This window comes from Nothobranchius furzeri, chromosome 13, assembly GCF_043380555.1.
Source record: "Nothobranchius furzeri strain GRZ-AD chromosome 13, NfurGRZ-RIMD1, whole genome shotgun sequence".
Taxonomy (NCBI): domain Eukaryota; kingdom Metazoa; phylum Chordata; class Actinopteri; order Cyprinodontiformes; family Nothobranchiidae; genus Nothobranchius; species Nothobranchius furzeri.
In genome coordinates, this window is record NC_091753.1 from 49,741,522 (window position 1) to 49,885,700 (window position 144,179).

Here is a 144,179-nt window from a genome sequence, read left to right on the forward strand (position 1 = left end):
CTTTATAATACATTTTATGAAGTATTTTGGCACTAAACTCCTCTCGCATTTAGCAATTTCCACAGTTGTATTCTACAGGTGCTGGCCAGTAAATTAGAATATCATCAAAAGGTTGAAAATATTTCAGTAATTCCATTCAAAACGTGAAACTTGTACATTATATTCATGCAATGCACACAGACCAATGTATTTCCGATGTTTATTACGTTTAATTTTGATATTTATAGGTGACAACCAATGAAAACATCAAATCTGGTATCTCAGAAAATTAGAATATTCTAAAGGCCAATGAAAAAATGTTTGTTTCTCTAATGTTGGCCAACTGAAAAGAATGAACATGAAAAGAATGTGCATGTATAGCACTCAATACTTAGTCGGGGCTCCTTTTGCCTCAATAACTGCAGTAATGCGGCGTGGCATGGACTCGATCAGTCTGTGGCACTGCTCAGGTGTTATGAGAGCCCAGGTTGCTCTGATAGTCGTCTTCAGCTCCTCTGCATTGTTGGGTCTAGCGTATTGCATCCTCCGCTTCACAATACCCCATAGATTTTCTATGGGGTTAAGGTCAGGCGAGTTTGCTGGCCAATCAAGGACAGGGATACCATGGTCCTTGAACCAGGTGCTGGTGGTTTTGGCACTGTGTGCAGGTGCCAAGTCCTGTTGAAAGGTGAAGTCTGCATCCCCATAAAGTTGGTCAGCAGCAGGAAGCATGAAGTGCTCTAAAACTTCCTGGTAGACGGCTGCATTGACCCTGGACCTCAGGAAACAGAGTGGGCCAACACCGGCAGATGACATGGCACCCCACACCATCACTGACGGTGGAAACTTTACACTGGACCTCATGCAACGTGTATTCTGTGCTTCTCCGCTCTTCCTCCAGACTCTGGGTCCTTGATTTCCAAAGGAAATGCAGAACTTGCTTTCATCAGAAAACATAACTTTGGACCAATCAGCATCAGTCCAGTCCTTTTTGTCCTTGGCCCAGGCGAGACGCTTCTTGCGCTGTTTCTTGTTCAAGAGTGGCTTGACACACGGAATGCGACACCTGAATCCCATGTCTTTCATGAGTCTCCTCGTGGTGGTTCTTGAAGCGCTGACTCCAGCTGCAGTCCACTCTTTGTGGATCTCCCCCACATTTTTGAATGGGTTTGTCGTCACAATTCTCTGCAGGGTGCGGTTATCCCTAGAGCTTGTACACTTTTTTCTACCACATTTTTTCCGTCCCTTCGCCTGTCTGTTAATGTGCTTGGACACAGAGCTCTGCGAACAGCCAGCTTCTTTAGCAATCACCTTTTGTGTCTTGCCCTCCTTGTGCAAGGTGTCAATGATTGTCTTTTGGACAGCTGTTAAGTCAGAAGTCTTCCCCATGATTGTGGTGCCTTCAAAACAAGACTGAGGGACCTTTTAAAGGCCTTTGCAGGTGTTTTGAGTAAATCAGCTGATTAGAGTGGCAGCAGGTGTCTTCTATATTCAGCCTTTTCAGAATATTCTAATTTTTTGAGATACCAAATTTGGAGTTTTCATTAGTTGTCACTTATGAATATCAAATTTAAATGTAATGAACATTGGAAATACATTGGTCTGTGTGCATTGCATGAATATAATGTACAAGTTTCACGTTTTGAATGGAATTACTGAAATATTTTCAACCTTTTGATGATATTCTAATTTACTGGCCAGCACCTGTATATACAGTTTTAGTACCTTCCAGAATGAGTTGTGTTCAGAATGAAAGCTGGAGCTGGCCACGCCCACCCATCACCTGATAATTTTCCTATCTGTGACTCGCCGGTCCAGTTGGGTCCTTGCTCGACCTCTGAGACCAGAAATCAGCTATTCTGAATTCGGTCGGTCTAGCCTTCGTGTCTACGGCAGGCTGTAGGTCCTGTCACAAAGCAAGGAAAAAAGCTAAAGCTAGCGACAAATGAGCAGGGATTTCATTTTTTAGGAGCTACAGAAACTTTACCTCCGTCGCCAGCATTTGTTCTTAAGGCTGAGAGTTTTTAGGGCTTACATGCTAACTGTAGTTTCATGTATGTTTTAGGCAACAGAATGAACGGTGTATAAATGTAAAAATTATTATAGATTATTAGCATGTAGATAATTAATAAGTTTAAATGCTGAATTCGGTAGGACATTTTCTAATGTTAATTGGGTCTTAGAACTTCTTAACGAGCATAAAGTGGGTGTAAAAGTATTATAAACGGTCTTTTTAAGTTAATAAAATAGCATTGGAATGCTTTCAACGTGTTTTTGTTTATTCAAGTTAAGCTTAAAAGTGTAAATCACCTGTAGTTGTTTTTTTATTTCCTGCTTTTCTGTAAACAGAACGGAACCATTGAACTGCAGGATGTATGTGTTTCAGATTTAACTATAAAAACTTCTTTTTTCTTTATTACAAGTCAGCATGCACCATCTGCCTTAGAGTTGGTGACATTGTGGCCCTGGAGAATGAGCCGGAGGAAGATGTTGCAGAGGCTGGTGTGGAGGCAGTCAGCGGTGCTCAGTGCTGGAGGAAGTACCACCAGACCACAACTACTGTTAACAAGCAAGCACTGTCACTGTATTTGCTGAAAAGTCACAATTGTTCTTATTAGTGAAACCATTAACCATCTCCTCATTGCATATTTCTGAAAATGAATTAAGATACGGCAGCCGTCGATTGAGTCAGCCCAGCCATATGAAGATAGACGATGGAGCGGTCAGTGAGAGGAAACATCCCGAAGCTCTCTCTGCAGACCGCTCTACGGTGTTCCACCTGTTGACCGGAAACGTCTAGCCACAGGTCTCGGATACAGCCCTCCGTCCACGTCTGGGATCCTTCTGCAGCAGATTCAACTACACACTTCCTGCTCACTCAGTTTAAATAAAGGATTCAGAAGAAGAGTCACTAGGTTAATCCTGCTTGAACTGTACATAACTGTTCCATATTTGTTTTGATCTTTAAATAATTAACTGAAATAGTCTTGTTTCCCTACCACCTGTCCATTTTTCATGTAATATGTTCAAAAACAACAGCAAATAATAAAATGACTGATCAAAAGAGTTATAAAATATTTGTTTTAATTCATGTATTCAAATACCAAACAACTAGATGTAAGCTTTTTTCTGTTGGCATCATGGTGAAGCCTGGAAGTAAAAGTATGAGAGTAATGTCTTTGGAGGCGAAGCAAAGAGCTAAAACCAGAGTGAACGTTGGTGCTTCCTACGCTAGTTTGAGGGAGCTAAAAGAGGCTACAATATCACAGACTGATGGTGACCTGACTTTGTTGTAACTGAACTTCTAAGTAATAATATTTTTGTCCAACAGTGTGGATCTCGTTACCTCATGGTTTATTTTAGTGTGGATTAGTTAGCTCATGTTAGTGTTAGCTTGTTGTTAGCGGTAGCTACAGCAGGGTTGTTTACGACAGTTGTAATTCCACTTCCAACCAGTAGGGTTGAGCAGGAAACTGTTCTGTGTTACTTTAAGGCTACTTGTGACCTGAATTGGATAATTTCAATAAGACCTCTATTCTAACTAACAGATTAATAATAATAGACACTAATTCTAATGCATTCCCCAGATTTTAATTCTTTACAAATGTTCTCTTTGTTCTTAAGATTGGGGTAATTAGTGCCATCGTATTGTTTTTAAATGATCAAATGATGAAAATAGACTCATGCTTATCCATTAAATAAAACAGTATGCTCTGCTTTAAAATGCTCTTTAAGTACTAACCCTCTAATATTGAAATGGATCTCTTTGATATTTGTTATTGGATGTGAACCAGAACTAAGACAGTCTTTTATTTTTCCTTGTGAGGACCCTCTGCTGTCACGCCTGTCTCTTTAAATCCCTGACTGCTGGAGGTTGGGGAGGATTTGTTGCGGATAGCAGGGAGCTCGGCATGTGCAGCTCTTCATATCTGCATATCTCTCTGCTGCCTGCATCAGAGCGCACACGGGGGAGGAAAGAGGTCGTCTCGCATGCTTGGACTAAATTTCATTCGGTTTCTTGTTTACTGTCCGCAGCAGCAGCGGGGCATCCTTGGAAGAAATCAGTGACCATGCGGGAGGGACGAGGTGATGCTGCTGAGTTTAGTTCTTAGGTTTCCTCCGGAGGGATGCTGCTGGTGGTGCTGATGCTGCTGAACCTGCGGCTGATTTAGGATTCTGGGAGTCACAGCAAAGTGTTTTTTTAAATGATTTCAGTCTCTCTGGTGTAAGATTTTCGTTATTTATTTGATCAAATTAGAGAATATTTAGTTTAACAGAACATTTTTAGAAACAAAAGGACTGGGCATCTGATGAGTGTTGAGATGAACTTTGGAAATTCTCTGCTTGTGATTATTTCAAGCATCAGCATCGCTGCAGGTGAGTGTTCACGTTCATTTCTCATTGATTTTAAACAAAACTCATTTTTTTGCATCAAACATTGAACTAAACCTTCGCATGGTGGCTCTGCGCAGCCCTGCTGACACGTCTGATCGCGCTTTGCGTCCCTCCAGATGGATGTAAATGCTGTGCTTATGCCAACTGGGGGAAATGAACGCATCCTTTCCAAAACCACACAGGGAAAATGTCACGCGCGCATTAATGTTGAAATATCACGGGTGAATGTCAAGTAAATCCACATTTAGTCAGAGTTTGGCCCTGAGCGCTGAGGTGGCCTTACAGCGGCAGCAAGAGAGGTCCAAAGACGCTCCGCTGACGCAGAAAAGTCAAACCATTAAACTCCGTGCTGCGGCGCGCGCGCGCACCAACTCATGGGCGCGTGCCACAACAAGCACGGCTTAATACAAAAATGAAATCAAATCAGACATCAGAAAAAACACAATCCATCCAAATGGAGTTGATTTTATTTTATTCAATTTTGAACTTTTTTTTGTTATTTTATACAAAACATTTAAATCTGATGAAATTTAGGACTAATACGTTTAATCCTTGAAATCATTCATAAATCTTGATTCGAGACGTTTAGTAAAAACAATGTTTGCTAATTTGGGTCATAGTAGATGCTAAAAATACGTTTTAGTTCCATTATCTGACTGAGCTGTGGCTGTTGACGACTAATGGCTAAAATAAGGTTCAGCTGGAATCAAAATCCAAATGTGTGTGCAACATTTCTGTGAGAGGTTTTTAACAAAGTCTGCTCTCGTGGGGCAAAACGTGCCATTTCAAAGTGCTAATGTTATACAATTGCATGGACGTAATTTTGGGGGGACAGGGGGGACATGTCCCCCCCCCCCCCCACACACACTTTTTACAAAGTCAAGCTTTGACCCCTGCACTTTTTACCATCCAAAAACAATATTACGCTATTTTAAATTGACACTGGTTGAGCTCTAGGACCAAGCAGAAAACAACCATTTGTGTTGAAGCCTGTTTCCCATTAGAACACACTGTAAAGATCCCCCCCCACCCACCCCCGTGTCCCCCCCACTTCTAAAGTGAAAATTACGTCCATGTACAATTGTGTCACAACGAGTCTGAACTGTGTTGGTTCTCAGTTTACCCTCATTTTGTAATTTGGTAATTTGGTAACCATGATCCATCATTCCCGTCTTCTCTGACTGAGAAAGATTGGAGGGGAGTACCAAATGCCTTTGATTCTGTTTTAAAAAACAGTTTCTCAGTTTTTGCACCTGGTTAAAATTAAGGCAACAAAACATTTCAGTCTTTTGTTAGAATCTCACAAATTGACCTTTACTTTATTTGCAACTTGATCACCAACCTCTCCCAAAGCTTTCTTTCTTTTCTCACACTTCTCGACTCCAGTTGAACACAGTTTGAGAAGACTCTGCGACTGTTTTGAGAAGAAAGTTGCCGTGCAAACACTTTCCAAATCCAGTGACACAACAGTGAGGTCTCTAAAACAGCAAGCTGAGAACCTTTGCAATCACTTGGAGACATTTTGTAAACTCCCTTGCTGCTTGTGACTGCCACGGCTTTCAATCTTTACACAAAATGTGTTAATTGGTGGGAAGGTGAAAACAAAAATGGTATAACACATACTTTTAGCAAAAAATTTATTTTTTTTTTCACTCTATTGCCCACCAGTGGCACAGATCTCACTGTGTTTCATAGTTCCTACCCAGTGAGTGGTTTAGTTTCATTTAAAGAACTGATTTCATGCACAAACAAGGTTTCAAACTCCTAATTTAATTTTACAGACTCCAGAAACAAGTATTAATTTTAAAAATGTGCTATTTATTTTGAAAAAAACATCACCAGAAATAAGTCATGGTTGAAGGTGGAGTTATTTTATGATTCTAGAACAAGTCATGCTGTTGGAGTTTGGTTGAGTGGTTGCATCATATTCCAATTCCCAAACACATTCACGGATGTCGCTATTAGCAGACAAACAGGCAGCAAAGAAGAAGAGGCGCTGCAGAGTTTAAATGAAGTGAGCAGCTCCATAAATAAAACTCTGGGTAAAATATTTCCCCTCCAACAACTTAATAAGCCACATTAGGAAACAACTGGAGGCATATTTCAGGTTTTTCCAGGGTTTGTTTTGATCTCCAACAGCTCCGAGGATAAATGTCTGTCTCTTCTGCTGCTAAATTCCTCGGCATTTCCACGAGCAAGTGGCTTTCATTATGTTCTCGCTGATTTGTGCTGGGCAGATACCAGAAAATGGGACTTTTAGAGAAAATGAACCAGAGTTAAAACAGTGAGCAATAAAACCAAAAACAATCAGTTATAGGACCCTATCGAGATCTGCAAAGCCGCAGGAATCCTCAGATAAAAACAACTGAGGTTTTTTTTTTACTGTTTCCAGATTACCCAGAATATTTATAAATGCACCCGTTTATTGATAATAAACTCAAAGACGAATCAGGTTCTTGACTCTGACGTCTGTCCCGGTCAGATTCAAACCTGCACAGCCTCTCAACATCAGAAGCACTTTTCGGCACCATCTGCCCACATCCATTACCGTGGAGTGGCAGCCTCCTCTCCTGCTCACCTCGGTTAATGTGCACATCAGTAATGTGTGTAATTTGCATCAAGCACTTGAAAGAATTGGATTCAAAGCAGCTTCAGATCCTCTGATACAACAGGCCGATATGTTCCAGCGAACGCGAGGCAGCAGGAAGTCAAGGCTTTGTTTACGTTTCGGACTCCAGACATGTCCCTGCAGCTTTGATTACGTGAGGAAAAAAACAACAACAACAACCGTCTCTTTCACAAATTGCAGCTTTCGTGCACACAGACCCGAGATAAACAACAGCTTCGGTGAGACTGTGGTTATCTACCAGGCTAGTCACCTGCTGTGGAGCTAATCGATGCCCGTGATTTGTGTCCACTCTGTCCACGCAGTCGTCACACCTTAGGTGCTTCATGAAGCTGCGTGCGGACGACGACGCAGTACGTTTTTGATATGAGCCTCATCGTTGACTCATGTTCCCGGATGCTGATGACTCCTGGTACGGTGGCCGATGACATCATTTAGAGATTAAATGATGGACAAGGAGGACTATGTCCAACATCCCAGGCTCCGAAATCCCCAGACTGATGCCAGAACACATCACACTCTCCGCTTTGAAACTAAGTTTGCTGCTTCATGTTATCACCCCTTCTCCTCCTCCTCCTCCTCTTTGTCTTCCTCTGCTGAGATTTCTTGGCAATGTCACAAGAACTCTTTGAACGTTTTTGGCCTTTTCAAGTATGTAAATGAGCTGAAACAGAAAAAAAGGAAGAAGACAAGGAAATCTCAGCAGACAGCCACCGGCTCCTACAGGCGGGCTGCCAGCCTTCTGCTTCCTGTCTCACTTAACTTGCATGAAAAGTTGGACTTTAAGCTTCCTGTAGGTTTATTTATTTATTTATTTATTTTTTAGATATGAAGCTGTGAGCTCAGGTGGGTCCAGATTCTTGCTTTTGTGTTTCCCTGAGCTTGGCCGTAGCTGAAAGGCACAGACATCTGAAGCTAAATGGGACGTCCCCTTTGTGGCATTCATGTTTTTACGCATTTGCGTGACAGAGTATTTCTTCCCCCACGGGGGAATGCAGGGTTAATATTTGTAAATACTAATTAGTGACACCCCCGCCTTCTTTTCCGTTACGCAACGCCACAGATAGAGCCAACCAACGCCAGATATGACCCGAATCGAGTTTTCTAGACGTAAACTCGGTCTCCCTTGCAGCTCTCACCCGTCCTCTGTTGAGTGTTCAATGAGGCGGAAACGAGGAGACGCCACGAGCAAACATGTGGGCGTGTGTCAGGGTTTGCAACTAGGACCAATGCAACGACTTGTCTGTCAGAGCTGCGTGCGGTGCTAATGGGCTTTCATTTAACCACGCTGCCTCTTTTTTCCGTGCAAATCTTTTCATTTCCTTTGTGAATAAATACAAGAATTAATCACGGACCCGATTCGGTTATCCAGAGTTTCGCATCTAATCATCGTCGCACACACAATCAGGTCATAATGAACCACATTTACTGTCTGATGTCACTGAAGAAGAAAACAAAGAGCCCAGCGTGTCACGCTTCTGATGTTTGTGCTGAGAATCAGCACAAGGAGGTTAGAGTGAAAAAAGTAGGAGGTGAAAGAAACAGCTCACTCTTAGTTGGGGAGTTTTCTAGAGAAACTCATGGTTTATGTGTCCTGGGGAGTAATTACTGTGCTGTCTTCAGTAAAAAAAACACTTCCAGTAAAAAGATCCAATTCTTGTAGCAGCTTAAAGATATTTCCCTCGGGATTTTAAGAAGACAAAAAAAAAATAATAATAAAATATGCCTAAAAATATGTCATGAGAACAAAATGATGGCGTCAAATAAACCGTTCCAGCCTGTGTTAAAATCTGTGCTTTCGTTTTGGTCTTTTAGAAGACGTACTTGATTTTTTTAAGTACAGCGGCTAAAACCTACAAAGGGTGACCAAGCGTTTGTTTCCGAAGTGTTGGGGCTCCAGCGCACTGTGCCAGAACGTCACTTTCCGACGCACGCAGTAAAACGGAGTTTTCACCAAATTGTGACCTTTGCCCTCTCGCAATTTAACCTTCCCCTCACCCCCATCCTAACCTTAACCCACCTGCGTATGCAAAACTTTGATTCTAGTTGTATCGTTCCTCTCAAACACGGTTAACGGGAAATTTAGAACGAGAAACTGGGTTAAGGTGAGGACGGGGGTGAGTGGAAGGTTAAACCACTAGAGGTTAGAGGTCAAATGTCAGCATGCGAGTGTTGCTAGTATTAGCTTGTTGTTCTTGGATGTAGGACCATTCCCTCCAGCAAAGTATATGGAACAAATTTCCACTCTGAAAATCTGTTGCACATAAAAACTGCCACCACTTTGCTTTGTCTGTCTTTAGCTTGACCCGTTTCCTTTTCCAGCTGTTTCATGTTGTCACAGACCTAACCCAGCTTTAGAAAAAGGATAAAAATGTCCCCTCCTACATTCAATCTGGGTGTCTAGAGTTCGATTAGCACTTCCCCAACAGCATTTCCTTCCTGTTTGAACATATTTAGGAGACAGTTACAGCTTTGAGTTGAGCAGTCACCCAGACCCCTAAGCACCCATCTAAAGCTACATCCCATTAAGCACTGTGACTTTACGTCACATTCTATTTTTAGCTACTGTAGAAAACACTATTGCTATAAATGTTCTAAAGATAATCTTATCAGATAACCCTAGCATGTGTGATGTCTTAAGATAAATGGCCTGTATTTGATATAGTGTCTTCTAGGGTTCTACAACCCCCCAAAGCACTTTACAACACACACAGTCATCCACCCACCCATGCACACACACATTCACACACTAGTGGTGACACATTACAGTGTAGCCATAGATGCCCAGGGGCGCACTGACAAAGGCAAGGCTGCCGATCGCTGGCACCACCGATTCTTCCAATCGCTACCAGCAGGCAAGGAGGGTTAAGTGTTTTGCCCAAGGGCACAACGACCGCAACAGGTGGAGCTCAAACCTGCAACCCTCCAGTTGTGAGGTGGGCACTTAACTCCTCTCCCACCGTTTCCCCAAGAACACTCTGGTCCGCTTGAACGGATGCTGGGAAGTCTCCGATCATAAATCCGGGCTTCAAATCCCGTTGGAACGGCTTGGTTTGATTTTTTGGTGGCAAACAAACATGCTTCCTGTTGAATGTTACATCTAGCCAATCAGACGGCGAGGTGACTGAAGGGCAAACACACTCCTCCTCCACCATGTGGGTTTACTTCAAAGTCTTTTTTTATCCTGGCTGAGCGAGGAATGTCCATAAGGGAAATCAGTGTGTGTGTGTGTGTGTGTGGAGTGTAGTTCATGCCAAGTTGCAGCACACCACACACCGTAGGATCCAAACTGGTACCTAAGACGTTTTATCACCAAATGTGCGGTCTTGAAAAATGACCAAAATTTTTTAATTACTGCTGTGAACCGGACTTTAACCAAGTCTTTTTAGAAATGCATGAATTTGTCATTTTCGGTTTAAAAAACCCAAACTCTTCATGTTTGGAATTTATTAAGACAATTTAATGGGATTTTGTTTCTTTCCACTCACATCAAACCATGCAGCTTATGGTAAAATGATGAGCGTTTATGGAGTTACTGCAAAAAGGACACACAAAAGAATTCATTTGCAAAACTATTAGTAAAAACATAGTTTAGCGATCTTGATCAAAAATGGCTTTCATCTGTTTTTGTTAACGAAACGGAGGTTTTCAGTTTGGAAAATAAAAGCAAATATTATCTTTGTTTCTATCCCGGTTTTTCAGGACAGGTTTGCTGCACCTTTTCCTGAAAAGCACCTTTTGCTCCAACGCATCCGTTTGCACACCAGGTAGCCTTGAGAGCGCAGCGCACTCGCCACAATCTCATTCATCAAAACTCCCTGCGTTCGTGCAACAGCTCAAGGTTGACTGCCGTTCACTCTCATAGCTTATCTTGACTCTATTTCCCCTCTCATGAGTGTTGGAAAGGGCTTCATGCACTCGCCGATTTGACAGCACTCAATGAAGTCTGCAGGAGTCGAACAAAGGTGCCCCTGCACCCAAAGGTTTAATTCAAACGTCTTAAATGTCGTCTTGTTTTTTTCCCAGAGTCATTCGAAGCAACAGATCGATGAAGATAAAGCTGCACGTTTTGAACGGCGACATAAAGTTTAAGTCGTACTTGCGAGGGAGCTTCAATAATCTGTTTGGAAACTCTTCATGCTTCATCAGTGCCCTTTGCCGCTTGCTTATGAATTGTAAAATTGAAAGCCATTTCACAGCAGAACGTCCTAGATTAGTTTTATTTCATCTTTTTCTTTTTGCGGAAATAAAGTCAAGCTCTAAACTCACGTATGCTCTCGGATATCTGCGAGGGCCCCGGCTCTAATGGGCCGTGCTCATGCGATCCGACTAAACGCATACCTCCACGGAGATCCACATCCTGATGTTTATTTTCTCCTGACACTTACGGGGTTGACAGAGTTTCCTTTTTAGCTGAAAGGTGCTTTCAAGTGCTGCACCACAATCTTCCTGTCACGAACCAAACATTACGGTGAAAATATTCCCTCTCACAAAGAAAATGTGTTTCTGCCGTGAGCAAAGTGGCAGAGACTTTTCACTGATTGCACACTTGTCACCGGAGCAGCTTATTGCGTGTCACTTTAGTCACCTGAAGCAGCTTGTAATTCTTTTTCGTTCTTTTTTGGGAGGTGAAAAGACTATTTTCGTTGTAATACATCAATATTGTGCCCATTGTGTGACAGCTATATTTGATAAGTGTTCATTGACCCATTACGAGTTACAGCACAGGTTATAGTGACAGGAAAATGTCATTTTTGCTTAACGATGTAGGTTTCTATGCATATTCAGAGGCGACAAAGTAGCTTTTGAGATGTTCAAAGGCAGCTTTTGTCTCCTTTGCATCATCTAAGATAATTTATGCACCCAAATTAGTCATAGTAATATTTCTGCTCTTCAAGCCGTCGGAAAACAACAAGGACTTCACAGTATTTGCCCACACACACACAGCTGAACAGCACAAAACAAAGAGCCTGAACTAAAGCAGCTAGAAATAGCACTAATTAAGTCAGCATTAAGTTTGCAGAGGGTTGATGGCGATGTTGACTGCAGACAAGCTCGTATTTTTGTACTTAATGATGACGTGATGCCTAAGATCAACCGCGACATTGATTTAAAAAGTCTCAAATCCGAAAACTTCCCTTTGCTCGGGGTCCTTAAATGTTCAGGAAATCCAATTTAGATAAAAAATCTCAGCCCCGGTAGAGTCTTTCACTCCATTCTTAATCATAATCCTTTAAATCAGAAACGTATTTCAGCCTTGACTGTAAACAGCTGGCGTGGAACACAACCAGAGCTGCTCCATTGTGGGAGTTCATTTGAGAATTTGTCACATTGCCTCTTTAAAGCTGGTTTCAGCTCATTGGTTAGCTACCCACTCCTAAGCTTTTCAACTTTCCTCTACAGTAGGTGTTCACGAAAAAACTAGATCCCCAAATAACACAAAAATGCAATGACCCCTGGCCCATAGAAAAGAATACTTGGTAACACTTTATAATAACTACATCTTATTTAGCCTTAATTACACATGTTAAGTATGAATAAGCCATAAATAAACAGCTTTTACATGAAACTAGTCATTAGAAGTTAAGCATTAATTAATGTGTTTGTCAGTTGCTCTAAAGTACTTTGTTAATGGTTTGTTACATATGAATAAGAAATGAGAAAACAGCTTTTACAATGGACTAATCATTAAAAACAAAGCATTAATTAATGCATTGGTTAATTGTTTATTAAGTAAGAGTCATTGTTAATTAATTATTTGTTAGTAGTTACTTACATGTTTGTTCATGTGTAATTAAGGCTAAATAAGATGTAGTTATTATAAAGTGCTACAGAATACTTCCTCTTGCAGTTACTCCCATTCCGGTGTGTGGTGTAGCACTGTTAAAGCCTAATTTATATGGCAAATGGCCTGTGTTTGATACAGCGCTTTCTAGAGTTATGAACCCCCCAAGGTGCTTTGCAAAACAGTCATTCACACACACACACACACATTCACACCCTGGTGGTGATGAGCAACATTGTACAGCTGCCCTGGGGCACACTTGTACTTCTAATAAAGAGAGAGTGGAAGATGTTTAGCCACAGACACAGAAAAAGATCGAAGAACATCCCGCAGAAGAAGTCTGAAAATGTCAACGTTTATTCACCTGCAGAATTACAGGAAGCGTTGGTTTAGAGGCGCCGAAAAATGAGGGAAACATTTGTCCATGTTAAAAATTCTCTGAAACACATAAACACAACATGAAGAAAAGACTGTTAACCAGATATGTGACTGTAATCGGGGCAGGATACCCGAGAAAAGCACTGCGCCCTCTGCTGTCCTGGTGGGGTATTGCTTTGCAACGTTCCCCAGGTGATGGAGACATCTGAAGGGAAAACATCTCTGCTAATGTACGTGAACTCCTGTAACCCAGGATGTCCATCCATCGTCTGTGAGGTCTTGGATGAGTCGTGGTCAGCTGTTTTGTTATAACGAGCTAGCATGAGTCAGTTGCTGGGTTAATACTGAAAGCCAATATTGAGAGTAGCTGGTGCTTGAATGCCGTCGTCATCTTCTTTGCCCTCTTTAGCTTTTGAAATGTTTATTTTCTCTCACCAAAGGGGCAAGCATTTTCAAGCATTAAGAATTTATTTGCAGTCTGGACTTGGAGGGGTCAAAATCTCCTGCTCTGACTGTAGCTGTGATGAGGCCTACAGCAAGGACTGGGCTGCCTCTGAGTGCTGTGGGAGTTTGAAGGGGCCCACAGCCCCTTATAACAACCAGCACTGATAGAACTGAATACGATGAGAAATATTCTTGACTGTCCTTCAGTGGGAACATTCAAGTGCACCAGAAGCAAGTCACGGGTAAATGTGAGCACGCATAATCATACAAAGGCAAATATATATATATATATATATATATATATATATATATATATATATATATATATATACACATATACATATATATATAAGAGATTTGTCAATTAAAAAATAGACTAGATAGAAAAAACGCTAAAAACAGCAGAGTTTTAAAGAGTTTGTTGGGAGCGGTGATAGTTCTACAGTTTTGACATAATTTTGTATGAAGGACGCAACCTGATAGATGATTTTAATTTGTTATTTAACCCCTCAAACTAAATAACCGGATATTTTCTGCTGCAGAAACTCACCCCAACAACATTGTATTACTGAAGCCATTTGAGACAACAAGATAAAGAGCGTGCTCACAGATTGCACACAGTTTAAACTTGGCATGAGTTTGACAACAGCTGCAGTACACAAAGTATCTGATGACTTTGGGAGAAACTTTGACTCAAAACGTGCCTTCTCGGCTTCGGCGCAAAGATGTACAATTTAAAACCGAGCCCCGGGGAGTGTCCCTGAGCTGTGCTGTCATTGGTTCTGACAGGGCAGCCAAACTCTGTTCATCACATGATTCACACTGACCCCAAAATGCATTTTCCCCCCAATGCACACTGGAAACTTTTCTCCGAGTGTCACAGACGCTGTGAAATGCTGCTCCGTATTATCCGTGTGTGACCCATTTGCTCCAGTTACATTTGGAGAGTCTAGAAAGGCTGTGTGAATATTTTATTCAGTCTCATTCAAGTGTGCTCAGTCTGCTGCAGTCTAGGACACCGCGGGCGCTTTATGGACTGAACGGCACAAAGGTGTGATCTCATGGAGGAACTTCTTTTATTTGTCCCTGTTCCACTGAACTTCTTTCATTAAAAAAACTGCAGCTTCATTTTCTAATCGTTTGTGTTGGTAAATGGCGATGTGTATTTAGAAGGCAATTGCCATGCAATGAGGATTTATCAAAGGGAGTTTTTGGCCATTTTGAAGTTCCTGTGTAAATGTTATAAATAATTACTGCCTCACCGCCTCTACACAGCCTTCTGAAGGGCGGGTTTTAGGATGAAGCGAGGTTTTGTCCTCCGTGAGCTAACGGCTTATCAGAGTGCAACCCAAACCAAAGGGCATTGCTGCCGTCATAAAACAAATTCAGTCTTCTAGCCCTTTGTGCATATTATGCAAACCTTCGATTTTGTATTACATGATTTTTTACACCAAATTTTGTTATAAAAGTAAAAACCCACAACTGCTACATGAACCACTTGTTGTGGATCCAGAGGTCAAAACCTACAACCATTTCTGAAAGCAGACATGTTAACCCTTTGATGCATAATGGTCACTACAGTAGACAGGTACTCAAAATTGTTATTTCTTTATTTTTGCTATTAAGCACAGCTGTTGAAGACTTTATTGCATGTGAGCCCCTCCATTTGGACTTCAGTAAGTCAAGCCAACATATTTCATGTTCAGAATGCACGCTGTCCACTGAGATGGACATGTAATAAAGTATTTGTAAATTAAGAAAATGGTACAAAAAATATTTGTTGAAATTTGTTTCATTCACACCTAAAGATGAATAAAAAAAATGTTTAAAAAATCATGGTTGAAGATTTCATAATTCATGCATCAGAGGGTTAAGCCAAACTCACATTTGCATCCTTTTGTGTTTCCATGTGGATCTACTGCCTCTTTAAACCCTCCAAATAAGGGAAAAAACCCATCCATTCGTTTTCTGTTGGTTTTAGGAATTATGTGCCTAACACAAGCAGTTTCAAAAAGCCCTGTGTTGTGATGTCACAAATGGGAAAATTTGCATAGAACCACCTCTGACATCTCCAGCAGCTCTACCCTGAGCCACTCCCAGATATCGCTGAGCTAATAGCAGCCAAAGCAGGGAATGGTTGGGTGTGGTCAGCTCCAGCTTGTTTTCTTAAAGTGACAGAGCCCTGAAGGGACTCACTCTGGAAGGTACTGAAAATGTCAAGAAGAAAACCACTGAAACCCCTTCACGTGAGAGGAACATGATTTGTATTGACCATAGAACTATAATGATTGAAGAAAAATAAGTCATAAAATACCTGCTGAAATAAGCATGAAATAAAAAAAAACTTCTAAATTCAGTATTCAATATTTATAAAATATTGTGATATTTAAGAAGTCGGTTGTAGAACACTTAGATTTTGGCTGTGCTCAGACTAGCTGTTAGCTCTTCAATCCTGAGGAACAAAAACTTTCTCTCTGAACGCAGTCTGCTCAGGAAGCCATCTACCGCGGGTAAGGCAGTAATTATTTATACCTCTTACACAGAAACTCACTTCAAATGTCTGAAAGTCTTTCGGCTGCGTCGTGGACAGCACTGGGTTTTAACACCTCAACGAGCTGCGGAGAGTGGACCAACAGTCAAACATGTGAAAACACGCTGCAGCTTCCCTCACACAACATGGATGCGATGGAATATGATCTAAAAGAAATCCCACAATGATATCCGGAGGGGTTATCTTACAGGCTCTGGATTCAGACACGTCTGCTTTTGTTAAACGTGTGTATTTTACACCAGGATGCCCTGAAGGAGCGATGGCACATTTTAATGGTCCGATTAGTATTCGTCCTCATTCTGCTTTACTGTTTCCAGCTGTTCTGCTTTGTGACCCGGGACTGTCCGCTGGATGTTTACCCCAGGTTTCTGCCCTGATGGGGGGGGGGGGGGGGGGGTGCTGCTGGTCCTGCAGATCAAAACAGTCATTGAAAATGCATAAATCTGCTTAAAGCAATTGTGGGGGTTCATCCCGATTCCTCTGGTTTAAGTATAATTTAATGACTGCATGTGTGTCATTATGGTACTCCTGACTGCCCCTCTGCTGTAATGATGGAGGATCTGGATCAACCTTAATGCCTCAGACAGCGCAGCTTAATAATCAATGTTACAGGGACCATTTTGTTCCCCACTTCTTTTTTTTTTCTAGAAAAAGGGAGGGTGAGACCATCTGCTCCGTAGACCTAAAAGCAGCAGCATTTTGAATTATTCATTTCTCTGACTGTAACACATTGCTGGAGACATTTGGTCGTGCTCTAAGAGCTTACCTCAGGTCTCAAGGCAGCACGCCTTTCCCTCACAGCCAAGCAAAAATAGTAATGGATCTCAGGGGAGTGGGATATAGGAGTGGAGTTATCTATATCCTCCCGCCAAGCTCATGCTCTTTTCTTGGGTCTTCTCCTATTAAATTCTCTCAGCTCTACACTAAGTATCAACTCCATGTCTGCAACAGTCCTGACGGATGGACATTTACCATTTTCTAAACCATCTTTGAGATTGTTTCCTGTGTGCACGCTGGCTTCATGAAAATGCATCTTCTGCTTTTCGTTATGTGAACAAGACACGCGGACGAAATGTCAAATGTTTCTGCGAAGTTATCAAAGTATTTTGCTTAAATGTTTCCATGGTCTGCGGTTACATCTGCCCTCACCTCTGCCACTCAGGCTCTCGAGCTCGGTTTGAAGAAGGCGCTCCCCGGATAGTGGAAGACCCGTCAGATCTGATCGTCTCCAAGGGGGAACCTGCCACCCTCAACTGCAAGGCAGATGGCCGGCCCACTCCCACCATAGAGTGGTACAAGGATGGGGAGCGAGTGGAGACCGACAGGGACGACCCTCGTTCTCACCGGATGCTGCTGCCCAGCGGCTCCCTCTTCTTCCTACGTATCGTCCATGGGCGCCGAAGCAAACCAGATGAGGGCGTCTACACCTGTGTGGCCAGGAACTACCTGGGAGAGGCCGTCAGCCGGAATGCTTCACTGGAAGTGGCCAGTAAGTCTCTTTGATGTTGATGATTGCAGTGAGGGGTTTATTTTAGGAAAGGAACTGCTTTTTTTTAGCAGCATTCATTTTTATTCAGTAATAAGCAGCAGCCTGTGGATTTGTGCCTTATCTTAGACTCTAGAATGATAGTTTGGTCTTTTGTGTGTTTATCTGAATTCAAGCGAAGTCAACTGCATGTTTAGCGTTTGTTCTTTTTTTCCTGGTTCTTACTGGAAATAAAGGTGTAAATCCCCCTCTGTGGTGGAGATCCTTCCTGCCAACAGCCATTGTAATGCACAACAACTCTTTGACGACTCGGTTATTATTATTATTATTATTATGAGCTACTACAGCAATCAATTTCCCTCTGGGATTAATAAAGTATTTTTGAATTTGAATTGAATTGAATTGAGCTGAGAGTTAAGCAGAGGAGTTCAAGTATCTTGGTGTCTTGTTCACAAGTGATGGGAGGATGGAGAGAGAGATGGACGTACAGATAGGAGCTGTGTCTGCAGTAATGAGGGCACCGCTTCTGTCTGTCGTAGTAAAGATGGAGCTGAGCTCATGCATCAGTGGTTCGTCTTGTGGACATGAAACTTGGGCCGTAACTGAAAACACAAGATCCAGAATGAAATCAGTTTGACTGATCTAATTAGGATCCCTACTGGTCATCTCCTAGAGGTTTTCAGGACTTGTCCCACTGAGAGGAGACCCTCAAGCAGACCAAAAAAATCATCAGAGGGAGGAGATATCCTCTTTGGCCTCAGAAGGCCTTAGAATGCTCCAGGAGGAGATGGAGAGGGGTTGGTGGGGAGAGCGATGTTTGGGTTTCCCTCCTGGAACTGTTAGTTTCGAGATCCAAGCTTGGATGGATGGATGGATGGATGGATGGACGGACCATCAGTTGGATGGACTGACCATCGGGTTGGATAGACTATCAATTGGATGGGTGGATGGATGGATGGACAGATCATCGGTTGGTAGGATGAATGGATGGATGGCCCATCGGATGGATAGCTGGACCATTGGATGGATGGATGGATGGATGGATGGACCATTGGATGGATGGATGGATAGCTGGACCATTGGATGGATGGATGGATGGATGGATGGATGGATGGATGGATGGATGGATGGATGGATGGATAGCTGGACCATTGGATGGATGGATGGATGGATAGCTGGACCATTGGATGGATGGGCCATTGGTTGAATGGCCCATCAGATGGATGAATGGATCCAAATGAAGTTCTGCAGAAGTTATTTGTTTCGTTTGACTCAACCTTCAAGTTTGTTTCTCCATCAGAACACAATCAGCAGCACTTTTAAACCACGTCACATGTGCCCATCAGTTTTTGCACAGCTGATAAACAGTCTGATCCTCAACAATCCTCTGCTCCAGCTCCACCACAAAACATTATTCTCATGACTTTATTGTCATTGGACAGTAAAATTTTTAAATAAATATCAATAACTTCTTTGTTTTGTAATAAATTATCTTGCATCCAATACTAAAGACTTGAAACAATCACTGAGTGATGGTCATTAATAAGTTTTACACATTTTAATTATACATTTGTGTAATTGATGGTATTTTTGGCTTCTTCCTCCTATGAGAGCATTTACACTTTCATGTATTTAAGTTAGTTATAATTATATTAAAGCTCATGAAAGCATCACATTTTCATCTCAAGTAGGAAATATTTTATTGTTGAATTATTTTTATATCTATACATAGATGAAGTTTCATTAAATTATCATTCGATTTGACCTTTTTAGTTAAAAAATCAAAACATGTGATGCATTTATTATCTGTGTGTGACCCTCTTCACTAATATTAGAGGATAAATCTTATTTCTCTCCATCCAAACCTTCACACTCCTGCAGAAAACAGATATAATGATGTGCATGAAGTGATCATTCTCAGTTTCTTTTATTTATTTGTGACCAAAAGTCATCTCAGTAATGAGACACTTGAAGCAGCCATTTCACTAATTATCAAGTTATGCAGACAAAAGAAACAGTTGGAAATAAAAGCCTCCTTCAAAATAGCTCTGAACTCTGCAGCTGCTGGCTCTTTCCAGTCCTTGAACATCTGTCTTAATATCCAGATTCATGTTTTAATGTTTCATCTTCAGCTACTTCAACCAGGAAATATTGTTGATTTGTAAAAGTAAATAAATCCTGTCTGATTGGTTGTGTTGGACCAGTCTGGCCTCCCGTCCTGCCAGCTGTTGCAGCCCACATCTGCTTGTGAGGAGGACAGTGGGACACGGTGAGGTCTCACATGTCGGTGAAAGTGCCGCGGTCCTGCCTTCCTGCTAATCGTGCCAGCTCTGCTCAGCCGCGGGCTGAACCGCGCCACTCTTGGCACGAGGAAACGGATTAGTCAGTGAGTTGATTAGGGGAAGGAGCAAACAGATTAGCAAGGTCGAATTGTCCTCGTTAAAAACACAAAACAGCAATTTGAGTCCCAGCCTTATCTTCCACCACGCCGAGGCTTCCTCATTCGCACCGAGTGTGTGTTTATGTGTGTGTTTCCTTGTAAACGGCTGCTGCGTCCAAAAATAAGAAATGGCCTCCTCGGGTATAATATCTAATGGAGCTCGTGATATGATGCTCATGCTGTCCTGCAGCCTCTTTGGAATGGTTGATAATGAAATTTTACTTTTGTGTCCTGCTACAGATTACAGATTACAGATTACAGCACACTGATGCAAACAGAGGGATGAGTCACCTGCAGGCTAAGAGTGACTAACTGTATTAATAAGTGCCTGTTCTGTCCTAATCTCTCTGCCTGCAGCCATACGACATCGTCATGCTAAGACATCGCAGTGGTGGTCCTAAAACCTCCCTCCCCTCGGTGTGTGCTGACTGTGGGGGAAATAGTGACCCAATTAGGCTGTTGCAGAAAGCTGGGTGGGTGTGTGCAAGTCCAGATTTAAGCATGAGTGTGTGAGGTAAGGGTCTGAGTAACAACAGGTGGGAGGAGGAAGAGCTTTAAACTCCCACTGAGCAGTAATTAATACCGATGCATCTGTTGGGCCGTTCCAGCTCAGAGGAGGGACCAGGGGAACCCACTACAACCTGGTTTTAACAGCATGAGTAACTCCTTCCTACCAGCGAGTGGTGCATAATTCATTAGGCTGCATGACTAAGACTTTTTCACTGCCACACACCGTTGCACTCCCATTCTTTTGTTCTAATTATTGCAGAAAAGAGGGCTTATTCCACCGAACTGCGGGGTGTTTAGTGTTACTGCAGATTACAGAAGCCACATGTTGGGACGTTTTCTCCATGTTTCTCTGTGATCTGGGGCACACTTCTCTATTTTTACTGCAGAAACACTGGATATGTTAGCAAACCACCAAATAAAATCAATATAAATCCATGTTTCCATTGTTGTGTCCGCTGGAACAGAAATGTAGTTTCTGACTTGTATTCTAATAAAGATGTAACCCAGAAGCTAGAACCTTAATGAGGTATTAACTAATTGGCTTACTAATATGATCCATCCTCAATTTAGATAAAATATAAAATATAAATTAAGGAAATTAACAATACTAATTAATAGATATCTAATTAACTAATAGATAATTTCATAATGAATTATTGGAAGGGTGAATAACTAAAATAACGAGTTTAATATTAAACATCGGTTAAAACAAGAATCTTGAACATCCCTAACAGAAACAGAAGAGGAAAGCTGTATACTATTGGTCCAGGTGGGAATCTGAAATTTCATTGGCTGAGAGAAATAAGTCCCGCCTCCGCGAAATAAAACCGTGCGACGCAGCTGAGCGAGAGGAGAGACAAACGGCTGTGCAGCACGCAGATACAGAAAGCAAAGACTGAGCGGTTAGAGAGAGAGAGAGAGAGAGAAAAAAAAACAACGGTCGAGGCCGTGAAGAACCCTGATTTGGGTGCCGCATAGATAGAGGGAGAGGCGGACTTGACTCCTTCTAATAAGAGCTAGGAACTTGGAACCAACGCGGTGAGTAAAGAAAAAAGAAGAGAAAAAGCTAACGATGCAACTTAAAAAAAAGGAAACTTAAATAGCTTATCAAATTAATTCCATTCTTATAGATTTGTGTGGAGACGACAGAGTGAACCAATCCTCTGTAGGAGGGAACCGTTGGAGCGCGTTGGTGAGTGAATGAGATTAAATTCAGTAAATTATTAAATTCAAAAAGCTAATTACAGCAACCGAGGTGACAGCAGTGGGCTGCTAGACGTTAGATCCCAGGAGTTAACATCTCAAACTACCAGTTAACGGTGGTAGGGCATATAGGAGTTAACGGCTCAAACCGCCAGTTAACGGCGGTAGGGCCTAGATGTACAAGGTCCTCAGGGGCGTTATAGCTAACGCCATAGAATTAGCAATGCGTCCCTTAACCAAACATTTAATAATAAAAAAAATAGATAAATAAAAATAAATAAAAGCTAACTGATTAGGGAGGAATTATTTTACAAAGGTGGACCAAAGGACCAGAATTTATATTTTGTTGAATTTTGTTATAGAACATTTTATTTATTTATTTATTTATTTATTTATTTATTTATTTATTGTGTTACAGATATACAAGGTGTCACAATGCTGTATAGAAACACAACTAAATGTATCCTTGTTGTCATGAATGTATTTCTTGTTGAATAGTGTAGAGTAATAGAATCTAACTGAGCCTATTGAGCTGAACAATTGTTGTCATATGTAATTATATTTCCAGAGCTACTGAGAATTATTTTAATAGACAATCAAATTGATGTTATGTTAGTTGAACTGTGAACCCAAACATGATTGGCTATGCCAATAGAGTGAAGCATTTGTTTAAGTCTGTAAGACTTTATGCTGTGATGTGACGAGAAGGGTCGATGCCAACTCGCTAACAGTCCTGTTGTTTACAGGCTGGGTTTTTTTTTTTTTCCTTGGGTTTGATCCCGACTCCTATGATCACTCACTTGGAACGAGAACTGGATTTTTTTCCTACCGCACCGTTGAGATTGTTCACAGAAGAGAGCAGTCTGCTCTTCAGTTACTTGAGATGTCCTGGTTCGTTCAGTGGTTAAGGCTCGCCATCTCCCTCGTCAGGAAGAAATCCAGTTCTCGTTCCAAGTGAGTGATCATAGGAGTCGGGATCAAACCCAAGGAAAAAAAAAAAAACCCAGCCTGTAAACAACAGGACTGTTAGCGAGTTGGCATCGACCCTTCTCGTCACATCACAGCATAAAGTCTTACAGACTTAAACAAATGCTTCACTCTATTGGCATAGCCAATCATGTTTGGGTTCACAGTTCAACTAACATAACATCAATTTGATTGTCTATTAAAATAATTCTCAGTAGCTCTGGAAATATAATTACATATGACAACAATTGTTCAGCTCAATAGGCTCAGTTAGATTCTATTACTCTACACTATTCAACAAGAAATACATTCATGACAACAAGGATACATTTAGTTGTGTTTCTATACAGCATTGTGACACCTTGTATATCTGTAACACAATAAATAAATAAATAAATAAATAAATAAATAAATAAATAAAATGTTCTATAACAAAATTCAACAAAATATAAATTCTGGTCCTTTGGTCCACCTTTGTAAAATAATTCCTCCCTAATCAGTTAGCTTTTATTTATTTTTATTTATCTATTTTTTTTATTATTAAATGTTTGGTTAAGGGACGCATTGCTAATTCTATGGCGTTAGCTATAACGCCCCTGAGGACCTTGTACATCTAGGCCCTACCGCCGTTAACTGGCGGTTTGAGCCGTTAACTCCTATATGCCCTACCACCGTTAACTGGTAGTTTGAGATGTTAACTCCTGGGATCTAACGTCTAGCAGCCCACTGCTGTCACCTCGGTTGCTGTAATTAGCTTTTTGAATTTAATAATTTACTGAATTTAATCTCATTCACTCACCAACGCGCTCCAACGGTTCCCTCCTACAGAGGATTGGTTCACTCTGTCGTCTCCACACAAATCTATAAGAATGGAATTAATTTGATAAGCTATTTAAGTTTCCTTTTTTTTAAGTTGCATCGTTAGCTTTTTCTCTTCTTTTTTCTTTACTCACCGCGTTGGTTCCAAGTTCCTAGCTCTTATTAGAAGGAGTCAAGTCCGCCTCTCCCTCTATCTATGCGGCACCCAAATCAGGGTTCTTCACGGCCTCGACCGTTGTTTTTTTTTCTCTCTCTCTCTCTCTCTCTAACCGCTCAGTCTTTGCTTTCTGTATCTGCGTGCTGCACAGCCGTTTGTCTCTCCTCTCGCTCAGCTGCGTCGCACGGTTTTATTTCGCGGAGGCGGGACTTATTTCTCTCAGCCAATGAAATTTCAGATTCCCACCTGGACCAATAGTATACAGCTTTCCTCTTCTGTTTCTGTTAGGGATGTTCAAGATTCTTGTTTTAACCGATGTTTAATATTAAACTCGTTATTTTAGTTATTCACCCTTCCAATAATTCATTATGAAATTATCTATTAGTTAATTAGATATCTATTAATTAGTATTGTTAATTTCCTTAATTTATATTTTATATTTTATCTAAATTGAGGATGGATCATATTAGTAAGCCAATTAGTTAATACCTCATTAAGGTTCTAGCTTCTGGGTTACATCCTCCCCCATTAAATATCATGCACGTCCCTGTGCATTGTTTCTACGGGGTACACAACTTCTTGAGTAAGAGAGTCAATAAAAGCTTTATTAAGTCCTTGGAAAAGGGACCTAACTACGGTCACTAGTGGATTGCCCAATTGAGAGTAAGTTAGTCTTTGAGGAGGCTGACTACTTCGTTCAGATCTCCTGACATACATCTCTGGTTGCACAGTATCATGCTCATCCGTTTCGGTTTGATTCTCAACTGAGACAGGACGAAGTGAGCTCTCTGTTTCCGACAGAGCTGATGAGCTATTCTCTAAGACTTTGGTCTTTTCAGATGTATGTGTCTGATCGTGTATGATGGGTTCAAAACTTACATCACGTTGCTGCGACTTTAGGACACCATCCAATTGAGGTAGGTTTGTGTTAGTTTCATCCCCCGTTTCTACGTCAGGTAAGTATACTTCGTTTTTTTTCGTTTTTTCAGGTAAGTATGTTGCTGCTTCTTTCACTCTTTCAGGTAAGAATGTCGCAGTTTCACTCATTCTGTCAGGTAAGAATGTTTCGGTGTTGATGCCTTTGTCAAGTAAGGACAATTCAGCATTTTCATTACCAGCTAAGGTTGGTTCCTTGCGATCCCCTGTGTGTAAGGATAGTGTGTTTTGTTGTTGAATATTATTTACCGGTCCTGAATCTGCTATGAGTTCCCTATTTGGCAAGGTGACCGCTATTTGATAGGATGGTCGGTTTAGCACTTGTGGAAGATCAGAGTAATAAAACTCATCTACCTCTTCGTCAAGTGGCTCATCTGGGTCAGGTTCTAAGGCTGAACTCTGTCTTGTATGAGGTCTGCTAGGTTTCGTAACGCGTTCTGTTTCATTTTCTAATGAAGAGAGAAAACCACAAGGCAGTAAAAGATCTCTGTGGAGTGTTCTGTTGGGTCCTTCTCCGTTCTCTGGTTTTACAGTGTATACTGGCAAGTTTTCCATCTGTTTGAGAACTATATACACTGTTTGCTCCCATTTGTCTGCTAATTTATGCTTTTCTCTTAAGCGAAGATTTCGGACTAAAACACGATCTCCCACACCTAGTGTGGACTCACGAATGTTTCTGTCAAACCGTTCTTTGTTCTTCCTCGCTGTTTTTTGAGAGTTTTTTATGACAATGTCATAACTCTGTTCCAGATGACTCTTCAGTTCTTTAACATACTGAGAATGAGTTATAGAGGGCTTGTTCAAATGCGGTAACCCAAAGGCAATATCTATAGGCAACCGAGGCTGCCTACCGAACATTAGCTCGTAGGGAGAGTATCCCGTCACGTCATTTTTTGTACAATTGTACGAGTGAGTAAGTGGTTTTACAAAATCGCGCCAGTGATGTTTCTCAGTGGCTTGTAAAGTTCCCAACATGCTGAGTAATGTACGATTGTACCGTTCAACGGGGTTGCCACGAGGGTGATAAGGGCTCGTTCTGACTTTACGGATACCAAGTAAAGAACAAAGTTCCTTGATTGTACGTGATTCGAAATCCCGTCCCTGATCACTATGAAGACGCTCAGGAAACCCGTAGTGGACTAAAAAATGTTCCCACAGGTTCTTCGCGACGGTGGTGGCTTTCTGATCTTTGGTTGGGATGGACACTGCATACTTTGTAAAATGGTCTGTAATCACTAAGACATCTTTAGTGTTCTTACTGTCTGGTTCTATGGAGAGAAAATCCATGCAAACTAACTCCATAGGTCTGGTGGTGGTAATACTCACCATTGGAGCAGCTTTGTCAGGGAGGGCCTTCCGACGGATACATCTTTCGCAAGTTTTAACTTTGATTTCGATATCACTAGCCATTCTTGGCCAGTAAAAACGGGACCGAATGAGATCTGTCGTACGTTCAACCCCAAGATGCCCCATATCATCATGTAGGCTTTGCATGACTGTTGAACGTAATGAATCAGGCAAGACTAACTGCAATGATGTCTCTGGTCCTAATTGGCGTCTCCGGTACAGTAAATCATTTTGAAACTCAAACCGTTTCCACTCTCTCAAAAGGTTAAGAACCACCGGGGGTTCTGCAATAGTATCAGTTGGCGGTTTATTGTCAGTCATAAGCAGCTGAATGACTCGGCCAATGGTTGGATCTTTCCTCTGCAAGGAGACAAGGTCAGCATGGTTATACTTGGGCACAGCAAAGAAACTGTCACTATTGTCTTCCAACTGGAATAGGTCTGGAATGGCCGCTGCAGACATGGCAAGTGACTGAACTAAACCACAAGGAGAATCAGTCTCATCCAAGACCATGTGCTTTTGGCATGTTGCCTTCACTGCTTCGGCTTGAAGTTGAAGCTCGACTTCTTTGACAGAGGATAAAAGATGAGATCGGAACTCATCTAGTCGTTGGCATTCCTCAGTGAATTTTGAGTTGTCTTCAGGTTTATCATGCAGCCTCCTAGACAGGCCATCCGCGTCAACGTTCTGTGTACCTGCACGGTATCTGATGTCAAAATTATAGGTGGACAACGCAGCTAGCCAACGATAGCTCGTTGCATCGAGTTTTGCCGTTGTTAAGAGGTAAGTTAACGGATTATTATCAGTAATGACAGTGAATGTGTTCCCATACAAATAGTCATGAAACTTATCTGTTATGGCCCACTTTAAGGCTAGAAACTCCAACTTGTGCGCAGGGTACCTAGTTTCACTAGAGCTTAAACCGCGACTTGCATAAGCGATTACCTGTGTGACACCGTTTTGCACTTGGTATAGCGCTGCACCGAGTCCGGTCGTACTAGCATCTGTGTGTACTAGATATGGGAGTTTTGCGTCAGCGTAGCCAAGAACTGGCGAAGTGGTAAGTTTTTCAATAATAGTTTGAAAGGACTTCTCACAGTCTTGGCTCCAACGATTCCCAAAGGGTTCTTTGGGGTTCAAGTACTTTGATCTACATGGTGGTGTTTTAAAGTTTTTCCGTTTGGGTGGATAACCAGCCGTGAGAGATGTTAGTGGCTTGACAATATTTGAGTAATCTTTAACGAAGCGTCGGTAATAACCGGTAAATCCTAAGAAAGATTGGAGTTCCTTCAAAGTCTGAGGCTTCGGCCATGTTTTGAGTGCTTCCACCTTATCTGGATCGGTTTTTATGCCATCTCGAGATACTATATGTCCAAGATAACGCACAGATGTCTGGAAAAAACGACACTTATCTGGTGATAGCTTGAGTCCGTATTCTCTAAGCCGTTCAAGAACGTGAGAAAGTCTGGTTTCGTGTTCTTCCAAGGAGTTGGAAAAGACGATCAAGTCGTCTAGGAAAACTAACACTTCCTTCAGATTAATGTCCTTCATACACTTTTCCATAACCCGTTGGAAAGTGCTTGGAGCATTTGTTATTCCTTGTGGCATACGGTTAAATTCATAAAACCCAAACGGGCAAACAAAAGCAGTTTTAGGTTTATCCTTTTCACACATCTCTATTTGATAGTAACCTGACTTGAGGTCCATCACAGAAAACCACTGTGATCCAGCGAGAGCAGAAAAGGACTCCTCCAAGTTAGGCAGGGCATATGCGTCGCGAATGGTTTGCAGATTAAGCTTTCTATAGTCTATACATAGACGTACCTCACCATTCTTTTTCCGAACTACCACTATTGGTGAGGCAAATGGAGACTCCGACTCTCTTATTATACCGGTTTCCAAGAGGGCTTCCAAATGTTTTCTCACTGCTTCATAATCATGTGGATGGATCGGCCGAGATTTCTGTTTGAATGGGGTCTCGTCTTTTAAGTTGATGTGATGTCTTATCTGTTGTGTATGACCAAAATCAAGATCGTGGTGCGAAAACACATCGGAGTAAGTGTTAAGTTTGTTGGTGATCCTCCCTTTCCATTCTTCGGACAAGGGCGAAGTACCGAAGTCAAAACTGAGAGGAGGGTTTGAAGGTGAAGTCTGTTGCTGCGAACTACACGCCGCAAGTACTTTCTGATCACTTTTGTCAGGTTCTGGATATGGCATAACACGATCGGCTTTAACTAACTCAGCGATCACACAGTTAGTGGGTAATGTGATGTCATGGTTAGTTTCGTTTCTTAGTACAACAGGTACTTTGTATGGACCATGTGAAGGTAAGGAAATGAGGCAACAGTCTACAATTATACCCCCTGGTAGAGAACCATTGGTGGGTTGTTCAATGAGTGCATAAGGCTCATGCTTGTTTTGGCTGGGTTGCATAAACCCTTCTAGTAACAGTTTTTTATTTGCAGGGAGAACTTCTTGGGTTCTCCCTCGAAGCTTCACCACACCAACTCGTCCATCTTTGCTTTGTTTTTTTCTGACTGCTAAGGCTTTTAGCACGTGTTGGTACCCATAAGAGAGTGCCTTGGAATCAGGTAAGTTATTGGCAGACAATTGCTCATACAAAGGATCGAGTGTGTTTGTGCCAATGAGTAGTGGTGTATCAGAGTTTGAGCTTATATCCGGAACCACTAACGCAAGGGTAGGTAACTCAAGTCCAGACTGATCGAGCTCTTTTGGAAATGTGACACTTATCTCTATGTATCCTAAATAAGGAACTGCTTGACCGTTTGCGCCCTCGACTTCTAACAGATTACTGATGGGTTTAATTGAGAGGTCAGGTAAGTGTTCTTGGTAAAAAGAATTGGCAATGGTGGTTACCTGGGACCCTGAATCCAGTAAACAATTACATTCAACACTGTTAACTGAGACTGTAGCTGTGCATCGCCCACCCACTAATCTTTTGGGAAGTTTTGGCACTGAATGAGCATGAACTGGCTTGCAAAAAAGTCTCTCTGTCCTTTCCTTAGAGGGACTTGGTTCTACTTTAGCACCTATCTGTCCCACGATAGGAGCTTCTACCGGTTTAAAGGAGGAGACTGAGCAATTGGCTTTGACATCTCCCACTCGCGCTGCTTCTGTCTAAGAGCAAGTCTTTTAGTTGCAACTAGTGCTGGATTTGGCTCGTTGCTACAGCTAGAAGCTATGTGCCCATCTTCTCCGCACTTAAAACAGTATCCAGGCTTTGGTCTGGGCACCACTGCTGTTATCTGCTGAATCTGTTTGGGCTCATCTGGAATTTTAGTCCCCACACGGGGTTTTGACTCTTTTTGAGTTTTCTTTGCCTTTTTATCTGTGTTGTTAACCTTAAGCTGTGCAATTTGGCTCCTGAGCTCAGCGATTTGTTTGCGTAAGTCATCACAGTTATCATCTATTTCCAGTTCACAAGTGTTTTTACTCTGAGAGCATGTTGTTTGCACATTTGAATACACTCTAGTTCGTTGTGCCCCTAAGTGTTGTTTCATGCGTGCTGCTTTAGTAGCCTGTTTGTCTTCTTCAGTGCGCAGTTTGAGGAGAAGTGCTGTAAAATGAGGCGGGTTGTCTTTCTTTTGTTCGAGTTGCAGGTTTGAAATCAGCGAGCTGTCCCAACAGCCTCTGCAAAACTGCTTGAGCAGCTGCTGGTCGGCGTCACTGGAGGAAATTCCATTCCTCTGAATAACTAGGTTTAACAAGGTGTATAACCTCTGAAAGTAATCGGAAGGTTTTTCACCACTGTCCTGGTTTGTGTTTAAGAAGCGAGCAAAGAGCTCGTCGCCGTCTTCGACAGCTGCGTAAGCTGAATCGAGATGTTCAAGGTACGTTTCCGGGTCGGATTTTGGACTAAGAGCTTTAACGATGCTCGCTGCTGGGGCTGACAGACTCTCCACGATTCTTCGTACAATTTGGGACTTGGTGAGTGAAGGATCATTTATGCATAACACTACACTACTACGCCAAGTATCATAGTCAGTTTCAAAAGAAGGGTGTGGAACTCGCCCTGAGAACGGTTTTAGTCTGTATTGTGAAGTAGGCGGAGGGATAACCTCACTGCTTTTAACAATGTGTTCCACAATAACTCGCTGAACCTCAGGTGTGTTTAAAAGATTTGGTGGAATGCAAGGGTTTTGTTTTCCAGTCTCTGTAGGTGGACAATTGTCCTTTGAGTTGTTCATATAGTTAACTTCTGGTGTTAAAGGCAGGGAATATGTAACTTGGTCACTATGGAGCATTGGCTCTGGTTCAGTGACTGGTTCAGATGCATGGGTATCCCTTCCTAAAGATTCCCCAATTTTTGCCAGTTCCTCCATTAGAAGGTCTTTAAATGATTGATTGCTACGCGCAGCTATGTCCCTGAGCTCTGACAGATAGGCATCAGTGGCAGATGTGCTAGTTTCTAGACTGTACGCGCTGGCTAGGTCTTGAATATGAAAGAAAACATCTGGGTTCCTAGTACAAGGTTTGTCATAGGGTAAACATTGTTTCTTTAATTCCTTAACAGTGGCTTCATGTTGAAACTCCACAATAATCTGATCACAGTTTGGTAACTTAATGCGCCTGTTAACTAGTCCGAATCCTTCCATAAACCCAAAGACTTCGTTATCAAGGTCTGTATCAGTTAACCCACTGATTAAAACAGCATTTGAAACTTTGACCTTTTCTGTTTTCACAACTTCCATTTTAAAACACTCAAAAGTACCAATAATGCCAAAATGGCAAACCACTGTGACCTCCAGGCACTCTTATGATGTCAGTCAATGGTTAGCTAAGGTAACAACTCTACAATTCTCCTGGCTGGCTCGCCAAGTTTTATGTAACCGGATTACAGGATACAATAAGATAATTAAAAGAAAAAATAAACAAATGGGCCAATAATTAGGTTCGGGGAGAATTGGAGGTTGTTTAAGAATGACTGGAGTCACGGGTATAGCATGAAACGGTTTATATACTAAATTTTAATAATAATGGGAAATATAACACATAAAGATAACACACAAAAACAGATGAAAACAATCGACAATAGTAAAATGCTCGGTATGAGATTTGATCATATGAGTCACAAGTCAGCCGGCGTCAAGTCAAATCCCCACGCTTGGGGTGAAAGTCAGAGTCCGGTGGTGCGATTTTTTTCCTACCGCACCGTTGAGATTGTTCACAGAAGAGAGCAGTCTGCTCTTCAGTTACTTGAGATGTCCTGGTTCGTTCAGTGGTTAAGGCTCGCCATCTCCCTCGTCAGGAAGAAATCCAGTTCTCGTTCCAAGTGAGTGATCATAGGAGTCGGGATCAAACCCAAGGAAAAAAAAAAAAACCCAGCCTGTAAACAACAGGACTGTTAGCGAGTTGGCATCGACCCTTCTCGTCACATCACAGCATAAAGTCTTACAGACTTAAACAAATGCTTCACTCTATTGGCATAGCCAATCATGTTTGGGTTCACAGTTCAACTAACATAACATCAATTTGATTGTCTATTAAAATAATTCTCAGTAGCTCTGGAAATATAATTACATATGACAACAATTGTTCAGCTCAATAGGCTCAGTTAGATTCTATTACTCTACACTATTCAACAAGAAATACATTCATGACAACAAGGATACATTTAGTTGTGTTTCTATACAGCATTGTGACACCTTGTATATCTGTAACACAATAAATAAATAAATAAATAAATAAATAAATAAATAAATAAAATGTTCTATAACAAAATTCAACAAAATATAAATTCTGGTCCTTTGGTCCACCTTTGTAAAATAATTCCTCCCTAATCAGTTAGCTTTTATTTATTTTTATTTATCTATTTTTTTTATTATTAAATGTTTGGTTAAGGGACGCATTGCTAATTCTATGGCGTTAGCTATAACGCCCCTGAGGACCTTGTACATCTAGGCCCTACCGCCGTTAACTGGCGGTTTGAGCCGTTAACTCCTATATGCCCTACCACCGTTAACTGGTAGTTTGAGATGTTAACTCCTGGGATCTAACGTCTAGCAGCCCACTGCTGTCACCTCGGTTGCTGTAATTAGCTTTTTGAATTTAATAATTTACTGAATTTAATCTCATTCACTCACCAACGCGCTCCAACGGTTCCCTCCTACAGAGGATTGGTTCACTCTGTCGTCTCCACACAAATCTATAAGAATGGAATTAATTTGATAAGCTATTTAAGTTTCCTTTTTTTTAAGTTGCATCGTTAGCTTTTTCTCTTCTTTTTTCTTTACTCACCGCGTTGGTTCCAAGTTCCTAGCTCTTATTAGAAGGAGTCAAGTCCGCCTCTCCCTCTATCTATGCGGCACCCAAATCAGGGTTCTTCACGGCCTCGACCGTTGTTTTTTTTTCTCTCTCTCTCTCTCTCTCTAACCGCTCAGTCTTTGCTTTCTGTATCTGCGTGCTGCACAGCCGTTTGTCTCTCCTCTCGCTCAGCTGCGTCGCACGGTTTTATTTCGCGGAGGCGGGACTTATTTCTCTCAGCCAATGAAATTTCAGATTCCCACCTGGACCAATAGTATACAGCTTTCCTCTTCTGTTTCTGTTAGGGATGTTCAAGATTCTTGTTTTAACCGATGTTTAATATTAAACTCGTTATTTTAGTTATTCACCCTTCCAATAATTCATTATGAAATTATCTATTAGTTAATTAGATATCTATTAATTAGTATTGTTAATTTCCTTAATTTATATTTTATATTTTATCTAAATTGAGGATGGATCATATTAGTAAGCCAATTAGTTAATACCTCATTAAGGTTCTAGCTTCTGGGTTACAAATACAACACTGCTTTACCTGATACATTACAAAATATGGAGGCTGACAGACATGCAGGAGCAGAAGCGTCTGTTTCTCAATGTTTTAAGCCACATTTCTTTGCACAATCAAATTAATTCCATAAAATATCGTGACACCTTTAAAATAAGCTTATAGATGGGCTGTTGTCTCTACCCAACCAACTTTATCAGATCCTCAAAGCAATAATGCTTCCCACTCATCAACTTTTCAAGACCCTAATGAAGCAGTTTTTATGGATTCTGTAGCTGGATCTGCTGTCAGAGTTTCCTCTTTTGAGGAACATTCATCCTTAAATTTCTTCGCCGAAGCAAATAAAATGGCAATGTCATCAAAAGCAAGGTCCATCCATCCATTTTATATACCTGCTTGTCTATGCAGGGTCGCGGGGGGCTGGTGCCCATCTCCAGCCGTCTTCGAGCAAACAGGCAGAATACACTCAGGACAAGTCCATCAAAAGAAAACAGAATAATAAACCAAGAAATATTCGGGATACCAGAAGCCACACAGCTCTCCGTCTCACTGAAAACACACAGACTCGCATCTGGGCTCGACTGGGGATGGTTGTTGATTTAGTGTCAACAGCAGAAGGTTTCTGCTAGTAGAAGCTAACCATTAGCATTAGCAATTCCACAACATAGCAGAAAATGTTTACAATTGTGTTATTTGTAGAGATAAAAAAAATCAACATTGCAGCACGAACAGAGTGAGTGGTAGAGTCACTGCTGTTAGCCAATCAGAGAAGAGATAATGAGTAAGACTGCAAATCCTAGGGTGTTTCTCAACGCCAAGGAACCTCGCCTTGATGTCTTGGCCCCACCCCAGTTGCCTAGGAGACACGTCATCAGGAACCGCTAAGACGTGTTCCAATGTTCATGTTCTACTGAGGCTCATGTTCTCTGTTAGCCGTTTAGCTAGCTGAGCAAGGATACACGGGAGGTGTCGTGTAGCCTAGCCTTGGTCAAAAATTACCCAGAATACACTGCTGCATTTTCAAAAGGATGGTGGATCATAAGCCGGCAGCTACTCTTGGGGCAAATTTCAAGTTTAAATGTAAGTCACCTAATTTAAAATGTTTATTTTAGATCCAAAGAAGTCGTCTGTGGTTGGTTAGTTGCTTAGTAGTTTCAGCTTCAGTGGCTAGCGGGTAGTAACTCACTTATATATTTTAATTGAACAAACATATACACAATTTAAAAAGTTAAAGTCTCGTTATATATTTATATTGAAACTAATACTTATAAATTATAACGTTATCTCCTGTGTCACGTGACGTTACGTGACCGCCATGGAAGCTGCGGTCACGTGATGCAAGTCTGTTCCATTTAACCGTTTTCTTTGACCAAGGAAAGACAGCGTCCTCGTAAGCAAGGCGCCAAGCCTCACAAGACATTGCCTCGCGAGGCCAGGCGCCTTGACGTTGAGAAACACCCCTGATATTCTCATCTAACCACTCCTGCGTCTAACTTCTACTTCCTGAAAGAGGCGTGCTAGCTCTTTTTTCCTCCCTCAGAGAATGACTCACAAGGCAATCATTTATACTACAGTAGTTTTATTTAAATGACGAGTGTACTCCTTTAAAACTTTACTTTTATGTCAATGATACAAAATTACAGAACATCTAAAAGAGCTCACCTTAATCCCAACCGTTAATCCTTTATCTAGCAGCTATTTGAAAGCTTTTTGGGGAGATGGAGGATGTTTGAACACAGCCTTTTGAACCTTGATTGGATTCCTACAATCGCTGATCTCATGGATCTAATCATTTCAATCTTTAATGAACAATCTGGTAAAAAGCATCTAGTGGAAGCATTTCTGCTGTAGAAGGAGGACATTCTTGCTCAAACGTGGCTGACTTGAGTTATACCTTTTCCTCCTTTTGTGTTGAAGCGTTGAATTAGACACAAACGTGGTTCAGTGATGAAATGAGGCCACGAGCAGCTGCTTGCGACTTAGTTTCTGCTATTTGTGGCCGTTCCTTCAAGTTATCTTTGTACTCAACAAAAAGCAGGAATCAACTGTAGAAATAAACTCAAATTTTGCTAATATTTTTGAGGGATGGGAACTAATGTATAAGAAATAGAATGGATTTTTTTTAAATAGTTAGCTTTGAAGTGTTGAAACTTAATTCCTGAAAATAATCCTTGTTTTCGTTCAGAAACTATCTGCTGCATATTTGCAGGTCATCAAGTCGGTTCTAAAGTTGGGACTTGCTCAGAAAGACCAGCAGCGGTCATCATGTTGTCTTTTTTGATTTGTTTTGTCGTTGCTTTTCACCGTCAGCTACCAGCATCAGGCTAACTGTCCGAACAGCGGAATAATGAGGGGGTTGGAAATCTGTTGCAGAGTTTTCAGATATATGTTTTTGTTTTTAAAGGCCCCGTGTGTGAAATTCACAGAAATCATAGTAAAAAGATCCGACTCTTTAGCACCACGCAGTTTAGAGTCGGTATTGCAGCTATTGGAGCCCCCAGGATCAAAAAGGGTTTTTTTAATCATTATTTAAAACTTTATTAACAAATATAACAAATACAATACAAAATCGTGTTGCTGTAAACGGCAGCATGTCATCATCTAATTCCAGCTTTCAAGTCAGCGAACAGGTTAGTTGTTTTCATCTAACTTATTTTATTAATTTAATCTAAATAGGTTTTGAATAAGAAAAACTTTTTTATGTCAGTTATGTTTGCTAATAGCAAACGGCAGCTAGTTAGTGATGACTTCTGACTACAAAAAATGACAATATTTTGTTCATTTTATTTGAGAAATGTTATATTTCTATTTGCCATTTTGGAAATATACAAGGTAGTGTAGTCTGTAATTGTTTTCTCTCCGTAAACAAAGTCAGATATCATCCGATGGTTCATCAGTGGAGACAGACAGAGGACGAGGGAGAGGAAGAGGGCGAGGAAGAGGGCGAGGAAGAGGGAGAGGACAGACGTGTGCCAGCGCACAGAGAGGCAGAGGTGTTAGACATGCGACAGAAGCAGGGCAAGCATCCCAAGATGAAGGAGCCGAATTTGCTCAAACCAGCCGCAACGTCCCACGCACAAGAGGAAGAGGCAGAGCTGCAATAAAGTCTAGAAGATCGGCGCTTTCAAGCGCTTTCAAACTATCCCGTTTCTCAAGTTTGCTTGTAGAATATGTGTGATCCTCCATCGCTAGAAGTACGGTGTGGCTAGTTTCTTCTTCTTCTTAGTTACTTTGTCAGACTGCATGCTTACAAGGCGCACTTCTGCCCCTTGCTGTTTCTTTGAGGTTACATCATTTAAAAACGCAAACATCAAATGCGAAGCTTAATATGTTGTATGTCCCTAAAACTAGGACTAGGGAAAGCAGTAATAGTAGTAGTAGCAGTGGTAGAGTCTGTGTCTCTAAATCATGAATGTGGCTCTGTTTGAAAGCAGACAGTCACGTGGCGCCGAAAGGATAAAAATAAAATGGGACGGGTAAAAAAAAAAAGTTGTTTAAAAGGCTTAAGAGCCAGATGTTCCTCTTTCTCCTGATGAGGGATTATGAACGAGTCAAAGTTCTGGAGGCAGGATTTTCTGTCTTCTTCTGCTTCATGTTCTCGTTTCACTTCAGATGCAACAAACCTGCTTAAGGAGGCGGTTTCAACGTGCATTTGCAAAAAATCACCACCGTTATGCTTTTTACACTCATAAACACTCACTAATAGTTTTCTGTTCATGCAGGGACTGTTTATAATAAAGGAATGATCATAATTTGTGAATTGAGGAAGATTCTCTCACAAAGGCAGTTTCCCTGGGAGAAGTTTCTCATCCCCCATCAGTGCAATCAGACAATGGGCGGATTAAAGCGATCTCTCTTCTGTGTAGGCAAAAGCCTCCATTAGCCATGACAGGGCAGTATCACGACAATGGGATTAGACCACCTCTCTAACGGGTTTACCACTCGTTAAATAAAAGAACAACGGGAGTGAAGCAGCACGGTCATTTTAGGTTCTCCTAAAGGAGGAGCTCTGTCTCGTCTCTTCTCCTCTGAGCACAGTTGTGGGGCAAAGCTGGATGAACTTTTGTCTCTCAGCTTCTCCCAACATGGAAAATTGTGAAATATTAACTTTGCAACTCCAAATTAAAGTGGCGCATTTCTGATGATTATCAAGAACGACAAAGCAGAAAAAAACCTAATGAGTGCTTTTCAGATTATTTCTGAACAGCTGAGTTATGGGGAAAGATGGAAACTGGGAATTGACACCACAAGTTTTCTTTTCTAAGATGATGGAAATGTCTTTGTTTCCATGGCCGTCCTCAGACAATAAAACCAGCTACAACCGGCATCAAGTCCTTTTTGAAGACTCCAACAGGTGTGCTACACCTGTAGTCGATCATCCAATTAGGAAGACCCCACCCTCAGTTTAATTTTTACTGTGCTTTTGTTTGCCCATAATTTAGAAAAGAAGTGCAATTTGGATTTGGCTGAGGATGTTGTAATGGAAGATGAGTAGAAAATGCTGAGTTGGTTCAGCATCTAGTTAGAATATAACCCTGCCATGAGCTCATATTTGTGATTGGAAGGATCTCTTGATGCATCCAAGAGCTTCAGAACCATTATTCAATATAGATAGACATATGTCACATTTTTTTGTTTGTGGCTCACCATGTTTTACACAAACTTGCTCTTTGTCCCACATGCTGTTGGTTTGCATCTATATCTCAGTCTAGTGATCCATCCTTCTAGCCTGGCAAGCCAGACTAAATAAATGTGTTATTTAGTCTGGCAACGCTCCATTGACGGCTCTCGGTTGTGGGGCGGGTTCTACCATTGTCTTTCAACTGATCTCCGCATGCTACTGGACAATGAATGTGACACTCACCGCAACAGCCACCGGTAAATGAGGTGGTCCACAGTTGAAGAAGGAGAAAGCACATCATTTTTTCTAAAAAAAAAAAATCACTTAAATACCGTAAATCCTCTAATATTAGCCTGTATTTAATTAACTGCCGGGTATCATATTTCGGCCGGTGTCGGAGTTGGCGGAGGTGAATAATGGCCGGTTTTTTATTGTGGCCGGGTGGAATGTGGTAACTAGCAAGTACGGGGGGCGGTTGTGTCATCGTCTCACTTTTGATTTGCCAGTGATAGACCGCAAGGGTAACTTTAACCGTGCGGAGACGAAGAGGAGGCGAAAATTTGATATCAAGTTCAAAGAGAACGTACTCATTATGCTGCAGAACACTCTGGGGAGCAGTAGCAGGGGTTGTATGAACTAGTCACTAGTCGACTTCACCGCTCTATAGTGACTTTTTATGCCTGTCATCGACTAGTCGCTGTCACGTGATAATGACCTGCAAGATGCAGTCCACGGAAAAGACAGCAGCCTGCTGTCAGCAGGTGACAAGCTCCTGCGCGTCGGGAGGCAACGCGCTGTGCCAGAGCGTCGGTACTGACACACGCCGTAAAACGGACATTTAACCAAATTGTGACGTTTACCCTCTTGCAATTTAACCTTCCCCTCACCCCCATCCTAACCTTAACCAGCTTGCGCATGCAAAGCTCTGATTGTTGACACGCTCCAGACATCTGCGTCCTGAGCACGACCACAGTAACATTATCAAATCAGGTGTCGTCACCTCAAAAACTAATTTAACACGCGATCGCTCATGTCGGCTCATTTCCTTTAATGTTTTCTGTCTTTTATTCTGTTATTTGTGCCTGATGCGTTTCGCTGCTGTGGATCGGGGCGCATCACCTGTTTTGTCCTCGGTGACGCACCTAACTGATGCGGCCGGCGAGCACTCCGCTGCTTTTGCGGTCGGTAGATCTTTTAGAACTGCAGTTCAAAGGTAACTCATAAGGTGAATATATATGAACCCAGGTAGCAGTTTCTCTGTAGGATTGAGAGGAGATGCAGGAAGATAATAAACAGGCAGGACAGAAAAATAGTCAAATAAAAACAAGTTAGTTTTTGTGCCTGGTGGTTGCAACAAACAGAGTAAATAGTGTCATTCCACTTGCCATCAGTAAAACAGTTGAAAATGTCTCCGGTTTACGTGCTAACGTATCCAGCTGCGCCTGCGGTTAGTCAGTTTTAAGACGGAGCCGTTCGAGGTACAGTAGGTCGGGTTCTATCAGTGCACGTATGTGAGGAAAACTTTCAAAGTTATTTAATACTTATTTCAGTCATTTTATTCCAATAGCGTGTACTGTTTGATCCTACCAATCCTACCAAAAGCTAGGTTTCTGACCAGCATTCCTGTGTTAACAGATTAAATGCTGGTGTCAGCAAAAACTTTGTCTCAAGACTGTACAACACAACGCAGAGTTAATAAAGAACTGGACCTACCAGTACCAGGGCTGGTATGGTTACACAACAACCAGACACCATTGAAGGTAATCAGAAGTGAGGAACAGAAAATGAAATAATTATTTTAATGTTTAGAGCAGCAGGAACTCCGAGAGGCTGCAGGCGCCTCAGTGAGTTTGCGGCTGCTGCGTATGAGGAGGGAGGAGAGGGCTGAAGCAGAAACTACCGTTGTTAAAAGAAATGTGTTTAACTTTGAAAATGTGGGCTCAATTTTAATTGTCAAAAACTCCAGCGAACCATTAGTTCATTTTGCTCAAATAGAAATAGAGACCTGCCTCTAATTCTGGTCCTCCTTCCAATAAAGGCCTGGAGCTTGATGAGCTTGAGTCAAATACAGGCCCAGGCCTGTATTAGAGGATTTACGGTACATCTATCTGCTCCGGATTCTAATGAAGCCCAAGTTCCAACAGTCCAAAACTGATGTAAAAGCTGTTTCAAACGAGCTGTCGCCATCTTGTTTCACTCTGTTGCATCATCCCACCCACCAGGCATACCGAGTACCCTGATTGGCCCACAAAGCGGATAAAGCTCTGTGATTTGTTCACTAAGCAGATAGAGCACTATGATTGGCCCACCATTATGGACCAATCACAGCTCTTATGTGTTTGAAACCCCTCTAGAGAGCTGTGATTGGCTAGTCAGAATGCTGTTAGGGGCTGCAGAGGTTCCAGTGGAGCGTTCCTAGACCAAACTTTGCAAAGCAAGAATTTGGTCTAGTTCACTAGGCTACCATCCTTCACCTTCTCGTTTCTCATGTATGTAGACAAGAATCTGACAATACAGTATGGTAAATGACCTGCAATAGATATAGCACCTTCTAGGTCTTAGCAACCCCCAAAGGTGCTTTACAACATAAGCATTCACCCACGCACACACATTATTCTCTTTTAAAAAAAACAATGCCGCCATTTTGCTGCAATGCTGAGCCGGCATCATGGAGCCTTAGGTCGTTCATCAGTGGTCAGAGCGTGGCGGTAATGTGGCGCAAACGTGTCCTTTTTACAAAAGATGACGTGATGGTGGTAAAAATGGGGTATGGGGGCGGTGTCAGTGCTGCCACGGACTTCCATTTATCTTGGACATAGCTTGCTTTATACTGCGATCAAAGCCGTGCTCGTTATGTTTATTTGCCAAGCCGCTCCTAAAGATTTTTGTCATCCACACTCCTCATGAACGGTCACAGAGCTCTGCATCGCTCCAGTTTACCATCTCGCCTGATTCTGTTTAGAAAGCGAAACTTGTTGCCAACTGGAGCTCGGCAGTTGTTCCACACGTGATCATGACACCACTCTCTGTTGCGCCAAGGCATAAACTTCATATGCAGCGGCATCACTATGAAGTTTGGTGGCACAAATGCTGCAAAATTCTCACCATTCCCAGTAATATGCTGATTTTCCAGCATAGTGTGTCTTACAAAAAGGCTATTAATGCAGGTGGTGAGCTACGATTGCCACATCTGCCCTGTGGCTCACTGAAGGAGGTAAGGCTGCAACCAGTCCCTCCGACCACCAGCAGCAGGCAAGGGGGTGAAGTGTCTTGCCCAAGGTCACAATGACTGCGACAGACAGGGCTCAAACTTGCAACCCTCCTGTTGGGCAACATAGCTAGTACAACATATCCAGACTGGATTTAAGTAGAAATGAAGGGCGGTAAAAACTGCTGCCACCTAGCTGTCGGAATTAAAATTGCACCACAAAGATGAAATAGTCAATGTTTGCATGAAAATTTTGAATAAAATATCAACCCACTGCTTTTAAATATCAATCTAGTATCATAAAACTAAATATTGCAACATTTTAGTGTATCAATATTTTTAAACATCTCTGTTTTTTCCCTGGCAGTTTCCCTCAACTGCTGTGTTGATTTTATTGGCATACTTCTAACCCTAACCACCTAGAACAGGGCTTTTCAATCCCAGGCCTGGAGGGCAGGTATCCAGAATGTTTTTGTTTTAACTCTGCTTCAACACACCTGATTTCAATTTGCAGGTGATTAACAGGCTTCTGCAGAGCTTGATGAGCTGCTGCACAGGTGATTCAACCACTGAATCGAGTCTGTTGGAGCAGAGAAACCACTAAAACGAGTCCAAGACCGGAATTGAATAGCCCTGACCTAGAATGTGCAAAGACAACACCCAACCACATCCAGAAGCATAATCCGTTTTCCTGTGGATGATCATTTTTCCAAAAGAAAGAAAAAAAAATGCACCAGATGGCCTTTTCTGCCGCATTTAGCTTTGGAGCTAAATAATAGAGATAGACTTAGAAATTAAGTGATGAATATTCTGGGGGAGGTTAAATCTCTTAATCTGTATATCCCAGGAATATTAAAGTCACAAAAATGAATGGGCGCCTTCCAAAAGGAGCCCCCACAGGACTGATGACGACAGACGTTTAGTCCTGCTTTGGCATTGTTTAAGCTCACAGGAAGAGCCTTTGGGGAGCAGGAGGATTTGTCTTTGCAGAGACGGGGTTAAACCTTAGCTGCCCCGAGGTAAATGTGCATCTGAGCCCAGTGTGGATGGAGGGGAGCAAGAGGAGATTACGTGTGTGGAGCTGCTGCGGACAGCATCCCCTCAGGAGTGGGGGAGGACTTCTTCTTTTATTTATTTATTTATTTCCTTTCTGTTTCTGAGGAGAGTGATCGATTCTGTGTCGTAGTCATGATCACACACAAACATCCACAGGAGGTTTTAGTCTGGGTGGCAGGCTACAAAGCCAGAGCAGGGAGGGATCACAGGAACTTCATCTCAACAGCCAAGAAAAAAAATATATTAAAATTAGAGGCTCATGATATCAGGAAGACGATCTGCTCTCTGGCATGCTTCAACTCTCATTCCCACTTTCAGAGAGCCTGTGCCCAGGGACCTAAAAGCCCAAGCTGTGGGAGTGGATGCATCTGCAAATACATGGTTCATCCATTTATTTTGTAGGTGTGTGCGCAAGTGTGCAGCTCAGAGATTAGCTGTCCTGTTACTTCAGTCACAGAGACGGTGAAACAAAAGCCTCTAACCAGGAGTTACACGCCAAGCTCTAAAAATAAGGCAGCAGGTCTAAATTAGTCCCTCAGCTCTGCAGAGAGCGAGAAACCGGCAACGATGCAAAGAGCAGCAGGATGAGTCGTGGCTTTACTGGTCAGCAAAGTTTTCATTTTTCACCTACCAAAACTCATAAACGGCTCTCTGATTGGTCTGTTTGTCCATAATCCCATAATAATCTGAGGTGCGTTTGAATGTTTGACTATAAATATTAATGAGACATCACTGCAGCCTAATGAGAGGCTTAATGATGTCAAAAAGATTAGACATTTTAATTTTCTCAGGGCTTTCCGGGTTTGTTTGTCAAATGTCACAGCGTTCAAAAAAAGAAGAGGTAAGGAAAATCCAATTTTCCCTCAACAACGAGGATAAACCCATTTCATTTCAATAAAGTTCAGTTAAATAACCGTCTGAGTGAACGAGGCGAGTAGATAAGGTAAATGGATTGACTGATGTTCATTTTTGACGTTTGTGGAGGAAAAAAACGTCTGCTTCATTAAACCAGACGCAATAAAATTTGAATATTTTTCCATTTGAGGAGTGTGAACATTTTCATTTAACCATAAAAGCTCCTGGCAAAATAAAAACCACATTCCATGTTGTATTTGCACGATCTGCTTCAGGAGTGACACAGCTGGAAGTGAAGTTTCACTAAAAAGTGATCATCATGTTAAGACTTGTTCCAATTCAAACCAAAGTGGCATAAATAATAACAACAACAACAATAATAATAATGATACATTTCATTTATAGGTGCCTTTCAAGAACCAAGGTCACCTCACTGAAACATGATAAAACTTACAAGTAAAATAATAAAATCAGATTATATCATAACATAAATCTATGTCTGTGTCATTCAGACTTTATTTTTATTTATTTATTTATTTGTTTTATTCATTTAGTCATTCTCAGTGTATTATTTAATGGTGTGCTTCAATCGTTTAATCAATACATTTGCAGTAGGATTTAATGCCTTGTAAGTCACACTTGGGGGAGAACAACGCTCCTGTTTCAGGAAGTAGAATTCAGCCGGAGGAGAAAGTAGCTTCAGACGACAGGATTTAGAGTCTGATATTTGGACATTTTGTTTTGGGGGGACAGGGCGGGACTCGTTTTGTTTTGAACACTGTTTCCCATTAGAACTGTCCATAATCAGGAAGTATGGGCTGCATGGTGGCACAGTGGTTAGCACTGTTGCCTCGCAGCACAAAGGTTGCAGGTTCGAAACTCGGCTGAAGCTTTTCTGCGTGGAGTTGCGTGTTCTCCCCGTGCATGCGTGGGTTTCCTTCGGGTACTCCGGTTTCCCCCACAGATCACAACATGCCCTATGGGTTATAAATTGTAAGTCGCTTTGGATAAAAGCGTCTGCCAAATAAATAAACATAAACATAAGTAGAATTCAGCCGGAGGAGAAAGTAGCTTCAGATGGCAGGATTTACGCCTGGGGCACACCGGAGGCGGCCACGCCGTCATTTTAAATAGAAGCCATTATAGTTAATGAGAGTGGGCACACGGGGCGCACCGAGCCGCGTGCCAGCAGCGCTGAAGGTAGGTGCCAGTTCTATCTCGAGTGCACCAGCGTGGGTTTACAACATTGTGGAGTACTTTACGACAGACATTACGATGTGAAACGGCTTTACAGCACAAACCCAGCTGCAGTTTTGATTACCTTACTGATCTTAAAATATTCTTATAGATAACGTAATTACCCATCGTTAGTAAATTAGAGTCTCACAAAACACGACGGCAAGTCTGATCACGTATAAACAATAGAGTCACTTCCCGCTTCCTGTTCACAAGTCCCACGTGATGTTGTGACTATCACGCGACTTCCCAAGAAGCGCTCAGCGGCGCGTGCGTCCTGTGTGACCGCTTGACTTCTCAAAATCTCAGACGCGACGCGGCGCGTCCGCCTCCGGTGTGCCCCAGGCTTTAGAGTCTTATTTCCTGATATTTGGACATCTTGTCTCAGATTGGCTAACAGCAACACGACTCTTCTGCTGACTCAGTTTGATTTAGTCTGGTCTGCTGCTTCTAGCCATTAGCTTATCAATCTGGTCAGAACAAATCTGCTTTTGAGGATGTTCACAGAACTAACTGCAACTGTTCATAACCTTTCAACAGAAACCCACAACTGTCCCTTTACTGTTCAATAACAGGCTGAAAAACATCATTCAGAGTCTGAATCACTTTCAACTGGTTACGATCTCAGACTGACAGGTGGAGTTTCAACCCCGACTTGACTGATCCACCGGTTCAAAGAGATGTAAAGATGCTAACATTTGGTATTTTGACACAGACTGCACATTAGTTGAAAAACACAAGCTCTTTTATCTTGGTATTTGTGAGAGATCGCTGAAATATTAATGAGCGTGTAAAAGGAGACCGCATTCATTGATTAGCCTGAAATAATGTGTGTTGGCTGAAAAAATAAAAAGTCTGCAGGCTGCAGCTGTGGTCCAGCATGACACACAACTCTGCTGTGTGTGTGTGTGTGTGTGTGTGTGTGTGTGTGTGTGTGTGTAAGTGAAAGCCCGTCGACGTTCAAGCACGAGTTTCCATTGAACAGGAGGTCTCATGAGGAGACTCGGTCCGCAGTTCACGCCGAGGCTTTCATCTGCCAATCACAGAAAAGATTAGAGGATATCAGAGGTCGCAGAGTCAAACCTCTCATCCTGTCCTCTCCCACCGAGTAGCAGGAGCTCAAACTCCAGCAGGATCGCCTCTCTCACTCGGCACCGGCTCAGGTCTGAGCCCTGCTGCAGATCTGCGAGATAACAAATTAAATCAGAGACACAAACCTTTGTTTATGCTCCCTCACACTGCGGCTAAATTATAAATGCACTGTTATTTGTTTACTCCATGTTGGACTGAGAGATGTGCATTATTCATCCCCTCTGACAAGAGACACAAGAGGAGGGCAGAGGATGGAGAAGACGTTCAATCCAGAAACAGGGATTTGAGCACTCAGACACATTCAGGCAAAGCCCTGAGCATGCTCACCATCAGCTCATTTTTTCAGGCAATCCTGAACAACAAAAAGGTTCAGAAAGGACAAAATGAAACGACCACAAATTGTTGATGCTTGATATTACTGGTCATGTTTTTCAGGGCTTTGTTCTCAATACATCTAAGGCAGAACCTCTCAGGCTAATTAGATTTCTTCTTGGTTTCAGTCCTGAGGGATGATTTCCGCCAGGCACCGAGCGACGTGGTGGTGGCTGCTGGAGAGCCGGCGGTGCTGGAGTGTGTTCCCCCACGGGGTCACCCAGAACCATCCGTGTTCTGGAAGCGTAACAACGTTCGGGTCAGCATCAAGGATGAGCGCATCTCTGTGAGTTCAACCTTCATTGCAACAGCAAAAAAAATAATAATAAAAATTAAGCCAATTTTGATGTTTTAGCTTGTAATTGAAGTAGAAAAGTACAGCTTTTGACATTTAAATGTGCATTTTTACTGTTTTGGGGGGAAAGGCTCAACCCGCTCAATAAGATTTTCATCTGTTCCAAATCAATTGATTTTAGTCAAACTGGATTTACTTTTTTATTTAAGCACTTAATTAAAAATATGTACTCACACACACATTCAAACTCAAATTCACTTGGATTTAAATCGAATTATAAATGCGTTTGTAGTTTTTGAAGAAACACTGAAGAGTTTATAACACTCTAAGCTATTGCTTTCAAACTGGTTTCAGTGGTTCTTGAACCAGAACGCTGAGCCGCTGCACACGAGAAAGCACCCTGCTGCCCTCTGCTGACAAAAAGCTGCACTGAACAACTTTGTGTTTCGGGTGGGCACCAACTGAAGGTGGAGCAGCGGTCGGGTGGAGCTTATTGTGCCGGTAGCTCGAAATAGACTTGGAGTTAGCTTTTTCAGTTCGCTGAAAAAGAACAAAAAGAGGAAGTTTGCTTTTTTTCTTCAGCGTCATGGCAGAGCCCGGAAGTAAAAGGAAGGGAGCAATGTCTTCAGAGATGAAGCAAAGAAACTAGCATGAACTAGTCAAAGAGCTAGAACCAGAGTGAACATCAACAAGGCCTACACTCATTGGAGGCGGCTGCACTGATGTTCACGACAGTTGTAATTCCACTTTCAACCAGTAGGACGCAGCAGCTGGACACTTATAGTGTTACTCGTCCAAAACAAATGTCGCCAACTCTGCATCTGTTCCACATCTGAGTTGAACGCAGAGGTCCTTCGATAGCTGATAGGCAGGTTCAAGCTAAATGCTTTGTTGCTCTTTGAGGGAGTTTTGAGCTAATTTAGTCCGTAGGCTTTTCTTCGTTGTTGTCTGGTGTTTTTTTCTTTCTTTCTTTTTTGGAGTAGAAACGTGCAGTCGTGGTATCTTCGCTTTTTTTGTGTGTGTGTGGCTGTGAAGGCAGTTGTAGCTTCTCCACGATTCATTGTCTTTGTCAACAGCTCAAAAACGCTGCTCAGTCTAGGTACATCCGCAAATGCGTCTGCACGCTCTGCAGCTAGCATCTGTACATAAGGAGAAGTCCAACGCTATTGGCTAATGTCAAGCATCACTCAGTTCTAATTGCATGGGGCTCTATGGGATGGAGGACGGGCGTGGCAAAAAAAAAAAAAAGGCAAATTGCCTACTTTTTTCCGGAACTGCGCTGCTCTGGGTGGCTGCATGTTGGAGTAGCTCTGTTGACTACATGTAAGTTTTGCCTTTTCTTGGGCATTTTTTCTTGTAGTTTCTCAAGAAAAACTGTATTTTTTTGGACACTTTACTTTTCTGTTTCTGGTGCTGTGAAGCTTAGAGGATTTTTACTGCTATTTTTTTTAGCTTTTTTCACTTTTTGAGCATTTGTTATGACATGTAACCATGGCAACAAGCTAGTTTACAATCGGGAGCAGCTGATTAACATTGGAAAGGCTGAAATAATACCTCAACTGAAGCCACAAATCCCAAATGAGCTAAAACGCAAGAAGCGTGGGTGCAGAGCGGGAGCAAAACGGAGACAGAGAAAGAGGAAATTCAAACCATCTCTTCCATCGATCATAATGGGCAATGTGAGATCACTGGCCAACAAGATGGAGGAGCTCCAAGCCCTTTCAAGGACTCAGCCAGAGTTCCGGCAGTTTCAGAACCACTGGAGGAGATAATGCAAAGAAGGATTCTCCAGAGAATCAAGAAAATTATGGTCAACCCTGAGCATTCTCTTCACAAGAATGTCCGACAACAGAAGAGTGTCTTCAGTCAGAGGCTTCTTCAGTTTCGCTGCAACACTGACCGCTACTGGAGATCCTTCCTGCCAACAGCCATTGTAATATACAACAACTCTTTGATGACTTGATTATTAGTATTATTCTGAGCTACTACAGCAATCAATTTCCCTCTGGGATTAATAAAGTATTTTTGAATTGAATTGAATTATTTCACTGAATAGGATCAGATCATCACTGTTAGGGTCTTATAACAAAAAAATCATCCATAATTCCTGAAAAAAGGAACATACCAGATTTCTGCTTTCAATGAACTGAAGGCATGTTGTGTTTGTCGCCTGTAATCTCCAGATATTTGCATGTTTTCCTGCATATTGTCTCCTACCACAATGTGCTTGATGCATCTTAATTGTTGCACTGTAGATCCAGGGATGTGCAGAAAAACATGGCATTTCCTTTCAGAGTGCAACATGTCACTGAAAAGGCAAAAAAGATAAAATGCAATAGGATTTAAGAGAATACTCTTGCAATGGTGACCTATCTATGTACTTGTTCTGACATCCAAAGTCAAGCAGAAATCTGTTCTACAAGTGACAATGGTTTCAAAGGACTATAATTCAGCGCAGACGTCTCTGAATGCTGCGGGCTGGAAAATGTCTGGATCCTTGGTGTCCCTGTCGCTGCGTCCTCTCATGTGTAAAATCAAGAGCCGGCTGTGTGATCCTTGAAAGTTGACATTAGAGATCTGAAGCTGATAATAGCCCCCTTTAAAGGAGGAACGATGGGAGAAACGGGTTGTTTTTTAAATGCATTTAAACCTCTCAGGCTCAAAATAAGTTTTGATAAAAGGACGAACAACTACTGTAAGTCCTTCAGGGGTACTTCTGAGTAAAAAAATGCTCATGAAATACGTACGTGGAGTAATCAGGTAGGTAGGGTTTAACGCTGCAAATCTGCAACGCCTGCCTCCAGAGGGTTAAAAGTCATGAACAAGCGTGGTCACCTCCACCACTAAATTTAATGTGAATTATGATGAAGCCTGTTTCTTTGTTTTTATTAAAGGATGCTAATTGTGCTTTATTTTTAGATGCGTGGGGGCAAACTGATGATTTCTCCCACCAAAAAGAGTGATGCTGGGATGTATGTATGTGTGGGCACCAACATGGTTGGAGAGAGGGACAGCGATCCTGCAGAGCTGGTGGTTTACGGTGAGCTGCTAATATTTGTGTTACGGACAGATTCAAGGAGCAAAATGTGCACGTGTGTTACAGGTCAACTTCACTGAAAAAACTTTATTTATTTATTTATTTATTTATTATTTCTGATTATAATCAGTCACTCTGAGTTTTCATGCAGGCTTAACATGAAAATTGTCTCCTACACCTATCTCCTGAATTAACTTCTGATAGAAAATAGACGATGAAACTCTAGGATTTGAAAAGCCTACATCACACTGTCACTCAAATAGACTCACCATCATGACTCGCATTGATGAAGGCTGTTGTTGGTTTAGCGTCCAGGAATCAGCAGAGAACGTCTTCCCCAGAGTACAGCTTACAAGACATTCAGTCCTAGAGACCGCTGCAAGTGTGTAAAAAACATGAGTGAAAGACACCTTCAAGTCGTGTGATTGTTTAATTTTCCCTGCAGAGCGTCCCGTGTTGGTGCGCAGGCCGGTGAATCAGGTAGTCATGGAGGAAGAGACGGTGGACTTCTTATGCGAGGTCCATGGGGACCCTGCTCCTACCGTGAGATGGAGACGAGACGAGGGAGAGCTTCCACGAGGGAGGTCTGACATGATCTGAAAACCTACGTGGTTGCACTTATTATTATTAATTTATGCTTTTCAATCAGTCTGCTGTAGCGTAATGGAAACGAAACAAAGCCCCTTTACTCATCACAGTCCTTTTCTAACCTCTTTTATTATTTTTCTACAATAATAACACCAATTTGACGCATAATCAGCTACAAAAATTGTAGCATGCTCCGAAGTTTTTACAAAATGATATTTTTCCAAACAAAAAGCTTTAATTCTGAACATGCAATTTAATCCATTCAGTCAGAATTATGCACATAAAATGAATCACTTGATTTATGCCACATAAATACACATCCATGCACGCTGAAAGCCTCTTTCTTGGCATCATACTGCGAGCATTTACATCTGTTTTTTCATGTATTACACAGAAGATGAAAAACAGTACATAATAGAGATTCGTCTAAGAATAAACAGATTTCAGAACGTGCTTTGTAGATTTAAAGTTGATCTTAGATGAAGGCGAGCCCGGCTTTCTGCAGGCCTCAGAGGTGAATCCCTGTGTTTTGTTCACCCAGAAAATGACGTTTAATACCTCTTTTAAGATCTGTTGAGTTTCCTTTCATCTTTGACTGACAGGATTGCACGAAGCTCGGCTGTTCTTTGTATTTTGTTTTCATGCAGGTTTGTTTGTTACCTCGTGTTCTTCTTTTGCAGGTTTGAAATCCGTAATGGGAACAACCTGCGTTTGTTCCGCGTGAAGGAGCAGGATGAGGGGACGTACACCTGCACGTCCGAGAACAGCGTGGGGAAAACCGAGGCCTCCGCCATGCTGCAGGTCCACGGTGAGAAAAGACACGTCACGCATTCTAAATATCAGAACACACTGGCAAATGCAGAAACCACTCCTCCCCCCCCCCCCCCCCCCCGTGAGGTCACGGAAAAACGGAATCCAGCTCGGCGTCCAGAGCTTGGTGTGTTTTTGTATCGGAGCATCTGCGTGAGTCCCCGGCCAGATCTGGTGCCAGGAGCTTATGTTAAACCGTATGGATTACGCCTTTTGACAGATGTTTGGTAGATGTGTGCTTTAACTCACTGCCAGAGAGCATTCACAGTATTAATAAGACATGACTCCCCCCTCTCTTTCTTCCTGTCTCTCCCTCCTCGCTCTTCCTGTACACCCCTTTGCTCTGTTTTTATTTAGCTCCTGGTTTGAATGTCTAAGATGACTTCATCCTCTAAATCCTTTATCAGCACCACAGAAATCCAAACCCGGCAGTTTTCTTCTCAGTCTTGGACACATTTTCCTATCATAACGTATTTTTGAATTCTATTTGATTTTAGTCTCCGTGCTCCATCCCTTCATCCCATTCCCGTCCCTATCATCATTCTCCAACTTGGCTCCTGATCTCATTCTTATCTAGAGAAGAAAAGCCATTGATGTTTCTAATTCTCTTCTTTTTTAAAAGAGCTGTTTCCTGTCGGCTACTGCTAATGGGCTTTTAAAAGCAACAATCAGTGTCTGATGGTGTAAATAAGTCCTTCCATTAGATGCTGACAGCATGCCTGTTGCTGCGGCGAGGCATAAATAAAGCCTCAGACAGAAGGGCTCAATGAACAAATAAATTCTCCTCTACTTGTCAAATCGAGGGGGTTAATGCGACACCGTGGAGATCTGGTCTTATTCACAGAGTTTAAGATGCAGCTGAGAGTCCCGTAATCACATGTAAACTGCTGATTTTCAGACTTAAATGAGACATCGATGTGACTGATGCTGATTAATGTCCGTTTAAACTCAATGTATGCCTTCACTAAACTAAAATCCCTGCTGAATGACTGGAATAAAGTAGAATTCTAATGATCTTCAAATAAATGATGTTTATTAGGATGAACGCATAGTTAAATAGCAAATAAAACCCCATTCAAACCAGGCTTTTATCAGGGTTATTAGTTTTTGTTATGGGATCAGATCAAAACTTCTGTTCCACACAAGGAAACGCTGACGGCATCACTACATTCACTACAAATAACAGCTCCATTTTTACTGGAACAAGTAATCTTGCAACTTCTTTTGAAACTGAATTATGTAGTCTCCCCTAAAATGCATAAAACCTGGAAACTTATTTCTTTCTAGACTAAAAAAAGAAAATGTCTCAAATCAAGTTTTTTGAAACTTTCTTGACTTTCTGCATCATCAAATTTCACCTCCATGTCTGTAAATTTATCAGTCGTGATTATTTGTCTTGTAATTTAGCTAATGCAGACGAGCAGGGGGTGGCCATCTTTAAAAGTTGGGTTTATTTTTGCCTCTAATTATTTTTCATTTCAGTTGAAAAATGTGTTTCTATAAAAAAATAATGAAAACTGTTTCAAACATGCAAAGGCCAAGCAGCATTAAAACCAGCTGCGACCTTGTGTGAGGAGAAGTGATTTATTTTCTCCATTCAATAGTTTATTACTGATAACAGACGTTCTTCTCAAATGTAGTTTAGTAAAAGCTTTGATCTGAAGATGTCACAGAGTCAGACTCAAGGTGCCAGGCTTTCATTCGTCAGCAAAACTAACAAGATAACAGATGTTTGCACCAGTTTTATGGAAGGATAAAACAACATAACAACAAAAACCGTTGAACATTTGAGGCTGATCTGTTCCTGAGTGGAGGGAGTTTTGCTAGCAGGAGAAAACTGTGGGAAGAGATGAAGTATTTGTATAAAATTGTTTGAAATGTCAAAAGATGACACTGATCACCAAGCCCAAAAAAAGCTAGGATGTCTAATTAGGAAACGTCACATTTTACCTGCTGCTCCACAACACGCACAGCGCTTCGTGTTTGTACTTTTTACATTTTTGCTTCTGTGAACTCACCGTGTTTTATTTCTGAGATGTTTTCATCATGGTTTCACCTAAAACTAAATACAGTGGTGTGAAAAACTATTTGCCCCTTCCTGATTTCTTATTCTTTTGCATGTTTGTCACACAAAATGTTTCTGATCATCAAACACATTTAACCATTAGTCAAAGATAACACAAGTAAACACAAAATGCAGTTTTGAAATGATGGTTTTTATTATTTAGGGAGAGAACAAAATCCAAACCTACATTGCCCTGTGTGATAAAGTAATTGCCCCCTGAACCTAATAACTGGTTGGGCCTCCCTTAGCAGCAATAACTGCAATCAAGCGTTTGTGATAACTTTTACAGCGTTCTGGAGGAATTTTTGGCCCACTCATCTTTGCAGAATTGTTGTAATTCAGCTTTATTTGAGGGTTTTCTAGCATGAACCGCCTTTTTAAGGTCATGCCATAGCATCTCAATAGGATGCAGGTCAGGACTTTGACTAGGCCACTCCAAAGTCTTCATTTTGTTGTTCTTCAGCCATTCAGAGGTGGATTTGCTGGTGTGTTGTGGGTCATTGTCCTGCTGCAGCACCCAAGATCGCTTCAGCTTTAGTTGCCGAACAGATGGCCGGACATTCTCCTTCAGGATGTTTGGGTAGACGGTAGAATTCATGGTTCCATTTATCACAGCAAGCCTTCCAGTTCCTGAAGCAGCAAAACAACCCCAGACCATCACACTACCGCCACCATATTTTACTGTTGGTATGATGTTCTTTGTCTGAAATGCTGTGTTGCTTCTACGCAGATGTAACGGGACATTTGCCTTCCAAAAAGTTCAACTTTTGTCTCATCAGTCCACAAGGTATTTTCCCAAAAGTCTAGGAAATCATTGAGATGTTTCTAAGCAAAACTGAGACGAGCCCTAATGTTCTTTTTGCTTAACAGTGGTTAGCGTCTTGGAAATCTGCCGTGCAGGCCATTTTTGCTCAGTCTCTTTCTTATGGTGGAGTCGTGAACACTGACCTTAATTGAGGCAAGTGAGGCCTGCAGTTCTTTAGAAGTTGTCCTGGGGTCTTTTGTGACCTCTCGGATGAGTTGTCTCTGCGCTCTTGGGGTAATTTTGGTCGGCCGCCCACTCCTGGGTAGGTTCACCACTGTTTCGTGTTGTTGCCATTTGTGGATAATGGCTCTCACTGTGGTTCGCTGGAGTCCCAAAGCTTCAGAAATGGCTTTATAACCTTTACCAGACTGATAGATCTCAATTACTTTTGTTCTCATTTGTTCCTGAATTTCTATGGATCTTGGCCTGATGTCTAGCTTTTGAGGTGCTTTTGGTCTACTTCTCTGTGTCAGGCAGCTCATATTTAAGTGATTTCTTGATTGAAACAGGTGTGGCGGTAATCAGGCTTGGGGGTGGCTACAGAAATTGAACTCAGGTGTGAAACACCACAGTTGGGTTATTATTTAACAAGGGGGCAATAACTTTTTCACACATGGCAATGTAGGTTTGGATTTTGTTCTCTCCCTAAATAATAAAAACCGTCATTTCAAAACTGCATTTTGTGTTTACTTGTGTTATCTTTGACTAATGGTTAAATGTGTTTGATGATCAGAAACATTGTGTGACAAACATGCAAAAGAATAAGAAATCAGGTAGGGGGCAAACAGTTTTTCACACCACTGTATAGAAACGTAAATGCTGCCAAATGCTGAGGATGTGTTGATGCACAGCGTGAATTATCTTCATGTGTCCTCGGGAATTTTAACCGTTTGTAGAAAAACCTGCCATTAGAATAGTGAAAGTTGGCTGTTGGCGTAAAACCGTCCATCCGTCTTTCCGTCCATATAGATCTATTTATTCAAGGCAAGGTCATAGAGGTAAAACTTCCAGACATCATCTCTCTCTCCATCTTCTCCTGGAGGAATCTCAGGCCAAAGAGAAGACAAAGATCCCTCCAGATAAATGCCCTAGGGTCTCCTCCAAGTGGTCTTTCGAAAAATCCTCCAGAGGCAGCTGACGAGAAGGTGTACGTGTAAGAATCCTGAACCAACTCAGATCATCCTTTTGATGAGGAGGAGCAGCAGGTCTAACATTGCATTTGTATAGAGCATTCAGCTCATTGCATTTGTATAGAGCATTTAGCTTAGGCCCTGTTCACATGTCAGGATGAGGGCTGCATGGTGGCGTAGTTGTTGGCACAGTTGCTTCGCAGCAAAAAGGTTGCAGGTTTGAGTTGCATGTTCTCCCCATGCGTGCGTGGGTCTCCTCTGGGTACTCCCGTTTCCCACACAGATCACAACATGGCATACCCTATAGGTTAAAAATTGTACGTCGCTTTGGATAAAAGCGTCTGCCAAATAAATAAACATAAATTCAAGTCACCACATTTTTGCCTGATTCTCTCCTTTTATCTGAAGGATGTGCCCGACAGCTTTAAAGGTAATCTTATCAGACATTCCTGTCGTGCGTGATGTGTTACGAGCGCTCTGGACTGCTTGGACGGACGTCCGGACCAATTAAATAAGAAATCCAGGCTTTTAAACATGTAGGATTGTCTCAGTCTTATTTTTGCGGACAATAAAGCGTGCTGCTTGTTCAGTGTGACGTGTAGCTAATCAGAGAGCAAGCTGCAAGCTCCACAATGTTTGTTTACTCCAAAATAGACAAAGCTCAATCCTGCAATATTTCTCGTATGACTGTCCGTGTGTGAAACTAGTGTGTGTGCGGTGTGATTTTTGCCGTGTTGCTGCACACCACGCAGTAGGACCAAATCCGGTATATCCGTGATTTTTTATCACCATGTGTGCGGTCTCTCATGTTCAGAAAATCTTTTGACAATTTATAAATTCTTCCCTGAATCAGGTTTAAGTCGGGCACTCCGAAGCCTGATTACAGGACAAACTCCTTAAAGTAACAACAGGTCGTTTTTTAAACTTTAAACTAGAGCTTTAACATTGATCTCAGTGATTAATGGGTTAGAAACTTGACTAGTTTCATGGTTGACACCACTGTGTGGACAAAAAAATCGCATTTGATATTTTTGTGGAGTGGTTAAACGTTCTGGGGGGCTCTCTTTGCCTATTTTACGGCTGTTAGCTGTAATGCTAGGGGTTAGCGCTTTCAGTTCACCAATCGTCAATACAAAGCAAAAAGAACAAAAAACAGATGCTTGCTTTTACTGTTGGTATCAGGGCGGAGCCTGGAAGTAAAAGTAAGAGAGTAATGTCTTTGGAGGTGACGCAAGAGCTAAAACCAGAGTAAACATCGGTAGTATGAGGGAGCTAAGGAGGCTGCAAAATCACAGACTGATGGTGACCTGGCTTAGTTGAGACTGGACTTGTAAGTAATATTTTTGTCTTTTTACTTCGTGGTCTATTTTAGTATCATGTTGGCGTTAGCTCGTTGTTAGCGCTAGCTGCAACAGGGTTGTTTACGACAGTTGTAATTCAACTTTTAACCAGTAGGAGAAGAGCAGGAAACAGCTCAGTGTTACTTTAACCGTAAACCCAACAGTCACCCTGCTACTCTGTCACCCCTGGTTAATGGAGCTCCTCGCCGTATCCCTACAGGAAATCCCATTTCAGAAGCTTGCATTGTTCTTTAGTGATGATCCCACATTTCTCCAGTTGGGAAGCCTGGTCCTATTCCAAATATCTTACACTTGAGGCTGAATGTCGGGGCCTGAAGACGCCAGCAAAATCATATTACACACTAGACTTTAAGGTTTCCATTCCAGACACCCTGTCCATGATTTATGAAAAAGTCACTCATTTCCACCTCTTGGTGAGTCTCCATTGTTGCTGCTAATCTCTAAAGCTGCAGACCGTAGAACAAACTTGTTGACAGACGTTTAGCGCATCTGATGAGAAGAAAAATCACAAAAACATAAACTCATCACTTTGAAGTTGATTAAACTGTGAGGAGTCTTCGGCGATGCGGATGACTCAATTTTCTCGTCTCTCGAGCCAGCGTTGGCATGCTTCGAGGTCTTACTCATGTTGTAGGTCCCAGATTTCATCACAACAGCCGTATGTCCCAGGAGAAAAAAAAACGTGTTTATAAGCTTAATCTTTGGCCAGTGCTTTTATGGAAGTCCTCACAAATGTTGTTTATGGTTATGAGTAAACCAGATGATCCCAAACCAGAGACGATTTTCATTTATTGCAGCCAGATGTTTAATCCAAAGGTAGAAGGCAGTGGTTAATGGAGATCTGCAGAGGATGCGATGGCGTGGATAACACGATGATCTGACCCGGGCTGGAAATTGGCAGCTCTGCGAGACCTTTCCCAAAATAACTCAGTAAATGTCATCAGAACAGGGCTGTGAGCGTTGATCTGTTGTCTTTTAGATTATTTAAATGTTTTCGAGAAAACCTGAAGGTGATTTCTCTTATTAAAGATGAGAGAGTGTTGAGATGCAGATAAAAAACACACAGAAGGTTCAAACAGAAACCCTCAAGTCCTGCTTGCGAGGAGCTAATGAGGGTTTTAACGAACAATACCAGGGCAAACAGCTGTGATTTTAAATCCTTACCCACATTAATTATACAAATTCTACATCTTTACAATTATTAGGAGATGTTCCTTCTGCATTAATCACCTCAGTTTGAAGATGTCACCTTTTGAAACTTGACATTGATTTCCAAACTTGCAAGTTAGCTTAAAAGCTACAACTTCAGAATAACGTTAACACACTAATGCATCTCTGAAAGATGTTTCATGACAATAATAAAACGCTGCATCACCTCTGATAACCATTAAAAGGATATTTCAGGTCTACTGAAGAGTTTTCTATTGAAAACTCTATCTTGCTTCTTTTAGCGACCTCAGTTTGGAGAAATATATATTCACTAGTCTAGCTGACACCTAAAGTATTTAGAATACCCTAAAACAAATATATCAGAAATATTGTTGCGATAAATTTAATTATTGTAGTTTATTTACATAGAATTCTGTGGCGCTTTGAAGCAGGAAATAGCATAGAGATATGGACCAATGGGCTCGACACACGGGAGGCGGCATCGCCTCTCTTCCATTCATTTTCAATGAGACATGCGCGACAAAGCGATAATCGCGGGTCTCCCTCCTACCAAGCGAAACGCGAAAAACGTGCGTGTGAAATTTTGCGCTCGTGCACGTGTCGTGCACAGGCGACCCAGCTACGCGATCCCAGAAAGTTGAAATATTTTCAACTTTTCATTGCTGTCGCTCAGACGAGGACCAATCAATGGAGGCTTCATTGACTGACCAATGAGCGGACAGGATGCTCCGTACACCTCCGAGCAAACATGAAGGAGAAGTTGATTATTATTATGTTTTATAGTAAAATCACAAGTAAGATTTCACATAACTCTAGCAGCACCTTGTGAAACATCATATCTACCACTTTATTAACTCTGAACCGCTTAAATAACCTTAATTCCCTCCAACCTGGCACAGCCAAACAAAACAACGGAAGTTTCAATTTCGCCATGGAACAGAACGCGTAGACGGCTTTGCCGCTGGCCACTGCCGCGGGTTGCCTCCCATGTGTCAGGTAATAAAAGCGACAGCAACGAATTTCGCTGATCGCGGTCGTTTGTCGCCTCCCGTGTGTCGAGCCCCCAATAGGGACACAAATAAATACTTTAGTTTTTCTTTTATTATGCATTGCCAGCCTTTGAAACTAGACAAACCGTAGCAGTAGCAGAATATTTTGCCCTGCAGGCCGGTCTAGCCGTGCTCTGTTGTAGCCTCAGCAGGTCTACCATTAGTTTGGCTAACTAAGTTAGGCCGGTTACAGCCCTCTGTGTTTGTAGAGAGGTGTTGAGCAGGCTTAGCTCCGCCACAGCAGAACTTTTTTTGTGATTAAGACAGAGCTGCAGAGGTGTGAGCAAGTCACTGCTTTGCAAGTCACAAGTAAGTCACAATTCTTTCCAGTCAAGTCCAAGTCAAAGACAACCAAGTCCAAGTCAAGTCCACGTCCTTAACTTTGAATTTTCAAGTCACAGTCAAGTCATCTGTCCAACTTCAATTTAATGACAATGATACATAAATAAATTCCAGAAATAAAGCTTCTTAAAGCTTCATTTATTTGCTCAAATAAGTCAGGTGGATCACTGACTTCCTGACAGACCGTAGGCAGTGCGTGCGGCTGGGGAAGAATGTTTCCACCGCTAAGACTATTAGCACAGGATCTCCACAGGGCTGTGTACTTTCTCCTCTGCTCTTCTCCCTGTACACAAACTGCTGCACCTCGAGCCATGACTCCGTTAAACTGATCAAGTTTGCGGACGACACCACCCTCATCGGGCTCATCTCTGACGGTGATGAGTCCGCCTACAGGAGGGCGGTAGAACGGCTGGTGTACTGGTGCAGCAGCAACAACCTGGAGCTCAATGCTCAGAAGACAGTGGAGATGATTGTGGACTTCAGGAAAGTCACAGCCCCATCTCTCCCCCTCGTCCTGACGGACACACCTGTCACCACTGTGGACTCCTTCCGCTTCCTCAGAACCACCATCACACATGACCTTAGGTGGGAGCCATCCATCAGCTCCCTGCTCAAAAAGGCCCAGAAGAGGATGTACTTTCTGCAGCAGTTGAAAAAGGCCAAGCTGCCGGCCCAGATGATGGTGCAGTTTTACATGGCCATCATTGAGTCCATCCTCACCTCCTCCATCACTGTGTGGTACGCTGGAGCCACGGTGAGGAACAAACATAGACAGCAGCGCATTGTGCGCTCTGCTGAGAAGGCGATTGGCTGCAGCCTTCCATCTCTCCAAGACCTGTACGTCTCCAGAACTCAGGGGCGTGCAGGTCGGATAGCAGCTGACCCTTCGCACCCGGGTCACAGACTTTTTGAGCCGCTTCCCTCAGGCAGGAGGTTACGGTCCATCCGGACCAGAACCTCCCGCCATAAGAACAGCTTCTTTCCATCTGCCGTTAGACTTGTGAATAGATTATAAACACACAACCATGCTCGTCTTCTGCACTCGACACAACGTCACGTGATCGGCCATGTTACCATTACCTGCCATTTTTTATCGCTGAAAGTTTTATTCTAGTTTTTTATTATATTTTATTCTATTTTATTTTATTTTTAATCTTAGTATTCATGTTATATGTAGCACATTAGTACCGAAGCAAGTTCCTAGTTTGTGAATTGTTTGTTCACTGACAATGGCAATAAACCTATTCTGATTCTGATTCTGATTCAAACAAGCAGGAGGTGCAACTGAAGTTGATTATAAACAAAGTGCTGCTGCATTTAGCAGTACAACATCAAACCCAGAACGAAGAACGGTTCATGAATTTTGTCAATGTCGTGCCACTTTTGTGCTAAAATACCAAATATGCTCAAGTTGTCAAGTCAACAGATGCAAGTCCATTCAGATCGCAAGTCATTATCGTTCAAGTCCGAGTCAAGTCGTAAGTCTTTATAGATTTTATCAAGTCAGAAGTCATTAAAATAATGACCCGAGTCTGACTCGAGTCCAAGTCATGTGACTTGGGTCCACACCCCTGCAGAGCTGTGAGAGCAAAAACAACAGTGTAGGTGGCTCAGGAGCCGTGCTTGTTTGAAATGGCGTTGGTATCAGGTTTGGACAATTTAGACTTGGACTTTTAGATTTTAGCAGATAGAGGTCGTTCTACTTCTTTGACGGTGTAATGGCAGACTTCCTGATTGACTGATTTTTGTTACAATTAAAGGGATACTTTGCAACTTTTTCATATTTTAAATCATTTTCTTGAGCTAGTATGCACTAAAATGACCCTTTTGGTTAATGAAAGGCCACCCAGCACCTACCACCCCCTGTGGCCAGAATTTTCCACCTGCCACTTGACTACTCTGTTGGGACTTGGAAAAAATTGAGCTTACAAACCTGGTGCTGCAGTCAGTTCCAGCATGTTTCCTGCATGTTTTAGACCATGAACACATTTGTACTGTCCCCTTGTTTAAGACCATGAACACATTTGTACTGTCCCCTTCTGTAGACACTAAGGAAGACGTTTTAGCTGTTAGATTGAGGTGTTAAAAACAAACGCACAGCTATGAGATGGGTTTTGCTTTCCGTTCTAGTGCTAAAAGCAAGCCAAAACTGCCTACTTCCCTTTTAATATGTCACATTTGTTGCTCTGAATCATCCTGGCACTGTCCACCTGAATGCAGAGAAAGTTTGAAAGACAAACCGTTGATTCAGTTCCTAAGAATGAGTTCTGTTTATGGGTCGTGATCATTCTGTATACGTATTTACGTATACAGGACGGCTTGCCAGACTAGAATATTGAAAATAATAAACTCAAAAACTACAACCTTGCTAAGGTGTAGGGAGCAAAAAGATGGCTGAAATTGCCTTTGTAAGTAGACTGACCAGCCAGAAGCTCATTGGTGCGATCAGAGCTAACAGCTACAACAAGAATGATTTTAGATGTTTCCACAGAACTCAATTTGACTAAATCTGAAGATGCTTTAAAGGCACACTTGGCAGTTTTGCGTGCTTTTATCACCCTCTAGTGTTCGCTATTAATTTGCTGTGGTCAAACCGAAAATGAAACGTATCTCCTCGATGTAAGTTTGCCTTTATAACATCCTAATCTAACAGCGGAAATGTCTCCTCAGCCTTCCTTGGTGTCTACAGGAACAGTTCATCACTAAATTAAACAAATCAGCAGTGTTCATGATCTAAAACAAGCAGGGGACATGCTGGAAGCAGACTGCAGCGCCAGGCATGTCAGCATTCTGGCCTCAGAGGCTGAAGGGGGTCCACGTGACATTTCATCCAACCTGTAAAGGGTCGTTTTAGCTCAAGAAAATGATTTTCTAACCCCAACCCTGTAAGGCGTGAAGTGGTTATTTCTAATAATGTCTAATTACCTAAATTTTGACTGAATTTTCTTTTCTTTTTGTTGCAGTTGTGGGTATTTGAACATAAATGAAGATCAGGAAGTCTTGTTGCTTTGATTTTTGACTGCAGGGGTTTTGAAGCGTTTGTGCGGTTCTTCTCCTCTTATTCTTCCAGTGCCACCCCAGATTACTGCAAAGCCTCGAGACCAGATTGCAACCCAGGGGAGGAGCATTACCTTCCAATGTGGCACCACAGGAAACCCCCCACCTGCCATCTTCTGGCAGAAAGAGGGCAGCCAGGTAAGAGACCCGAGCAGCGACTGTTACCCATTAGAGTTAAATCCATTAACATACTTATTTGAACAGAAACCTTAAGCCATTATGTATGGGTAGGTGGTGGGTTGTTATTGTAAACTTTACAAACCCTTTATTGTTTGTCAAGTGAATATTCAAGAGTTTCACACTTTCAATTCAAAGGCGAGAATGACTCACTCCAACGTTAGCGGATTTTGTCTCATTTCATCATTGACACCTTTTTTTTGCTTTGAGTTGCCCACACGCCCGAGTGCATTTTGCTCTGCGGTATAAGTAGAGACAAGGTTTCTGAAGAAAGTCTCTTTATTATTTTCCTGCTGGGTGGAACACAGCGGGTGGGGGGTGGGGGGGTTAGTTGGATGAAGGAGGGCTTACAGGAAGTACACCAGGTGTTGAAATTGCTTCTTCAGGGCAAACTTGTGGACAAACTCTGCCCTCCTTTCTCAATTAAACCCAACTCTGATTACCGTGATGCTCGGTTAGCAGCTGGGGTCACTGACTTGAAGGAGAGGGTTTAGAGGAATTTTTTGGAACAAGCTTTGGTCTGTGAGATGCTCCTGGCATGCCTCGTCGGTTTGTAGAGGGCTGGGGTTTTTTTTTTTTTTTGCTCTGTTTGGGGGATTATGTGTAGCCTTATAACCTTGGTCCATCTACTGGGATCTAAGCCTCTTAGAGGAATGAAATAGATGGCTGAATGGACTGATGCCTCCCTTCCCCCTTGTTTACATCCGTGTCAGCAACAGGGAAATACTGGATGGGACTCCTATTAAACATCTGCTCCTGGGTAACATCCAGCAAAACAACAAGCAACACTTTTTAAAATTTTTTTTTACATGTTTTTATTTAGATAATAGCCTTAATGAATGGTTTACTGAAGGTGGTTTGTATAATGTGACCAACAGGGAGGAAATAATTAGTCCCACGAAATTTATTTCCCAGCAATAATGATTAATTTGTAGTTAAAGTGCTGAGCCGAGACTAGTGCTGCAACAGGGGTAGATCACCCTAAAAGCAGTGTCTCATTGGGCTGCATCTGTGGGCAAATCGCTTTCATGCAGGAGTTCTCAAATATGTCAAAATGTTCTTTTTCTTTGCTTTGGATTTCTTTTTTCATTTAGGTTAGAGAACTTTAAATACGTGAGACGTGAGTTTTTCATCCAGGCTGAACATGAAAATAGTCTCCTACACCTCCTTCATTAGCCTCTGATAGAAAATAGACAGTGAAACTCTACGTCTGACAGATCTATGTCACACTGTCCCTGAACATTCATGGACTCACCCATCTTGACTCAAAACGGGGAAAGCTGTTGTTGGTTTAACATCCAGGAAGCGTGATTTGGAATCGTAGAATGTCCAAGGAAGATCCTGCCTTTCTTGGCTCTGATTGGCTACAGTGGCTATCCCATGATTGGTTGTTTCATTTAGCAGCAAACCGTATTCGCTAAGTGCAGGCTGTCTTTCTGCCACCCATAGAACAGCTGTTTTGAGGAAGAAAATGTGAGCTTAGAGCTATTAAAACCATTCTGTCCTTCAGTGGGGCCTTCCTTGGACATCCTGCAATTCCAAATCATGCGTTCAGGAAACAACAGAGAATGTCTCAGATAATAGAAGCTAACCATTAGCATTAGCGACTCCACCACACAGCAGAACTCCTTCAGGCTTGTGTTATTTGTGGAGAAAAAATATCCATGTCACAGAGAAAACAGAGTCAGTGGTAGAGTCACGTTGCGATTAGCCAGTCAAATGCAAAATAAAGGAAATATCAGGAAATAAGACTCCAAATCATTTCCTCTGATGTGGCATTCTCCTAGTTCCTGAAACAAGTGCATCTGAGATTTTTCCCACCCAAGTACGACTTGCAAGGCATTAATTTCTACTAGAGACCACTGCAAATGTCTTGTTTGAATGAATGTCACACCCCATTTAAGGCATAATTGGAGTTTTCTGCGAATAAATTGTCTCGTCTCGTCTTCCTCCGCTTATCCGGGTCCGGGTCGCGGGGGCAGCATCCCAACTAGGGAGCTCCAGGCCGTCCTCTCCCCGGCCTTGTCCACCAGCTCCTCCGGCAGGACCCCAAGGCGTTCCCGGACCAGATTGGAGATGTAACCTCTCCAACGTGTCCTGGGTCGACCCGGGGGCCTTCTGCCGGCAGGACATGCCCGAAACACCTCCCCGGGGAGGCGTCCAGGAGGCATCCTAACCAGATGCCCAAACCACCTCAACTGGCTCCTTTCGATCCGGAGGAGCAGCGGTTCTACTCCGAGTCCCTCCCGAATGTCCGAGCTCCTCACCCTATCTCTAAGGCTGAGCCCGGCCACCCTACGGAGGAAACTCATTTCGGCCGCTTGTATCCGCGATCTCGTTCTTTCAGTCATTACCCAAAGCTCATGACCATAGGTGAGGATTGGGGCGTAGATCGACCGGTAAATCGAGAGCCTGGCTTTCTGGCTCAGCTCCCTCTTCCCCACGACAGATCGGCTCAGCGTCCGCATCACTGCAGACGCCGAACCAATCCGCCTGTCGATCTCTCGATCCCTCCTACCCTCACTCGTGAACAAGACCCCGAGATACTTAAACTCCTCCACTTGAGGTAGGACCTCTCCCCCGACCCGGAGTTGGCAAGCCACCCTTTTCCGGTCGAGAACCATGGTCTCAGATTTGGAGGTGCTGATCCTCATCCCAGCCGCTTCACATTCGGCCGCGAACCTACCCAGCAAGAGCTGAAGGTCAGAGCTGGATGAAGCTAGGAGGACCACATCATCCGCAAAAAGCAGAGACGAGATTCTCCTGCCACCAAACTCGACACACTCCACACCACGGCTGCGTCTATAAATTCTGTCCATAAAAGTGATGAACAGAACCGGTGACAAAGGGCAGCCCTGGCGGAGTCCAACCCTCACTGGGAACAGGTCCGACTTACTACCGGCTATGCGGACCAAACTCACGCTCCTCTGGTAAAGGGACTGAATGGCCCTTAACAGAAAGCCACCCACCCCATACTCCTGGAGCGTCCCCCACAGGGTGCCCCTGGGGACACGGTCATAAGCCTTCTCCAAATCCACAAAGCACATGTGGATTGGTTGGGCAAACTCCCATGCCCCCTCCATCACCCTTGCAAGGGTATAGAGCTGGTCCACAGTTCCACGGCCAGGACGAAAACCACATTGCTCCTCCTCTATCTGAGATTCAACTATCGATCGGACCCTCCTCTCCAGTACCTTGGCGTAGACCTTTCCAGGGAGGCTGAGGAGTGTGATCCCCCTATAGTTGGAACACACCCTCAGGTCACCCTTCTTAAAGATGGGGACCACCACCCCAGTCTGCCACTCCCTAGGAACTGCCCCCGATGACCACGCAATGTTGCAGAGACGTGTCAACCATGACAGCCCTACAACATCCATAGCCTTGAGATACCCAGGACGAACCTCATCCGCCCCCGGGGCTCCGCCGCTGTGTAGTTGTTTGACTACCTCAGCAACTTCTGCCCCCGAGATCGGACAGTCCATCCCCAGGCCTCCCAGCTCTGGTTCCTCCTCGGAATGCGCATTGGTGGGATTGAGGAGCTCCTCAAAGTATTCCTTCCACCGTCCGACTATAGCCTCAGTTGACATCAGCAGCTCCCCATCCCCACTGTAAACAGTGTGAGCGAGTTGCTGCCTTCCTCTCCCGAGGCGCCGGACAGTTTGCCAGAACCTCTTTGGAGCCGATCGATAGTCTTTCTCCATGGCCTCACCAAACTCCTCCCACGCCCGAGATTTTGCCTCGGCAACTGCCACTGCTGCACCCCGCTTGGCTATCCGGTACCTGTCTGCTGCCTCCGGAGACCCACAGACCAGCCACGCCCTGTAGGCCTCCTTCTTCAGCCTGACGGCTCCCCGAACCTCTGGTGTCCACCAGCGGGTACGGGGGTTGCCACCACGACTGGCACCGGCCACCTTACGACCACAGCTAGCAACAGCCGCCTCGACAATCGCAGAGTGGAACAAGGCCCACTCGGACTCAATGTCCCCCACTGCTCTCGGGACGTGGTCAAAGCTCTGCCGGAGGTGGGAGTTGAAGACCGTCTTGACAGGTTCTTCTGCCAGGCGTTCCCAGCAGACCCTCACTATGCGTTTGGGTCTGCCAGGTCTACGCGGCATGTTCCCTTGCCATCTGATCCAACTCACCACCAGGTGGTGATCAGTTGACAGCTCCGCCCCTCTCTTCACTCGGGTGTCCAAAACATACGGCCGCAGGTCAGATGATACGACTACAAAATCTATCATCGACCTGTGACCTAGGCTGCCCTGGTACCAAGTGTACCGGTGGGCATCCTTATGTTCGAACATGGTGTTCGTTATGGCCAAACTGCGGCTTGCACAGAAGTCCAATAACAAAACACCGCTCGAGTTCTGATCAGGTGGGCCGTTCCTCCCAATCACACCCCTCCAGGTCAAGCTGTCATTGCCCACGTGAGCATTGAAGTCCCCCAGCAGGACAATGGAGTCCCCTGATGGAGCACTATCTAGCACTCGTCCCAGGGACTCCAAAAAGGGTGGGTACTCTGAACTGATATTTGGCCCATAAGCACAAACAACAGTCAGGACCCGTTCACCGACCCGAAGGCGCAAGGAAGCTACCCTCTTGTCCCCCGGGGTAAACCCCAACACACAGGCAGAGAGTCTCGGGGCTAACAAAAAGCCAACCCCAGCCCTCCGCCTCTCACCCGGAGCAACTCCAGCAAAGTAGAGTGTCCAACCCCTCTCCAGGTCTCGGGTTCCAGAGCCAATGCTATGTGTCGAGGTGAGTCCGACTATATCTAGCCGGTACCGCTCAACCTCTGCCACAAGCTCCGGCTCCTTCCCCGCCAGCGAGGTGACGTTCCATGTCCCAAAAACTAGTTTTCTTGTCCGGGGATTGGACCGCCAAGGCTCCCGCCTTGGTCTGCCACCCGATTCACATTGCACCGGACCCTTCATGTTCCTCCTGCGGGTGGTGGGTCCACAGTTGGACGAGCCCATGTATCCGGTTCGGGCTGGGCCTGGCCGGGCCCCTTGGGCGAAAGCCCGGCCACCAGGCGCTCGCTCACGGGCCCCAACCCCAGGCCTGGCTCCAGGGTGGGACCCCGGTAACCCTCCGGGCCGGGTACTCCGACTCTTCGTTTTAACCGCCATGAAAGATCCTTCGAACCGTTCTTTGTCTCACCCTTCACCTAAGACCAATTTGTCATGGGAGACCCTACCAGGGGCACTAAGTGCCCCAGACAACATAGCTCCTAGGATCATTAGGGCACTCAAACTCCTCCACCACGATAAGGTGACGGTTCAAGGAGGAGCGAATAAATTGAGATAAGAAAATTGCATTAAGATTTATATGACATATGCAAAAATACCAAATCAGTTTGATTCAGAATTAAAATCTCCATTTTAACCAGTTGACAAAAGGCACTCCCTGGCAAAAGGTTGCTTTAAAAACAAAGGAAAGTTTCATTAGAATGTCATTTTTTGCAAATACTGCGAATGAAGTCAGAAGATCAACAAAGGCATGGTGTTGCTCAGAATCTGGACTTAATCACAAACCTTGGAATATTTTCCAAAAATGAAATGCAAATTTTTAAATGGGGAAAAACAGCTAAATCTTCAAGGTTACTGACGACGCTAAAAAGCTTTAATGGAATTTCAAAAAATGCACATGCACACATAAATTATAACTCAATCATCAACACACCTTAAAAAACACACACACACTTTATTAGCGCTTTAGTTTTCTGTTCACATTCCGTTTTACACAGTAGTGAAAACAAGAAAGATGTGTGACAGCAACCAGATAAAAAATAAAACCGGTACAAACATTTTGAGTGATACAACCGTGAAGATGCTTCTTAGATGTGAGAGTGTGAAGAGACGCAGTGGGAGACTTATGCAAAGAAAGAAAAAAATAAAACTGGATATCTGAAAAGCTCCGGGCGGATGTGAGCGTGGAGATTTCATGCCGTATTTTGTTCTATATCTTGAATCAAGTGGGGTTATGTAGGTGAAAGCCAATGAGAAGGCTGATGGAAAAGAATAACAGTAAGGAGAATAAGATTCTTAGAAAAATCACAGATAAAACCTGAGTTCTTTAGAAATCTGTTGCATCAGCTTATTCATAGGCAAGAGAATAAACTCAGGCACACTCAGCCTCGAGATCTTCAAGGTTTGACCTTATGGCTGTATGGCTTTGCTGAATCTCAGAATACAATGATGAAATCAGGAGACCGTTTGAAGCTCAATGTGTCAGAAAGTCAGCGTTTGAGTGAAGGATGAGGGGGTGTTTTAGCAAAACACTTGACCCAAAGTGTGAGTAACAAGAAAAAAGCGCTGACCAACAAAGGCGTTTGAATTAAATAGCATTGAAGACCAATGACGGGGTCGAAATGACCAGACTGAACGTGAGGATTGGTTCATGTGGAGGGAAAAAAAGAGGCACTTCAGAGCTACTCTCCAGCAGGAGGGCAGCTTTGCTCTGCAAAAAAAATAAATAAATAAATAAATAAAAAAATTCCTCAGACAGATATATACAACAGACTTCAGACAACACAATATAAGTGTCCACTAGGTAGGGTGATAGGTTGGGACTATCCAAGCTTCAGCTTCTGCAGCCACGATGAAGCAGCGCATGTCACCTCAGTGTGGATAGGAGGGGGAGCATTGAGGGTTGGAGGGTTGCAGTGACCCTAGACCAGGGGTCGGCAACCTGTTCCCATCAAAGAGCCATTATTACCCATTTCCCACAGTAACGAAAACACTGGGAGCCACGGCAGCCGCGGCGTTGTGGGCGGGGCCTACCCTCAGACAGCAGAGAGCTGCTTTAACCAATCACACCAGGTGACAGCAGCCAGTACCGGTCGCTCGTGTACGTCAAAGTTATCTTTCATAAGAAGATAATCAATAAAACGATTTATATAAAATGGATCCAGAGGTTGTAGCCCGTCTCTGCCTACAATATTTTGATATTTTTCACCCTGTTGGTGGTTTTACTGAGCAGGTGCCACTTTTGTCATACGTTTCTTTTTAAAACATGTTTAGACTGTTCAGAATACAAATCCAGGCTCTGTCATGTTTGATTGTTGTAATTAAACTTTGTAGGTGGGGAACGTCAGAAAAGGATCCGATCAATTTGTTTTTCCCTCATTTACAGTGACGGAGATAACGGCGCAGTGCACCTGGCTCTGGTGTTAATTATATTAACTTATATTAATTAAGTTAAATTATATCTCTTTGCAACAATTTTCACAAGAAAACAAAACAGTTAAAAACAGGGCTTGTGTTGACCGGATAGTTCCTGTATTTGGCCGTTTATTTTGACAGAGAAAGAATAGAAAGAATTACCCCGACGCATGCAGACGAACTGACATTTTATTCGTTTCGCACATTGCAGATGTAGCTAAATCACTCAACAAAAGATTCCCATCTGAACATCTGAGCTGGACACTGCTCAGCGCAGCTCACTGTCAGCGTGTACTTCATAAGGTCCACAGCGAGCTGAAGATGTGGAGAGGGGCTTGGAGCGCGTCGCAGAACCAGAGCGCATGCAGGAAGATTCCTCCGACTGAAGCGAGACTTGTCACTTAGAAAATGTTCCCTGATTATGACACTTTGGCTGAATAGTGCTTGTTCCTGTCTCCAATGTGGCGACACATCCAGGAGCCGTCTGAGGAGAATCCCAGAATCTCACATCCTCTTCAGCTCAGAAAGCGCCTATGATTACGCACAAGCGTGACCCGTCAACCCGGACTCACAGAAAGACCGGTTTGGAACTGTTCAGGTTTACGCAGACAATCTTTACATTTAGAATTGGCATACACATGTAAAATTAATGCAGTAAAATATAAAGCATTTTATTTAAATATCCATTCATTATTTTACAAGCACAGAGAGCCGCATCAGATGGATGGAAGAGCCGCATGCGGCTCCAGAGCCGCGGGTTGCCGACCTCCGCCCTAGACGCTTCAGCGGCCTTCCCGCTGTCCCGCCCAGACTGGGAAAGGAGGCAGTGTTGAGTTGCCATAGCGACAGCACATTCCACATATCTTCTGAGGGGGGAGTTTTTGTTGGAGCCTTGCAGGCTCAAGGACACCAGATTCCGATTAGAAATTGTTTTGGGGCCAGACAGAGATAATTTCCTCTCTGTCTTACAGTCTGCTTGTCCTCACCTCTCTGAATCCCAATAGTAATGGACGTTTATCTATCCCAATCTGTGCTGATTCGTCCACTCTTTCCTTGATGGCATCCATCTTTTCTGCCAAAGAATGAATCTCCGCCAAAGTCCCAAGCTTACGATTCATCTCAACAAATATTTGAGTCTGTGAATTCACAGCGCGGTGCAAACCATCTCTGAGCTCCGGGATCAGGCCAATATTCCTCGACAGCTCGTTCATTTTCCGGTAAGCCAGGTAGCCTCCAAGGCCAATGAGCAGGAAACCTGACACCAACACGACGAATATCCACACGTCTTCAGAGTCCTCCACAGACAGCTGAGATAGACAGATCAAGTTCCACTGTTTCTAGGAGTCCATGATGTGTCCTACTGGGTCTGTATCGGCAGGGCATTCGGGAGCCCCTTCTCCCGTTCTCATTGTTGAAAAAATTTCATCAATCTCGTTGAGAGACCAGCTGAGATCCATTTAAATGTATTTCAGTTTCCAGTTTACAGAAAAATGCAGAAGCAGCCGTGCACCCAGCACACAGAGACAGACAAAGGCCTTGAGGATAAGATATGGAGGAGAGGACGAAAAGAAGCATCTGCACCCTTCAAGAGCCAGAAGAAATTAGAAATACCCCAACAACCACATGATAACTGATATATTAAAAAAAAAAAAATATTTTATATGAATATTTGAACATGCAGAAGAAAAGTAAGAAAGTCAACACCTGGAAGAAAAAAAAAACGGAGGTGTGTTTCGTTCATTTTCCCGGGCTTTCTACCGGACTCGTAAGTGGCCCGAGGCGTTATTGATGCATTTTCCCTGAGAGCTTAGCGATGTGTCCCAAATCCCCCAAGACAACCTTTAAGATGCAAATCAGTTGCAAAAGCGTTCCACGCAGCCGGTTCTACGAGGTCACAAAATCACCAGAATTACAAGGCCGGGACTGATTTCAGCAGTTCATGCAATGACAAGCAAGGAGGAGGATGGCTGCATGTACCTAAACTGTCTTAGGTTTATTTTCTGTTCTGTTTACAATAGCCACAGAGCTTTCGCAGAAAATTATGTATTTATTTTTTACAAGTTAAGCAGTTTGAAATCTGCATGTGTCTTTTACTTTGAAAGTTTACACATTTTTCTATGCTACGTCTGTGTTTGACTTCCTGTCTAGCCTGCATTAAAAATATCCCCAAAGTGTAAATTTAGCAGCGAAACACTGCTTCTGGGACGAGTCCAAAACACCCCCCCCCCCCTCCGTCGACCATAATGACGGATATTAGCGGTGTAATACGCTTCGCCGACTTTACGTGACACGGTCCGATGGAAAGCCAGGGACTTAAAATTGGTACTGGAACCAGCCACTAGGAGGCAGCAATGTTCAGTATAATTTAAACATCTGGGTTCACGATGAACATCTTTCAAATAAACATTCAGATTTCATTTATTTCAGGAGTCGTTTCCAGCATGTTTTGGGATCACAGACCAGCTTAATGCAGAACATTTCTGTATTGGGATGTTTACTGTGTGAAGCGCCTTGAGACGACTCTTGTCGTGATCTGGCGCTATATAAATGAACTTGACTTGAATTGAATTGAATTCCACTTGTCCCAGTGCCGGATGGGAGCATGAGAAATGTTATGAAGAACTAATGTAATAAGTATTTTCTTTTTTTGATGACTTTCAAAATGTAATATAAATACTTGTTGTAATTAAAATAAAAATAAAAATAAAACCACCAGCAGATCTAAATGTGTTTATGGATGGTTTTTGTGTGACCTGGTACCAAATGGTCCACCGGTACCAGCCTGGTGGTTGGGGTTGTTGCTTTTAATTTTTATCATTTTTCAGAATTAAATTGTTCATTTTTAAACTGCTAATCTCTATTTATATTGAGTTAGTTATAATCAGAAACAAAAACATGATGCTCCTTTTTCCGTCTGTGTGTTTAGATGTTGCTGTTCCCAGGTCAGCCACCGTCTCAGTCTGGCCGTTACTCGGTTTCGATGGGTGGAGAGCTAACCATCACCGATGTCCACCCTGAGGACTCGGGCTTTTACGTCTGCCAGGCCATCAGCGTGGCAGGAAGTGTGCTGACGAAGGCGCTGCTGGAGGTGGAAGGAGGTAAGACTTTGATCTGCAGTCACGTTTCAGCCTGGCGGAAGTTTATTCTCCACCATCAGCTAATAAGGAAAACACATTAATTACTTAGAAGGTGCAAAACAACAGAGCGGGGCTGCAATGAGCTTGCTCCTCGAGCAGCTTGTAAACAACAGATTTATTTTTCTTCTGGTCTTTTTAATGTGGCCTGTTGTTTCTCCAGCTGCTTAGCATCTGAAGTATCTCTTTTTTCACTCTAACAGCTGGCAAGTTAACCATTCGGAGCCTCATGTGCACACCATTCAGATGCGCTTCCCTCCCATCTGACATCACATTCTGTCTTGTCTTCACTGAAATATTCAGGTCCTTCAGGTCGGATCCCGCCGATCATTCGGCAAGGCCCGGCCAATCAGACGGTGTCTCGGGGTGCAGCGACACAGCTGCACTGCCGTTTAGTCGGAGGTGCCTCTGTCAAGATCTCATGGGAGAAGGATGGAGAGAGGCTGGAGGAAAAAAAGCCTCGACTGACTCTGATGGAGAATGGCACATTGCAAATTACAGATCTGAAGGTGTGTGTGTGTGTGTGTGTGTGTGTGTGTGTGTGTGTGTGTGTGTGTGTGTGTGTGTGTGTGTGTGTGTGTGTGTATCATTTATTGGAGAGGGCTTGAAAAAGATGAATTTTGAAACTCAGCAGCTCTTAGACGTAAAGGAAAACTGACTGAGCGCCTGATGGAAACTACAAGAACTGTGCAGAATAATGGGATGTCTCATCCCTGACCTCCCGTCACCTTCTCCGCAGACCCACGTGGCGACAGAGTTTTATCTCGTTCCGATCAGAAAGCCCTTTTTGGTCGACAAAATTAAGGTGGGACAGAGATTCAAAGAGTGCTCACTCCAAGGCTGTGCATTATCTCTGCAGTGCAATTATGTGCTCATGCGGTGTGTAATTGTAATGTTAATGAAGGTGCTTGTTTATAAATGCTAATGTGCTCAGCTTTGATGGACGAGGAGCCAGAAGCCCCATTTGTCTTGTAACCCCAACGTGGAGGTCAGGAAGTGAATTCAGGACAGTGCAAAAAGTAGCATCAATTTCATTAACTGACCTGTGATAGCTGATTAATTATCCAACTGGCATTTAATTAAAACTCCTGTCTGGACTAAGCTCATTATTTTCCTTCACCAGCTTCTTTCTCAGCAGTGGCGTGCAGCAAACTTGCAGCATTAAGGTTTGGTCCGGTGCATCAGCAAGGCAAGGGAAATCTGCCATTCCAATGTGCTCAATGGAACAGAAGGAATGCATTAGTGTGGCATCAAGGGGTGACATAGGAGGGGAAATGGAGATGACTAGTGAGGACCTAAAAATATTCACCCCGCTGATGCCCCTACAAGCCATTAATATTTTAGCAGTAGTTGGAGCCTTCTGAAAAAGTTCACCTGCCGCACGCTGCGCTGCCTGTCAGCCAGAGGTCAGAGCTGCGGAGGATGATCTCATATGGTCTGATGGTGGTTCCAGCAGACTGGCTCCCAGCCAGGACGGGATCGGAGCGAACAGCACCAGTAGCAGTCAAGCGTGCAGGCGTACACCGTTCATAATGTAAACAGGCAGGCAGGTTAACTGCTGCTCGAAGTTCTTAGCAGGGATGGAGGAAAGGCTGGAAACTAAACGGGAATTGGTTGAAACGAATAAAATAAAAATCTCTTTTGGTGCAAAAATTAAACAAATTTCAAGTACCTGTGAGTATTCATGCAGAAAATCCCATCAGAGTTTCTTTGTTCCACATGTTTAGTGCTCCTCACAGCTCCTCTGCAAAAAAAACACATCAGTCATTAATGAATCTGCAGACGTGTTCTGTACAATAATGACCCTGGAAGAAAAAAAGCCTGCATTGTGTTTGTGTACCAGTATAGAGCTGCAGCAGGGTCAGTTTTAAACAGCAAACCTGCAAGTTTTTTATTTCAAATACAAAACTGAACAACAAGAGAAAATTCATTTTCCTTCCCGGGTGTTCTGCATGATACTGCTAAAATCCGTCTCTTATCTTAAAACAATGGATTTTTGGTCTGTGCATGCAGAGAAAGGTTTGTTGGCAGCAACAAACCTACAGAAAATTATCAGCCATCGCTGCGGCTGCCCACAGCTCTGCTGCTCAGCCTTTTCATGTGTTTCCTTTTGTTTTTGTTCCTCGTGACCTACGGTGTTTCTGTTCTGGCTGAGCCTCGCTGCTCTCATCAGCTGGTTTTAGTCAAAACAAACAAACAAGTAAAAAATTCATTTAAATTTGAATAGTTTGCTCCTAATTGATTTTGTTATAAATTATAACTTTTAGAAATGAACAAGGACAAATTCTAGAATTTCATGAATCATTTGTAATTATTGTCCTTAAAATAATGTGATTAATGTCATTTTTTGTGACGACTAAAAAAAACAGTCCCACTTTGGTCCAAAATATGTATTAACTTATACTAAAATGTGTTTCTAATGATTAAATGGAATGACTGGAAAAGCCCTAAATGTGATTTTAGCTTTTATTTTCTGCACTTTTCCATTTGGTGTTTGTCATAAATGTTTGTGTTCACCAGGACTCCGATTCCGGGATGTACACGTGCATCGCATCGAGCAGCACCGGGGAATCCAGCTGGACCGGGATGCTGACTGTCAGAGGTGCTTAAACACGTCACACTTTTACACTCCGTCTGTGTTTTAGTCTCCCTCGACTAGATCTAGAACTTTTCTTTGTGTAACAGAGGACGGAGCATCTTCTGGATCCAGAGTTTCTGAGTTCATCCAGCTTCCGGGACCACCGCAAAAGCCCGTAGTGACCGAGGTGACCAAGAACACCGTCACCCTCACCTGGCAGTCCAATCCACATGAAGGCGGGGCGGCCGTCACTTCCTATGTCCTCGAGGCCTTCAGGTGCGCTTCTGGTGCTGCGCTTGGATTTTTGTTGATCTGGTATTAAATGAGGATTGGTTCAGGTGGAGGGAAAAAAGGCACTTCAGAGTTACCCACCAGCAGGAGGGCAGCTTTGCTCTGCAAAAAAACCCACCTCAACAGATATGCAACAGACTTCAGACAACACAACATAACACGTGACTCCAATAGGAGGGCGGGGGGGGGGGGGCTGGGATCCTGTTTCCCCAGCAAGAGCAGCCCTGTATGGCGCTCAGCCACTGTAGCCACAGGTGGGAGGGAGATCTTGGGAGGAGCACAGAGCACATTGACACCTGCAGGTTGATGACCTCGCCAGGCTGAAGTCCACCAATCCGAAGGCGGCGGGGTAGGTCGGATTTTCACAGCATCTGTCTGCATTCCATTGTGGGGGTTTGTTGTTGCCATTCACAAGGCTGCCATGGCGTCAGATTCAGATAACAAGACTTTGTTTGGGTCAGACAGAGATAATTTTGCTCTCTGCCTTCAAGTCTTTAACTGATCATTCAAGTCCTCCAGTGAAGCCAATTCAGGTTTTAAACATCTCCACACCGTCCGGTGACCCTCTCCGAGATGACATCCATTTTGCGCACTAATACCGGTATCGCAGCTAGAACATTGTCCAGCTTATGATTCACCTCGAGTAACGTCCGAGTCTGTAAGGTCTCCACACGGACGGTGCTTTCCGTGGGTGCGGGTCGCCCTCCAATCGCTCCCGTCTTCCCAAATTTCCAGAAAACCAGATATCCTCCCACTCCAATCAGAAGAAATCCAGTGATCATCAGGCCAAACATCCACACATCTTCGACGTCCTCAATGGACAACTGGGAGAGGCATACGATCCTCCATTCTTTCCAGGAATCGAGCATATACCCCACCGGGTGTGTCCTTTGCGGGCAAGTGGGAGCCCCCTGCTCTGTTATCATCGTTGAAAAAATCTTATCAATCGCGTTGAATGACCAATTAATTAAATCCATTTCTAAAAAATAGGGGTTTTCAGGAGAAGTGCAGAGAAGCGCTCTGTGGGCAGACAGGACAAAGAGCCTTGGGAAAAAAAAGATAAGGGAGCAAAAAGGGAAGCGTCTGTACTCTGCGAGTGCCGGAAGTGTGCTGTTATTTAGTCATTAAAATTTATGAGGTTGGATTTAGTTAAATTCACAGAAAACAATTAAAACTCTGTTCTTATGTTAACCCCAGACAAGTTTTACTCTTATTTTTCTTAAAGTAACTCTAAATAGTTTTTTTAAGTTTTTAGCTAGAGCTTTAACGTGATTGTTGAGTTAGAAACATGACCAGTTTCATATTTGGCACCACTCTGCAGCCCTCTACTGGACAGTTTTGTGGAACGGGCAGGTGCTCTATAGGGGCGCTCTTCGCCTGCTTTATGGCAGTTAGCTGTTAAGCTAGCAGCTAGCTTTTTCAGTTCACCTATCGTCAATAAAAAGCACAAGAAGATAAAAAATAAGTTTTCTGTTGGCATCAAGACGAAGCCTGTAAGTAAAAGTAAGAGAGTAATGTCTTTGGAGGTGAAGCAAATAACTAAAACCAGAGTGACCAACGTAGCGGCCTACGCTAGTTTGAGGGAGCCAAAGGAGGCTATAAATTCATGGGCTGATGGTGACCTGGCTTTGTTGCTACTGGACTTGTAAGTAATATTTTTGTCCAACAGTGTGGATCTTTTAACTTCGTGGTTTGTTTTAGTATTAGTTGGCTCATGTTAGTTTTATCTTGTTGCTCCAGCAGAGTTGTTTACGACAGTTGTAATTCAGCTTTCAACCGGTAGCATAGAGGAGCAGGAAACTGCTCACTGTTACTTTAAAACCATGCACAGAAAAAACAAGCTTGTTAAATATTTGTTTAAACAGATCCAAAAGTGCATGGTTTAATGGTTTTACTTGTTTTGTCACACCTACGGGAGTCTGTGCTCTAACTAGAAAACAAGTGATCTGTAATTGTTTCTTGTTGTTTGCGCATTTTAAACCATTTTTGAGTCTCTCTGAGTTAAAGTTCAGCAGAAAACCTTCAATCAGTTTTCCAGCGCTGAGAAAGGTTCCACCCTTTAACTGACTGCTGTTCGATAATGAAGTCATCTGTATTTAGAGCCATTAGTTTTTTAAATGACTCATCTTTGCCCGAGGAGACAACGGTTCTATTAAGCGTCTCTGAGAACAGGAAGTGTGACAGTGGCTGCTTCAGTGTTTAACCAAGGTGTCCTGAGGAGAGTCGTAGCAGCTCTAACAACCAACTGGGGGCTGCAGAGAGGCAAAGAGCGAATGAAGGAGGCGATTACCGCAGTGGTCGGCCTGGCAGCTCTGTCCTGTCCTAGGGCGTCGAGGGGGGGTGCATGCTAAGCCAGAGAGCCCACTCATTATAGAAGCAAGATAGCGAGGACTGAACAACCACACACATTCACACTCATACGTTAGGAAAATAAATAAATGTGAAGGATTCACTCACATCTGCATGTTCCATCATCCAGAAAATGCTTGTGATTGCCTTTTTCGTTTCCAGATGACTGAAGGAAGTAGAAAAATGCTTTATTTTTCTGCAGTCGTAGCTCAACATCACCTACCAACACCCACGGTTTCTGATTTATTCAACAGTTTTTCTGCATGTTTTGTTCCGTTTGGGGTCTGGAGAAGCTGTCATGAGCTGATCGCCACTCCATCATGGAGACACACACACTCTCTCCCAGTCAGTTGGTTCAGAAACACATAGCATGCTGGGTTTTGGACTTTTTGAATGGGAGAAAGAACAAAGAAACTGCCCCTTTGCACAAAAAAAATGTACTTATTTGTTAAATCCTGAACTAACAACATTATTTGGAAAGCTGTGTTTAGTTTCACCAATTGCCAGACCTGTAGAATAAGAATTCATTTCATGGAACCTGTCTGACAACAGGTAGACAAATGATCTCAAGAAACAACAAATATCGTCACTTTCTAAAAGAAATGTAAGAACAAAACAACCCAGAGCATCATCTGAAACAACGGTCACCACCTTCAGGTCCACAAATACGCAGTTGTTAAGATACGCAACCACAGATATCTCTGATTTCAACATTCAAGCATGCCTAAAGAGCTAAGTCATTCCAGGCAAAAAGAAAACCACTTCAGCATTCACTTTAAACTATTTAAGACAGTTTTATTTGAGTTAAAAAAACAGTTATATTAGAAATTTAGCTTCAGCAATAGGTTTTCATTTTTATTTAGATTCTTGGTGATCGTCTCAAGAACCGCTGATCTATACTCCGTAGGATGTGGTTAAGAGACACTTTGATTCAACTAAGAGAAATAGTGCAAAAATGGCATCAAAATGACATCTCAAAATGGATGAAATCCCACCATCTCCAACTCAACCTCTCTAAAACTGAACTACTTGTCATCCCAGCAAAACCATCCATTCAGCACAATATCTCAATCCAAAATGACCTCCTATCTCTGGCTCCTTCAAAGGCAGTTCGAAATCTGGGTGTTGTGGTTGATGAACACCTGAGCTTTAAAGATCATGTTGCCTCTGTTGCTTGTTCATTTCGCTTTGCGCTGTACAACATACGAAAGATCAGACCATACCTAACACAACATGCCACCCAGCTCCTGGTGCAATCTACTGTCATCTCCCGCCTCGATTACTGCAACGCCCTTCTAACTGGTCTTCCAGCCTGTACTGTGAGACCTCTTCAAATGGTCCAGAACGCAGCGGCGCGTCTGGTCTTCAATCAGCCAAAAAGAGCACACGTCACCCCTCTGTTCATTGAGCTCCACTGGCTACCTCTAGCAGCACGCATCAAATTCAAATTGCTAACACTAGCATACAAAGTCCGAGATGGTACGGCTCCCATCTACCTGAATCCTCTTGCAAAGGCTTACGTCTCGGCCCGGCTGCTCCAGTCTTCACAGGATCGTCGGCTAGCAGTGCCTACACCACGCTCAGGACAATCCAGACTCTTCTCATGCATCGTTCCACAAATGTGGAATGACCTACCAAGCACTACCAGAACAGCGGCTTCCTTTTCAATTTTCAAGAAACTCCTGAAGACCCTGCTCTTCAGAGAGCATCTTCTAAACTAGCACCCTCCCTGCACCCGTCCCCCCTCTCTACTGTCCACTCCTTGTTCCCTGATTGATGACAATGATGTTGTTGTTAGCCTCAAGGGCAACATGCCGATTACCACTTGTAAGTCGCTTTGGACAAAAGCATCTGCTAAATAAAGATAAACATAAACATCATGGGAGAATTCAAAGATCAAAACCTCTGCTGACCAATAAATAAAATACAATGTCTCGTATCGCATTTGTTAATAAATATCTCGATGATCTTCTGATTAAGGGGTTTTGTTCACAAATAAGGGAAGTATCCTAGCCAGTGTACAGGTGGGACCCATGTGGAATATATTCATTAATCAGTATTGGTTTCAACTAATGTTATGCTCGATACGCATGCTGGTTTTGGATGGAGCAGAGGATTAAAAGGTTGTTTGGTGCCAAATGGCCTAAAAGAAGACCCAGGACACACAAACTATATTTCACAGCTGACTTGGGAAAACCTTAGGATTCTCCTGAAGGAACTGGTCCAAGTGACTGGGGAGAGGAAAGACTGGGCCTCTCTGCTTCGGCTGCTGCCCCCCATGATGCAGAGGAAAATGGATGGATGGCATTCCAGACCAACCTCTCAATACCAAAATAAACTAGACGTTTTTGGACGGCGTGCACCCCGTTACATCTGGAGAGAAAATAACAGAAAACCCTCACACAAACAGCCCAGCATGGTGTTGGTAGTGTGATGGTCTGAGGCTTGTCTATAATGAAATTTGTTACCTATTTAGAAAAATTTCACCCAAAATATTTTAGGTGGTCAGATATATTTTACATTACTGTTCACGTGCGATTCAAAACGATGGATCCTCTCTAGAAAAGCGGCCCTCGTTTCCTCGTTAACAGCTTCTTCAAAGCGTTTCTCTGGAGGAGCATTTGGAAATAATGGTGCACCTGATGATGATCGGGGGGGAAAAATCGCAACCCGCTTGATGCAATTCCTTTGCCGCTTTCCTCTCCACAGACTTGAGTAAAATGTTAAACAGTGCTCATGCTGTCGGAGGGTTCATGCACTCGCGCAGCAGCCAGCTTTTGTTTTCCTGCTGAATTCTGTCAGAAGCCAACCTGCAGTGTCAAAGGAGGAAATGGAAAAATCGTCTGCGAGCGGAGACCTGCTTCGTGTTTTAGATGAAAAGGATCTGAAAGGTTCAAGAAGCAATTCTTTAATTTGTTTTCTCGTAGAAGCTGAAGTGGTTTGGCATTTTACTTGTTTTCATGCTGATAAACTAATGAAAGAGGCTGATTAAACAAAAGATGCTAAGTTGTTTTTAGTCTTAATTCCAGGACAAATTGTTGCCTTCAGAGTGGTTTTGTGCAGCCCCCAATCATATTTCTAGAATGGTGGAATTTTTGTTTTTAACACTTTTATGTTCAGATTTTTGCTGATATGAGGCCTAATTTAGACAAGTGCAAATAAAAAGTCAGTTAAATTTTCTAAATAAAAATCAAAATCACATTTCTTTGGCTGCTGAGGACTTTTAACTTGAAGATTTTGGCTCTTGCTTTGAAAAGTTTGAACAACTCTGCATTGCACACAAGCTAGTTCAGCTAGCTGTTTTAGGTAACTTACTTGCCATGCTCAGCATTTTTAAGGGAAACTGAACCATCTTCCAAATACCAAATGACAATTTTCCCTCTGAGCCACTTAATTATTTTTATAGTTATCACAAAAAATAAAATAAATCTGTGTTTTTAAGTCTGAATATAATTTATTATTCATTATCGCAAAATAACTATTATCTTTAATCATGAAAATACATTTCTAAGCATTTCTACACTTGCAGTTTGGAGTTTTGTTGTTAAATGTTAACAAATGTTAACAAGTCTGCATCTGTGTCCCTTTTAATGAAAGATAAGTTATTTTCATGACTCATTACTTCCCCATGTGAATTCCACAATAACACACAGCTGCAGACTTGGAGACCGCAAATTCATGCTTGCTGCAGATTCACCGTCATGACCCACTCAGCCCCTTGGCAAACAGAGAGAATACTTAGTCGCAGGGTCAAACTGTTAGCACACGTGCACACACACACACACACACACACACACACACACACACACACACACACACACACACACACACACACACACACACACACACACACACACACTCATGCTTGTATGGACCTCCACTGACTTCCATTCATTTTAGTGACTCCACTATGCCTAACCATACCCTAATCATAACCTTAACCATTGGGGTTCCATTCCTAACCCTTACCTAAACTAGCCTAAACTAAAAGCTAATTTATACCATACCTCTAAAACCAAGTTTAAGGGCGCTCCACATTCGCTCTCACATCCAGGGTCACATTCTGTCTCTATTTTTGAGAGCTCCTGAAGATAAAATCCCACCACTTCAGCAGATTCTTCAGGAAAACTGGACAGGAGTCCTGTTCCTCTGGCAAACAAAAATCCATTATTTTGAGTTTTAGGTATTATTAAAAGTGCAGACTTGATGAGAAGGAAATCACTTTCAGTCTCTACATGGATAGACTGGGCGTTAGTGTTTACAGTCCAGTGAGACAACTGCAAATGTATTGGAAAAATGCGCGAATTTTGTCTTTAAGAAAAAGAAATTCAGTTTGGAGATTTTGACTTTTTTTCAAAAAGGTCACATTTTAGTATTCAGGGAATTCCTACCTTTCCTCATATTATTAGTTTACTTGAACTAAAGTATGTTTCATGGTTTCTCATCAATGAGAAAGCTTTAAAACATGTTTTCTCCCTGAATTACAAGTAAAAGTGGTGTGTAAATGTTGTTTTTCTGCTTCTGTCTTCTCCAGTGTTCCCCATCTGTGTTATCAGGACATCCGCAGTCGCTGTGTTGTGATAAAACCCGTTTCAATCCAGATTAAATCTCAAATTACTGGAGTGAAAACATCCCATTTGCTTGGCAAAAGTTGATTATCAGCATTCCTCCTGGTTAAGATTTGAGCAACTCAGAACTCGTTTAATAGTCGAGTCACACACAGGGTTAGAGATTTTATTTCCCTCAATGATGATATGTTGTGGATCTTGTTTGGTTTATCTGCAGCCAGTCGGTGGGCAGCACTTGGCAAACCGTGGCAGACCACGTGAAGCAGGAGAGGCACACCGTGGTCGGCCTCTTCCCCAACACGGTTTATCTCTTCATAGTTCGAGCGGTCAACTCTTACGGCCTCAGTGACCCCAGTCCGATCTCTGAGCCTGTCAGGACACAGGGTGGGTTGCATAATCAGAAAAATGTCCCTTTTCATCCCAGTTTTTCATTACATGAGTCTCACTGCTCAGTTTGCACTCCTCTTTTCACTTTGTAAAGAAATAAATTAGAGATAGTGGATGTGGGGCAGAGATAATGTGCTACGCTGTTTAAAAAAAGTGTTTTTCATGTGCAGTGTCATAACTAATTGCTTTCTCAGCGTGATGCTCTCCTGCCCTGAGCAGCGTTGAATTTTAAGTTTTACCCTTTTTTGCTGAATGCTGTAATTCAGCTGTGTGTGTGTGTGCTTTTGTTTTGTCTCATTTGACTGGATTTTTTGTGATTTCAGATGGAAGTCCAACAGAACAGGGTGTGGACCACAGACAGGTGCAGAGGGAGCTGGGAGAGGTGTCCATCTACCTGCAGAAACCTGTGGTTCTCTCTCCCACCAGCGCCAAAATCTCGTGGACTGTGAGTTCCCGTTATAGCTGATGGGAAAACATTTTAAATTTCAAAGTCATCTTTATAGTGCAGAAGACACGCTAATCTGCCATCAGAAAAGCTCCTTCAAACATTGCGTGTCAGAAACATTTTCACTCGAAGCAGAAACAGGGCTGGCTCTGAGCGTTCATGTAAATGTGGAATGTGTTTGTCTTGCCAACTTTCTTTAGGTTGCCCGTCAGTCACGGTACATTCAGGGTTACCGCTTGTTTTATCGGACCATCGGGGGCTCCTGGTTGGTCCGAGACGTGGAGGCTACATCTGACTACAGCATGGTTTTAGAAGATCTGCACAGCAACAAGGAGTACGAGATCAAGATTCGCCCCTTCTTCAATGAGCTACAGGGACACGACAGCCTCGTGGTTCTTTTACGAACACCTGAGGAGGGTAAGAGAGTCTCAGCAGAGTAAAAAAAAAAATTATTATTTAGTCAGGTCGGTGGCAATAGTGCACCTTGACTGTGTGCACTTTGGGCACCTGCCCACTGAGAAGTGCTCACTAAGCCAGATGGCCAATCCACCTCAAATAGGCACCCCGTGGCGCCCCTGCTGTCTCTTGGAGCTGCCGTAGTAGCCGGCCGTCATCTTGGATCTGCCCCCAATGCATTTATTTCTAATGATTCTAATAATTTTATTATACATTTTCAGAAAATCTGACATATGGTTTGGCATGATACGGAAAATATAAATATATTTAAGGGGGCATTATGGAAGTTTGACAGCCAAAACATGTATAGAAATAATACATTTCTTCTTCATACATTCTCCTGCAATGCCCTGGTCCTGTAGAATGAGCCCTGGCATTTTTACTGTGATTGCCTGTTTTTCTGTAAGATCACAGAAAAAGAGAGCTGCTCGGGTCGAGCAGGCTGCTTCATGCGCGTTCACGCTCAGGCATCGCCCTCCGAACCGTTCTTTGAACGTTGTTTCAGCTGTTATCAAGAATATAAATGTTACAGATACAAAGAACGCCAGTGGCACTTTAGCTCGCCTAGTAAAACGTTGGACTTGTGTGCAGAAGATCCGGGTTTGTTTCTGGATGCGAACACATTATTTAGAGTATTTTTTTTACATTAATGGTATATTTTTTTACAGTAAGATGCCCAAATTTTTATTTGAGACTCGCCGACGGCATTGAATTCACAGATAAAAAAGATTTGGGTTCTAATTTCATTTTGGAACAATTTTTCAAGCAAGGCAATGGAATTATCTGAGCATGCAGGAGGACTGACCCATCTTAAACCTTTGTCGGCTGTGCTGAAGAGAAAGGTACAGAACCAAATTATTTAATTAATTAGCTGCGCGTTCTCCTGTCCTCTGTCCTCCGAGCCACACACACACACACACACACACACACACACACACACACACACACACACACACACACACACACACACACACACAAGGGACTGTCTCAGCTGTTATTTTCGTTAAGGAGTGTGCACGTACAGCATGCGCGCCTCATGCACGAGCCTACTATTGAAGCTGCCTTTACGCTTTTGGCCAGAGGGGGCAATCGCGAGCATAAAAATTCAAAACTCCGTAAAGTCCCTTTAAACACAATGAATTAAAGTGTAAAATCTCACCAGGAGGGATAAAAAAGTCACCTTCAATCCCACAAGATCTGTTTATAATAGTCCGCTGGCCGTGCAAACATAAGCTGCACAGAAACAGGCATGGTTGCCCACTCTGTGTTGACTCCAGCTGGGTATGGAGAGTGAGGAACCCATCCAATATGGCGGTGATGCTGTTACGTTCTTCAGCGCCCAATGGGGCGTCAACGTATTCATGTCTATGGTGAAAACACTGGATGTGTCACACCCCTCAAATTAATATTAATGTCAGATGGCATAAACTAAATTAAAGTAAATAAAATTAAATAATAACATAAAATACAAAAAAGTAGTATTGATAAATTTACTCTCACTGCATGATTTTCATAAACAGACAAAGGAAAATATTTTTTTTGATAAATAAGTAGGGCGAAGGCTTTTATTTTATGAATGCATGATCAAAGATTGTGTGTACTGGAGTCTATTGCTCACCTGTGTCGCCCTCTTATGTCTCCAGTTCTAAGTGGGTCTCCACAGGCTGTTTCAGCGGTGCAGCTCGCCAACAGCACCAGCATCAGCATCTCCTGGGAGCCGCCGCTTCATAATATTCAGACAGGCATCGTTCAGGAATACAAGGTGAGACAACACCTGGGAACGCTGCAGAGGGTGACGGAACCGGGCATTTTACATTCTTACACAGGCACTTCCCCGGTGAATGGGTGAATATGAAAACCTCTTATTCACAATTAACAATTAGTAATTACTCTTTACTGCTCCTGCGCTGCCAGTTCCTGTTTTGTCATCAGATTGTCCACTGAACACTGACTGTTCCTGTCATCTGCTTGTTCTGCGAGAAAACACTGAGTCCTGATTATGTCCGCCAGCATCAGCGCAACACTGATTACTAATCATCAAGCTGCAATTCCAGGAAAAAACGACTATTCTATTGTTTTGAGTTGATTTCTCCATCTGTATCTACTTGTAGGAAATTGTAAACCACTCGGCAAAAAAAAAAATAAATAAGTTTTTGTCGGGAATGTGGAAGAAGGCGAGGACCACACCAAATCTCCGCAACCTTCTCATTTTCAGGCTTTATTCTATTCAAGCTTTCAAAGACCTAAATGTGAGAAATATCATAAGTAGGCTGAGCGTTTTCCCAGCACATAGTTTCATTACAGCCCGCTGTTGTCTTCATCACAGAACTCCACTAAAGGTTAATTAATGAAAGATTTATTCCTCGCAAAACAATAGAGAGAGATATGCAAATTACAGCAGGGCTGGAAAGGAACTGTGTTACCGTAGCGACCTCGCTGATAGACGACACTGGATAGCCTGGCAAGCCAGACTAAATAAATGTATTATTTAGTCTGGCAATGCTCCATTGACGGCTCTCGGTTGTGGGGCGGGTTCTACCGTTGTCTTTCAAATGATCTCCGCATGCTTCTGGACAATGAATGTGACATACTCAACGCAACAGCTATCGGTAAATGAGGCCGTCCGCAGTTGAAGAAGGAGAAAACACATCATTTTTTCTAAAATAAAGCACCTAAATACATCTATCTGCTCCTGATTCTAATGAAGCCCAAGTTCTAACAGTCCAACATTGATGTTAAAGCCTTTTCAAACGAGCTGTCGCCATCTTGTTTCACTCTGTTGCATCATCCCACCCACCAGGCATATAGAGTGCCCTGATTGGCCCACAAAGCAGATAAAGCTTTGTGATTTGTTCACTAAGCAGATAGAGCACTATGATTGGCCCACCATTATGGACCAATCACGGCTCTTTATGTGTTTGAAACCCCTCTAGAGAGCTGTGATTGGGCAGCCAGAATGCTGTTAGGGGCTGCTGAGGTTCCAGTGGAGCGTTCCTAGACCAAACTTTGCAAAGCAAGAATTTGGTCTAGTTCACTAGGGTAGACACTGGATGCTGTCACTACAAATGTTGCTTTTTGTTAGATCTGTTGTTTTTATTCAGGGGGACTGGCAATTACTTTTTAGGGGCGTCAAAATGACCCAAAAATAAGTTTCATTGTGATTAGTTGCACAAGTTCATAGCTAACTCACGAGAAATCGTCTGTTAGCTTTTCTGGCTTTGGTTTCTCTACCTTTATCCCTCATCCTGTAACGAGTAAAGCCTGAGTCATGCTGCTGCGTCAGTGCGGAGACACGCAACGCCATTGTCCATCCTTGCGGACCTGCTGGAGAGCCTTCGCAAGGATGAACGGAGTCGAGCTCTCTTTTCTAAACATCCGTCCGTCGAGACGAAGAACGCGAGCTTGTGAGTGGTCAAGATGCCGCTGTCATCTACACCGCCGCCATTGCGCCCTCAAAAGCATAAAGAGAGCCGAGGATAACTAGCGGCAGACATGCAGAAGCTGGAAGAATATCTCGCAAAAAAACTCTAAAAATATGAACGTTTAATTCCCCGTGACTGGAGGAGAGTAAAGATATGCAGCAAGCGTTTTATGACAGGAAACGTGGCTTTAGAGGTGGCGAGCGCATGAAGAGGTGGAGGAGAATGAGAAACAAATTTGTCTGTGTTAAAAAGTCTCTTGTATACAAAAAACAATATAAACACACTATCTTGGAGCAGATACATGACAGGATACCACAGAACAGCGCTACGCCCTCTGTTGTCCTGGCAGGGAACTGCTTTGCAACTCTCCCGAGGCGACGGAGAAGTATGAGGGCAAAATGTCTCCGTCCGTGCGTGTCTCTTCCTTGTGGAGCTGATGGAGATGTATAAATCCAGCTTTAGGGCCAACTAAGAAATACCTTTCAATCACTGAATTCTCCACATAATACGTGGGTAGTATGAGAAGACCCAAGTTCCCCACTTGGGTAGTATAAAGTGATATGCATAAAAACATTGGTTGGCTGGTTTTGGAGTAGGTGTGGCTGAGGATCTCTAACCCTGAGTTGTAAGTGAGCTCTAGCCTTAACCTTTGGAGTCAAACCCTTTACCTGAAACTTCCTGGGCAGAACAACCTGCTTGACGAACTAAAGCTTGGTTTATGCTTGACGCATTCACTTTCCGCGCGGTGATGCGGCTCGCGGATGGAACGCGCTTCACAACTCGCAGCGTTTATGGTTCGTGCGGCTCGTCTCTGCGGTGAGCCAATATTCTCCCAAACTGAACGGGGCAGCATGGAGCTCTACGGCAAACATCCAACACTACACCATAGTAGAAGTAGAAACTACTGTTTACAACATGACATTTCAGCATTTTTAACAGCGTCCTCGTCTTTTCCGACAGCGCGAGCTATTTCTCTCCAAGAATTATTTACAACATGTTGATCACGGTGATCTCTGAGAGCTGAATCATACAAATGTCTGTATTTACGAACCTCTGCCATACTAGTTCTTGCCGGTCCGCCATGTTTTTCCGCGTCCGTCCGTCCATCCGCGTGGTTAGAAATTTTCCTAGGTGCGCGTTGCGGAAATCTTGGGCCGTGCGGAGACGCGGTGGAGGGGCGTGGTTGTTAAAATGTCGCAAAATGACGCAACTTTTCCGCGCGGAGCCGTGCGGACCTCGCGGACGCGTCAAGCATAAACCAACCTTAAGCTTTTGCTTTGTTTGAACTTTACCCTCACGGCTCTGTTTGATCATCAGGTCTGGTGTCTGTCGAAGGACGTGGTGCTGGAAGTAAACCGAACCGTGGACGGAGCAGTCCTGTCCATCCTGCTGACGGGTCTGCTGCCTGACGTCCGGTACTCAGTGGTGGTTGCTGCTGTCACCAGTCTGGGTGTGGGTGCTCGAAGCCCGCCTGTCAGCCTGCTTCTCAGTGAGTCACTCAAAGTGCTCCAGCCACCACAGAAATATGGGGAGATGCATCCTCAGCAGGAAGACAAGGGAAATGTGTTCATTCAGTCTTGTGAACGTGTTAAAGACAAGGTGCTCTCTCTACTGTGTCCTCACCATGTAGGAATGCATAGGCTACAAAATTCACCACATCAGACTGAAATGAACTATAAATCAAAGATGGCGGCACATCCATCTGCCCTAACCTACCTGTGTGTCTACAGCTAATAAAATATATTTGGAAGTAAAATCTGAATTTATCATAAACAACTAAAATATTGAATAATAATATAATAAATTTATTTCCACCTTAACCTGAATGTGTTTTTGTCTCAAATGTCTTTTGGGAAAAACACGCTTGGATTGCTGTTAGAAACAACATTTGCGTAACTTCCTGTGACCTTTCCAAAAATGTGATGCTTCCTCACATCTTATCCTCATACTTTCTTGTATAATGAACCAGTTAGACACAAATCTTAATGTGTGTTTGTACAATCCTCACAGTTTCCTTCTTTTTGTTTGAGTATTAAAGTCCTAAAGCCTTTAAACCCTTGCTTTAAAGTCTCTTAAAAACCAACCCCGCCTCGAAAGGTGGGAGTATTAGTACCTTCATCAGAAACCAATCATATTTGTTCCGACACATTTCATTGTCCTCTGGTGGAGAATCTATAGACGGTGAGAGCCAGTTTTATTTCTTTAATACTGTTTATAAAAAAGATCATTGTTGTAGTATAAATATTTCCATTTTTAGAACTTTATTTTTAAAATAATCAAAAAGCACAATGAATTTAACAAAATAAGAGCAATTAAAGTCAGTAAGGTCTCAAATAGATGCTATGAGATAGTTCATTGTTATTAATGAATGAAAATGCAGGAAGTCATCAGGTTTTATTCTAATTTTGTGTTCAAACCATCAAAAACCTGACATCACCTGGAGAGTCTGAAGCTTATTTTGAACCAGAATTAACAGCTAATGAGGGAAACGTGTCTTGTTTTCTATTTCCGGTGTTATTCTGTCTAGTCGGAGACCAGTTCCAGGAGGATCTCAGCTCTTGACATTATGTTCTGACACCATATTTTTCCTCCCTACCTTTCCATCCGCCTGACACTTGGGTGTCTATCTGTCTCTCATGGACAGTAGTTTCTGTCAGTGTGTCCATCAGCAGAGAGAAGGGAGGTGTGCAGAGATGTGGATGTGCGGCTACATCTGTGCCTGACACAAGCGCTAAAATATAAATTTTCATAAAAACCAAATTTTATTGTATAAATTAACCTTCTGAATGAAGACCGATTAAATATTTTAAGGCAAAATATGGAACTAAATGTCAGCGGAGGCATGGACCAGCTGCCATTTTGCACACTTTTTGACTTTGTGTAAAATATTTGATCATTCTTGAAAAAATCAGGTAAATTCATGGATGAACTTGCTAAAGAAAATACATGGTGTTTTTCTTCACAAAGCACTAAAAACTATGAGTCATTTTTGATTCATTTACATAAATATGGTGGTTTTTAGTAGTGGTTTTAGTTTAGTCTTGACCCAGTATGAGTCTGCGATCTCCTTAGATGTTCTCTCTGCTTGATGCGTGCCGATGATCTGACCCTTCTCATTCAGACTGACATCTTTTTCATGACCACCAGATGAGTCTTTCCACACAATTGTTTAAGAAATGAGAAGCAACTCATTGCACCAGTTGGGTTAAATAACTTGTTGCCAGCTGAGGCATAATTGGCCATGCAGCGGTCGTCCAATAGGAGGCTCCCACCTATTTGCTTAGTTAAATCCAGGTGGTGACATGTTTTTGGTGTGTTTTTGTCAATTAGATGTTTATCTAAACATCACCCACTTGTGTAGATTTCAAACATAAATTGGGACCACAGGTAAACATTTTCTAAAGGTCTTAATCTAGTTTTAAACTAACAGAGATTGGTTTGAAAAAATGAAATCTCTAGAAGCATCATCACTATGTGCACAAAACCATCTCTCAAGCACAAACCGAGTAATCACAAATCAACATAAGACTGTTTACGATAGGAAAAGAGCATAATTGCAATTAGAATATGTGCCTTCCTGATTTTTTGCCCTCCTCAGCCAGATACTCACAGATGTAATCCTACTGGGTAACAAAATCAATATTTGTTAAATTAAAACTACAACAAATTTGATTAAATACATGTTTTCATGTTTCCCTGTGTCAGGGATTAGGTCCTGCCTCAAGTGGAGGAGTTTAAGTATTTCAGGGTCTTGCAGGCGTTGTACCGGTCTGTCGTGGTGAAGAGAGAGCTGAGCCAGAAGGCAAAGCTCTTGACTTACCTGTCAATCGATGTTCCTACCCTCACCTATGGTCACGAGCTTTGGGTAGTGACAGAAAGAATGAGATTGCGAATACAAGCGGACGAAATATGTTTTCGCTGCAGGGTGCCTGGGCTCTCCCTTAGAGATGGGGTGAGAAGCTCGGTCATCGGGAGGGGCACGGAGTAGGCCCGCTGCTCCTCCACATCGAGAGGAGCCAGTTGAGGTGGTTTGGGCATCTGGTTAGGATGCCTCCCGGGCACCACCCTGGTGAGGTTTTCCAGGCAAGTCCAACCGAGAGAAGACCTAAAGGAAGACCCAGGACACGCTGGAGGGACTATGTCTCTCGGCTGGCCAGGGAAGGCCTTAGGATCCCCCTGGAGAAACTGGCCCAAGTAGGTGGGGAGAGGGAAGCCTGGGCCTCCCTGCTTAGGCTGCTGTCCCGGCGACCTGACTCCGGATAAGAGGCCAAAAATGGATGGATGGACCTTTTTTCATATTTACGTGCACACTTCACATTTTGTAGCATTTTATTTAGCTATAATATTTTCTTTGACAATATTTGATTAAATTCAGTTTATTGATTTTATTTTTAAAGCTGTTATGGTGAATCTGCAAACAAGCTAGGTTTTGAACAAAAACACGGTCATTGAGCACTCACCCCTCCCCTCAGGTATCTTCCTCAGATGCTTCTGCTGGAGCTGAAAACCTGTGATAGTGGACCAGTCGAGATAGAAAACAGCGACTGGTGTTTAGCACTATGTCCAAACATCTCTTGTTGTCCTTGACTTTAAATGGTGCTTTTCTTTTTGGGACTCTGGTAGTTTGTCCTAACGTTGAAGTGGTAGCAGCCGGCTGTTTCTCCTTCTCTGATATTACTGAGTGGAGAACCTCTCACACCAGTGGGAGGAGTTTGGTGAGCCTAACAACTGGATGGCCCAATGGTTGCTTTCCATACGCCCAAAACGTGTTTATTGGTGGAAATTTTTAGACAAATGCAAGAAAACCACTTTATTAATGTTATAACATTTTTATAATCTCCACAACATATGTATTGCTATACTATGTTAGAACATTGTTAAGAGGCATGGAAAAAATGTTTTATGCTAATTAGTTTCCCAGACTTGTTATAGCAGTGGATTTGTTTTTACTTATAATGTTCTACTGAACCAACCCGCATGCTTAACATTAATGAATAGCTTATACAGTAATCATACAAAAAATGCGCAGTTGGAAACAGGCTTCAACACAAGTGGTTGTTTTCCGCTTGGTCCTAGTGCTAAACCAGTGTCTATTTAATATAGCATAATATTGTTTTTGGACAGTAAAAAGTGCAGGGGACAAAAATTTACTTTGGATACCCCCCCCCCCAAAACTACGTCCATGGTCACACAGTGCATCACCACCCACTCCAATACCTTTCGCAATTGGTTGTGATTTAACAGCAAACCTCTAATAAGTGTTCACAGATGCAGCATTTTAGACTGATTCAGGCCAGCTGTGTTTTTGCATAAATCAGTTGGATTTAAAAAAAGGAGAAGGCCTTGTCCTGTGAGGTTTGGGGTCACAGAATTTATCAAAGAAAGTCGTTCCATTTAAACTGAGCACACTCTTCAGCGGACATTCAGGGCAACAAGAATGCTGCTGCCAGAAAAACTAACCATGCTGCAGAATTTCCTAAGTTTACTTCCAATACATCTGAAATGATTGTACAAAATCACACAGCAAGCTGTAATTTCTTTATGATGGATATATTTTCATTCTAAATTTGGCCTTATCCTTTAAATACTTCAAATAACGAGTGGCAGTTTTTTTTCCTCTATGGGCAAACATTTATTTTGACTGTGAAACTCCACAAACCCAGTGTCTCATTAAAAGTTGTAAGTAATAAATGTTAATGTCGCTGTGCCACATATGCACAGAAACTCTTTAATCTGGGAGACAGCGTTGATCAGTCAGTCTCTCAGAAACGAACAGTTCCTATTTATTTCTTCATGTCTGGAAGCAGATTTTGGGCGTCGGGTTTCGTGATGCAGTCAGACACAAAACACGAAGCTGGAGTGAGCCTTGGTGTATTCTGGTCCTATTTGTGTCAAATGTCTGATCCCAATATGTCAAATCCTGTGGTTTAATTTGTTTATTTGATTTCGTTTCCAACTTTGATGTTTAATTTTCTTTACACTGTTGCCTAATCTCTGTCATAAACTTTAGTGTGAGCTTTGTCCAGATCCACGAGGATAGTACTCACAATCTTCTGTGTGACTTTAACAATCTGGGATAGCCTTTCTGCAGCCAGCATCCCAACACTATAGCACCGACAATGCTCTCTAAAGCCGGGCGTACACTGTGCGACTTTTTCACTTTTTTGAGCCGATTTTCCAGTCGTGTGAGAATCCACGACATCGGGGCGAGTTTTGCGCTGAGCGTCGTGTAGTGTACAGGGGGTTACGAGAGGCGATTAACACCACGTGACCAGCTACTGATCAGTAATCGTGAGCTCGCACGGACTTCTGGCGTGTTTAATACTTCGCTCGTCCCTCGTGAGGGTATCGCACTGTTGAAGCGGCGCTGCGAGCAGCTGCGACCCAAAATGTATCAGAACCGCTCACGGCGCATGCACAATCCTGCATCAACACCGCTCCCCACTATTTCCCTAATAACACACTCTGTTCGTTTTTATTTCTACACGTTTTTTTACTCACAAAGATTGTCAAGAAAGCGTGTTTGTTGTGTTCATGTCAAATTAAACTGATCACAAAACACAGATTTACTTTCTTTATTTCATTTTCCTCATCCAACCCCCACAAATTCCTGTGTGTCCTCCTGCAGCACTCCCGAAGGACAACAAGCAAAACAAGACAAAAAAGTCTGACGTGTTGTGTAAAAACTGCTATTTTTAGCATATTTTTAGGGCCGACGTGTTGCTACCAGACGTACAGTGTGAGCAGTCAGGTCGCATCCGAGAACTGGGTCGTGCAGTGTGAGCGCCTGGCTCGTGAGATCTGCTCTGTGAGGAAGTCGTACAGCTTGAGCTGAAGCTGAGTGCTACGAGTGAAAAAGTCGCACAGTGTATGCCTGGCCTAAGACAGCTGAGTGAGGAGACTAGCTTTTTGAGATTTCTGAAGATGAAATGTCCCTCCTGGGGTGTTGTTTCTTTGCTTCCCTTTTGTCTGAACATCACTGTGCCATATGTTGGACCTCATCAGTGTAGTGAGTCTTAAAGTCTCCTATTATCAGGCCAATTCTAGAGTTAGAAGAGTCAACGCGTGTGAGGCGAACAGAGATGGGCTGAGAATACATCCTTGTGGTGCTCCAGTGTTTAGATTTCCAGTTTGGTGATTAATATCTTTAAAACAATGTATAGAAAACAAGGCTGTGGAGCTAAATTTTAAAAAGGGTGAGCCATTTATTCTAATTTCTATTAGGCTATCATTACATCTGACCTGTCCACCATTTGGACACCTTTCTTGGGTTTATGTCACACCTTCTGCATTTTCTTCATTCTAGCTCAACCTCTGGAACTGAGGAAAGAGAGTGATCCCAGCATAGCAGAGCAGATTACCAGCTTCATCCGCCAGCCTGCCTTCATTGCAGGGTTGGGCGTGGCTTCCTGGCTGGTGATGATGGGCTTCAGCGGGTGGCTGTACTGTCGGCATCGCAGAAGGAAGCAGCTGGGGCACTACACCACATCCTTTGCATACACCCCAGCAGGTGAGCAGGAAATGGGGCTTTTACTTGTCTGTTGAATTTTAAAAAAAACAGCTACTCTGACAAGCTTTTGAACTTTAATTCGGTGAAAGTTGTCACATCAGGGATGAAACACAGAGGGAAAAAATTCAGAGCAAACCTTTAGATTTAGTTTATAACCTGTGACAGAGACCAAGTTTCTAATAGACCTCTGGGGATATCTCCAGCAGTGATGAATGTTTTCAATTTGAGTTTGTGTTTATGCACAGCAACACCAGCTCTTTAATCTCACACTCAGTTAATTAAAATGTATTTATCCCAACTTGGCAGAAGAGAAAGTAAAAACAAAATAGAAAATGTGGAATGCAATCACAACAACTCAGTTTCAGTATGACCTTGGATCCACAACATGAACATATTATTCATCTTCTTGCATGGGGTCTTTCAGAGCGATGGTTGGATTAGATCAGATTTTAGTTTTTCGTTACCTGCAGTATTAACAGGAGAGGAAGTGCAAACGTCACCGCTGCTGCTGCGTTGAAAAGCACAAGTCCGGAGCGTATCAAAAACACAACATTCACTTGAAGTTATCACGTATTTTGTGCGCGAATGCAATTGCATGTACGTTGTGTTTCCGCTCGTTGATGAAATATCTACTACTAAGTATTGCAAGTTGCCCTGTTGTCATCTTATTCCCTAAAGTATAACCAAATATTTGAGCGTTTAGGCGCCATGTTTCATGCTGAGTAAATACGTACGCTACGAAACGTGCGTGGTGACGTTATTCATGCCGACTGGAACTGACAAGGGAATTGTTTGAAAAAAATGGCAAACAATTCCTAGGAATTGAAACAGTGGGGGCTGTTTCTCGACTAGAGCCAGTTTTCTATTTCCACGCCTACTAAAATGAGAAGCTAATCTGACAACCATTTTGTAAGTGTATATGTGGTTCTTTTTCCTTATCAAAAACAAGAGAGAGACAAGTTTTGTCCAAACTCAGCGTGGGGCGTTTATTTACACAACTCTTCCATACATCACCAACACTTCATAGGGGACAGCGTCCAGCTTCGATCTAGCACCTCGGCTGGAGATCCTTCCTCAAGAGCCCACTTTTCTCCTACACCACGCAGCATCATATACTCTTCAACCCCACCTCCCTCTGATTCTGAGAAATGATGGGGTGCTACTTCCACCTCCTAATATGGTCAAAAGTAGTTGAGACTTACATATCAACATGTTTTGGAGCATGTACTCAGCAGCTGGGCTGCCTGATAAACGGCTGGTATTGATAAGCAACATGTCAACATGCACGTACACAAAACACTGCTTTTAGCTCCTACATATACATAAACATTTTGTAACAGCACCCTCTAGGGGTCAGATTTAGAAACTATAACCAGTGGCACCCCTTGAAAATTGCTTCCCCCCCCCAGGAAAGACCAATGTTATTAAATCATATTATAGTTAACTCAGACCATAAATGCATCTTATTTATTCAAAACATAAATGTAAAACACAATAACATTTTATACAATTAATGAGTTTAAAAAAATTCTGAAATTAAAAAAATATATGTTTCTGTTTGGCCCCATCTCGCCACCCTCATCAAAAATTTCTGGAGGCGCCCCTGACTATAACAACCAGCCACCTTCTCCCCAACATGAGAAGAATAATATCTGCATTGCAGACATACTTTACTGTGTATTTAGATCTGTTGTGTGCATTTTTGTGTATGTAGGTCAACAGTGTCGTTTCATAGAAAATGATTCAAGTCTGCTTTTATAAACCCCACAAGGATAAAATGTTTAGCGAATCATATTGTGGAGGATAATTATTCAATTCTAAATGTTTGTATTCTCTGGTGAATCTTTAAAAAAATACCTGAAGGTAAAGGTTTCTTTTTCCTTTTCATTGCCATCAAACAATATTTATATTTTTCCTCTTTCCTTTTGTAGTTGGCTTTGCCCACAGTGAGGGATCAGGGATCATCAATGGAGGGTAAAGTCTGCATTAAGGTTTGATTCACATTATAAGTGATGCTCTGTGTTTGGAAACAGCATTGATATACTCTCCCCTTTCTTCCAAGGCCTGGCTTGTTGGGGTCAAATATGGGAAATTACCCCTGGCTGGCTGACTCTTGGCCCACTCCGAACCTCACTCAAAACAGCAAAGACTTGGTCAACTGCTGCGCTGGGAAACTGGACTCAGACCGATATTATAACTGTAAGATCTCTCAGAATACTTGGTTAAACATGTTGGACAGGCCGACTGGTAATGTAACACAGTCGTTTTGCTTGTCCAGCTGTCGGGATCATCAGCTACCCAAACCAGACAGAGAAACGCAGTACGGCATCCAATGACAGCCCCATTTACAGCACCATTAACACAACGGCTGAAGATGACTTGCTGGCGTACTACGACACCTATTCCAGTGTCTCTTATAACCCTGGTCCAGACCCGTACAGTAGCAACCCAGTACTGGCAAATGGTGGGCTCATGGGTCTGGAGCAGGACCTGGACCGGTGGACTATCCAGTCTGGTCAGTCTGGGTCTGAATATGCCAAACTTCAGTATACCAAAAAAAGCAATGGTAAGTATTCAACATAAAACACTCATTTCATTCATAGAAATCAAAATATAAATATTGCTGTAAAAATTGTATGTTGTTGACCATAATTAACATTAAAAATTAAAAAGGGGAGAGAAAAAAACAGTGAGACAAACTGGATTTGAGCAGTAAGAAGTTTTTAGTAGTTCTTATTCATCGCTTTTCTTTAAACGTTCACTGTTTTTATATATGATTTCAGTCTAGTCCTGTTTGGTGAAGACTTGGAACATCTTCACCTCCTATGTCCATAAAAAATGGACAAACAAAAATAAGAATAAAAATTGACGGAGCTAAAAATAAATAATAGTATCTCAAGCATGTGAATGCCGTACAAAAAGTGCACACTACACATGAACTGATTTCACACACAAACATTCTCTGGTCAGATGGGAAATCTCACTTGCCTGGCAAGCAATCCTATATATAAATTTATAGTCTGGCCACGACCCATAGACAGAGCTCAGTTGTAGGGTGGGGTCTATGGTTGTCTTTCAAATTGTCTACACCTTCTATTGGACAACAAACAACGTGACATACTCACCACCACGAATGTCAGTCAACGGGGCAGTCTACCATTCACTGTCAAAGAAGATGCAAATACATCCTTTTACTAAATAACAAATAACAATATATTACTAAATAATAACTTAAGTACCTCTATCTGCTCTTGATTGAAAGAAAAGCCCAAGTCTATGTAGTCCAAGGTTAATGCCAAAGCTAATTCAAATGAGTCGTTGCCATCTTAGTTTCACTCAGTCGCAGTAACATCCTGCCCACCAAACCGAACGCTGTGATTGGCAAGCTACAATATTGGTCTGGGTCTGGGCTGCTGAGGTTCTAGTGAAGTGTGGCTAGACCGACATGCAGAGCAAAATCATTTTGCATCAAACGTGACTTTGGAGTTAACAAATATTGAGTGTGCAGCATGCTTCCATCACCTCGCCTTCTGATTAGCTACACATCACTTTCAACAAACAGCCCGTTTGTCCTCAAAAATCAGATCAAGAAAATCTAACATGTTTGAAAGCCCTGATTTATGATCGGAATGGTCCCAACATTCCTCCGAGCAGACTTGAGTGCTCTTTACACACCACACATGGTAGGAATATCTCCTAAGATTATCTTTAGAGCCATTATGGTTCTTTGGCTCATCCTTAAGATTGTCAGATGAGAAGGGTTGGATCAAAAATCTGCCCAAATATCCTTGAGAATCGGACATTGAGGAACTGGAGATAACACCAAACACAGGAACTGAGACCTGCAGTCTCTTCAGGGCTATGGGATCAAATCTCACCTCTGCCACTATTAGGAGACATATTAAAATTAATTAGTCATAAGCAGCAGATTTCAGGAATAAGACAATTCCGAGCAGCAGAAATCGTTCACCTTTAGAGTGAAGGAGAACTTATAAATCTAAGATCCTGGAGCTTATTCGTCAGAGCTGTTTCAGTAGATCAGAATAAGATCCGACATGTGTTTAATGCTGTACTTAGTGAAGATACATCTCCACATCTTATTTTTTCCAACACAACAGAAGTAGCACTGACTGACATGTTAAGTTTAGGCATCTTTTTTTTATTACTTATGGTTTATAGCTTTGTGTTAACTTGTGTTAATAAAAACAAAATGTAAAAATGAGGAAACACAAAGGGCAACATTTCACTAGTGCTTTTAGAGCAGCAACTACAAACATGAGCTCTGCTCATCTCTTGTTAATGTTTATCTTCGAGATACACTTCAGAGGATTTAAATTTTAGGCAAGAGTTGAATAACAACATAATGTAACTGTGACCAGAAAGACCTGCTGAAGAACTCAGTGAGCCTGATTTGCTGTAACTCTATTGAAAGGCAGGGTGGTTGTGAAGAAGAAAGGTCAGCAAAAGAGAACATCCTGCTGCTAAGAGACAGGAGGGCTTTAAACAGGTTTAGGTTGGACGTATTCATCATCTAAACTGTCCATCCATTTCCGCTATAGGGTCAGGGTGAAGGTAAATGTATAAGTATACAGATCCAAAGCACCCCAAGGTGCCACACTGGAGGCAAAGAATGATTAAAGGATTTTTAGTGAACAAAGTGGTTACGAAACCAGAGAGCAGTCCAAGGTTAGTCGGTAGGTGTGTGAATACAAAGACAGATTAATGAAGTGGAATCGAGTGTACGGGAGGGCAGATGCGAGTTGTTTCTCCGCTGAAAGGAAAGAAAACAAGACCTCACTGTGAAAGAATGCCAAAAGGCCATAACTGTGACACCGAACGTTGTTTTTTTAGACAAACTGGCACAGCAGATGTCCACTGGGTCCAAGTCAACTCCTCTCACCTGGGTGGACGTTTTGTCTCTGCCTCTTCCCCCCAACAAAGACAGAAGTCGTCCAACGTCGAACAGAGAAGAGGCACGGCACAGGTGAGGCCTGTTAATTCGGTCGGAGACGACTTTTCGAGGCTCCTCTTTTTCCGATCTGTTGCTTGTCGACGTTCAGCCTCTTCTATTATTAGCACAAAACCCTCTGGCTTCGTTTCTCTGACAGTGAGAGTTAAGGCAGCTGGACATCAAAGCCACTGCCAAGGCTGTCAAACAAAACTTAATCGAAGTTTAGAGTTTGCAAATTAACAGTTGTGTCCAAAGGCGGTGAGTGGATGGGCTTTGGGGCCGGGGAGGGGAGCGTCTGCTCTAACTCGTTCTGACACGTTAGATTGTGGACATAACGGGGAGGGATCGAAAGGCTGTTCTGGCTGCAACGCATCTTTTGTAATGACATTAGTCTCCGTCTGACAGGCTGAATTAGTACTTTCTATTTTCAATGACACGTCCGTCATTAAATTAGCCCTGATGGCAATACAATGACAACAGAAATCACGGAGGTGGATCTTGTGCTCTGTTTTCTTACTGGTTCCTTTTTCTTAGATAAATGTAAAAATCAAAATGTGCTTACTTCCTCTTATTCTATTTTACGTCAGTGGGTTTAAAGACTTTGTCAGATGTTTTATTTTTTTCAACTACTGGTGGTTTTTTTTTTCCAGCGGCGCTCCCAATAAAATAGTGAACTTGTGAATATGATAAAAATAGATGTATGTGTTAGCCCTTATGGGCATGTTGCCATATTTTACTTTTAATTATTTTCTAAATAAACACCCACCGCCTCTAGTTATTGTTTTGGAAATTGTGTGAAGCCAGGTCAAATTATGCAGAAAGAGGTATCGGCATTCACCAGATATCTTTTGCAGCAGCGTCCTAATGCAGACACTGTGCACGGCGAATACAGAATAACACAAAAAATGCAACAGCAAGTGTTCTGAAGGTCACGCCTCTGGCAAGCCATTGATATACCTCGCTTGCACATATTGTTATGTTCTCTATATAAGGTCAAACCCAGCTCCCGTACCATTGGTCTGGAAGACGATGCTATTCAGATCACACGTGGCCTGTGCAGATTTTTAAGGGACACATCAACCCAGATGTCCTTAAAATGTATCTGCTGAGGTAAACAGTTCTAATAATTGATTGGTCAGCTGATTAATTAGGCTGAATTTTGCCATTTTTAAAATTGTCTGAATCAGCCATTTGTAACCTCACGGAGCCAGGTGGACACTACATTTTCTTCTACTGTGTTAAATTTTATTAAGCAGCATTAGTTTTCCTCAAAAAAGTAAGTTTGCAGCTCAGAGGTAAACACATCTTATCTCTGGTAAATGGGATATTTTACCGATATCTGATTTACATCTAAGTCAATCTCCATTACTAATAAACCCCCCTCCCATAAAAGATAAAGTCCCATTGGTCATCACACACTGGTGTAACACATTTGACCCGTTCCTGTGGGGAGCGGTGAGCTACAGCTGTGGCTTTGGAACTATTTGGTGGTTTAACCTCCCAATCCTACCCCTTAAAGCAGAGTGTCAAGAGGGGAGGTATTGGGTCCCATTGTTAAAGTCGTTGGTATGACCCGACTGGAATTTGAACCCCGATCTCCCAGTCCCTGGGCGGATGCTACCACTAGGCCACTGAGAAGGTTGAAACAAAAAATACCAGTTTTTCTCTTTTAATTAGAGGTGTGGACTCGAGTCACATGACTTGGACTCGAGTCAAACTTGAGTCATTATTTTAATGACTTCTGACTTGACTTGATAAAATCTGTAAAGACTTACGACTTGACTCGGACTTGAACGCCAATGACTTGCGACTTGAATCGACTTGCATCTGTTGACTTGATGATGACTTGAGCATATTTGACATTTTAGCACAAAAGTGGCACGGCATGGACAAAAGTCATAAATCATTCTTCGTTCTGGGTTTGATCTTGTACTGCATGATGCAGCAGCAGTTTGTTTATAATCCGTTTCAGTTGCACTTCCTGCTTGTTTGAGCAAATAAATGAAGCTTTAAGAAGCTTTATTTCTGGACTTTATTTATTATCATTTTCATTCAATTGAAGTATGACAGATGACTCGATTATGACTTGAAATCCAAAGTTATGGGCTTGGACTTCCACATCATTGACTTTGGACTTGACTTAGACTTGGTTGTCTTTGACTTGACTCGAGACTTGACTGGAAAGACTTGTGAGTTGCTTGTGACTTGCAAAGCAGTGATTTGGTCACACCTCTGCTTTTAATTACACAACTTTTATCTACCATTCACATATTATGCATCAAACTCTTCAGCCACATCTCCTCTCGGTCAAAATCTCCAAATGTCCGAGGTCTAGTTTTTCCAGATATTTTTGTACATTTGGCACAACTGGCCTAGCTTAAGTAGTAAGAAGTAGTTTTCGTCTTTTATGCGGATGAATTTTAAATTACCTGTATTTGCCCACTTAGGGTTCTACAACCCCCCAAGGCGCTTTACAACACAATTTCATTGCCTAAAATGATTTAGTTTTTCTTTTTTTATTGGGAGGGCATTTATTAGTCAGCTTCAATGAAAACCCAATTTAATTTTTTTTTTATAATTATAATCAGTCACTCTGAGTTTTTCATGATGGCCGAACATGAAAATAGCTTCTGATAGAAAATAGACAGAGAAACTCTACGTCACACTGTCACTTAACATTCATGGACTCACCCATCTTGACTCACAACAAGGAAGATTGTTGTTGGTTCGGTGTCCAGGAAACAGCAGAGAACATCTCGGCTAGTAGAAGCTAACTATTAGCATTAGCAACTCCACCACACAGCAGAACTTTTCCAGGCTTGTGGTATTTGTGGAGATCAATGTTGCAAAGCAAACAGAGCCAGTGATAGAGTTGTGTTGTTGTTAGCCAATCAGATTTGAGATGTTTAAATATCAGGAAATGCCTTCTGAAGCTCATCTGTGATCTGGCTAACTTACCTGAAACAGGTGCACCAGAGCTTTTTCTTCTCCAGACTACAACTTATAAGGCATTTGGTTCCTACTAGAGACCACTGCAAATGTAGTGAAAATATGAGCAAAGTTGACCTTTTAACAGTAAGACAAAATTGCGATATCGGTTAAAATTCAGATATACAAAATTTCAGGTTTTATTTCATTTTGGTCATTACACAGTTACTTTTTCTAAAAGACACCCCCATCATTCTGCACTTACTGATAATGTATTCCTTTAGCCCTGAGGAGGACGATGATGACTGGTGTCCCCCGCTGCCGGCCAGAACCTACCTGATGGACGTGTCCAGAGAAGAGGTCTCCAGCCTGCCCTCTAAACCAGAACAGATTTCCTTCACAGCAAAAGTGCGTTCCCCACAGCGAGGCGTGCCCAAACCTGGGAGCAGTCCACCTCTTCAGCAGTTCGACCTCCTGGGCCGTCACCACTCGGTGTCCCAGTCCAACCCTGATCTGTTTACCAACACTGAGGCTCTGGATGCCAGTGATTTATACAACTCTAGCCACTGGGTAGATGATCTCAGGGGAGGAAGACCCAGCAACGGTCAGTTTGATTTAATATGGATGCCTCAAATCTAGAAAATTTTCCCTCATAACGATGCAGTGTCACGTGTAATTTGGATTACGATGTTACTCAACAGAAAGTATTTGTACATGGAAATCATGTTGTATTTGTTTGGGCTGGGTTGCTTTGCTGTAAGTTTCCCCAGGATGACATCTGTGTGCTTCCTTGTCAGGAAAATCTCCAGCTGCAGCTGCAGAGTCCAGCCCTGCAGCCCAGAGCCACAGATCCAGGAGTAAGAAACGAGCGCCCAAGGATGGACAAAACCGAAGAGAGAGGCACGGCGAAGCAGGTACAGAACACTGCTCCCGGCATGTTAGTCTCTGTTTCTATGTAATAAACACAAATATTATGTTGTTTGTTTTTACTGTTTCTAATCAATTTTGACTGCAGTTGCACACAAATTTGTTTCACTAATTGAAAAAGCGTTATTGTCTCAATTCATTAATAACAACCTTGGTGATTATTCAGGTTTAGAAATGAATTAAGGAGTAATTAACAGGCTTGCAGAACTCGGCATGGCGATGAGGTGGTTAAATCATTTGATTCAGGCGTGCTGGAGAAAAATACCTAAAATATTCAGGTAGCCCTGGAGAACTAGAACTGGAAACGTCTATGTTTGGGATTGACTGTCTGGGACAGTTATGTTTTGGGACCTGGGTTGATTCGAGACTTGCATGTCTTGGGGCTCTTTTTGACTTGTGACTTAATTGTCTTGAAATGTACCCTGACATGGGCATGTTTGTTTTGTAACTAGACTTGACTCTGATATTGCACATTATAGGACTTGACTTGACTAAACCTGAGTCATGCTTCTCCGTCTGTGTCAGTGCGGAGACACGCAACGCTGTTATCCGTCCTTGCGGGCCTGCCGGAGAGCTCCGCAAGGACGCACGGAGTCGAGCTCTCTTTTCTAAACATCCGTCTGTCGAGACGGGCAACACAAGCTTGTGATTGGTCAGGATGCCACTGTCGTCCACACCGCCGCCGTTGCGCCCTCAAAAACATAAAGAGAGCCGAGAATAACTAGCGGCAGACACGGAGCAGCTTGAAGAATACCTCGCGAAAAAACTCTAAAAAAATGAACGTTTAATTCCCCCGTGACTGGAGGAGTGAAAAGATGCACAGCAAGCGTTTTATTTGTGGACGGAAATGACAGGAAACGTGGGTTTAGAGGTGGCGAGCGCATGAAGAGGTGGAGGAGGATGAGAGACAAATATGGCCGTGTTAAAAAGTCTCTTATATACAAAAAAACACAATATAAACACACTATCTTGGACCAATACATGACAGGATACCACAGAACAGCGCTACGCCCTCTGTTGTCCTGCCAGGGAATTGCTTGGCAACACTGCCCAGGAGACAGAGAAGCATGAGAGCTAAACGCTTCCGTCAATCCGTGCGTGTCTGTCCCTAGCGGAGCTGACGGAGAAGCATGAACCAGGCTTAAGGATTTGCATGTCTTGGGACTTGACTTAATATGAGACTTGCATGTCTTGGGACTTAACTTGACCTAAAAATCCTGTTTATATTGCACCATATCACATGCAGAAGTTTTTTTTAGAAGTGCCTTTCAAAGCTCATCCAACTTTAAGGAATTCTGTGAACCTGACAGCATAGTTTGGCTCTAAGTGGTTCAGAAAATGACTCATGCTTAGTTTTGCATTTTAAATGTTCCCCCACTGCACCAGCCATGGTTACGGGTGGGGAGTCACTCAAGGCCAAAGCCACACAAACTGCTCCTAACAATAAAGTGAATAATGCATGTTCCCTCAAAATGCTAAACTATTCATTTCAGATTTTTTTCTAATCATTTATGCAGAACTGCCCCCTCCACCGTCTCCCCCCTCTATGGACAACTCACTGCAGCTCTTTGTGGACGTTTTGAGTCGCAAACGAGCGAACGACGAAACAAAAGAGGGGAGCAACCCGCCGACTCTTCCAAAGAGGGGAGAACATTTCTCACCAGGACTGACAAAATGGTTGTCAGAAGGTAAAAAGCACTGGTTCAGGAAAAAAAACTGAATATCCTTGTGAAGCTCCCTGTTAATCTCGTTAAACACCACCTTATCGTGGACACTACAGGGGGACTTTTTTTTAAGTGTTCGACCTCTTTTAAATACATCTGTAATTTTGTCTAATCTGTTGGTCACCAGCAGATGAGAATGTAATCCCAAATGGACCGCCGGGTGTCTTGTCCAAGGTCCAGGTTTCAGGCTACGGGTCTCTGGGTGGGAGAGTCTTGCCCCGACCCTCCACTGCTGGCCAGAGGAGAGATGAGGTATGTCTAAACGAACGTGAGGGAGCCTCTGGACGATGTGCACGCACACACTTTGTTACGGTCGGTTCACCAACAGGCCGAGGGCAGTGAGTGACAGATGTTTGTGGCGGCTGAAGGCTAAGAGGTACTTATCTGGCACGGAGAGTCAAGGGAAAGGTCTACAGCCTCTGTTGGAATTGTTAAAAGTAAATACCCTTTACATTTTAAATTCAGTGTGCTGTTGCTGTTCGTGCTTTTGCCTTGTTAGCAACATTCAGCGTTTTTGTTTATTTACATTTTTCAATCGATAATCAGAGGGAGGCATCTCTGGTCCTGCACTCAAACCGCAGACTCTGTGCTTGATGCATCAATGGTGCTAACGCAAGCCGTACTCTTGCACTGACTTCTGTGCAGAATCTGAAGCAACGCCCTCGTCACTGGTCTTAAAACTGTGGAGGACAATAAACAGAGTTTGTCCTGCAGTTGAATTAGTTGCAGCTTCTGATTTCCTTACTGGTAGAAGTCTTGAACATGGCGTCATATTTGACTAAATCTCTACTCTACATCAGTGGTTGTTTTATTTTAGCAGCTTTGGTAAAATTTTTATCTAATCTGAGTTTGCAGTAAGGATTACCTTGTCTTTGCTCAAATTGACCAATCAGAGGACTCTAGATTTATTTGGAGGTAGGGAGGTAAGAAAATATCGATACACTGAAATATCACAACATGTTGTGTTATGATTCTGAATCAATATTTATTAGCAGTTTATAGATTTTTTTATTTATTTATTTTTTTGAGAATTTACATGCAAACATTTACAGCATTTCCTTTGGGGTGGGGAAATTCAAACCATGACTGCTAGGAGGCAGCAGCTGTACCAAAGACCAGTATGTCTACTCTTTCAACAACTCAATTTGTCAATAAAAACAGCCTGAAAACATGATTAAATGTGATGTTTGTCTGTTTCTTGAACAAAAAGGAAACTTTTTAATGTTTAATTAGGGGAAATGAACATAATAAATATCAGTATTAACAAATAAATAGTCTAAATCATTCAGAAAAGGCTAATCTGCTGCTGAACAAATATCTTTGCGTAAACTTGCTCCTAAGTGGAAATGTTTACACTCATCTGTTTTGTTTTGGGGTTTCTTTCAGAACCTGATATGAACCGCAGCTGATGACATCATGTGACGTCCTCCTTTTTTCCCCTCCCTGATTTCCTGTCTTTGTGAGCCATCAACCTGTTGCCATGGCACCTCATGAGAAACTGAAGCATCAAGACTCTCCATCTGCCTTGTCACAAGCTATTTGGATTCCTTTTAGACTATAATTTCATCACATTTATTGTGTGTGTGTGTGTGTGTGTGTGTGTGTGTGTGTGTGTGTGTGTGTGTGTGTGTGTGTGTGTGTGTGTGTGTGTGTGTGTGTGTGTGTGTGTGTGTGTGTGTGTGTGTGTGTGTGATTTTCCTCACCCTTACTCTGTATAAAGCCATCCTCAGTGTAATTTTTAAAAGATGTGAGCAGATATATTGATTAAAAATGGACCTGAAGAGATATTTTTAGGCAAAGGGAAGTAAATTATTGTTGTACAGCAGATTATTGAATGTATCTTTAGTTTCTAACCAGAAAATCATGATGCTGAGAGTTTGATGAAAGTTTAGGGACAACAACATGACAAAGAGACAAATTTAAAGCCTGTTACATTCGGTGTGTATGTGTGTGTGTGTGTGTGTGTGTGTGTGTGTGTGCGCGTGAGTGCGTGTGTGTGTGTTTATCTCAATGTATGTGCGTAAATGTTTGAATGAGTGTGTGTGTGTGTCAGTATTTTTCACATTTTTTAGCGTGGCTGTGTACTGTAGTAGATCACCAATGTGTTGATTTTTAAACCGAACAATAAAAGCTTTGTTACTAAAGTGTGTGTGTGTGTGTGTGTGTGTGTGTGTGTGTGTGTGTGTGTGTGTGTGTGTGTGTGTGTGTGTGTGTGTGTGTGTGTGTGTGTGTGTGTGTGTGTGTGTGTGTGTGTGTGTGTGTGTGTGTGTGCGGACTGTCACAGAAGAGTAGAAGTGTTTGGTTCTTTTTAGCAGCAGGACTCCAGCCTGTCTCTGAGTCAGCTGGTCTGTTGCCTCGGCTCAAAGTAAAAATGTTCCCAGAAAGTTTGAGACTCTGAAATCTCAAAAGAACAAGACTCAGAAAGGCAGGCTCTCGATCAGTCAGAAATTAAAATAATGATAATTGCATTCAAACTAGGAGGTTGTTCTCCAGCTTTAATCATGTGTTCTAAATATTCTTAGGGCGGAGCTCTTATTTTGAAAAGCACAGCAAAAGGCTCTTCGATATGTGTTGCACGATGGTTTAAGAAAATTAAAGGCAGTAAAATCACTAAAAAGGGGAAAGAACAAGAAGTGTCGTTTCACTTTATAATGCAACTAAATGGTTTCTACTCACTCATGAACTAAATGTTGAGAATGAACCAGAAATCAGTGGATGAAACTCAGACAACATAGTTGGGTGGAAGGACTTAACTTATGCAGACACTTGATTGTGATGTTTAGGTGGCCTAAAGCTGCAATGTCAAATTTCGAAAACAAATTTGATATTTATATATGTATATATATATATATATATATATATATATATATATATATATATATATATATATATATATATATATATATATACATATATATGTATATTTTTAATCATGTGTTCTAAATATTCTTAGGGCAGAGCTCTTATTTTGAAAAGCACATCAAAAGGTTCTTCAATATGTGTTGCATGATGGTTTAAGAAAATTAAAGGTAGTAAAATCACTAAAAGGGGTATATATGTATTTGTTTATATTCTCAATAAGCTTCTGGATAAGTGGAGTCCGATCCAGGTCCTTGAGGAACACTATCCTGCATTTTTAAAGGCTTCTCTGCTTCAACACACCTGATTTTAACTAGTGTGTGATTAACAGGCTTCTGCCGAGCTCGACGACCTGCTGAACAGGAGTTTACACCATTGACCATGGTGTGATAGAGGAGGGAAACAACTAAAACATGCTGGCTAGTTTATCTTGAGGACCAGAGTTGTTGCCATGAGTGGCTGATTGGTGTACCCAGTAAAAAGGCTGATGCACGTAAATCAAGGGGAATTAATCTAAACAATAGAGCCCCGGACCCCACGTGACTCTCAGTTAGTGGACGCCATTTTGGCATGCAAAAAAAGGTAAACAAACACGGATGTAACCATGAACATGAACGGGATCCGCTTGGATTTTACTTCGTCGGAGTTTACTTCACACTTTAAAACAGAAGAAATCATTTTATATAGTCGGAAATTAAATAGACTAAACATCTCCGACCCTTACCGTGCCCCTGGGATACTTTTTAAAAACGCCAGAAACTGTCGGAGCGGACTTCTTACCGGCACAACACCGGACCTGGCCGGGGGAACCCCTTGGGATTCCCCCAGCCGGAGGAGCTGGGGAGAAGGTCTGGGACTCTCGACTCTACTGCCCGCTCCGACGCCAGAAGCTGTCGGAGCGAACTTCTTACTGGCACAACACCGGACCTGACCGGGGAACCCCTTGGGATTTACCCGGAGGAGCTGGCTCCGGCGGCTGGGGAGAGGGAAGTCACGCTACTGCCCCCGCAACCCGACTCCGGATACGCGGATGAAAATGGATGGATGGACGGACAAATAACAGATTTACACGTAAGTAGTCTCGGTGAGACAGATAATTGCAATCCAAAGTGCTTTTTATGTGTGATCTGACAATTGATCAACCATTGCTTAAAAATGAAATACAGCTTAGCCGGTTAATTGCTGTGATCATAAAACACGTAAACGGCAGCACGCAGAACTCACGAGGCAACGTTTTACGTGATGTTTACTTGTTGCTATGAGTAATAAGACAGAAAAAGCCACGCCAAAATAAGTTTAGGAAGCCCACTAAGAATCGTAATTAAAGAATTTAAAATAAATACCATACACAGTTGAGGAAACGTTGGTTTAAGTACCTGATATGAAGCGGTCGCTGCATAAGCGAAAACCTTTACTCTCGGGATCCCACAGCTTCATTTTCGCCCGGTCACTAGCGCGTTTTATTACAATGATCCAACGTTTGCGGAGCTCTGGATCTTGGGGAATCCTGTAGATGGCTCATTCCTTATGTCGTCCGCGTCTGTTCTGCATCCTGGGGCACAACAGGAATCTACCATATTTCCTGTTTGATTGAGTTTTCTGACAATAACAAATAGTCCAGCTGCCGGCTTCTGCCTGTCAATATGGCGCCGTTTCGATTTGAACTGTTGCATGCCGGGAGAAGTGACGTCAACTCCCGGAGCTCTATACACCAATATTTAATAATCCCAACAATGTACCAACACACAGATTATCAAGGTTAACATCATCTGTCAGTCAGAGAGAATGTCAGACCAGGGCCTTACTCTCCCAGTTGGGGGTATTTATTCTGAATGTTTCCTGCGAGGGAGTTAAGAGACATCTGTATTTAAAAAAAGAAGCAAAATAAAATAAAATCAGTTATTGGAGTCTGGAGATGTAGCTGACATCACTTTTGACAGCAATCATGAGCATCAGCATGATTTGTATGTAAAGAAAAGAACAGCAGAGAAGCGTTTTCTCAGGTGACTGGGAGCATTAATGCAGGACGTGATCAGACTGTCAGCAGGAAGCACGTCCACATCTAACAGTGGGGGTTGCGTTACAGCGTAAAAAAATCTTCATCACAAACACGACTGCTCATTTGAGAGTTCGCTTATGTAGAAGCAAGAGGGGCTGGTCTATGGAGATGCTTTCGTCTACGGCAAAAGTGTCACTGAACCATTTGATGAGTATGAAAATGTCATTTATCTATTCACCCTCTGCTGCTTTCCTGGCATCTAGTACAATGGAGCACAAATGGTAGGAGCAGCCTAAGGACGGCGTGTTCCTGCAGCTATTTCTGACAACTGCATCCACATTAGTTTGCACGCTTCAGGGCTAATTCAGTCTGATACTAAAACAATCAAATTCATGAGTCAAAAACCAACAGAGATGAAAAGATTGGCATGCAGCCTTCCTGGATCTGCATCTAACCATCTCAGCTGACTTTTTGATGAAGAGCAGCAGGTTCTCCTGGCAGAGCAGAAGCAGCTTCTGACTTACTTGCTAACTGACCTGGCGTGATGAAGGTCTTGGGTTATCCATTAGATTAGATTGAGAAAGAAGAGGAACGGGAAGAAGATGAAGCTGGATGAACTCAAAACAGTAAAAGAAGGTAGCGTAAGGACATCCGGGAGTATCTTCAACCCACATTTTTATTTAAACAAATTCTTGCAGCTTCAGAAATAACTCGGCAGGTAATGTTTATGTGCACGTAACATGGCTTTATAATAAAACACGATCAAGCCCCGCAAACGGCCAACGTCGCATGGACACGTAGATCGTGTCTATATTGAGTCCGTTGGTCCAGACCATGTCTGTAGGACGTCCAGACTAGGTCTTTGCACAGTAGGAGGTAACAATAGCATAGATGCACAGTGGAGATTCAGCCAAAGCTACCTAAAAGATGTTACAGGGGACGCATTGTAAAAAACTCTTCTTTTGCATTCTTTTGTGCCGCCATCTCTATCGCCTCTATTAACACTAAACGTGAATCAAAAATCACCCGTCCATTTTCTCAGTGTTAGTCCCCATTTGCGATGTCACAAACGGGGATATGAAGAGAACCACCACTCACGTACAAGAAAGAGCTGCTGCTGGAGGAGCAGAGGCTCTACTCTGAGCCCCTCCTTTATATCGGAGCTTCTCAGCTTGTAGCAGCCTGTGCAACTTATTTTCTTAAAGTGACAGAGGCCTGAAAATAGCTCATTCTGAAAGGTACTAAGAAGTAAAGAACAAAACTGCTGAAATTGCTTAATGTTAGACAGAGCGACCACAGAACTATTATAACTTAACGAGCAAGTCACCCCCAAATCAACTTTTTTTTATGATAAACGAATATAAATGAGTGTCTAATTGTGCTGTAGACACATGTATTCAATATTTTGGCACTTTAGTGCATCTTAGTTAAAATTTAAATATTTAAACCTTCCGGTACTGGAGCCAATGGTACAGCGTCACAGCACAACAGACTAGTCCTTGGATAGTCTCCAGGTAAAAACCGACAGGTGTTTCACAGCGTCAAAAAGAGGACCCTCCTTGGGTCAGCGAGTTCAGCTTTTATTCTGAAGGACCCGTTGCTTGGTTGGTAACAACGGAATTTTCCCAGCTTGAATGGTTCTCAGCTTAGAAAGAAAAGTATATGCTTTGAACTTCATGGGATCTTGAGAAGAGATCTTGAATACTGACTTAAGATGGCGTTGGAACTGTTTTATTAATCTGGATGTTTTTGATTCTGGACGAATCAAAGCTGACAGATTTAATAAACACCACAGAGACTCTGCCACGCTTCAGACTTGAAGGTTCTGATTGGATCAGCAACAGCAATGTGTCATGGGATTATTTACCTTAGTGTATCAGCGTGTCTAGTGACTAGAATAAGTCATATTACTTATTAAAACATATTAATCTTAATATTGTGATTTCACAAATCGGTCACATAGTATTATCAAAACAGTTGTTTTGATTAGCTTTATTGAAAATAGAATTCTTTGATTTTGATAAAAGAAATGAGTCTTCATCTTCCGTCTTCATTGCTGGAAAGTAAACAGTTTAGAAGCGAATGCATGACCTTGAGGCTGTTTCATGAACTCTGGCGCTGTGTCAAAGGGAACTGTGGTTGGAGGATAAATAACCTTGAGGAATAGCTCCTTCATCACATTACATGCCTAAAACTGTCAGTGTTGTGCCATCTTCAGGTAAAAACTCTGCACTACTTTTGAATTAAAATCTGCCACCGCTATTGGCTAAGAGGTATGCAATGATGTAAACTGGTACATTATGATGTCACAATGCTGTTGTGAGCCTGTGTGTGTGTGTATTTGTTACCGGCTCCGCCCTCTCGGTCTGCCAGGCAACAGCATTTGTTGCATTTTTCAAACAGGAAGTGAGAGTTGAATAAGACTCTGGTGGGGGGTGACTTGCTCTTTAAGAAATAAGTGTTAAAATATTTGTAAACACTTATCCAAACATTATTACATTCACAGTATTTCAACAAATATTAATACTATATTAGCAAATACTGGCACTCAAGCTCACACGTTAAATGCCTATTTGCTAATTATTTGTGCATTTTCTCTATAAACAATCTGCCAAATATTGATTTTATTTATCAAATATATTCAAAATGACTGCAGCTAAACCTGTTAGTGTTGTGAAAAGTGTAGTAAATTTGTTCCTCTGTGAAGCGACAATTCTGAGGCCTTGTGGAAAAATAATTAGGAAACAAGCTGTGGAGAGGAAAAAAAAGAAGAACAAAGACTGAAATAACAATTTTCTACAAGAGCTAAATGACCCTGAGGTCTGAATGTACTGAGCTGGTTGTATCGTGTTCTCAGAGAAAAAACAAGCTCATGTCTGATTCGAGATATTCTGTATGGTTTGATGCCTTCCTCACATTGCTGCGTGAGTCCACTCGGTTTTTTTGAACGTGGTTTAATGAGAAGGAGAAGCCTTCGTCTGACTCTACAGCTCGTGAAATAGGACAGCAGAGGGATATGAAAGGCTTTTTCCTCCTGTCTGTGCCGACATGCGCTGTATGAGCCCTCTGTATGCGTGTGTGTGCGTGTGCTCATCCTATTACTAGCTACAATGTTTTGTATGAGTCAGGGAGGCGTTTGGACATTGGGACTCAGCTGCATTCACAAATACCCGTTAGGTCCTGCCGGGCTATGAGGATCACGGTGATCTGAAGCCATTTGGATGCTTTTTGTAAGCTTTAGACTTTTAGTTCAGGTAAGCACACATTTGTGTGGTTTCTACCTGCTTTTTGTCTTTACTGTGTCTGTAGCTCATTTAAAGGCTAGCAGTTAGCTTTTTCACTTTGCCGATCATCAATAAGAGGTGCAATAAAGCCTAGTCCACACGTAGCCGGGTTTTTAAAAAAAAACAAATATCCGCCCCTCCAAAAACTTGCATCCACACCACCTCGTTTAAAAAAAAACTCTGTCCACACATACCCGGATAAATACGTTGTTAAGGACATGCCAGACCTGTAGGCGGCAGTACTTCCCCCGTTCTTAACCTCGTCCTTCATCTGTGGTCTTCCGCAAGGAGCAGTAATTCCGCTTGCAAAAGCAAACAAGCAAAAAGCGCTTGGACAATTGATAAAGCGAGCGCAGCTCTGAGGGCATCCATGCTGTCGGCTAGTGTAAACACATGTCGCACACGTGATGTCAGCATTTTTTTGTCGCGGAAAGTGACGTTGCGGACCTTAAAACTCCGGTTTTGTCTGTCCACACGCAGACACCCAAAACGGAGAAAACACACATCTTCACTTTGGCCGGAGTTTTTAAAAAGATCCGTTTTCGTGTGGATGACAGGCCAAAACGTAGAAAAATATCTACGTTTTGGCAGATCCCCGGCTACGTGTGGACAGGGTGTAAGAAGTGTAAGAGTTTTGCACCTTTGTTGGCATGGTGGTGGAGCCTGGAAGTAAAAAAAAAAAAAAAAGAATAAAGTCTTTGGAGATGAATCAACAAAAGCAGGATGGTAAATGGCCTGAATTTGATTTAGCGCCTTCTAGAGTCCTGGAACCCCCCAAGGCGCTTTACAACACAATCAGTCATTCACCCATTCACACACACATTCACACCCTGGTGGGGATGAGCTACAATGTAGCTACAGCTGCCCTGGAGTGCACTGACAGAGGCGAGGCTGCCAAGCACTGGCGCCACCGGTCCCTCCGACCACCACCAGCACCAGGGGTCTTAAGCGTCTTGCATACTTACTGAACCGGGAGTCAGGAAGGAGTTTCTTAAGATGTCTGTTGTGATTTAAAATAAGCATCAATTAGGACGTTTGCATGAAGTGTTGGGGTTTTAATCGCCTGCTTCAAAAACCTGCTGCAGCATCTGTTAATAAACCCATCAGCTCAAGGATTTCAGCCTCTGTGGTCATGAAGAAATAAATTCATGGAAGAGAGAGAGAGAGGTGACAGAACGGGTACAGATGAGACCTGATACCAAACAGCAGCAAATAAGCAGGTTTCAAGGAGTTTCAGTGACAGCAGGTGGGATCTCTCTCTCTCTCTCTCTCTCTCTCTCTCTCTCTCTCTCTCTCTCTCTCTCTCTCACACACACACACACACACACACACACACACACACACACACACACACACACACACGCACACAAACCCATCACAGTTTATGTCATCCTTAAGAAAAAAGAGGAAGTCCAGGCTCTGAATCAGTTAGTCTCAAATATGGACCAAAAGCGCCCCCTGGTGTTGATAACTGAGACCAACATGTTTATGATAATGGTTGAAATCCAAATCTACACAAAACCTTTCAGGTTTTTAACAAAATCTTTCTCAAATGTCTGCTTAAGCTGATTTTAAAATCTCAGAAATAAAATGATCTAATTAGACTTCATTTTAAAGCTTTTAAAGAAATAAATGACAAGTATGTGCAGCGTGACATCATCACCTAAGAGCTACATAAAATAATATTATAACTTTACCAGACACATGAATCTGAATTGTTCCTGTTCTTGACTGTTTTTATGCTAAGGTTTGTATAAAATAGAGTTTTAATTCTCATTTAAGGTTAACTGGTTTGCACTAGAGGCCGACCAATATATTACTTTTTTTCTATATCGGCCGAAATTATTTTTTAAAAGCAGATTTAAAAAAATAATAAAACAAAATTTTAAAATCAGGTACCTGTGTGGCCAACTGCCGCTACTACTAGACTGAAGAAAGGACCTGAAGGACCCAACACACTTTTCTTTAATGTTTTGAGTTGGTTTGATATTTGAAGTTTATTTACTTATTTGATTTATATTGCACCCAGTGAGTGTTCCGTTGTCTTTCACAATCAATGTGCTGCTAAAAGTATGTATATATCGACCTTAATAATTGGATTTAGGTATCGGCATCAGCCTTAAGAAAACAATATCGGTCTGCCTCTAATTTGCACAGAATACATTTTCTCAATTTATGAGAATAAAGTGAGATAAGAAGTCTAAAATGAGCTAACTGAAACTAGACCAGTCATTTATGTTCATTGGAGGTTTTTAATTCATAAAAATAAAAACAGGTCACACACACTAATATTTGGTTGGACCACCTTTGATTACGACACACGTTCTCTGTGACATTGTTCTATGCCTATGTATGTATGTCTGATCTCAGAATTGTGTGTACTGAAACGCTAATTTCCCTCTGGGATTAATAAAGTATCTTTGAATTTGAATTGATACGCTTCTGCAACGTCACCAGATTTATTTCCATCCACTGTTGCATTACATAATATTTCACCAAGATCTTGCACTGATGATGGTAGAGTCTGACCGCCGCACAAAGCCTTCTCCAGCACATCCCAAAGATTCTCAATGGGGTTAAGGTCTGGACTGAAAATGATGTCTCATGCTCCCTGAACCACTCTTTCACTGTTGGAGCCCAATGAATCCTGGCATTGTCAGCTTGGAGTATGGCTGTTCCATCAGGGAAGATGGAATAACCTGGTCATTCAGTATATTCAGGAAGTCAGCTGACCTCATTCTTGGAGCACATCCTGTTGCTGAACCTAGACCTGACCACCTGCAGCAATCCCAGATCATAGCACTGCCCCCACTGGTGTGTACAGTAGGCGCAAGGCATGATGGGTGCATCCCTTCATCTGCCTCTCTTCTTACCCTGATGCACCATCACTCTGGAACAGGGTCCATCTGGACTCATCAGACCACATGACCTTCTTCCATTGCTCCAATGAGTCCAATCTTTAAGCTCCCTAGAAAATTAAAGCCTTTGTTTCTGGGTTCCCCTCACTGATAAGTGGTTTTCTTACAGCTACACAGCTGTTCAGTCCCAATCCCCTGAGTTCCTTTCACATTGTGAATGTGGAAAGGCTCTTACTATCACTTAAACATTGCCCTGAGTTCTACTGTTTTTCTTTGATCTGATTTCACCAAACATTTATTTTTTTTCCCAGCCATATATCTTCCTCGAAGACAATGGGTCTCCATCATCCTTCCAGTGTTCAATGAGCATTGGACAGTTCTTAACCCAGTTTGAGTCATTTCTGCTATCTCCTTAGATGCTTTCGCTGCTTGATGCCGATGATCTGGCCATTCTCAAACAGACTGACATCTTTCCCAAAACCACCAGATGTGTCTTTCCACGCGGTTGTTTAAGAAAAGAAAAGCAACTCTCTGCTCCAGTTGGGGTTAAATAACTTGTTGCCAGCTGAAAGATAATCACCCATGCAGTAACTATCCAATAGGAGGCTCCTACCTATTTGCTTAGCTAAATCCAGGTGGTGATTTTTTTTTTGGCCAGGCAGGGTATTTGATAAAAAATGTGATATTGTCTCACCTAAAACTCATCTAAGCTCCAAAATATGTTGAAACAAAGACGATTTGGGTATTTTTGCAGCTGCAAACATTTTGCTTTCACGGCCAAGGGTTATTTGCATGTAAATGAATTCACTTTGACAGTTTTTTGTATTTCTGATTAGAAAAGAATCATATGAAAGATAAGCAGCAATTACAAGACATTAAGACGACTGAGTAACAGGTGTATTGTCATTCTAGTGAAACCGTAAAATAACAGATTGAACTGAAACTATGAGCTCCCAGCAGGTCATGAGTTTACTGTGAGGTTGTGAAGCACTTTGAATAAAAAGCCTGTGTCATCAGTATTACTGAGACGTGCGCTTTAACGGTTTTGTGTTTTCAGCAGATTCCCTTAAACACAAAACTCATCCTCTGTGATTGGTTGTGGCCGGACGCGCTCTTTTGTTCCAGCGAGACGTTTGTTCGCCGTTTCCTGCACACAACAAAACTTTCCTGCCATCCCGGGCATTATCGGGGCTCCGCAGTGCTTTGGCAACTCAGAACATTGGATTCTCTGACATTTAGTGAGGAAAAAAAACAAGATAAAGGTATGGGATTCATACTACAAGCGTTTTTCTGGCTTTTTCGAGAAAAAAAATTGATATTTTAAAAAACTTGATTATTTTGTGTTTTTAATTGTAGCTTTTCTGCTAAAACAAGAGTGTAAAAGGTCTTTTCAGTTTAAAATAATCAAACAGTACACCATTATTTTGGCGATGCACGATTAAATCAAGCTGGAAGAATATTTTAGGAATTAGTTTACACCTAGTGATTATTTCTTCCTCTTATAGGTGTGACGGGACTCTGACCTGCTCTTGTTTTAATTTGACTTTGTGTCACTTAACTTTGGCAGGATGTACAGCTTCATGGGAGGTGGGCTGTTCTGTGCTGGAGTCGGGAACATACTCCTCATCATCTCCACGGCAACGGACTACTGGATGCAGTATCGTCACTCCAGCAGTTACATGCACCAGGGCCTGTGGCGGTACTGCGTGCCGGGGAAATGCATGACACACACAGATAGCATCGGTATGACAGGCTGAGCTTTTAGTTTGACAGCTGGCCCGTGACCATGAATATCTCAAGACTTACTTCCTACTCTTGTTTTTTCTCTGTTAATAATTGAGCACCATTTATTTGAGCCAGTCATAACTCTCTCCCTCCTCTCTCAGCCTACTGGGACGCCACTCGGGCCTTCATGATCCTCTCCCTGCTGGCTTGTTTCATCGGCATAGTGATCGGGATCATGGCCTTCATCCACTACTCCTCCTTTGATGGATTTGACAAGACTTTTGCAGCTGGCATCCTCTTCTTCATCTCCTGTAAGCTAGTCGCTGATAGGAACAGGCAGGATTTTTGACCGTCAAGAAAACTGACTTTTTCATTTTCGAGCAGGCTTCTTTGTGCTGTTGGCGATGGCCGTCTACACAGGCGTGACAGTCAACTATTACGGGAAACGCTATGGCAGCTGGCGGTTCTCCTGGTCATACATAATGGGCTGGGTGGCGGTGGTGCTGACATTCTTCTCAGGTTTGTATACGAAGGTTAGACCGGTGCTCGGGTTACATACAACTCGTCTCTAAACAATCGCACTCCTTCTCTTCCAAGGTATCTTCTTCATGTGTGCCTACCGGATGCATGAATGCCCTAGAAACTCCAACACCCGCTGACCTGCCCAAGCTGGTCCCAAAGGAGAAACCAATGTTCGTATCAATTTTCAAACCACTTCCCAGAAAAAAAACATTTATGAATAAGCAAAATAAATGTGGAAAAAAATATCTGGTTTCTGTGTTCTTTGAATTAAAAAAAACTTAACAGTAGATTTACTTCTGGTAAATGTCTAATGGTTTTAGATCAAGTTCCCAACTTAAGAGTACGGCATCAGTTAACATCCCCAAGGTCAAGTCCAGTAATTACTGTTCCAGTTCAAAAGGCACATAATGTCAGTAAATTGTTGGTGCTGAAAGCAGAAATGCAGTCTTTTCTCACAGGGCACTGTCTAGAGGCAAAAATATGTATTACACCTTAAGCCCCTCTTCCTACTTCCATGATTCCAGCTGAAAGCAATGCCTTTTGTTTGTGAACGTGCAACTCTAGCTGGCCAGCTGAGCCAAACACATTCTTTAACAAAAATTATTCTCATGTTATCCTGTTTATTTTTTTACTTGTCCATAAGAAAAGACACCAACTCTGTTTCTGTCAAAGACCCAATCCCAATACTTGCACTGTGCCCTATGGTCTTCTATGAAGTGCACTTGGAGGAAGTGTGCAGTAAGGCTTCGAGTGCGTGGTGCATATCCCGGGATGCTGGTTGCTGCCGAAGCCGAGAGGCCCAGACTTCCCTCTCCCCAGCTACTTGGGCTAGTTCCTTCGGGGGAATCCCAAGGCATTCCCTGGCCAGCTGAGAAACAGTCCCTCCAGCGTGTCCTGGGTCTTCCCCAGTTGGACGTGCCCAGAAAACCTCACCAGACAGATGTCCAGGAGGCAATCTGACCAGATGCCCGAGCCACCTCAACTGGCTCCTCTCAACATGGAGGAACAGCGAGTCTACTCCAAGCCCCTCCCAGATGACCAAGCTTCTCACCCTATTTCAGACACCCTGTGGAAAAAAAAACATTTTGGCTGCCTGTATCCGCAATCTCGTTCTTTCGGTCGCTACCCAAAGCTCGTGACCATAGGTGAGGGTAGGAACATAGATCGACTGGTAAATCGAGAGCTTTGCCTTCCGACTCAGCTCTCTTCACCACGACAGACTACAATGCCCGCATCACTACAGATGTAGCACCAATCCGCCTATCTCACGCTCCAGCTTTCTCTCACTCATGAACAAGACCCAGTGATACTTTAACTCCTCTATTTGGGGCAGGACCTCATCCCTGACCTGGAGAAGACACTCGACTCTTTTCCGATTCAACACCATGGTCTCGAATTTAGAGGAGCTGATTCTCATCCTGGCCGCTTCAACCAATTATCTGAAATAGATTTACATTCATCGCGGCTTTGTCTAAAACATTCAGAGCATGAATTAATTACTATTTTACCTTCGTTTGAAAATACTTATGAGAACTGGGACACCCTGCTATGCCCTCGCACCACTGGCTGGAATCATGTAACTGAAGGGTGCAAGTACGGCAGTGTGAGTATTGGGATTAGGTTTAGGTCCTAATTCAACCCAAACAAGCGGAAGTGTCCCAGACAGTAACACTATAAACAAAGAAATATAACTAGTAGGAACATTTCGCCTTCTGTGGGCCACACACACAGCTGATGTTATCTTTGTGATGTACTCCGTAACAATTAAAATGTTAAAATATCCTCTTTTATAGATTTCTAAAATTATACATGGTTACCACAAGGGGGAAACTCCAGATTTTGGCTTTTAAAGTTCAATTTCTTTTAAAGAAATAAACAACAAATGAGTCTGAAGGCACATACTTATTCATTTAATTGTTTTTTGCAATAAACTGTGCAAATATAAATTTTACTCAAAACACTTTGTGAACATACTTTAAACAATCAGTGTCAAGAAAAGCTTCTCACAGAACAAGAGTGGCACACCAGTCTATAAAGAACTGGAGTTCTTAACAGTTTAGAACAAGCTTTGGCAAAACCATTCCACCCAAACATCAATAACATTGATTCACAGACATCTACTAATCCACCTCCTCGATGGTGGGCCCTCCTGCTCCTGCAGCACCAGCAGCTCCAGGGAAACCTCCAGGCATCCCCCTTGGCATTTCTCCTGCACCCTGGTACAGCTTGGTCACGATGGGGTTGCACACCTTCTCCAGCTCCTTTTGCTGATGCTCAAATTCATCTTTCTCTGCAGACTGAGGTAAAAAAAATAAGCATTAGGAAAATAAATGTTCACCCTGACATTCATTTAAAAGTTGCTAAACAACTCAAACATACCTGATTTCTGTCCAGCCAGCTGATTACCTCATTACACTTCTCCAGGACCTTCTGCTTGTCCTCATTACTAATCTTGTCCTTCAGCTTGTCGTCCTCCACTGTGGACTTCATATTGAAGGCGTAGGACTCCAGATTATTCTTGGCTGACACCTTCTCTCTCTGCACATCATCCTCAGCCTTATACCTCTCTGCTTCCTGGACCATTTGCTCAATGTCCTCCTTGCTCAGGCGTCCTGAGTAGCAAAGATAATTATGGTTACAGTGAAAATAGGATTGAAGCGCATCAGATTCGATCTTGTGGTTAATGTTTAGTTTACCTTTGTCGTTGGTGATTGTGATTTTGTTCTCTTTTCCAGTGCTCTTGTCAACTGCAGACACATTCATGATGCCGTTAGCGTCGATGTCAAAGGTCACTTCAATCTGAGGTACTCCTCGAGGAGCTGGTGGGATTCCTGTCAGATCAAATTTCCCCAAGAGGTTGTTGTCTTTGGTCATGGCTCTTTCGCCCTCAAACACCTACAAGTGAAATAAAGAAGGCCAGTCCATCTAATACTGCAGCTTACTTCACACAACCTAAGGGGAAATGGACTGGAGTCAGTCCTACCTGAATGAGCACACCAGGCTGGTTGTCAGAATAGGTGGTGAAGGTCTGGGTTTGTTTTGTGGGGATGGTGGTGTTTCTCTTGATGAGGACCGTCATTACTCCACCAGCAGTCTCAATACCCAAGGACAAGGGGGCCACATCCAGCAGCAGCAGGTCCTGAACGTTCTCAGATTTATCACCACACAAGATGGCAGCCTGGACCGCTGCAGACGGATGAAAATGAGGTTTAAACTCAGTGACATTTTGGTACTTTTGGAGAAACCTGGTAAGACATACCTGCGCCGTATGCCACGGCCTCATCAGGGTTAATGCTCTTGTTGAGCTCCTTCCCATTGAAGAAGTCCTGCAGCAGCTTCTGGATCTTAGGGATGCGGGTAGAACCTCCCACTAAAACAATGTCGTGGATCTGAGCCTTGTCCATTTTTGCGTCACGGAGAGCCTTTTCCACGGGTTCAAGAGTTCCTCTAAACAGGTCAGCGTTAAGCTCCTCAAACCGCGCCCTAGTGATGGAGGTGTAGAAGTCGATGCCCTCGTATAGGGAATCGATTTCAAGGCTGGCCTGGGTGCTCGAGGATAGGGTGCGCTTGGCTCGCTCACACGCTGTGCGCAGACGCCGCACTGCCCTCTTGTTGTCGCTGATGTCTTTCTTGTACTTGCGTTTGAACTCCGAGATGAAGTGGTTGACCATGCGATTGTCAAAGTCTTCACCACCCAGGTGTGTGTCGCCAGCTGTGGCCTTCACCTCAAAGATGCCATCCTCAATAGTCAAGATGGAGACGTCAAAGGTGCCGCCACCAAGGTCAAAGATGAGAACGTTTCTCTCAGAGCCAACCTAAAAATGAGAAATTTAGATTTTTTTTCCCCATTTAAGCACAACTGAATTCATGTTCCGATTTGTAATCAAGCAAGGGCAGAATGCCTTCTCCAGGTCAGCGATGAGGTCCTGCCTCAACTGGAGCATTTAAGTTTCTTGGGGTCTTGTTTATGAGTGAGGGAAAGATGGGGCGTGAGGTCGATAAGTGGATTGGTGCTGCATCTTCAGTGATGCGGGCGTTGTACCGCTTTGTCATGACTAAGAGAGAGTTGAGCCGGAAGGCAAAATTCTTAATTTACCGGTCGATCTACGTTCCTACCCTCACCTATGATCACGGGCTTTCAGTCGTGACTGAAAGAACAAGATCATGGATACAAGCAGCCAAAATCTGTTTTTTTCCCCCCAGGGCGTCTGGGCTCTCCCTTAGAGATGGGGTGAGAAGCTCAGTCATCCGGGAAGAGCCCGGAGTAGATCTACTGCTCCTCCATCACATCGAGAGGAGCCAGGTGTGGTGGTGTGCCACAGCTACAAATCCCCCCCCCCCACGGGAAAAGCGAAATATTCCGCACACAACTATTAGTTCATTCCCTGCTCTCACGGCAGCACGATGGTCTGCAAAGGTACACTCCTGGCTGGAGAAATTTCTAGGGGAAACACTGTGATGCCTCCCTGGTGAGGTTTCTCGGCACGTCCAAATGGGAGGAGACCCAAAGGAAGACCCAGGACACGGTGTAGGGACTATGTTTCTCTGCTGGCCATAGAATGCCCTGGAATTCCCTTGGGGGAGCTGGCCCAAGTGACAGCAGAGGGAAGTCTGGGCCTTTCTGCTTAGGCTACTGCCCCCGCATCCCAACCCCAGATAAGCAAATGAAAATGGACGGATGAATTAATGTTGAGAAACTTCAACTTGTAATTTCCTCTCGAGAAAAAAAAAAAATCTTACATTTTCAGTTTAAAACTTTGAACTAAAACAATAAAAGAAAAAAAAGCAACACGATACAATTTGTGAAAGCAACTCTTTGAACACTGCTGAATGCGGGCGGTTTAATTACTTTACCTTTTTGTCCAGGCCGTAAGCAATAGCAGCCGCAGTGGGCTCGTTGATGATACGTAGCACATTCAGGCCAGATATAGTTCCCGCATCTTTGGTAGCTTGGCGCTGGGAGTCGTTGAAGTAGGCAGGCACTGTCACAACAGCATTTGTGATAGTCTGGAAAAATAGTTGCATCATATAGAAACATTTTAAATTTCATTACAATGTTGTTCAGTGGACTCTTAAGCTTCCTTTTCACCATATGTGAAAGCGTCACAAAAAAGCTAAACGTACTTCGCAGCAATTAGCCGCCGTGATAATGGACGAGTTCCTTTCCATCTGCGGCAAACTGTAACGTTTTGGACGTATAAAAGTCACGTGCACATAATTGTATGTCATTTCCTGTGAAACCCTTGTAGCTGATGTAAACAGAGCAGAAAATAAACCAGATCTTAGGTGTGTTCTTGCTGTGTCGTGGTTCTAATTCCATGCTGTTGTTCTTTTTAAAACGCAGAAACAGTTTTGTTTACCTGTTTTGACGCTACGTTTCGCCGGCGGCTGCGCCGGCGAAACGTAGCGTCAAAACAGGTAAACAAAACTGTTTCTGCGTTTTAAAAAGAACGACAGCATAAATAAACCAGACCTTTTAGGATACAGGCAGCTGTCTTTCTCTTTGCTTGTTATTGTGTGGACTTCTGAAATCACATGTGGTGTTGCAATTCTCCTGTGATTTTGTGGGACCAGTGGCTTGGAACGCCTTTGATCCCAGTTGGAAGGGAGCTCTCAGGTAAAATGTCACTATTACATTACACAGCACTCTGTGTCCAATGGAAAGGAGGATCTAGACTCAGTATAAAGTTAAGAACATTAGAAACTTGTTAAAGAACCCAAATACCTGACCAAGGTAGGCCTCTGCAATCTCCTTCATCTTTATGAGCACCATGGAGGAGATCTCCTCAGGGTAGAAGGTCTTCGATTCACCCTTGTACTCCACCTTCACTTTAGGTTTTGAATTATCATTAATGACCGTGAAGGGCCAGTGCTTCATGTCAGACTGGACAACGGGATCATCAAAGCGACGTCCAATGAGACGCTTTGCATCTGAGAAAACAGGTGAAATTAATAAAAAAGGGTAAAATATGAGATCACAAATTGTACTTCACCCAAGACAGAAATCTTACCAAAGACGGTGTTATTCGGGTTCAGAGCCACCTGGTTCTTGGCGGCATCACCAATCAGCCTCTCTGTGTCGGTGAAGGCAACATAACTGGGTGTGGTCCTGTTTCCCTGGTCATTGGCAATGATTTCTACTTTGCCGTGCTGAAACACTCCTATGCAGGAGTAGGTCGTGCCCAGGTCAATGCCAACTGCTGGACCCTTGGACATGTTTCCTGATGAGGAAGATGAATCATCTATCAGACATCCTGTACATAAGAGTTATTTAATCTTGTGGGCAGCTGCTAGTCAACACATCTAAAGGTTATCATCAGTCATGAACAGACTGAGCGGAGAACCTAAATCCACTGCAGCTGTTATAAGGCTATTTACCTCTGACAGCTTAACAGCAGCCCTCATTGTAATGACAGATATCCTGATGGCATGAGTTTGTTTCAGAAACAAAGACTACTGCAGCTTGGTAACACATAATTACAAAAAGCATAACATTTAATCATCCAACACTAATGAAAAGCCATTGTTTTCACCATCTATTTGCATTATCTGTCAAGTTAAACATTTTTAAAACTTTACATGACATGTGACCAGACATTACCAGGTTTTTTTCCTAGGGGGCAAACTCCATCTGTCATAAGTGAAGCCAACATGGAAGTGACTAAATTGCAGTTCCTCTCTCATCCACAAGGGGTTGGCTCCAGAAAGGAGCAAGTTCCCATTGACTCCCATGTTAAAAACGCAAACTTTACGCAGAAATAGGCATGATTAGAGGCTCATTTCAAAAAACCATTTCGGGTTCAAAACATCATTTTCCGTCATGACAACTCAAAAGGGAGTGCTTCTTTTTGTAACTCATCTGTTTTGATGTAATTAAAGCTTGAAATTGTGAATAATTCGGGGCACGTTCATTTGATTGACAGGTGGCAGATGAGCCGTAAGTGCTAGCGCTAGCAGCTTGCCCCCTTCTTGCTCCAGGTAGGGCGCCTCAGCATCAGCCTCGTCATTGCGTTAAAAGTGTGACAGCCTAGAAGGCAGAGGGCAGCAGTCGCTCAACCACTGTTTTCTGGGTAAAAGTGGCCGCCAACCTCCATTTGCTTCAGTTAGATTGTAGCTACATTGTCTCAGAGTTTGTTGCATGTCAATCATTTCTCCCCACCATCACAACCCCACTCTCAGCTCCATTTTGTATTTTGCAGGAGTGACGAGACACGTGATCGACCAAGATGACAATGGTGGGAGCCATCCACCGGGCTTCAAATAAGCCCTTCAGAAACCTAAGAGTGATGGAGTGGAGGGTTTGTCTGTTTTTTTATATGTCATTGGTTTTCCCAGACAGTTCTGTAAGCAGCAGCTTCCTGGATCAGTCATCATGTTTACTGTTGCTACAACAGCGAGAGTGCCAATGAACTAATAGAAGTCTGATTTTAAGCCTCCTGAGTGACTGTTGCTGAGAACATAAGCATTATTTCTGGTGACTGAGGTCAAAGATTATATACAAAACATGACGTTATGTAGGGTTTGAGACTGTTGTGACAATAGTTATAACTTTCATAATGATGAGCAGATCCAGGTCAATATATAATGCTAGAATAAAAAGGGGCTAAATAGATTATATTTTCTCAAGGGTAAAAAAAACATCAATAGTAAGGTCATTTCTACACATTTCTGTACAGTTGAAACTATGTGAGTCGACGTCTGGTGGTTCAAAGGAAGAATGCAAGTTTTATGGGCTCGACACACGGGAGGCGACATCGCCTCTCCTCCATTTTCAATGAGACATGCGCGACAAAAGCGATAATCGCGGGTCTCCCTCCTAGTAAGCGTAACGCGAAAAACATGCGTGTGAAATTTTGTGCTCGTGCACGTGTCGTGCACAGGCAACCCAGCGACGCGATCCCGAAAAGTTGAAACATTTTCAACTTTTCATCGCTGTCACTCGGACGAGGACCAATCAACGGAGGTTTCATTCACTGACCAATGAGCGGACAGGATGCTCCGTACACCTCCAATCAAACATGGAGAAGTTATTATGTTTTATATAGTAAAATCAGAAGTAAGATTTCACATAACTCTAGCAGCACCTTGTGAAACATCATGAAGACTTTATTCTACAGGTCATTGTTCAGCCTTCTGACGCTCACGTGTCTGACTGCTGACGCTCCGTGTGTTTTTATTTCTGCAGTGAGACAAACTCACCTCACACCATCCAGAGTTTGTTCTTTAAGCTTCTAATAAATCCACCGTGTTGACTTAACAAGTTTCATCTACACTGCAGGAGTTAACAGAGTCAAAGTTTGGCAGATGCATTGTTTATATCTGGCCACTGCGGGCTGGGTGGGGGGGGGGGACTCGGTGCTGCAGACAGTCAGCTGGTGTGATCAGCTCTGAAAAGCATTGATCACAATTTGCAAATCACGTTTATTTTTCACGAAGCCGCGCCGCGGATTCCTCTTCCGTCGGCACAATAAGAATCGAAATAAAAAAACATTGAGCAATTCCAGGAAAAATGAACAGTTGGAACTGGTTCGCTCTTCTCGATGCCCAACCCTTTTTAGGATTATTTTTCTCCATTCTTCACTTACTTTTTGTGGTTTATTTGCTTGTTAGTGATTTTTGCTTCTACATCTTTCAACACATTCAGCTCATTTGGACAGTTTTGCTTCCTTTCAGCTTCAGTTCAGCTATTAAGCTGATTCAGCTAACAGTTTAAGCTATCCAGCATTCAAACAGCATTTCTGCAAGAAATGCAATTTATCTAGTTTACCTAGGAGCTATTGAAAAAAAATCCTTTAATTTTGGAATAAAATCCTAATAAAAAAGATCAGATTGTGTGAAATGTGTTAAAACTCTTGTAAATGTAGTTTAGTAACACAAGTCAGAAGTCATTTAGCAAATTATTCTGGAAGCTTCACATTTTTTGTACTCGTTTACAAAGGACTACAAATTTGCTGATAGTCCCTAAGCGAACCACCGTTCCCATTAGCGAGTCCTCGGAACTTAGGTTACCGCTGTCTGTTCCGCGGTGCACGGCATGAAGACTTGTCGCTGACCGTGCAAACCAATATCTGTCGAATATCCAACGTCCAACTTCGAGCAAACTTCACCGCGGTACACAGCCGTTATTTAAATGTGAAAAATAAACGGCAACAGAAAAAGTTCCATAAATCTCCCTGGCTTTAGAAACTTTGCCAAGCCATCCCTGCTCATACTTTCGTACGCAGAACCGTCCAAAATGATAAATCATTTGCAGCTAGCTTAAATTTGTACATAATTTTGTGCTAAACTCATCTGATATGAAAACTGAAGGTTAGGAAAATGCTGGTTTTTAAAGTTTTAAATAACTAACGGAACATGTCTGAGTTTATTTAAACATACATTTTAACCATTAGTGGTATTTGGTCTAACTTTTAACCGTTAACTGTCTCTTTTTAACTTCCCGCCGAAGAAAAGGCAGCTGCTCACCTCCGTTTCAAGGAAAATTTGCGTCGTCTCGGTTTACAGCGGCTGTAAATAATACTCTTGGCTCGTAGCCCCGTTCCGTAATTCTTTTTGTTTATTTCTCCGGTCCTCCAGTACTGCTCCTCTCGGTCTGTGTGTGTGTTTACTGCCGCGGCCGCGCCTCCTAAAAAACGTTCCCTCCCAGAACTCTCCAGAACGCGGGAGGAGCGATGGCGGACAATCCTCAATCCCGCCTCCACAAAATGGTCCAATTAGAAAATGTTTTCAGCACGGGCAGCAGCCACCGCAATCAGGGTAAGAGACACATTCTGGGAATGTTTCTAGAAATGATCCGCAGACTAGTAGAGATCGATGGTAGAGACCAGAAAGATCCAGTAACTGAGAGCTCTGGGGCGTCGTATTTGCGGGTATAATTGTTTTACGGTTAAAATTACCAGATTAAAAAATAATAAAATTTCAAAACAGTATAGTGATTGTACACACACACACACACACACACACACACACACACACACACACACACACACACACACAAAACGTTTTCATAAAAATTCTGCGCGTATTTTATAGCCATTTTGAAGTGTAAAAATTATCAATAGCGTTCATCTTATCCACTGCAGATTTGAACAACCTCTATTCAAAGAAATAGCTTTTAACATGCTTTTAGACTCCTTGTGCTCTTGTTGTGTTGCTTTTCTTGTTCCATTGTTTTTCTGTTCATATCTTATAGCAAATTTTCCGTTTTACCTTATTTTGCTGACAGTTTTGGCAGATAAACAGCAACGGAAGTGACACCATCACCATGAAGCTCCAGCGACTGTGAGAAGCTGAAACGGCAGAAAATTCATCCCACAGCCTCCTGCTGGTGTATCAGCAAGAATCAAACCCAACATCTCAAATATTATTGGAAGTTTAGGATTTAAATTTTTTATTTTTTTGTATTTTCTGCATTGAACAGAATTTGATTATTGCTCCGACATTTCAGAAATGAGACAATTGGGTTCAAACTAAACAACAAACTAAGCCAAACATTTAATTTTGTGTTATTTACTTCGTGCGCCCTTGAATTGTGGCATAAATATTTTATTCTAAGGCTTCTCAAAGATATTTAAAGCTAATATATGGACCCATTATGGATTTTATCAACTAAATTAAAGGCAAGAATTGGACATGTCCTATAGGGTTTCAGTACCTTTTAAGGTTTTGTTGGCATTTGTAGAGCATGTTTCTTCCACAGCCTGAGATGTGACAGTTGAATGAGGAAACATATATTTTTACTTTGCTAAATCTTCATAAATATTTAAAATGTTTAGCACTTACATTGTCCCAAGGGCTGTTGTGAATGAAGAGCTATTTGTGGGATGGGATGTTGGTTCTGACATGTTTTTGATAATAAAAAAAGCAAATATCTGACATCCTCTACTTATCGATGAAAACAAATCCATATGAAATAATCGTGATGCATTGACATATCGGATCAGATCAAATAGTTGACCCAATAATCGTGATCTAATCGAATTGTGAAACTAAGATTCACATCTCTACTGTATTCATAAAATAGCTGTAAACAGTACGACTTTTAATTTCAGATGGATAACCTGTGTATCAAATTATGAAAATTCTACTCGGTCAGAGATTTGCTTTTTAACCCAACATAGCCTAAGTTGGGATCACCTTACCTGTACAATACAGTACATCCGTCCGAAAAGGGCCTTTTCTGAAGAAGAGGAAGAAAAAGGAGGGCTGCGATATTTTCAAAACATACTATAATTCAGGTACTGCTCAGGTGTTGCACAAATGTTTCAGGTGTGACTCATAGCACAACGTGATCTACTTATAGTCAGTAGATCTTTGAAATTACCTTTGTGTCAATTTCAATACTTTGCAGCCAATTTGACAATATAAAGTTGCAGTAGAAAGAAAAGAAAAGAAAAAGATATAGCACATGCAAAGACAAACACCTAAATACTAAACAAAAGTATACCATAACACTACCAACATTAACATGGAAAATGCTACATTTTCAAAGAAATCCTGTAGAGTGCTAAAGCTGCCACATCACACAATTCAAACAATACTTTTAAAAATGATTCCAATGATTTGGTGTTTAATTTTGTAATGTTTTGAGCTGTGATAAAGTGCCAATGTGGTATAGACTGTAAGATGTAGGGCTGCAGGGTGAGGTAGCTGGTAGAACTTGTCTTGAAGGAAGAAGGTTGCAGGTTTTAATCTTGGTTGTAGTTTTTTTGCATGGAGTTAGCGTGTTCTCCTAAGCATAGGTGAGTTTCTCTGGGTACTGTTGCTTTCTCCCACAGACCAAAAAACAGGCGTGCTAAATTGGTTGGGGACTCAAAATTATCCCTGGGTGTGAGCGAGTGAGTGTTTATTTGTCTCCGTGTGTCTCGGTGATGAACTGGCGACCTGTCCAGGGTGCAACAGAAGTTCACACCAGGAAAAATACTCATATCTTATATTAGGGTTTGGGGTTTGACTTTTTAGTTGGAAAAATGTTACATTTCTTTACATGGTGGGGGGATAAACTTAAAACTAATACCGCAGCCAGCCACTAGGGTGTGTTTTGATTCCTTTCCATATCCAGTTTATTTATAAAACACTGATAATAAAAACCGTACCTAGTTCCGTACATTAAAATACGCATAAAAAGGAAACAATGCAGTGGCACATAAACACAATATTTACAACAAAGAAGTCTTTCATATTTTTTATCAATTTGCAGTGGTCTCTAGTGGAAATGAATGCCTTGTAAGTCATGCTCTGGGGGGAAAAAGCTCCAGCGTACCTGCTTCAGCACAGAAAATTCAACCAAAGGAGAAAGTAGCACCAGGCAACAGGATTTGGAGTCTTATCTCCTATTTCGACGTCTCCCCTCGAATTGGCTAAAAAAGACGTGACTCCACTGACTCTGTTGGCTCTGCAACGTGGATGTTTCACCTCCACAAATAACACAAACTTGAAGACGTTTTGTCGTGTGGTGGAGTTGCTAATGCTGTTAGCTTCTACCAGCCGAGACGTTCTCTCTTTCCTGGACGCTAAACCAACAACAGCCTTCCCCATTGCGAGTCAAGATGAAGGAGTCCATAAATGTTAAGTGACAATGTGACGTAAATCTGTCAGGCTTTTCAAATCCTAGAGTTTCATTGTCTGTTTTCTATCAGAAGCTAATGCAGGAGATGGGGGAAGAATACTTTTTTCATGTTCAGCCTCCATGTTAAACTCGGAGAGACCAACGATTAAAAATAAATACATAAATGGTTTGACAAACCTCTTTAACCCTCCCACTGTCCTAATGGGTGTGAGCCCGCGAGGAAAGTTGACCATTGAGCAGAGCTGATGGTTTATTCCTTGGGTCCATGTGACAGGGGTGAGGAGTGAGCACCACCTCACCCCTGTCACGTGGACCTCAAGGGATAAACCATCAGTCCTGCTCAATGGTCAACTTTCCTCGCGGGCTCACACCCATAAAGACAGTGGGAGGGTTAAATATAGAATTTTAATTATATGTAAGGAAAAAATGGATGAAAATAATAGAAAATAGATTAAAGTGAGATTTAAATACCAGATGCAAAACAGCCCTTTTTACACTAGGGGGCTGATTCTTCCATAGTCTGCGTTTGGTCCGTGGAACCATTGTCAGACCGCGCTCAACCAATCCAAGAGTTCGCAAAGGGGTGTTTGACATTAGCAGGTCAGATAGATGGCATGGGGCAAGACATTTTAGACACTTAAAAACTAATAAAATAATTTTCTTAATTCAGTATTGAACAGGGAGCCAATGAAGAGCAGTCTGTCTGGTTATTATTTTGGTTTGCTTCACAATTTAATACATTTCTGACACTTTAAAAGCAAAACTTGTAACATGGGTTTTTCCAAAGTATGATAACACAAGTACTGTGTAGTCAGGGTGGTGTCAACACATGCCGTTCCTGATTCTCAGGAATTCCTGTCCTGCAGGTTTCAGGAGGTTCCCCATCAAAGTAACCTGATTTCAGCAACTTAACAACCTTCACAGAATGTCATCAAAGTTGATCAATGAATTGAATCTGATCATTCAAATTTACTGTTTGCTAGGGAAACACATAAAACATGAAAGTCAGTGTTCTGCAAATACTAGAACTGGAACACACGGTTGGCTTAAAAAAATCTGCATGTTCTCAGTTCTACAAGAGAATCTATCGTTAATACGAACGGACAGCTTTCCTGCCTCACATCCATGTCACTGTTGCTTTGTTGTTAACCCTAATACTTGTTTTTGTTGTCGTTAAAAGTCATACTGCTCATCTGTCTGAGTTTAAGGTATGAACACCTAACACACAACATTCACTTTGGTAAATCTTTATTGTAGCAAGCACACAATGCACGAGTCTGGATGGGTGCAAACACAATCTCTGTTAAGACCTTTATGCATTTTCTATGTGATTTCAAGGTTCCATACCATGAAAAATCGACACAAACAATTTACCCTGTGATATTGTCATTCATGAGAAATACCCCCAAACCCGTTTTTGTCTGCATTCATGCATTTTTCTGCCTCAGCTTCAATTTATTCTAATTTAATTTTAGACCTGCATCCAGGAGAAAGTAGCCCAAGTGCTTCATCAGGCATTTCTTTTCCCCCTGACGCTAGTCTTACCCGTGGAACCAGCCTCCCTAGAAGTAACTCCAACTTTATCCGAGTTGCGAGTATAGAGCAGTTGATGTCATGCTGCAGTTGAGAATGTGAACTTCATGTCACAGACGACTGCTTTAAACCTCCACCAGTACCAGAGTGGATATTCAGACAAATTTCCTCTGCACTGGGGACAAAACACTGCTGTAACACTTGCCCTGCCTCCAACATGCCTCCATCTAAAAAGGCTAGGTCATCCAGAGTAATCTCTGTAGTTATGCTGCTATAGGCTTAGACTGCTGGAGGACACACTGACCACTTTTCACACTCTACTACTTTCTTCTACAATTTGCTCTTTAACTGTATTATTTCCTGCTACTTCAGCTATTAACTTTATTTTTTCTCTAAGTGTTTTTCTCCCCAGAGGAAGCTACGGTGACGTTCTGCTGAGCTGTGGTGGCCTCATGGAGGGGGCCATCGTCTAGCACACTGCTGCTAACCACTTAAACATTCTCCTTCTCCTGATAATAACTTTTTGTTTCCTTGACGTTGGATGTGCTACTACTAGTTTATCTGTTTAATTATAGATCCACTAGGATAAATACAATAAAGTTTATCTCACGCCAAATAGAATGTTTACTAAGCAATCACGGTGTAACCATGGACACATTGCTTGATGTGTGTGTGTGTGTGTGTGTGTGTGTGTGTGTGTGTGCGCGCGCGCGCTCTGTCTTGTTGATCCGCAGTGAGTCGTGGAGGATGACTGCTTATACTGAGCCAGGATCCTCTGGAGGTTTCTTCCTGTTAAAAGGGAGTTTTCCTCTCCACTGTCGCTATATGCTTACTTAGTATGAGAATTGCATCAAGTCACTGACGTCAGTGTCTTGATGCAATTTGCTGGGTTCCTTATATAGGAAACTTTATTTCTGATTGGCTTAATGAACTGACCTGAATTGGAATGTTTATTACGTGAAGTGCCTTGAGATGACTCTTGTCGTGATTTGACGCTATATAAATAAAATTGAATTGAATTGTAAAAACCATGCGTCTTGTCCACAAAGATGCACATGGCCAGCTGTCTTGTAAAAGATCTTGTATCCCAGTGGTTAGAGCAGTAGTACTCACTCCTGGTCTTGTAGAGCCTGTTTCCCGTTTGTTTTCCTTGTTTTTCCACTCCAACACACCTAATTCAGTGGTTGATTCGCTTGTTCAGCAGCTCACCAGAAGCCTGTTAATCCACCTACTGACTGAAATCAGGTACAGTGGGTATGGAAAGTATTCAGACTCCTGTCAAAGTTTCACTCTATATTGCAGCCATTTGCTAAAATGAATTAAATCCCCCCCCCCCCCCCCCCCCCCCCCATTAATGTACACACAGCACCCCATATTGACCTAAAAACGGAACTTTGGACATTTCTGCAAACTTATTAGAAAAGAAAAACTGAAATATCACATGGTCCTAAATATTCAGACCCTTTGCTGTGACACTCAGATATTTACCTCAGTTTGATGGATGGGCTATGTTCCAGTCATTTAGAAGGGGGACCAGCACTGGACTGGATGAGGTTGTCCCAGGATGGCAAGTTTCAGATTCAAATTATTCTTCTTTTTTAAACAAAACATTTTATTTATTGGTTGCCAGTGTTTTGTGAAGAGCATGGTACTCAGATATCACGTGATCTGCTGTGACAGCCCTGTAGCTTTCGTTTCTTTCGTTGTTTCAAGTTCTTTGTAGGCCATCACTGATTTGGCCAGCAAAAAGGTCAAATAAGACTCTGAAATCACAAGTTGCTTTCTATAATAATAGTAGTAATAATAATAGTTAGAAAAATACTTTTTCCAAAATGTTATTTTGAAAATCCATAATAATTAAAAATGTGTTTACATTTGACTTTTTCAATGCTCAGCGATGTTGGGCACTTTTTAGTGTCTGTTAATGTGACTTTGTGTTTGTTTCTCTTTCATACAATGTGTTAAACAGGTTGGTAAATGTGCAAAAAAGGCATCAAACCAAATAATTAAAAAATTTAAATGCAAAAATGCTTATGTGTTTGTATTTTAGTTCCAAGTTTTAAATTTAAAACAGAAATCTGTATGCATTGTACAGCCTGGTTACAAGAATAAAAGCTTGGGAATTTTGTTAAATAAAGTATAAATAGAGATAGCCCTGATAATATTGCTCTAAGTCCCTGTGACTGATAGAGAGCTGTCCATGGTCTCCTCCCCGTCTTAAACAATGAGTGCTGAGATTGGCATGAGCTCCCTGAACCTCTATTCAGGATTAAGCAGTTGAATGAAGCAATGTGGCAGAATTAAAATATTTTTCTATTAGCAGACAAAAGGGAAAAGGGCTCAAATTTATTTGATTAACCTTTTTTTTTATATATCAAACTCAGTTTGGTCTCTTTTTAACAAACATAACAATCATAAGGGAAAACTCACCAAAAGAGTTTTACTGTAAGCAGATATAAATATTTCTGATAATTGATTTGGAGGTTACAGCCCTTCACTTTAAAATAATAATAATAATAATAATAATAATAATGCAGTTATCTGTTGAAAAGGTCCAGGTTTTTGTACATGATGAAGAGGGCACTGACATTGAAACAGAGGTAGCGGAGGATGTTTCTGAAGTGGAAGACAACCCAGATTTTGATCCAGACTTTGAGGAGACTGACCAGTCAGCAGATGGAGAGGGAGAGACACCTGAAGAACAGGCACCCGAGGAGACATTCCAGTCAAAGAGAGGAGTCTTGCTCTGGTCTTCCTCCACCCTGCAGAGGAAGTAGAGCAAGAGTGGAAAACATCATGAAGATGACGCCAGGACCAACGTGGTAACAACATCCCGTGTGGAGGACATCAAGTCCAGCTTCCAGCTCTTTTTACCAAAGTCCATTGAGGGAATTATACTGTGACGGACCTAAAGGGAAGCATGTGTTTGGGGACACCTGTAGAGAAATCGACCTTGTAGGCCTCCAAGCTTACATGGGTCTGATGATTTTAGCAGGAGTAAATCGCTCAAACAGTGAGGCAACAAAAAGTCTGTGGGATGCAGAGTCTGGCAGGCCTATATTCTGGGCAACTGATAACAGACACAGTACCCATCCACTGGTGAAATGACAAACCGGCTGCCATCAGGAACATTTGAACAGGTGGGTGGAGCACCTACCAGTTATGTACAGTCCAGACCCTGAGGTGACAGTTGATTAGGACCTGGTTCCTTTCAGAGGTCACTGTTCCTTCTAGGTGTACATTCCAAGCAAACCAGGTAAGCAAGGAATAAAGGTCTGGGCAGCATGTGATGTCAGGAGAAGCTACGCCTGGAATATACAGGTATACACGGGGAAACCCAGTACTGGAAGAGCCAAAACAAACTAGGGCATGCGTGTTGTTCTGGACATGACAACCGGTCTTCAAGGGCATGATATCATTTGTGACAACTTTTTCACTTCGTATGCTCTTGGTCAAGAGCTGCTGAAAAGAAAGCGTCATATGTTCCCAGGAAGATTAGAAATGTCATCCTGATGAGCACGCTACACAAAGATGGCGCTGTCAGTGCCATAGAGGACAGGAAGCCTCTTATGATCCAGGACTACAACAACAAAAAAGAGGCATTGACTGCCTTGATAAGGTAATGTAAAATGTCATCCATGCATTTCATTTTATTTATGTATATCATAGCATTTTGTTTCTGACAGATTCAATATTGTTCCTGAGCTTATTTAGTGTTCCGTTTATTGCAGCTTCCTGTTACATGCATGCATGCAAATGACAGCCTGCTGGCCTGTGGCACTGTTCCACAACATCCTTGATGTGTCTGCTTTCAACATGTATGTGGTGTGGACAACCATCAACCCAACCTGTAATCAGGGGAAGAGTTTCAAGAGGAGACTTTTCCTAGCAGAGCTGGGGAAAGCTTTGGTCACTCCTGTTATTCAACAGCGCCAACGTATTCCCCGCACACAAGCCTCTGCCAGTTTGGTAAGGAGTGTGCAAGCCCCAGCCACTGGCCTGGCGTCTCTCCCCCAGCAAGGCATGGGCAGAACAGGAAGTGCTGTGAGCTCTGGGTGCCTATAGAGACCACAGATGCTACAAATGTGATGCCCATATTTGCCAGGCCCACTCTGACCTGAGTGTCACATGCCACCCATGTGCATGAATACACGCACACACACACACACACACGCACGCACGCACACACACACGCACGCACACACACACACACACACACACACACCACTTTATGTTGAGTTTGGCTTTTGTTTTTCCATTTAATTACGTGTTCATTTTGTAATGCATTTTCAGGGCCTAATTGTATTTTCACTGCAGTATTATTTTTTTTGGTCTAATTTTATAAAATTTTCTTAAACACTTCTTTGAGACATTATTCACAGCACAAGATTGCTGAATAAAGATTTGGTGGGGAAAAATGATTTTTATTGTTGCTCATTTTAGAGCAGCTAAAACAGACCAGTCAAGTTTGGCTGGGAACACTAAAGTAAGGGACATGACAGGAGGGTTAAGATTGTACTTGTTTATGTTTATGTTTATGTATTTAGCAGACACTTTTGTCCAAAGCGACTTACAAGTGATAATCAGCATGTTGCCCTTGAGGCTAACAACAACAATAACAACAACTTGACATCAGTCATGGAGAGGAGGGAACAAGGAGTGGACAGTAGAGAGGGGGGACGGGTGCAGGGAGGGTGCTTGTTAAGAAGATGCTCTCTGAAGAGCAGGGTCTTCAGGAGTTTCTTGAAAATTGAAAAGGAAGCCCCTGTTCTGGTAGTGCTTGGTAGGTCATTCCACATTTGTGGAACGATGCATGAGAAAAGTCTGGATTGTCCTGAGCGTGGTGTAGGCACTGCTAGCCGACGATCACGTGATGACCGGAGCTGCCGGGCCGAGACGTAAGCCTTTGCAAGAGGATTCAGGTAGATGGGAGCCGTACCGTCTCGGACTTTGTATGCTAGTGTTAGCAATTTGAATGTGATGCGTGCTGCTAGTGGTAGCCAGTGGAGCTCAATGAACAGAGGGGTGACGTGTGCTCTTTTAGGCTGATTGAAGACCCGACGCGCCGCTGCGTTCTGGACCATTTGAAGAGGTCTCACAGTACAGGCTGGAAGACCAGTTAGAAGGGCATTGCAGTAATCGAGGCGGGAGATGACAGTAGATTGCACCAGGAGCTGGGTGGCATGTTGTGTTAGGTATGGTCTGATCTTTCGTAAGTTATACAGCGCAAAGCGGCATGAACGAGCAACAGAGTCAACATGATCTTTAAAGGTCAGGTGTTCATCAATCACAACACCCAGATTTCGGATAGCCTTTGAAGGAGCCAGAGATAGGAAGTCATTTTGGATTGAGATATTGTGCTGTATGGATGGTTTTGCTGGGATGACAAGTAGTTCAGTTTTAGAGAGGTTGAGTTGGAGATGGTGGGATTTCATCCATTTAGACATGTCAGAGAGACAGTTTGATATTCGTGCAGAGACAGTGTGGTCGTCCGGTGGAAATGACAGATAGAGCTGGGTGTCGTCTGCAACTTGTTAATCAAATGTCTCAGAAAATCCTGTCTCAGCAGCTTTATTGTAAGAGCTATGAGGCAATTAGCTTTATGTTCTGCTTTTATTATCTTAATATATCAAACCATCCTTTAAACATCAGCTCGTGGCGCTACTTCTTGAAAATGCTCCATACAGTTATTTAAATACTATTTGTGGTCATTTTGTATTTAAAGTTAAGTTACACATGAGATAAATAATGGGCTGCATGGTGATGCAGTGGTTAGTACTGTTTGCCTTGCAGCACGAAGGTTGCAGGTTCAAAACCGTGGATTGTGTGGAATTACGCGTTCTCCCCATGCATGCGTGTGTTTCCTCCAGGTACTCCGGTTTCCCCACAAATCACAACATTCCCTATAGGTTATAAATTGTAAGTCGCTTTGGATAAAAGCATCTGCTAAATAAATAAACATAAATAAATACAAGACATTGAATGGGGTTCTTAAATTTTTCGTTTTTGCAACTGTACTTTGTTTCCAAGCAAAGTAAACAAACATATTTACAGCTAACTTAACACCTTGAGGGTAAAGCTGTGCACAACTGGATACAAATATTGCAGCACATTGGATCTGAACTGGAACATACAGACTACTGCAGATCATTCTGTACATTCAGACATTCTGTCTGTCTGTCATCCATATCACGACAAATATCATCTAATTCAAGTGGTGAACCCTCTGCGGGACTCTTCTGTGATGTCATAACATCCTGCATCACTGATGTCTGTGGTGGTCACTAGCAGGACCTTTTGGAAATGTGGATACTGGTCATTTGATTTCCAAAATATATTTTATTAGGTTAAGAAAGGAGATTGGGGAGATAAATATCCCACCAGCCTCCCTTGATTTGCTGTAAAGCACTGTCTGGGTCTGAGTGGTGAAAAAGCACGTTTATGGCCTTCTCGTTCTCCGGGATTATGTATCTGTATTGCATGAAAAATGATGACCAAATGCAACAATTCATTTGAGAAAACATGTAATTGGACAACCTGGGAAATGGAGTGGACCTGATTCTGAGATCTAATAAATAGCGCCTCCTACTGGAGACACGTGGAGAATGCATGATTAATGTTTAACACTTGTGTCTTCATTTCTCATTTCTCAGAAGCCTTTGAAGGTCAAATCTGTGATCCAGGTTTCTACTAACTGTTGTTCAAGCTCACGCAATTTAATGTTATTTTCTAAGTTTCTGGCTAGTTGAGAAAGAGCAAATACGTAAAAAAAAAAAAAGCATCGGACAGCGCCCGTGGTTCGAACCCCGTCGAGACGAGGTGGTCAAGAGTAACAGTCTTTATTTGGAAGTAACCACTGAGCTAACCCGACACAAAGAAAACGTAACTACAGCTTCTTTATAAAGATAAGAGAACTCGATAATTGTTCACGTTTTTATTGTTGTTTTACAGTGGATGCAATCCTGAATTATAATCAATCAATCAATCAATCAATCAATCAATCAATCAAAGCTTCATTTATAAAGCGCCTTCCGCAACCCTGTCAGGAAGCCCAAAGCGCTGAACATGGTACAGTTGTAAGTAAATATATTGAAAAAAATCAACTATAAAAGAAATTCAAATTACAAAATACAAATTACAAAATACAAAATGAAAATTATAAGATAGATGAAACATTCTGGTAAAGGACAAATGTGTGAAACACATTTGGATTGAGTGGATGGATTGAGTGTCCCAATGAAAACTGTGGAATGGATTCAACATAAAAGAGGGCCAAAATCAAACATGTTCTGGAAACGCCAAGTGGAGGAGGTGTGTTTTTAGGTGATTCTTAAAGACTGGCAGAGAAGGGGACAGCCTAACTGAGGGTGGCAACTGGTTCCAGAGTAACGGTGCTAGGACTGAGAAAGCCCGGTCCCCACGGGTACGACACCTAGACCGAGGGACAGCGAGCAGGCCTTGGTCAGAGGAGCGCAGAGCGCGTGATGGGGAGTGTCTTTTCTGGTACAATATAGGACATGATAAACCATTACTAAATCAAATCATCCACTGTCAAAGTTACAGAGCTTGATGTCAGAGGAGAACAAGAGGGCTTCAATTAAAGGTACATTTACACGTTTCCACGACTTGATATTTGTGTTCCTGGTCAAGTGTTAATAAACAACATTGGATGTCAAATACTCCTTGTGGGATCGCGGTTTCCAGTAAAACGCCAGACAGCGCCCGTGGATGAATCCTGCACCCCAGAGAGCGCAGAGAGAGCTACGTCTCAGGCAGTGAAGAAACCACTGAGCTAAACCGATGTGATGTCAACTGTCTTAGGAATGGTTTGGTGGTGGATGGCAGAGGCGGATTTAGCAATTTGGGAGCCCAAGGCAAACACAGACATGGGGCCCCTTACACAAAATTTTCAACAATCCTACCTTTAACTGGATTTGTGAAACTCTCCCCTCTTCTGACATTAGTTATTTTCCCTTTTTAGTAGTCCTCCTCTTTTTTCCTGTATTTCCCTCCCTTTGAGTGCTTTCAATATTTGCTCTGCTTTCTTTTTCCTGTCAGTGCTCCTGTGCTTTAGCCTTAGTTTTTTTTTTTCTATTTTCCATTTTGGTCTATGTTTTCCTCCCTTTAAACATTTTCCATTGTCTTTCTTTTCTGCTTCTTTTTGATGTTTACATCAAAAATGACGCCACTTTCAGAAGTGAAAATAAAAGCTTTTATGAAGCAAGCTGCTTCTTTCTCTTATTGGAGCCACTAGGATAACTCCATTTCATGCTTAATTTTTTGACTATCGCTTTGAGTTTGTTACGAACGCTCCCGCTTCTCTTATTATTATTATTTGTGGTCTTATGGCACTTGGCAAACAACAATTTGGTGCATTACCACCACCAACTGGATTGGAGTGGAATTTCTACCAATACCTCCTGTTTGTGCATCGCTGTCTTAATAAACCTCTTATGACCATAATAATAACAGGGCTGCCTGGTACTTTTTAAATGTTATGGCTGTAAAATTGTAATAAAAAGTGCAAAGTGTGTGTGACTCCTCCTTTTTTCAGAACAACCTCAGATTTCAGTGTATGGTTTGTATTTAGAATTTATTTCTATTAAAGCCTTTAAAAATCAGCTTAAAAGTGAAAAAAGCAAAAAACAGATTTCAATTTTTTACATTTATTAATGAACAGGAACTTCAAAATTACTGGGCAAACAATTTGGAATGAACAATTTAAACTTTGAACTGTAATGCATCTATTCTTAAAAAAGTTTGAACCTTGGTATCTTTTTTTAGCAATTTTTAAAACCATTTATTTTTGTAAACTTTCAGACGTTTTTATTTGATGTGGTAGGCCTTGAAGAAGTTTCTCTCCAGCTGCAGGCAGAGCGCACCTCACACTGTCATGGGGTGCTTCTCTTGCACACCGTGCACTGCAATACCAAAAACTTTTGTTTTAGCAAAAATAATTATTTATTGTAAAAAGATAAATAATGCTGGAATGAAGCTGACTCTTACAATTAGCTAATAGTTGAGGGTTGTTCAAATTAAAAAAATGAAAAATAAAGACTGAACAATCATACCCTAGTTCACCGGAGATCTGTCCTTCTTCATGGTCACTGTCTTCAGATATAAGCCTTCTGGGACACCTAATAGATTGTGTTGATTTTCTTTGAGGCATTTCCATAATTTTATGCTGGCTTTTTATGCTAATTAGCTTCCCGTTCCGTTATCCGCTTTCACCGCGGCGCTGCGCTCCGTTTCAATCAGGCAGTACAGCAGGATTTCCCCTCGTAGCGATATTGTCCATAACTCTGATTGCTTCATGCTATAGATTGTTGGAAAGCTGCTCTTATATACTTTTAGGGACCGTTGGCATTTTTTTAAAATCTGATCAGCCATTCAAAAGTTATAAAACGAAGCATTTTGGATGACAAACACAGCATGTTTCTGACTCTGTGTTGTGATTTGTTGCGCTCAAGACGGGGAAACCCGGTGGCTACCCTAATGTATTGTATATGCATGAAAAGCCCCATTTTTAATATTTTCAGCACTTTTGGAATTTTAATGATATCTTGAACGGTTCAGGAATTATGGTAATGAGAATCATATCCAATCCCGCCTGCGGCGACAGGTTGGTAATAAGAATGTTGTGGCATTAACAGGGGGGTGCCGGCGGTCAGGGCTAGGGTGCCCCCCAACACAAGGGGGCTCCAGGTGGCCGCCGGCCTATGCCTAATGGTAAAACCGCCTCTGATTTTAAGCAATTTAGGAAAATGTTCCCGTAAAGATTTTTAGTCGCCCTTAATACGTATGTATGTATATATATATATATATATATATATATATATATATATATATATATATATATATTTTTTTTTTTTTTTTTTTCTTTCATGTGGAAGTCCACAATCATAGGTTTAATGTTAATCAAAATTGTGAAAATAAGTCTTTTTTTAATAGTTGTTTCAAATAAACGGGAATCAAGTTCTACGTCAGCAGGTAAGATTATACCATTACTAAAATACAAGGTTTTCCACAACAATATTTGACTTAGGAAAGCGGCACGAATGTTTTTCCCCCACGCAAAAGAAAACATTTTATCTGCTGAAGCAGGGGTCAATAGGTCGATCGGTCAGTTGTAAAGGTAGTGCAGGTCAATTGCAGCCATGTACTACATTGGCCGTAGAAACACAACTGAAAGACAATAATTGGAAAAATGGCTAAAGTATGTGGTCCATACAAGCTTGCGGCTAACGCGTCACTGCATCAGCTCGAACATCCCAGGTGCGTTGCTTCCACTTTAGCACTTTCAAAACCTGGGGGAATCCTTGAAATGGGAACTTGGAATCAACACTTCAAACCAGATATTTACGATAAAAACACAATGAGGTCATTTTGACGTTTATGCAAATATACTTTATTTTTGATGACATCATCAGAGTATATAAGTGAGATGTAAGTACGCAAGTGTGGATTATGTTTCTTGAGTGGAGATCCTGACCCAAATGTGGCACGAGCCAGTATCCCTTTTGTATTATTTCCCGAGGGTGTCGACATGAACTGCTTTTGGGAGCAAGTTTTGTGTCCGTAGTTACAAGGACAGCATCGCTGGGAGGCAAACACTGTTTATTGACAATAATGGAGCAATTTAAACTGGCATTTGACATAAGATATGCCTCAGGTAATCTATCGGGGACCTCATTCAGGCTGTGTCCTCATGGTGCATTGTGGTGGAGTCCTTTAGGGAGTCATGAGCCCCTTTCGTGTCAGGATGTTTTTCTGAAGTCTTAGAATTTCTCGGGATAGGTGTGGTTTTGCATGCAGAGTGCGAAAGCAGCACTCACATTTTTATTTAAAGTTTACAGCCTTAGGCTGACAGAATCGATCCATTACAGACTGTGCTTTCAAACAAACAAGGGTGAGACTTTTATCTTCTGAAAAGATTTTCAAGATAAACACTTGAGATCAGGTCACTGATCCTAGTCTTTCATAGACCTAGAAAACACGTAGCCTACTCTTGTTGTTTGTGTACTGTCCTTGCCACCCATTCCATACATCCATCAATACACACGTGTATACAGACACACATATGTAGGTCAGCATTGGTCTCTAGATATGTTTACTATTAAGGAGGATCAGCATTTATATGATGGGACCTCAAGGTTGAAATCTCCTTCCTGTGCACTCAAGAGCTACCGTTCCCCACAAGAAAATACCACTCTGTCCATTACGCCATTGAATTCATTATTTTTAATTATCCAACTCCAAAGGGCAAAAAGGCATGTGAGAATGTCCTGAACCAATGTACACGTTTTAATCTAAATCTCAGGTAGAGGTGGGTGATATTGATCAGTACCAAAATGTAAGTCTATTACTAATGTCATTCTGCCCATGTTGATGTATTCATTATATTAAAAAATTAAAAGATGCGTGCAGGTTGCTGATATTCATCTATCTTTAAGATGCTGTGCTCCAAACTGCAACAAGAAGGGAAAGACAGTGAGGAAGTGGAGGACGATTCAAATGTTGAGGCAGGGGCAGTGGGTAGCAGCTGCCGGAAGCCGGAGGCACCAACCAAAACCGAAGTTTTGCCACAAAATTGTATAATTTTTGTAGGAACAGGCATCTCCTTGACCAAATCTACCACTGCTGCCATTAGGATAGTTATCGTTACGGAGGTGAACTGCTCAATATGTCATATATTTGTTATATTTCAGGCCATATATATATATATATATATATATATATATATATATATATATATATATAAACCTTAGTTTTAAAGATACAGAGCTTCAATTTTGTGTGGTAGTCACAAAACAATAAATAGAAGAAAAGACTAAAGTGGCCACAGTAATGTATAATTTATCAAAATAAGATGATCTCTAGTATAAAGTAATATGGTTAATGGGCATTCTTTCACAAGATGCTAGCTCTTCAGTTAACAATTGGATAAACAGTGAGACATCTTTCTCATGGAAAAACCCAATTTCAAATTACCTCACAACATAGTTGAATATTTTCACTGAAATTAACCATATTACAAATACAGCCCACCTATAAATATTATTCAGTTTTTCTATTTACATTTCCTCACAACTATATCCAAGTTCATATAAAACATATGTCCATGGAAGCAAAAAATAAAAAAACAAACACAAAATGCAATGGATATTTTTTTCTGACTAGGACAATATGTTCAGTATTGGGAAAAATGAAATTCAAAGCCAGGTTTAAGTTACAGTTATTGTTCCACTGTTAACGCCCATATGGAGATGATGGTATAAATGAAGGGATGTGGGAATCGAGAGCATAGCACAAGAAGACATACAGGTGAGTCTTGAAAAGATTGTTGGTTTCCTTATTAGCAAAGTAGAAAATTTATTTTCTAACAACAAATTTTCATTGTTCTAAGTTACAGATGTGGACATTAAGTATATAATTATCAATCCACTGAGCTGTAACGAAAATGTATTTCTCTCCATAATCTAATGGTGGGGAGAATTATGAATATGAAAAAAATATGATTTTGTTTCTGATGGTTGAACTTTCATTGTCAGCACATTTAAAAAGAAAACGATAAGAAAAGTTTTCTTACAGGTCCATGATGATGAGAATGAGGCTGCCAATCCTCGTGTGCCTTCTTGGTTCATTTCTGGAGGCTGATGCCCAGAATTCACAGGCTTGTATTACTGATGTGACTAACAGAGCTCCAGGTTTGCTCCGTTAATTCCCCAAATGTTTTGTCTCAATCCCAACCCCTGCTTTCGTTTACATTCTTTCTTTTTGTCTCTCCTAGCAAACACAGACATAACCGTGAACTGTGGTACCCAGTCTATGGACCTGAGCATCTACCTTTGCCCTATTTA

The 144,179-nt window shown here is 42.3% G+C and overlaps 4 protein-coding genes across 5 annotated transcripts in view; 3 read left to right on the forward strand and 1 right to left on the reverse strand.

Moving 5' to 3' along the window:
• The first annotated feature begins 4,009 nt into the window (after positions 1–4,009).
• On the forward strand, positions 4,010–106,115 carry zgc:77784 (roundabout homolog 2). Of its 2 annotated transcripts, none has more exons than XM_015951146.3 (26): positions 4,010–4,356; positions 17,321–17,647; positions 45,381–45,538; positions 48,467–48,587; positions 49,030–49,168; positions 49,853–49,980; positions 60,975–61,099; positions 71,228–71,399; positions 71,739–71,944; positions 73,956–74,037; positions 74,121–74,289; positions 81,439–81,605; positions 81,932–82,053; positions 82,254–82,470; positions 84,153–84,271; positions 87,249–87,420; positions 93,238–93,441; positions 95,373–95,415; positions 95,504–95,640; positions 95,720–96,007; positions 98,293–98,425; positions 101,605–101,924; positions 102,118–102,234; positions 103,765–103,935; positions 104,099–104,223; positions 105,358–106,115. In XM_015951146.3, exons 1-26 carry the CDS (start codon positions 4,290–4,292, stop codon positions 105,367–105,369), a joined length of 4,041 nt encoding a protein of 1,346 aa, XP_015806632.1. In that variant the 5' UTR covers positions 4,010–4,289; the 3' UTR covers positions 105,370–106,115. The 2 variants fall into 2 exon arrangements, with proteins under 2 accessions (XP_015806632.1, XP_015806633.1); XM_015951147.3 differs by having other exon boundaries at positions 104,102–104,223.
• Positions 106,116–116,053: 9,938 nt separating this feature from the next.
• On the forward strand, positions 116,054–117,451 carry lim2.3 (lens intrinsic membrane protein 2.3). The gene is made up of 5 exons (XM_015951951.3): positions 116,054–116,233; positions 116,539–116,714; positions 116,858–117,007; positions 117,081–117,215; positions 117,294–117,451. The coding sequence occupies exons 2-5, from the start codon at positions 116,540–116,542 to the stop codon at positions 117,353–117,355; spliced, it is 522 nt and encodes a 173-aa protein (XP_015807437.1). The 5' UTR covers positions 116,054–116,233; position 116,539; the 3' UTR covers positions 117,356–117,451.
• A 1,654-nt stretch (positions 117,452–119,105) lies between these two features.
• On the reverse strand, positions 119,106–126,835 carry hspa8b (heat shock protein family A (Hsp70) member 8b). Its single transcript, XM_015951144.3, has 9 exons — positions 126,684–126,835; positions 123,230–123,439; positions 122,944–123,149; positions 122,073–122,225; positions 120,478–121,033; positions 120,202–120,404; positions 119,915–120,113; positions 119,598–119,830; positions 119,106–119,515 (listed from the first exon to the last, which is right to left on the reverse strand). The coding sequence occupies exons 2-9, from the start codon at positions 123,432–123,434 to the stop codon at positions 119,339–119,341; spliced, it is 1,932 nt and encodes a 643-aa protein (XP_015806630.1). The 5' UTR covers positions 123,435–123,439; positions 126,684–126,835; the 3' UTR covers positions 119,106–119,338.
• A 16,934-nt stretch (positions 126,836–143,769) lies between these two features.
• Positions 143,770–144,179, forward strand: part of LOC107380090 (zona pellucida-like domain-containing protein 1) — a 3,636-nt gene continuing 3,226 nt past the window's right edge. The window contains exons 1-2 of the mRNA XM_015951143.3: positions 143,770–144,026; positions 144,110–144,179. The exon at positions 144,110–144,179 is cut by the window's right edge and continues 157 nt beyond it. Of these exons, the coding sequence (XP_015806629.1) occupies positions 143,915–144,026; positions 144,110–144,179 (182 nt within the window). The 5' untranslated portion in view covers positions 143,770–143,914. The remainder of the gene's footprint in view (positions 144,027–144,109) is intronic.

Excerpts from the sequence above, each read along its gene's own strand:
- zgc:77784 (XM_015951146.3), top strand. The coding sequence starts at position 4,290 with ATGAGTGTTGAGATGAACTTTGGAAATTCTCTGCTTGTGATTATTTCA. Across the intron at positions 4,357-17,320 it reads AAGCATCAGCATCGCTGCAG|GCTCTCGAGCTCGGTTTGAA; the intron begins GTGAGTGTTCAC and ends TCTGCCACTCAG. Across the intron at positions 61,100-71,227 it reads GGCAGAAAGAGGGCAGCCAG|ATGTTGCTGTTCCCAGGTCA; the intron begins GTAAGAGACCCG and ends CTGTGTGTTTAG.
- lim2.3 (XM_015951951.3), top strand. The coding sequence starts at position 116,540 with ATGTACAGCTTCATGGGAGGTGGGCTGTTCTGTGCTGGAGTCGGGAAC. Across the intron at positions 116,715-116,857 it reads GACACACACAGATAGCATCG|CCTACTGGGACGCCACTCGG; the intron begins GTATGACAGGCT and ends CTCCTCTCTCAG. Across the intron at positions 117,216-117,293 it reads GGTGCTGACATTCTTCTCAG|GTATCTTCTTCATGTGTGCC; the intron begins GTTTGTATACGA and ends TTCTCTTCCAAG.
- hspa8b (XM_015951144.3), bottom strand. The coding sequence starts at position 123,434 with ATGTCCAAGGGTCCAGCAGTTGGCATTGACCTGGGCACGACCTACTCC. Across the intron at positions 120,114-120,201 it reads AGCCTGGTGTGCTCATTCAG|GTGTTTGAGGGCGAAAGAGC; the intron begins GTAGGACTGACT and ends TTTCACTTGTAG. Across the intron at positions 119,516-119,597 it reads GCTGGCTGGACAGAAATCAG|TCTGCAGAGAAAGATGAATT; the intron begins GTATGTTTGAGT and ends TTTTTACCTCAG.